Source organism: Epinephelus lanceolatus, chromosome 3 (genome assembly GCF_041903045.1).
Source record: "Epinephelus lanceolatus isolate andai-2023 chromosome 3, ASM4190304v1, whole genome shotgun sequence".
NCBI classification, from domain to species: domain Eukaryota; kingdom Metazoa; phylum Chordata; class Actinopteri; order Perciformes; family Serranidae; genus Epinephelus; species Epinephelus lanceolatus.
In genome coordinates this window covers 39,006,532-39,150,710 of record NC_135736.1, presented here as the reverse complement: position 1 = coordinate 39,150,710, position 144,179 = coordinate 39,006,532, and the positions used below count along the sequence as shown (strand labels likewise).

At 41.6% G+C, this 144,179-nt stretch overlaps 6 protein-coding genes across 9 annotated transcripts; 1 reads left to right on the top strand and 5 right to left on the bottom strand.

Moving 5' to 3' along the window:
- Positions 1 to 35,583: 35,583 nt before the first annotated feature.
- On the bottom strand, positions 35,584 to 47,808 carry cpz (carboxypeptidase Z). 2 transcript variants are annotated; one of them, XM_033625231.2, is made up of 13 exons: positions 47,475 to 47,808; positions 46,930 to 46,962; positions 46,297 to 46,348; positions 45,345 to 45,667; positions 45,024 to 45,239; positions 42,521 to 42,756; positions 39,978 to 40,139; positions 39,718 to 39,876; positions 39,467 to 39,602; positions 39,229 to 39,368; positions 38,825 to 38,924; positions 36,757 to 36,902; positions 35,584 to 36,488 (listed from the first exon to the last, which is right to left on the bottom strand). In XM_033625231.2, exons 1-13 carry the CDS (start codon positions 47,566 to 47,568, stop codon positions 36,285 to 36,287), a joined length of 2,001 nt encoding a protein of 666 aa, XP_033481122.1. In that variant the 5' UTR covers positions 47,569 to 47,808; the 3' UTR covers positions 35,584 to 36,284. The 2 variants fall into 2 exon arrangements, with proteins under 2 accessions (XP_033481122.1, XP_033481123.1); XM_033625232.2 differs by having other exon boundaries at positions 42,560 to 42,756.
- A 1,805-nt stretch (positions 47,809 to 49,613) lies between these two features.
- gpr78a (G protein-coupled receptor 78a) lies at positions 49,614 to 54,031 on the bottom strand. The gene is made up of 3 exons (XM_033624996.2): positions 52,781 to 54,031; positions 52,498 to 52,611; positions 49,614 to 51,021 (listed from the first exon to the last, which is right to left on the bottom strand). Exons 1-3 carry the CDS (start codon positions 53,452 to 53,454, stop codon positions 50,778 to 50,780), a joined length of 1,032 nt encoding a protein of 343 aa, XP_033480887.1. The 5' UTR covers positions 53,455 to 54,031; the 3' UTR covers positions 49,614 to 50,777.
- Positions 54,032 to 73,276: 19,245 nt separating this feature from the next.
- htra3a (HtrA serine peptidase 3a) lies at positions 73,277 to 79,769 on the bottom strand. 2 transcript variants are annotated; one of them, XM_033624319.2, is made up of 10 exons: positions 78,989 to 79,769; positions 78,147 to 78,252; positions 77,243 to 77,465; positions 76,625 to 76,822; positions 76,312 to 76,344; positions 75,795 to 75,909; positions 75,603 to 75,653; positions 75,466 to 75,523; positions 74,639 to 74,734; positions 73,277 to 74,307 (listed from the first exon to the last, which is right to left on the bottom strand). In XM_033624319.2, the coding sequence occupies exons 1-10, from the start codon at positions 79,410 to 79,412 to the stop codon at positions 74,139 to 74,141; spliced, it is 1,473 nt and encodes a 490-aa protein (XP_033480210.1). In that variant the 5' UTR covers positions 79,413 to 79,769; the 3' UTR covers positions 73,277 to 74,138. The 2 variants fall into 2 exon arrangements, with proteins under 2 accessions (XP_033480210.1, XP_033480212.1); XM_033624321.2 differs by having other exon boundaries at positions 73,278 to 74,307; positions 76,625 to 76,819; positions 78,989 to 79,758.
- A 5,077-nt stretch (positions 79,770 to 84,846) lies between these two features.
- On the bottom strand, positions 84,847 to 100,689 carry pi4k2b (phosphatidylinositol 4-kinase type 2 beta). Of its 2 annotated transcripts, none has more exons than XM_033624317.2 (11): positions 100,133 to 100,689; positions 93,361 to 93,512; positions 92,674 to 92,754; positions 92,106 to 92,225; positions 91,746 to 91,877; positions 90,811 to 90,964; positions 90,018 to 90,088; positions 89,486 to 89,588; positions 88,117 to 88,250; positions 87,908 to 87,967; positions 84,847 to 86,205 (listed from the first exon to the last, which is right to left on the bottom strand). In XM_033624317.2, the coding sequence occupies exons 1-11, from the start codon at positions 100,479 to 100,481 to the stop codon at positions 86,032 to 86,034; spliced, it is 1,530 nt and encodes a 509-aa protein (XP_033480208.1). In that variant the 5' UTR covers positions 100,482 to 100,689; the 3' UTR covers positions 84,847 to 86,031. The 2 variants fall into 2 exon arrangements, with proteins under 2 accessions (XP_033480208.1, XP_078022467.1); XM_078166341.1 differs by lacking the exon at positions 100,133 to 100,689 and adding an exon at positions 93,969 to 94,136.
- A 3,639-nt stretch (positions 100,690 to 104,328) lies between these two features.
- LOC117255923 (cysteine-rich protein 1) lies at positions 104,329 to 107,380 on the bottom strand. The gene is made up of 4 exons (XM_033625176.2): positions 107,185 to 107,380; positions 104,967 to 105,061; positions 104,805 to 104,859; positions 104,329 to 104,660 (listed from the first exon to the last, which is right to left on the bottom strand). Exons 1-4 carry the CDS (start codon positions 107,225 to 107,227, stop codon positions 104,650 to 104,652), a joined length of 204 nt encoding a protein of 67 aa, XP_033481067.1. The 5' UTR covers positions 107,228 to 107,380; the 3' UTR covers positions 104,329 to 104,649.
- Positions 107,381 to 117,837: 10,457 nt separating this feature from the next.
- On the top strand, positions 117,838 to 143,038 carry rnf38 (ring finger protein 38). The gene is made up of 13 exons (XM_033624680.2): positions 117,838 to 117,976; positions 118,954 to 119,635; positions 131,800 to 131,861; positions 137,839 to 138,041; positions 138,591 to 138,984; positions 139,127 to 139,291; positions 139,578 to 139,748; positions 140,086 to 140,268; positions 140,398 to 140,501; positions 140,622 to 140,706; positions 140,955 to 141,076; positions 141,193 to 141,292; positions 142,191 to 143,038. Exons 2-13 carry the CDS (start codon positions 119,035 to 119,037, stop codon positions 142,251 to 142,253), a joined length of 2,253 nt encoding a protein of 750 aa, XP_033480571.1. The 5' UTR covers positions 117,838 to 117,976; positions 118,954 to 119,034; the 3' UTR covers positions 142,254 to 143,038.
- Positions 143,039 to 144,179: the final 1,141 nt, after the last annotated feature.

The window sequence follows — 144,179 nt, the reverse complement described above, 5'->3', positions numbered from 1 at the left end:
TATATCATTATCACTATTTGAAACTGTGAAATTTCAAAATCACAAGAGCCACAATTCCATTTACTGTATAATAGAACATAATCAACACTGTCTTAACAAGCTGTATAAGTAAAAGTAACACTAGCAGCTGCTGATTCCACTGATGATGACAGATATCTGCAAGACTCAGCCAGGTGGTTTTGTGAAAGAAGAAACTTCACCCTGTATCATTTTTAAAATAAGGACCAGGCTATGTGTTTTTAGGGCTCTCCCGAATACCAGTTTCTAAGCACTGAAGCCAGATGATGCACCAAAAGTAATGTGACAATTAGCCACTTTGCTAGCACGCAGGTCACAGTAACACTAGCTATAATATCTAGAAAAAAGAATACTTCGCAAGACAGCTAAGCTAACCTGTTACTTCCAGTTTTCAGGTGATTTGCTAAGCTTGTTGTACATTTGTGATATGCAAGTTTCCTTTCCATTTATAGCATTCAACTTTTTGGAGGTCATCTTTGCAAATTATGAAACGACTACAGATGCTAGACTTTTTTTGACATCTTAGCGTATCACATGTGGTCAAACTGTCCCAGTTTCATTGGTACTGGCCGATATGAACCATTTGAGTACTGCTTTGGCTCTTGATTACCATGGCAACAGTTGAAGCTTTGAAGCATTTGGGTCGGCTCTGGTGTTTTTGCTTTTCATAAAAAGACAGAGTGGTGTACATAAACAATCTCTGCTTCCGTCAATTTCAGAAAGGTAGCTGCTGAATCAATCCGACGTACAGTAACAAACATGTAGGGATGCACCAATTTTTTAGGCCAGTAGGTACTGGCTCATATTCGCCTCGCTGACTGCCATCGGCTTATCTGCAAATACGATGACACTGGCCGATAGCAGTGGTCGATGTTTATCTGTTGTGTCGGAACAATTTTGCACAGGCTACATGTTGTGTTGGTTATTTGTGCTTGGATTTGGACAACACTACTGAGCATACCCTGCTGCTGATTCAGACCAAACTCTGGCTTGACACAAAGGGCAATGGGCCCCGTGTGCATGTGTGGTTTGTTTTCACGTTTGCCTTCAGGAAGCGGCAGTTCAGCTCTGGGTCTCACATCTTAGAGGAAAACTGGAAAAGTCTGAGGTGCAACAAGGCAGAGATACTGTACTCATCTTGGGAAAGAAAAACACACATCTAAAGTAGAGATCATGAGCTAGCAGTATCTTTTCCACCCTTTATTATTTATATTTGCAAGAGCAAGTGCAGTGTATGATAATTTTTGTTTCTTTATTTTGTGTAACTGGATACATGCTCATTCAAAGATGGTGTAATGGAACCCTTCGTTATTTTGTTCATAATGAAGAATTCTTTGTTTCCTTGGCACAAAAGGGGTAATAAATAATAACAAACACAAAATAAGCAACAACAAAAAAATCGGTATTGGCATCAGCCATAAGCCAAACTGTCATTTTACACACTGATAAACATTAGCCCAGAAATTAACAATCGCAGCATCCCTACAAATGTGTATTAATACAGGACTAAAACACAGGGCTCCCTGCGCCCAAAATGGAGTCTCAACAAATGCACTATTTCCTTTTGTTTGAGTAACATTTGCTTAAAATCTAAATTTTTCTTCATGGAATTTGTTGAAAATAGGAAAAGCATATATATTAAAAAAACATCAGCGTTATCTTTTGAGTTTGGTTTGTAAATATCTCCATCTTCAAATCCTGTCATCAAACAGAACAAGCCAAATCTCTGGCTCCATTTTTGTTTTGCAGACCACCTAAAAATATCATCTGTATGCAGCACTCTCCCCTCTCTCCATCTTCACACTAAATTGAGTGGCTGAACACAACTCAATTCACCGAGTCTAGGTAGAGTTATATTGATAAATATTAGATGGGATACTTTTATTGCTCGGAGCTTGTCGTGGTTGTTGTTTCAGAAGTGTGTTGCCTGTACTTACACAGCAAACAGGAAGGCGAAGAAGTAAATGCAAAGAAGTGAACCAACAGAAATAGTACACACGCCACAAGAAAGAAAGAAAAAAAAAAAACGCTGCTCTGTCTTAAATACTGTGAAGATTTTACCTAAAGTGAGCGAAGAGGTGTTTCCTCCTCTTTGGATCTCTAAAAAGCTTTTAAAAAAATGCTGCGGCATCTTCTTGATTCAATCAATATTGCAGGGGTGTTGTGGGGATAAATAAATAAGTGAATAAAACACATTTTGAGTAGAAATGCTCTTATTGCTGCAGAGTTTCCATGTATGCCCTCTGGCCAAGCAGCAGAGGAACATGTGTCCCATTACAGAGTAGGAATGCACAGAGGAGACAAACCCATCACTTTGTACACAGAATAAAAATGAAAACATACATTAGATGCTAGACTGTTGTGGAAAATAGACTTTACGTACAACATACACAAGCAAACACTTTCTCAGCGCCTAATGTCAGTCAGCGTTTTCCTTATCATGCTTTTTGATTATGACTTTGATTCTCTTTGTCTCTAATCATCTATCAGGTTACAGACAGCCTGAGAGTGACTTCATCTGCATCTCCCCATCCTGTTAAACCCCTCCATTAGATTTATTGTTATCATTTCATAAGGTCTGTGTGTGTGTGTGTGTGTGTGTGTGTGTGTGTGTGTGTGTGTGTGCGCGGCAGTGTGTATGTGTAAGAGAGAGAGAGAATAACAGTGAGAGAAAAAGAGAGTGTCTGTGTGTTGATTTATGATGCTGTATTGGTAATCAATATGGTTCTTTTAAGTCATTTAGATGCAGTGATTGATACTTGGAGCGGTCAGCATATGGGCTGGGAACTCGAGCTGTAAGTCTGACCGTTCCCATATGGGTAACAGTATCTGCACTGAAACCAGTACATCTATTGTTTGTGCTAAAGTGAATTAGTGGTAAATAAAAAGCTGGGAAATTAAAAAGCACTTGTCAAAAGCTGAAGCTTTTCTACAAGGGAATTAAAGAAGCCTCTAAAACAACTAACTCACCGTAAAACATCTGAAACCTCACATTTAAAAAAGGGGGTTGTCCACTTCTTTGGGATTATTTAGTTCTAGAGACTATAAAGGACTGCACAGTTTAGTTTAGGGGGTGTCTCTTGTCTCTCTTTCATGTGCAGGTTGATTTGACAGGAGGGTTAGATGAAGATAAGAACATACAGAAGCCTCTCTTTGGTCATCTGTCAGCGGACAGAGACAAGACTCCCTTCGACAGACATACTTTACCTCCGGCCAGGCACGGGAAGAAAGGTAGCTACTTTGATTGAGCTTTGATTAAATGTTGTTAACAATGCAGAGAACTGGTTTGGCCTTTTCCTAACTTGGCCGGCACACGGGCAAAGGGGCCACGGACAAAGACTACAAAGAATTCTTGCTTGTGCTTTTACAAACACTAGATAGCTGAACTCTCAGAGAAGCTGTCGGTGAATTAAACTGTCATGTCTTGGGTTCAACATTGTGGTGCTTATTACATTTTTTTTTTTTTTTACAGGAGATTGGGGACTAATAAAAGATGAAGATCATATCAGGCAATATAAGTGATATCTTTCTCCCCAAAACAGTTTGCTAAAGAGAATAATTTTCTAACTCTGGAATAAAAAAAAGTAATTGATAATAACTGTAGCCATGGATATTAAAATGTATTTCTCAAGATTATCTCTGCAAAAAATATTGTTTCAATTTCTTTTGTGTGGGTCTAAGTGTGTGTGTGTGCTAAACATTGCAGGTTGTCTGGCTCCACATACATAAATTACTATTATTTGGGGTTTTTTTCGGCCAGTGCACACAGTAGTAACACTGCTCCGAGTGTCTTCGTCTAACCTGTGTTAACAGCCTGTGAGGCTGATCCAAACTATTAGAAAGGAATGTTTCATCCGGGGCGATGAAAGACAACAACTACACTCATCTTATCAGCTCCTGGTGATCAGGACGGGTACTCAAAACCCTGCATGGGGGACCAGAGCCCCGCAGACAAGGAGCACACACACATACACACACACACACACACAAATAAAGCCATACATATCTGCGGAAAGCCACATTCACACACACAATATATATATTTATATATATTGCTATAATCTCAATAATGAGTGAACAACTACTTACGGAAGTTGATGACAGTCAAAATAGCCCCGCTGAGAAATAATCCGCCCAACAAAGGCTCTGTTATTTCAACTTTAAAACCTCTCCAGTTTTGACATGGTTTTTCACATTCCAAAAAAGTCACTGCGTAATTTTATGGGTTATGCTTTTAAATTTATATTTACAAATTTGGAAGATTTGTAAAGAAGATAATTGTGTCTGATTGAAGATATTTCCCTGCTTGATATGGCTGGGTTATAATCCACTAAACTTCTAAAACTTGTGGGAAATTTGCACCAAAAAATACATTCTGAGCTCTCAAACTGTCAAATAATTACAATAGGTTGTCTAAAGCTAGCTCAGATATATTGCTTATTGGTTGCAAGTTTATTAAGCACACATGTAGGTAAAACTATGTTGTCTACTTCAACAGTCCTGTTCATCATGAAGGGTAAAATGTTCAGTGTTTTAGAGAGGTGTTGCTTCAACTGTTGTCTGTCATGCTGTTGAATTTTATTGTGTTATATCCACACAAGTTACTAGTATTAAGTCTACCCAATTTATTTCACTAAGGGTAGGTGTCATTCTGCAGCTGCTGTATTACACTGTGTTAGTTCTAGCTACTGTAAATGTACCTAATAAACTGACCACATATGTATAAATCATTGCTCTCTCTCTGGGCTACTTAAACACTAATCTGTCAAAGTCTAATTATATGATTTGGGTGAACAACAACATATTTTTAAAAAAAATCAAAAATAACAGTACAAAATGGTGGCTGTTGTTTCATAGTGTTGGCTCTGTTTCTTATAAAATAGTACTCATGGTAAAATAACAGGTCAGTGTAGAGTCTTCAACAAACACAACAGTGACAGCACACTAATGTAAAAAAAAAAAAAAAGCATCATCTTACATGTTTCACAACTGCTGTACCAGGTGTCCCATTGATTATTTTGGACTGAAACTGTAACAAAAAGCCATCTGAACACAAACAGGCATGCTCACACACACACGTATCGGGTCTCACAGGCCTGTATTTCATGTCCAGCGCTGCGCTGATTGCAATAGATTTCAGATGAGGATCAACACTTTGAAACTGAGTCTGTGACCTGAGGGTTGAGAAGAGAGGAGGAAAAGAAAGAGAGGGGGAAAAGATAAAAGAGGAGAAAGAAAGATGGATAGTGAGGGAGAATGAAAGAGAAACTGGACTTAAAAAAAAGGACAAGAACGGTCCAGAGAAATAAAAAAATGATAAAGAGAAATACATGTGAATCACCTAAAAAAGCGAGAGCGTTCAGTGGATCTAAATCTGGGTGCTGGTGTGCATGTTATGTCTACGTTGTAATAGGAGTCATAATAAATAGCCTCGGCACGCTCATGTCTTCTTGTGTTTTCCTGCGTGTGCAATCTAAGAAAGATGTATTCATAACTCGCCGTTCATAATCCAATCTGTGACTGATTTAGCTGTCTGCTGCCCAGGAGCCAGGCAGGCGCTACGGGACACCCCATCCAACACTCTGCTTTCCCACACCGGGACACTGGGATACCCCCGCGGGGCCGGAGTTGGGTCGGAGCAGGCCGATCACCTTAGTCTAAACTGACGTGTCTGCTTAACACACACACACACTCCAGGTAGTGTGCATGACAGGGGCTTGGAGGCGATACTGCATCAGTAAGGATATGTGCTTTGGCCTGTGGTGTAGAATATCGCCCCTGAAGGGGCTCGGGAAGTGTGAGTGTGTGTGTGTTTGATCTGCTGTAAGTATATTGTAAGTTTCTGTGACTATGCGAGATTGAGCGTTGCATGTTTTGGCACATTTGCCAGCATGTAACAGAGACAAAAAGGCTCTTGCAGATATATTTTACTGCATAGTAATGGTACATTTGAGCAGCCTGGAAGACATTCACAATCACACAAAGCACACTGAGGAAATACTCACTGGCATTAATCCTCAGGCAGTGAATTGAAATTGCCTTCCCCTCCATGTCTGGATAATAATCATCACCATGATTTTCACCACCGTCTTTCAAATGTTCTTGGCCGTTGCCTCTGGGTCTCTTTTGTTTCTAAAATACCAAACCTCCCTCTATTATTGGTTTCATACAGGGATCACGATCTGAAAACACACCGCAGTGATGAATATTTTGAGTAATCGCTCGCCCCGAACCCTGTTTGAGCTCTTTGTGAGCGCAAGAGGAACTTACCCAACATAACCCAAAACTGTGGCTTGTATTTACTGAATCCGCTTTCAAAGCCTTAGGAGTTAACAACCAAAAACCAACAGAAAAACATCCTGGGTCCAGGGGTCACGGTAACTTGGGGGTATTGTTGTTCCCTGGATCTCTCGCCTCTCGCCCTCCGTAATGAATATGAGAGGCCTAATAGACCCTCAGTCTGACCTCCAATAAGTGCTCCACGCTTGGAAACATGAATTGCTGTCTTCAAAGCGCTGCCACTTCCTGAATGTTGCCCTTTCATTGAATGTGTGTGTGTGCACGATTGTGTGTGTGAACATACACACACTTGAAACCAATGCGGCAGAGGTGACGGCCCCCTCGAGCAGTGAGGAGAACCAGGGGATTCCAGACTCACACAAATTTCAACAGTCACAATTATTCATAATTGCAGAGTCCGTGTGAGTGTGTGTGCGAGTGAAAAGAGAGAGAAAGCTGAGAGACCCACAAACTGACAAACTCAATAAAAAGCCAGAAAGAGTTTGGCAAACTAGCGGGAAAATAGAGAAAGAAAGATGGTCAAACTGTTTTTTTGGGGGAGAAAGAGTTGGCACCAAGAAAAGCAAAGTTTTCACACTGATTTCCAGTCAAAGAGCAGAGTGAATAGGTGGCAACAGCTGTGATTCCTTAAGAAACCAAAATGAAGACATTATACAATAAACTGTCAGCAATCTGTAAAATAGTCCTAATTAAACTTTTTCCAATCTCACACAAATCTACGTTACACATATCGCACTGTAGTTGAAATAGAATTGCACCTAATCCTCCTCAACTGCACATCGCAACAAAAAGCCCCCAAAAGAAAATAAAAATGTTTCATCCTGTATCTTATAAATTATTTCAGTTAAATGTGTACTTTCACTGGCTTCCTCACACAGGACACAATCAACTGCAATTAATCTGATCAATGGAATGTTAAATGGCGTACAGGATATGCTGCGGCAAGAGTAAGTGCCCTCGAGCCCCATCGAGGATATTCGACGTGATGGAGAAAAACCATGTCCCCATCTCCTCAGGGGGCTAAATCTCTCCCATGTTAGATAAATTAGTCTGGGTTAGTACCTGGACTTCCTATAGTCAACTCGCAACCTTTTGATCTCTAACTACGGCAAAATGGATCCAAGCTGATGAATTTGTACGCCCCGGTTATGATTGATTATGTGGGCGCTTAGGACGGAAAGGCCTGCCAAAGTTTATTTTGAGCTTTTTTTGGCACTGGAATGGGAGTTGGTTTCTTTCAATGTTGAAGGATCTTAAAAGAAATGGAAACAGCCTTACAGAATACACAGAAAACAGAGGAAAACAACATTAAGGCGCACATATAGACGTAGAATCAAAGGGGTCAACAAGTATGAGCTGGATTGGGAGGGGGCGCAGTTGTATGTATGTGTGTGTGAGTGAGTGTGAGACAGCGGAGGTCTTGGGAGTGGCGTTGAGCTGCAGATTTCAAGTTAAATGATGACTCTAATGAATGAGGCTGTAATGATCTCGTCTGCAACGCCTGGTTCCCATGCAGACCTGGAGAGATGGACAGTCAAGCTGCAGGCCATCATGCACGCACACACACACACACACACACACACACACACACACACTAAAATAGAAACACATGGTGACTGTGTGCATGTGTCTATGTGCAATGCTGCATGTAGGGCAAGCAAAAGGAGCATAAAATTACTCCTCACCGCCACTCACTCTTCTCTCTTCTATTCCTTTCTCCTTTCAGACCTTTACACACTAAGCAGCAGGTAGTTGCCTCCTCTGTTTATTTCAATGATAGTTTGACAGAAGCTTTGCCTCCTCCTTTGTCCCACCATATTTACACACAAGAAGAGGGATAGAATATTTGAAACACATTTCAAAAATAATCCAATCTAATACACAATAATTCCAGCCAAAAAATAGCAGAAGTGACCACCTCTCAGTGAGACAGACACATTACCAGCTTCGGTAAACCTATACAGTGGCTTAACTAACCTGATAAAGGCCTTTACACATGGGGCATATTTTGCATCAAAACTGTTCACACCAGCAGCAATGCTAATTTCTGATAGCTCCAACACTTGTTCAATAAAAGGTTTTGGTGCAAATCTATTTGCCAGCAGCTATGCAAATTTGTGACAACTAATATTACCGGGAGCCAATTGACCTTGAGCAGTGTCTGGCAATCTGTCTGAAGTCTGTCTGAAGTAAGATATTGTGTAGCCTAAGCTACTCTAAGCCATTTTATTGAGATTCTTTTCAGCAAAATGCTCTGAGTGAATTTGAGTTCCCAGCTACACAATGCACAATAACGTCATGGTGTTAACATGTAGGGCTGTTATTGAGAAAGGAATGTAGGCAAGAGTGGATTTGGTAAGTGCTGCTTTTGTCAAAGTTGAAGACGACAAAAAAACAAAGTTTACCATCTTGGTTTGGACTTCAGAGCCTCTGTGTTGTTGTTTTGTAATCCTCATAAATAGGCACAATGTGATTGGTTGATGCCTTTGCTCACAGTGTGAAAGCTCAGAAAAATCGACCTTATTCCGAAACAAAAATGACGCCGCTTTTTCACTGCGTAATATTCGCATTCTGTCTGAATGTTCTCAGAGAACAAACAACAGTGTGGATAAAAATACTGAAGTGCAAATTAATTGGACAAAAAAAAAAACACTGTTAAAGGCCTCAACTTTCTACCTTATAAGCCACATCTACTCTGTTTCATTGTATGATTCACCTCAAACAAAGGTTGCAAATTGGTGCACAACACTTCCACATTGAATGCATCTCAGAACACACTCTGACCCAGATGACTGCAGTGGTTGACCTACAATCTGCTGTAGCCATGAAGGTGGCTGTTGTACATTCACTAATACAAACACAAGTTTGCTGTGAAGTGTTACAAAAGTGCATACATCAAATGGGAGAAAAACAATAAAAAAAACTGTCCTCATCAGAAAAACAATACTATTGACTGGTTATACAAACGGCTCAAACTGACCAATACGTTTTTCTTAAAAGCAACCTTTTATGTCATTACGCACTACTTCCACCTTTGCAGGTACTTGCAAAGGTAGGAGGAGGGTGATGAGCATTATACCACTAAAAAAGTTGTGTAGGAGGTCCAACCTGGTCTCACAGCAGTAAATGACCATGACCTCTAAACACTGCATTCAGTTGTGGTGGCACATAATATAAATATTACATTTATCTTTTCACACAATAAATTACTATGTGTGAACATAATACGATTTTAAAGGTATTACTAGTTGCTGTAAAGTAATATGACACCTAAAACCAAACCTGGTTTGGGCATAAATGCAAATTAGTTTTATATAAAGAGGTCATTTCTAGGAATCAAGGTTGTGTATGACAACTACACACCATTATTGTAACAGAAATGCCTATTAAAACACCCAGCTTCACACTAATTGCTATTACTGCTGCCGCTGCTGCTATCCATTGGCCAGCGGCCACAGCTGCAACTGGAGCTGAAAATGCTCAAAATGAAATGCTATTTGATGTGAGCTGACTGAGGGACTATGCTCATATTCAATTATCTCATCTGTTGTCATACTGTATGAGTACACTTAACACCAGTGTGCCTGTTCCACTCAGTCTATTCCCACTGGAGGGTTTTGTTTTATTGCACTGTCTGAAATCAGATTGCTTTCTGATTGGGCAGGGAGGTAGTCCTGAGAGGACTCATTAAGCTAAATGTAATTGTGTTTTCCAAACAGTAAACGGACTAAACTAGCTTAAAGCCTGAAATTAAACACCTCAATTCCCTCTTTGGTGTTCTTCTCTTTCTGCTTTGCTACTGTACATCACTTTCTGCTCAGCTGACTCTGTCAACATGGTGTAATGCACAAATGGAAGTAAACACATTCCCGCGGCACAGTCCTTTTTACGGACACTTGTTTCTGTGTTGACTGTCGTATTTTTTGTGCATATGCATCATTTATACCTTTTGCCCCAGGTAGTTTTTGGAGAAGCTGCCTGAATGACGTCAAGTCATCCATCTACTCATCAAAACATCTATCTAACCAAAAAAACGGTATTAATGGAAACTCTTGAATGGTATGATTCTGTGCACAAAATCGCATGCATTATACATCAAATAATTAATAGTTTATCAAGCAAAAATGTCAAACATTCTCCAGTTCCAGCTTCTCAAAGTGAGGATTTGCTCTATTTGGGTTTATATAATAAAACATAACATTTTAAAATATCACTTGGACTATGGGAACTTGTCATAGACATTTTTGTCACCATACAAATGTTACTGTCGGACATATACAGTATAATAGATAAGTGTGTGATGTGACCCACAGGCATTAAGTGCACATATAGTAGGAAGAAGGTCAATGTTCTTGTGCGTGTGCATGCTGCACTAGGTGTTGTGGAATTAGAGGTGGACTTGGGGTGTCAGGGCATCAAAGGCCAGTTGTCTCCATAGACGATGTTTGCCATTTCACTTTATAGCCCTTTTGACTCAGAATTGTGAGGGCAAAAGTTAATGGATCATTCTGTGTGTGTCTTTGAGTGTGTATGCCCTTGTATTGCTTTCACTCAGTATAATGTGCGTCTTGAAGGAGCTCTATATGACATTCAGAGCGTATTTATGATTCAGAGTCTGATTCAGACTGACTGCACATGGCTCTTAACATAAAGGTGGCTGAACCAGCAGCTACAAGCTAATGGTGCTAACAGTATGAACAGTGCTTACAGGCGGGGGGCTGGAGGTGGGCGTAAGGCCTCCATGCCACCGAAGAATCAGCAGGAACTGCTGTATGAGTGCAGAGTGGCTTTGATCAGCTAGCTAGTGGGATACACACACAGAACTCACGTGCATTAACCTGCTCGCGCAGTTCGACCATCTACCATAACACACAAAAGAGAAGCTCAAATTATAACACACACAGAGGTAGTGTGACTTCATAATCTGCTCAGGACGCCATTACTCCTCAATATCCTTACATAGCAAACACTTGTTTGCTGCTGTATCAACGCTTTGAGTATCGTACTGATAACCTTTAATAGGCAAAAAGCAGCAAAGTGGTTGGGAAAGCGGAAAAATAACTTCAAAGGCTAACTCTGTGTCAAAATATTTCCCTCCCCATGATTTTTTAATACTTTGCATACCAAGACAATAATAAAACATTTACATAGAGAACAACCTGAGACATCCAGGTAAATGTGAGGGTGTATGCACGGCAGTGGAGAGTGGAAAAGCTTGTGTTCCTATGAATTGTGTGTGTGTGTTTGGGGGTGTGTGTATGTGTATAAGTGTGTGGGTGTCCAGGTCCTCAGCTCTTCCCATTAACAGAGTGCTGGTATGACTTACTCCCTGAATAAACTCACTAAATAAAAAATAAATACAATCTGATCTACTTTCAACGGCTACACCTTTTTCATCCTTCTATCTTCGAGCCCCTCCCCCACCGGTGTTACCATGGAGATGACCAAATGCATATCATATGCATGCATGAGTTTGTGTGGCTTATGCGCTCAGGGCTGGGCGGCAGGCGGAGGGGGAGAGTGGGGAGAGCGGGGCGCGACACAGAAATGTGTTCTACTTAAAATGCTAATTTTACATATTTAATGCCACGGAGCAATTTCTATTGGGAGATGAGCGTAGGGGCAATGAAGCGAAAGGAGAAGGGGGAGAGCACTTATAGCATACACTCGACTGTCCAACAGGACGGAGGGGGTGCGGGAACGATGAAAGCACAAATTCCCTTCTCCCCACTTAACTCATTTATTCATCTGTTTGTACCCTCTCCCCTCACTCTCTCTCTCCTGCCTGCCCTCGTCTCTCTTTCCGTCTCTCAGTGTCCTGAGCCTCCTTATATAATTGTTCTAAGTGTGATGAAACAGAGATTCACTGACAGTGGCTCTAACTGTTTCACTTCAGACAGACAATATCAACCAGAGAGATTCCTTGACCTGTTGCGAAAAACACTAGCACACTTGTAATTTGTAAATGAAACAGGAGGCCGTAGGGAACAAAACAGAATAACGCAGAATACGAGGGACATTTGTGGTAAAAAAAATTACAAGCCGTAATTTACATAAAAGTTTAAAGCAGTAGAGATCACAAAAATCATGTAAAAAACTGATTAAACTAGACACAAACTCTAAAATAAAATATAAAGCTTTTGTAATTTTCCATATTGTGTATCAGCATGACAGAACATATCTGCACCATATCCAAGTCATCTTTGACTATTAGTTCAATGTCCCAGTGTTCTCTCGAGGTCTCTTCCTGTTGTGCTCCCTGACCCCAGCTAGCATGCAGCCATCAGTGGTTTCATGGTTGATTACAGCCGTTCCTGGATTACTCCCGTGTTGTTTTTGGGGCTAAAGGTAAAACCAGATTAACTCGACTTTGGATCTGTCAACTCAGCTGGAAGGCCAGAGGGCCGGTTCTCATGGAGAGAGGATGGACACACACATCCAGTGAACAAGAGCGTGCGCACACTCCAACACACACACACACACGCACACACACACACACACACACACACACACACACACACAGATATCAAATGGGCCTTATCTTAACTGTCTGTTTCATCTGATAATAGCATAATTTAGCCTAATTTGGGAAGAGTTTGGATTCACATGTTTGCTCTGCCGTCACAGCAAATGACCATTCACAGTCATGCTCATGGCAGGCATATTTGTTTGGCATAAAACAAAACAAGTGTCTTGAGGGGATTTTTGCATGTAACTTTGAAAATGAGAAACAAATGAGTAAAGAAAAACAGAAACGTAAAAACATTTGCTTCATCCACTGAGCAAAAGCGCTGCTGCTACTCTTTCCAAATGTTGCTGCTGAAATTAAAAATAGAATGTGTTTTCTAAAACTTTTTATGACATGTTGCAACATGGTTTCTTTCCAGTCCTAATTTGTGGTTAATTGCAAAACTGCAGAATGTTTTACATAATTCTTATCAAAGGGGAAAGGGCTATTTATTCTAACAATAAACCAAACCAGTTATTAAGATTTAAAGATGCCTGGTGGGATCCTCTCTGTGCTGGATGATGTCAGTTGCTGTTTAAATATTTGTTGAATCATCAGCAAATGTACCACATTTAACTTTCATGGGGGTCGTTTTGAGATCAAACTAAAAATGGATATGATGGATTCAACCTATCAACCCTCTACATTAAACTTACAATTCCAGTAGCCTGTTTCAGCTGTAGCATTAAGTCTAGTGGCCATCTCTTGCTCTACCCATGTCCTGTCTGTATGACTCCTGGCTTCACCCTCTCTCTGCATACCAGCCCAGAGGCCATCAGCAAAGCTTTCTCAGTATGTTTCGTAAAGAGTCTTAACTCCCGAACCCTGAGGCCGTCTTCATCACGCTGACAGGTTGCCTCTGCTGTGGAGCTCAGTGGAGCCAGTGAGTCCTGGACTCTCTGGCTGATGATGCCCATGGCTGGCTGGAGCTATTGACAGTCCCTGACACTGACAGCAAAGCAATCTGCCTCCAAAGTCCCTGGGCTCGCCGTATGTGTGTGTGTGTGTGTGTGTGTGTGTGTGTGTGTGTGTGTGTGTGTATGTGTGTGCGCATTTGTGAGAGCACGTGTGTGTGCATTTAACTCAGTCAACTGACTTTCAATTGCCAAAGCATTCTGTGTGAAGATGTGGAGTTATTTTAACCCCAAAGCCCCCCTCGCTTGGATCTAGGCTCTCGTAAAGGGGTGGCCTGCCTGGGCTATAGGCCTGTTTGGATTATAGTTCTAGAAACCCATAATGATGGGTCAAGGGAAAAGGCAGACAACATAAGTTGCCAGTGATTCATTTGTCTGTGCAATTACAACACATTTAATTGGCAGAAATTATATTTTCTTCTCTTGCTGCAGGAGATTGGCATGACCCTGCTCCTGGTAACATACTTCCTGGAATTGTAGCAGCGCTGTCACAATTTTCTGTGTAAAAGATGGCCTTTCAGTCATACTAGACTTGAGTAAGCGTGCCATCTTGCCAGTCACAGATGTCCTTAACCACTATTTTAGTCTGAGGAGAGACAAATAACATAAGATAAAACTGACAGGTTAACCTTTTCAATTATCTCGTAGCCATGAGGAAAAACAACGCACACTGTTAATGCAAAGTGGCATGGAGACAATTGAAATATCATTGCTCTCATATCCTGGGGCCTACACACACTGTATCACCATAAGATACAGCAAAAAATGCCCAAACAAAACAGCTGGAATTAGATTCCTGTGCATGTTTGTAAAGTTCAACTCCCCAGTGTCAGTAGAGTCTCTCTGTGTCGTATGCCTCAATAAAACAATCAGCCGTAAAGAACACACATGCACACACACACAAATCTCAGTGAGTGGCCTGCTAGACACACACAGTTTCCCCAATCCTCCCACAGGCACCAGTCCAGCCCATGAGGTCATCGCCTGCCGAGACCCAGGATTATAACTCCAAAGGGACCCTTGGAAGCATGCAGTTATACGTTCTGACAGCCCAGCGGCCTGATTAAGCCCCCTGTTTGCTAAAGCTAATGCTAAGCTAATATTAGCTTTGTTGTCAGCCGAAAGGTGCCTTTTTCAATAGCCCCGCCAGGCTAAGCTATGGTAGGCTAAGCTAAAGCTATGCTAATTTCCCCCAGTGCGCCTCTGTATTTCCTATCCAAATGACTTAACTCAGCGTGAGAGATTCATCATCACGTAATAAGCTCAATGCACTGAGCTAACGGAGGATCAATTTGGTCTAATACAAGATTAAGGAGGGTCATATGCAGAGGATTTGGGTTTAACTAGTTTGGAGGCTGAGGGGAACAAAACTAAAAAGGGTGAAGTGTAGGGACACAAGGTTAATGCTGCTGCCTGCCTTCAGTTTAAAACTAAGCAGTTGTTTTAGCACATAAATATGTAGCCTTAATCTTCATAAAGAAATAATAATCCTTTTTCCAATCTGCGTAACCGTAACAATCAAAAGAATATTGTAACTTTTTTTTTTGCTATAGTCCAATCACCATCTCGTTAAAGTGCCCATACATTTTTAGATATTAGATATCACCTGGATAATATCTCAACTAAGGCTTTCAGTCCCACTTGTTTTGTTTGCAAGGTGTCTCAAAAGCTTTGGTCTAAACCTAGAGGCGCAACTCAAGAAACAGCTTTATAAATTTCCAAACATATCGCAGGCATTTGGGGATTTTATGCACTTAAATTACAAAAACTCTGGCATGATTGTGCATCACTACATTACACTACATATTTTTGAAATGTTAGAATAGTTTGGCATCAGTATCCATACTTTGCTTTTATTCCTGGTAAGCATGTTTCCCTTTGTTTCTATTATAATGTAAGATATCATCACAGTTTGTTCATTTTGAGAACTAAACAGTTAATAGTCAATAATGATTGATAAGTGTTTCCTGAGTAAGTAGCATATTTCTTATCCAATAAAACTGACATACCACCTCACTGAGAAGGCATCACAACCTTCACAACTGATGAAAGATGATCACTTTCTCCAATTGAATACACGCATTGTGCTCTATTCAGGAAACAGTATGTCAGCATGGTATTTTCATATTATTATTTTCATATATCAATGTTTGGGCTTGAGAATGATCCTATAACGCAGATACCATTTCTCTGACTCTCTCTCTGAATACACAGTACCCATCAGTGCTCTGAGTACTCTGTGGTTTTAACATCAATTAAAATCCCAGTGCCACTTGCTGAGCTGCACTGTGCACTGTCACATCGTGTTGTGTGATCTTGCGGTGTGATGAGCTGTGACAAAAAGCTCCATAGTGTTTCTCCGCTACACACACATTCACAGACACACGGTATAACTCCCTCTCTCTGTCTCGCTGTATATAAACATGCAAACATATGTCTCGAACATACAGCCATTATAATAAATGTGGTGTGTACACAGATTAAAATTAAGAGATTCATGCATGCCTGCACAAGCAAACACAATTAACAAATAATACGATTTGGCTGAGAAATCAAACAGAAAGTGTCATTAAATACGATGAGAGAAGAGAGGGAGACTTGTGTGAGAGAAATCAACCATCATCATCTCCATCCGTACGAGTTCTCCGCTTCATTCTCCCTGTCCTAACACATCGCCCAGTAAACAGGCTGAGGCCAACGGCTCAACTCAACGCCACCACGTGTTATCCCAGAGTGTCTGCTTACGCCTCTCTGGGTCTAATCAGCTCTGACAAACCAAATATCTCTGGAGAGTTTACACCACTTGGTTTGACTTGTCGGTTGACTCCTAACTACACGGCAGATTGCATGGCTTTGAGGTCAGTTGCTCTTGCAACAGTTAACATGCAGACAATCTAAAGGGTTAAAGCTGACGAGTTAAACAAAACCCCAGAATACTGTAAATAAATGAAGCATTTTAGCAGTTTTATGTGTTTAATATAGTTTCAGATGAGCCCAACTGAACATCAGATTTTTTAAGATTTCTTTCAACCTATTCTGTCTTTTCTGTCAGGATTTTAATGATTTTTATACTGATTGGATGAGAACAACTAGATGACTGAACTAAATGTTCAATCATCTAGTCAGAATGTAAGAAGTAGCTCTGCATCATCATCACCATCACCATTGCTATCTGTGTGTGCTCAGTGATGCTGACTGTGTGCGTTCACTGGTGCGTTCACGTACTCTTGCATGACAGCTAAAGTAGCTCCGTCTAACGGCACTGATGTTCCCTGCCATTTGCCTTCAGGGCTTTTCCTCATTCTCTCTCTTCCTCGCTGACTTTTAAAGTGTTTTTCTGTTTTTTTTTTCTTTTTTCTTTTTTGTTTCTCCTTGAGGAAACATGACCAACAAAGCCTGGCTTCACAGAGAGCGAGGCCACTGATCTTAGTGTCTGTTTAGTGAGTTATCATGGTCCTGCCAAAGTCTTCCGCCAGTTTACACGTCATTCAGTTAAATCCAGGTTAAAGTGAGGGCAAGTGAAGTTGGGGTTTGAATGTTGCCTTTTTCTGAACTCCTTTTTTTAAAGTAATGGAATGTGACTGGACATTATTCAATAAAGAGAGATCTGGAGCGTTTATTTGCAAAAAAGAAAAGTGCAACTTTTGAGACAAAAACTGAAAAAGTACAACTTCCATGTTAATATAGTTCTGATCAGGGTTTAACAGCTTAGTCACAAATTTACATAAACTGAAAATACCTTCAAAGTGGCAAAGAGTTGTGATGGACAACATTAGCCGCTACCGAAAATTAACCTTAATAAACCTTGTGATGTACTTATAGTAAGCATTTCTGGCCCGTTTAACCCAATTAAAAGCAAATACTGCGGCCCAAATCTCATACCATTATTCAACATACTATTGTCTAGGAATGCAAGATATTGAATTTTATGCCTATATGCTGATGACAACGTATTTGGTCGCTAACCAATACCGATAAATCTCTTCTGTAGTGTAATCAATGTCATATTATGCATGTATACTCTTATTGTGATGGCCCACCAGCAGATGGAGACATGAAATAGAATAATTTTCAGTGTTGGCCAATTTTGTTGGCTCATTTTAAAGCCGATATTGGCTGATACAGATGATGTACCTATATTATCAGCATGTTGGCCGATTCATTTTAAAGCCAATATCTGCCATTACCAATGATGTGCTGATATTACCATGCATCCCTAACATAAACAATACTAGCTTTCAGATGCCACTTCCTGACAGCCTCCTTGCGGATTAAAGATGTGCAACCATGGTATCCCGTGCCAGCCACAAGCATGAGGAACCTCTTGAGTCATTTTCTCATCACGTCTGTAAGAATAAAGTTACTTTGGCCATTTGAAAATGCAAACCGGAGGAAAACTCATTGTGTAACGATATGTCAAAGGCATCTTTGCTGTCAGATAATGCTTAAATTAGTCTGCTGTTATGAATGTTGTTGTCATTACTGAATTGCATTGTTGGATATTTCTGCCAGCGTAGTGTCAAGTTTTTGCATAATGCAATGATTCAGTAGTATGCAATTCATGTGCTATAGGTTTCGGACATACTAAAAAAATCTTACACACTGTTTTAGCAGGCTAAATAGCATGTTAGTTGGAACTTTGGATGCAGACATGTTGTTATACAGGTTTCACATTCCAAAAACATAACTACTTTCCAAATTAAATGGACTTATCAAAATTCAGGAGAGGGTCCTAACAATTTGTTTTAGTACTGACAGTAGTCCCCTCCACTGATTTACTGTATATAACGAGCATGTTATCGATACAACAAACAAATAACACAAATCCTTCTAACTGTCCAGTCAATTATGTTTTCAGTCTTTCTATATATAATGGAAGCTATACGGTCACTACTGTCGATTAAGACGCACATACTCAGTGGTTCTGTCACCTTTAAACAAAAACATGGCTTTTCCATTGACACTTTTGGCCTGCTGAGTCAAGCTATGTCACTTTGCGTTTCCATACCCAGTTTAAATGCACTGAGTTATGCCAAGTTAAAGTCGGGTGAAAATGCACCCAACAGTTTCCAAGCAGGTTGTGGTGACGTCATATGGGCTTCGCCATTATTTAAGGATTATTTTAGCGTCAACATTCAGTGATGGTTAAGCAACATGTTTTTGTCATCCTGTTTCTGTTTGTCAAACAATACACAGTAGATACCAAGCAAAATTGTAACAACAGCCTGATAATCCATGATGATAAGTATGTGGCAACCAATGCAACAGTAAACAGTGCAATGGGGCGTTGCTTTTAAACATCGACTCAAGACAAGTACATCATCAGTTTAAGACACAACTTCAAGTAGGTAGCCCTGTTGTATGGAGATGCATATTCCTGTCCAGCTGGGCCGGTGAGCTGAGTCAACCATCTCAGGACTTGGTTCCTGGCTGTAGTTTTTTATATATTTGTGATATGTCCTGATATTACATATGTGACTTGACACATGAGCTAGATGGACTGGGGACTCTTGCTCCTTGTACTGATTCAGTAAAGTGATCAGGTAAAGCTGGTTTGACATTGGTTGTATTAAGTTAGATAAAAAGGCTGTTTTTGTTTGATTAAGTTGTTCTTTCAGTTATAATACAACATTACTGTAAATAGGTCTCAGTTTCAGGCGCTTTCTTTCTTTTCCCCACTGGATCTGTTCAGTATACATGTAACAACAACAATATTGTATGGTCTACTTCTCAACCTTGCATAAGGAACAGCAGGGAGAGATGGACTTGAGATGCAGCAGGAAGAGAGGGAACATCAGAGGCCTCAGGGAAACAACTACCTAATTGAATTGCATTTTACTTCGCTACTTTTCACAAAAACTAAAAGGATCGGAGGTTGAGAAAAAGATGGGAGAGATAAAAAATGAATAAAAACAATTTTTTTATCTGAATGATGCAAAGGCCATTTCAGAGCACTCTCTGTAAGGACAGAAACAAAAGATATCTCTGAGATATGTATACTGCATGGTCTGTTATGCCTCAAGCTGACAATAATGTAAGACAATATTCACTGCAAGTCCTGACATTTATTTTGAATGACATTTCAAGTCCAACATTTAACTTCATCACCCCAATTTATCAGCAGCCAGTGAATCAGACATATTCAAAAATATCCCTAAAGTACGTCCTCTGAGTGCCCATCCATGAGGACATTTCAGATGTCTGTCAGGATTCTAAAATAAAATTATCCAATTAGCTGAGTGAACAACCAAGTAATTTTACCTCTTTATTCTTTTTCCAAATGCATCTTAATTTTGATCTCAATTTGGTTTGCAAAGAAACACATACTAATCACATTGTTGTTTCACATTTATTTTTCTCTTCATTAACTTGCTCACTTCTCCCCTGAATCATAATGACAAACTAAAAATACAGCTTTCTGTAAGTCTGCATCCTCCGCTTTTATATTTGTTTCAGTGGCCACGTGGCTCAGGGGCATTTTACCCCAAGAGAAACAGCTAAAATAAATTTGGAAAACTAGTTGTGTGCACATACATGTACTGAACATGTATTTCTATGTTAGTGCCAGTGTACATTTGCGTTTGTATTGTGTGTCTGTGTTTCTTTAACCCACCATCCTAAGAGAGCGTAAAGGCCAGACTGTCTGCTAGGGGTGTAATGGTACATGCATTTGTCCTTTACAGCTCAAAACATTACACTGGATTTGATACACAGCTTAGAGTAGTACAGCCCCGTTAAAGCTCCATAGAAAAACATTTCCTCTATATAAATAATGGATCTGATGATTTTTTGTAGTGTGAAAGGGATCACTTGTAGGGATGAATCCAAAGAGAATTACTGCCCAACTCTGTAACTCTACAAATAATTTTAGCCACTTCTAGGCAGCTGTTTTGGTTGTACGGCCCAAGGATTCTGCTTGAGCCCATTTCCAGCAGCAAAAGACTGCAGCATTCAGCAAAGGAGCTCTGAAAATCCAACTGTGTGCTACGTGCCTGGCACCAAACAAAAGACAAACACAATTAGCACCTGATTGGTATACATAGCGGAGCATCTTCTGAGCTAAAAGGCTAGGTATTTTTCTCTGGAGTTGGTAAAAATCAAAACAAGGTTAAAGAGAGACTAGTATTTGAGTTAAATTAGTCAGGCGCCTCAAACTTGACTCGGACAGGATGATAATGTTCCCTTGTGTCTGCTGGATGTGTAAATAATAGGAAACTGTTTGCTAACATGTCAGATAAAGGCAATCATAGTAGGGCTGTGTTTACATCTTAGCATATGTGGTGTGGACCACTAATGCAAGAACTCCACCCAGAAAGTTTTGGCAGCTATCAGTTGTTGACTGTTGGCTAAACCATCTGTATTCCAACTCATACAGCAAATATTGTTGATGTGGAAAATGCAAAATGGAAGACAGAACTCTATCCCTGTATCATTCAGAGGATGTTATAGCAACAATGGATAAAGACAAGGTTCCCACACATTTTCATCGACAAAGTTTAAAAACTTTTCCATGACTTAACAAGGACCTATAATAAAATTTCTATGAACATTCACAATGTTTAACATGAATAGAACTGTGGAGTGCACTTTACTACAAATGTTAATTTTATTACTATAGTTGGTTCTCTCCGTACATTCAAAGTGCCAAGTTATACTTTCAGAGCAGCTAAAACAAAACAAATGTGTGCATTGGCACTATGAGTGCCAATTAAACACCCTACTGCCCATGTCAATTGCTCAATCTCAAAAATGCGGCACAATTGAAAAGAATTAGTGGGTCGTAGGTAGGAAAACTTTAGGACTCACATTCAAGAAACTGATGACTCATGACTCATGATCCTACATATTAAATCACACTGTCACAGCATTATTTTTTCTTGCCTCAGCTGCCCTGCATATTCAAACATATCAGATTCAAACTCTATTTTAACGGATTTCCAGCTAGCTGACATCATGGATTATTGGCTGGCACACATGCTGTGCATCCCAATGTCCATACTACCATACTATCTGTATGCCAGAAAAAGATTTAGTATGTCCCAATACATGGTATGTGAAATGCAGTAAGCCAAAAATACCAAGATGTTCTACTACATCTGGTCCCATTTTGCAGTATGCAAGCCCGCATGCTTTTCTGACTATTCTGACCCACAATCCTCTGGGCAGCGGACAATACGTCACATCGACTGACCGGCAAACAGCTGTCAGAGGTCGCAATGATGGATGACAGCACATTCAAGAAACTGATGACCAGAGGAATAGTAATTACAGGAATATTAATTGTTTAAGTGAGCAAAATAATCATACAAAACAACAGTGGGACATAACTAAACATAACAATGACAGAGAACGTCACGCATCAACACCTTTTAGAGCTATGTTGTGTCAACAGCTACAGAAAATAGGTTATCTACGGGAGATTACTATAACAATTCATGTCCTTACACATGATTTTGTCGAAAACTTTCAAGGATTTTACTAATTCTGTGACTTTTCCAGGCCTGTAAAACAATATTGTGAAATTCTAAACTTTTCCAAGTTTTCCATGACTGTGGGAACCCTGTAAAAATTATATCGACATTAAAGACAATGTATGCTGATGTTCAACTCAAGTCAGGTAACATTATGTCAGGAAATAACTGCATCAAACACACAAACTCATTTGCGATGGTACCCCTGGGTTACCAAAGGTAAAGTCCTTCTCCCTAAGCACTTATTAAAACAATGACAAACATCATAAGAGGGCTGTATGCAACCCAGTCTGACTCAGAGAATTTGGCATTTAAGTGTAATATGCTCAGGGTGGTGGAGCCTCACTATGTTCATTCCTGTGCACGTAGTTCTGTATTTAAATTGGACCAGCACAGACATACTGTCTTTGTTCTTTTTTATATTACATACTGACCATACCCAGATGTTTGTACTGTTAGATTAACAGCAGGAAGAGCCCATGAGACACTGTTTAGTGTTCATTTAATGAAGAAAGGTAATCCAATATTTTGTTTTTCCTGCTGTACTGACAACATACTGAATCATAACCTCATAACCATGTATGAAATTGTGAAATTTGTGTAACATAACAGCCCTAATAATCTCTGCAAGCCTAGTCTTCTATATAGTCTTGCATTCTTCTGTCTAGCTATTTATCTATCTATCTATCTGCAATATTGTCCTCATGAACAATGAAAAACAATTCCCACTCATGTAGCATCTATTCAAAATCATTATCCCATCATATATTCCCACGTTGTGTAAGCTATCTGTCTGTGAGAAGGTGCCGACAGAAGTTGCCCTAGGAAATCAACGTAATCACACACAAATGGTGCAGAGCTGTGTCCAATTTCACACGCATTGTCGCTGCTCACGGCTACTCTGCTCTGACCTCTGACCCCTCCAGCAACCAGACTCTGGTTGTTGTGGTACAACTCTATGGCAACAACACTCCAACGAAATCAAAAGCAGATACTGTCTTTTAACAAATCATGAGCAATGAAATGCAGGAAGGAAAACAGGGTTATTGATTTAAGAACTGATTACACAATACTGGTGAGGCGAGAGTGAGAGTAGATTGTTCTATTCCATAAATGTAATGAATTCAAATTAACTGACCGCCAGTAAAGACTAAGACTCAATGTCAAACATTCCAGAAGCAAGTAAGAGAGGATATGAGAATGGTATGTGAAAGCAGACAAAGAAAAAAAAAAAACCCTAAAACATTTTTTTCCCAATTCCCTCCTCCTTCCTCTTTACAGCATTTTGGACACATAAAAAGAAAAAGAAAACCACAACAAATAAAGGGAAAGCAGAACGAGGGGTAAACAAACTCAGCACTGGTGAAACTGCCACTTGTTAAAAGAGCTTAAGCTGGCAAATTAGTTTTGGGGTCAGACCCTGACTCCATTCCATTGTCTGCCATGACACCAGTTCGTCATGCCTCTGCAGAGAAAATCAAATAAAACAATAGCAGCGTAACAGGAAAGATCAGTTGATGTTTTAGTAAATCCTCGTGATGGCCATTGTGGGAGTCATGGATGGGTAGCCATGAGAGTGTTTAGTAAAGGAAGTGACTCAAAGAGATGTCCAACTGTGTGCTGCTCACACAAGGTCTTAGTTATCACACTCAGTTAGACAGTATAAAAACAACACAAAGAGGAGGTGTAATCTCAGAATACCGCAACCAAGACAATGCAATGATAAAAACCATGAAAGATATTTATGCACTCCTGGCAGAGTTAGCGAATGACAACTAATCATATACTGCTAGTTATCACTGTGCAACATATCCTTAATTAGCCACTGACAAATTAGTGCCCATACCGCTTAGGTTAGGTTTAGGAAAAGAATCATGGTTGGGTGTTGCACATTATGTACTTTACGTAAAGTTATATAGGTTGGGTTTAGAAAATTAAAATTACTCAGCTCAGTTTTAGGAAAACAATAATGGTTGGGCATCATTACGTAAAGTAACTATGTAAAGTAACGTAGGTTAGGTTTGGTATAGTAAAGTAACAGGTTAGGTTTAAGAAAGAAAAGTTAGGTAGATAAGGTTCAGGAAAACAATCATGGTTGGGCATCGTCACACAACTCATTTAACGTAAAGTAACTTAGGTTAGATTTAGTAAAGTAACATGGGTTAGGTTTAGTATAGTAAAGAAATATAGGTTAGGTTTAGGAAAAAAAAGTTTCGTAGGTTAACTTTCGGAAAACAATCATGGCTGGACGTTGTCACATAACGTACTTAAAATAAAGTTACGTAGGTTAGGTTTAGTAAAGTAATGTAGGTTAGGTTTAGTAATTAAAGTAACAGAGGCTAGGTTTAGGAAAGCAAAGGTTCGGAAGTTAGGTTGAGGAAAACAAACACGGTTGGGCATTATCACGTGACTTACTTCACCTAAAGTTACGTAGTTTAGGTTTAGGAAAGTAAAGTTGCTTAGGTTAAGTTCAGGAAAACAATCACGGTTGGGCGTCATCACATTTCGTAATTTAAGTAAAGTTATGTAGGTTGGGTTTAGTTAAGTAAAGTAACATAGGTTAGGTTTAGGAAACAATAATGGTTGGGCATCGTTACTTTACGTAACTACATAAAGTTACATAGGTTAGGTTAAGTAAAGTAACGTAGGTTAGGTTTAGTATAGTAAAGTAACAAAGGTCAGGTTTAGGAAAGAAAACAGACAGAAGTTAGGTTTAGGAAAACAATCATGGTTGGGCATTGTCACACAACTTATTTAATGTAAAGTAACGTAGGTTAGGTATAGTATAGTAAAATAACATAGGTTAGGTTTAGGAAAGAAAAGTTTCGTAAGTTAAGTTTAGGAAAACAATCATAGCTGGACATTATCACATAACGTACTTAAAATAAAGTTACATAGGTTAGGTTTAGTTTAGTAAAGTAATGTAGGTTAGGTTTAGTAATTAAAGTAACAGAGGCTAGGTTTAGGAAAGCAAAGTTTCATAAGTAAGGTTTAGGAAAAAAATCACAGTTGGGCACTGTCACGTAACTTCACCACCCAAACCTACCCTTCTTTAACCCCATTAGCGTATTTGTCACATGATTGTGATTACGTGGGTTATATAAGAATTCTGGTGCATTACTCTTCATAGATACACATACGAACAGTGCATGAGAACACCCTGCACTGTGTTCACTGCAAACTGAGGAGTTGCCAGCTGCAGCTTTAAATTTTAAGTTTCAAACTTTGGGATAAATCATGTTCACAGCACTCTGGTTGCAGCTTGGCTATATAGGAATGTCTACTCGATTCCTAAATCGAGCCGATCCTAAAGTCTGCATTTGCCCTTTCCAGTATCCTCACGCAAACAAACACACACGAACACACACACGCACACACACATACACAAGCATACATACACCTCATTCAGTTATTCACGCCCCCCTTAACCTACCGCCCCCACTCACACATACACACAGTCTACTGTTCCCCTGCCCTTATGTGTGCACGTCCAGTGGCAGGCCTGAGTCTGTAATTGCTGCCTCTGTGGCATGGACAGACAGGCGGACTGAGGATTGGAGATGACACGCACCCATTATTAGTGGACCAAGTGCTGTTTTTGCAATTACAGAGGGTTTGGCTGAGCACACTGAATCAGACTCTGGGATTCTCTATTCAGGAGCCATTTAAACTCCAACTGGCTGCACAGCTTCTGTTGGCCGTGGCCTAACAGCGCAGGGCTGGGCCTCTCTGTGAGCCTGAAAATCAGCTCTGATGGGGTTTGGAAAGGATAAGTGAACCAGGTCTTCACTTTTTGAAATGTCTGACTCAAGTGTCCTACAATCCAAATCGGTTTTTTTTTTTTGCAGAGGCAGCACCCAGGTGGCCGAGGCAGGCAGGGTAAACAAGGTGGTGAAAAGGCTGGAGAGCTGAGTGTGGACAGCCTGAAGGCAGAGCAGAGACGAAAAAGAGGGCTAAACTGGACATCTTTACCATCCATCACATCGCTTTAAGGCACAACACAGCGAGCATCAATCACTTCAGAGGGATTTAACAGCCAGAACACTAGGATGGTGCTGAAGCAGGGTGGCTACAACACCTGTAAATTAGGGATGAGCACCATTATCTTTATCTGTATCTATTCAACCAACTAAATTATCTGTATCTGTGTTTGTACTCAGAATGGGTGTTTAAATCGGAGTTTGAATCGTACGTGGGTGGGTACCAGAAGTGGGTGGGGCCTAACCAGAAGCTGTTATTTCAAGCCTGAAAATGTTATGGGTTGATCAGAAGATGCTATATTTATTATTTATTAGGAGACTATTAACAGAACAAGCTTCAGATCCTGTTTGATCACAAAAATAAGAGACTGACCAAAGATACCCAAATAAGGATTTCTTTCATCATAAGTACAGCACACCTCCAGGGACATCACCAGGCTTTTAAACCAAATTTACAGGGTGGCCAAGTATGAAATTACAACTTCTGGGACAACCTGTGATGTCATGAGACCCCAAAAGACTTGCACATAGGCTAATATTGTGAAAGAGACATCTGTATATCAGTGGATGCATTTTTTGAGTGTCAAAACTTCTGTGAAATGACTCGTTTCACTGTTGGGATTTGATCCATTCAGTCTGATAATATTTGTACAGTCTAGCACTGATATAATTACATACCCATTCAAGTTAGTGGTGGGCCAAACCGGAAGTTGGCCACTCAGTCAGCAGAAGTCTCTAGTGTGCCTGCTCTATGGGCCACACGATGCAGAAGATTCAGGTAATTTCATACCACGGAAAAACTTTTATGGAAATGAGTAAGGCCCTGCCTCTAATGCTGTATCCACTTTTCAAAATACGTTAGTGAAATACGGACACTGACACTTTACTTGGATGGAACTCATCCTCGTAAATAGTACATTTTCTGTACTGATTACTCATTTCATCCAAGTATTTGGCTCATACACTTGGGGGAATACACTTGTTTGCTTTCTTGACAACAGTTGGAGCTACAGCTGGGAGACTGTTAGCTAAGCATAAAGGCAGAAAGGGGGGCAAACAGCTCGCCTGGCTCTTTCCAAAAGTTAAAAAAAAAAAAGAAATCTGCCTACCAGCACCTCTTAATCTCAATAATTAGCATGTTATATTCTGTTTGTTTAATCTTTTCAAAGACATAAGTGGAATAACAACAATTTGTGGTTTTGCTGGCGTTATGTGCCAAACTATTTCTTGGCTCGGCCACTTCCTGAAGTCAGTGCTAACCTTACAGTGATGACAAGACGTCGGGATGTCACTTCTTCCGGCCAAGAAATAATCTGCTTGCAGTTGTTATGCCAAGCTATACTGACTGTCTCCAGGCTGTAGCTTTATACTATTTTCCTCAAGCATTCCTTTAAAAAAAATACAAAAGTTCCCTCCCCTGCACTCATTTAAAAGATCCGTCATATGTTCAGATGATTTGATTGTATTTTCTTACAAAGAAAATACAGAAAAATTGTTTTCAGACTGCCTGCCTGCATGGTTGTATAGGCATTTTGATTACACTTCCAATCCCTTTTCTTTTTTCCTCTCAGAGCAATGGTCTTTTAAACGCACTACTTGGTCAACAAAAGTCTTGACTGCAAGCATTATTTCTAAATACATTTAAATGTACACAAATTCCTTCCAGGCATGATAAAAAATAATCAAGCGACAGGTGCAGAATATACCTATTAGTAAAAAAGTAGCTGAACAATCAGTGCACATACTGTGCAGCTGTATTCTCAGGTAAAGAAGTTCCCAGGAAGTCTAGACATACATATTAGTTCTGCCCAGCAGGTCAGTAAGAGAGGGGGGCTGACTTGGAGCCAGCCAGCCGCTCAGGCATGAGGAGGGTTTGAACCTCTCTGAGTCTATACAGTCCGGTGCTGGGGCTGAGGTTGTGGTTGTTGTGCCGGCAGCCAGTGGCTGCTGCGTACCTGCAATCTCCCTGATGGTAATGCAACATGGCAGCCCCGAGGGCAAAGCCCATACAACTTTCTCAGCCCTCTCTGAGTAATTGGTGACCCCTGAACCTGCCCTTCGTATAAAGGGAGGAATGGGAGGGGAAAGGGGAGATGGGGGGAGGAGGGGGAGACAGGACAAGGGATAGTCAACAGAGAAAAGGGGAGACAGGGTCATAAAAAGGAAAGGAAGACAGAAGGCAGGAGAAGGAAAAATCAAGGAGACGCAAGCTGGGAGGAAAAGGTTAATCTCTTTTACTGTGGATAGTTTGAAAGTTCAACAGAGACAGAAAAAGTCTGCAGCCCAGTTGTGTCCATCACACATTGGGAGCAAACGGGGAGACCCTTCAGCTCCAGTCTGTCCTCTAACTGCATCTTGTATCAGCCCATCTCAAACTATGTTTGAGAAATTGCAAGTAGCATTCTCTCTATTGTTATCAGTATGATCAAAATAAGCAAGTATTGTTAATATATATATATAAACTGGTCAGGATGGATGCTGGCCATACAAAACACAGAACTTTGGCACCAGAGAGAGGAACCGCGCTTAGGTTTAGGCTATGAAAACACTTTGGCTAAGGTTAGGGAACGCTTGTGGTTTGGGGTAAAGCAAGAAAAGTTAACACATACACTTTTGTGCTTCAAGTCAGCTTTGAATTTTTGAGTATTTAACCAAGACCATACATTTTTTCTAACCTTAACCAAGTGCTTGAGTCATGTAATGCTGCAATCATGTCATATTGGAGTTACCATAATTACCTGTTTCCTACTTGAAGTGTTTACATCCATGACTTAATCATGACTACGAAATTTGGATTTTTATGAAAGGCTAGATACATTAAATTTTGCTGTAAATAATACAGAAGTGTCTGAAAAAGTAAACAGATATGGAAACCTCACATAAGCCAATGTAAAACCAAATAGATCAGTTATACTGTCAATGCATGGTATTTTTAACCCTCATACAACCAGTTCTGTAATCATGCAACTGTCTTGAGTGACCAGAGATATTAACTCTTGCAAATCATGAACATGGGAATGTATTTATTTATGATGTAAAAGGGTCACAAACAAATTCCTGAATATTTGAATAATGCTTTAGTTGTGACGGGTGGATACTGGGTTGGAAAACAAGTGCTGGTACATTCATTAAAAACATTTACTCATTATGTTGATTAAAAAAAATCATAATGCAGGAGGCATTACATTTCTTTGAATTAATTTTTTGCATAAATGAAATACAAAAATGTAATTTATATTCCATATTAAGACCAATGCTCACCTACAACTTATGGGAAGGCAGAAGCAACATTGTACTGGTAGATCAATTAATTAATTGATTACATCCACTAAACACCAAATAATAGCCCATCATATTTGGGGACCATTGCATCTATACAGGCAGTCGTTTCAAAACACTAATTTGCTCTTGAGAGCTACAATTAAAACACTAAACACATCACTACAGATTTCAATATGTAGTGCAGCCATATGATATGGAGATACTCTTTGTCCTTACAGCTTTTTATAAAGCTATCTATTCTTTACCCGAGGTGCTTCATGTTCCCCATCTCTATCTTTATCTTTGGGCAGTACATATTAGTCTGTTCCACTGCATTCATCGCTCCGGCCCTGTCTGTGTTGGTTTTTCTATGCAGTATGAATCCATTTGTCTCCACTGACGGAAAATAATTGCAAAGCAAACAAATCATCTCTGCCACATTGAGCAGGCCTCTACTCCTGGGGCATAGCAGCTAGATAGCTACAAGAATGAAAGACGGACCGCCACAGAGAGGAACGGAGAGAGAGAGGAGGGAGAGGAGTAGAGAAGGATGGAGGAAGTTCAGAGCAAAGTGGTTTGGCATTTGCATTATATGTGCAGAGTGTTAAAACAGGTTATGTTAGAGAAACTGATGCAGTCAGATTGAAAGTGACTACACAGGACATTGGGGAGGCGAGAGAGAGCACGAGAGCGAGAGGGAGACAGAGAGAGGCAGAAACCTCAGTAGAGGTCTGCCAGATGGAAACTCACTCCAGGAACATAAGGAGGAGACATCTGGGAACACACTGCCTTGGAAAGAAGATAATTATAGCATGATTCAAAAATGGCCTTTTCGAAAAGAAAAGCTACAAACGCATCATAACTGTTGGTGTTGTTCCGACTATAGAAGCAGCAGGGTTCATTGATGAGGCCAGAAGAATGATTTTACAACAGAGAAGTTGCTGGACTTTTATGACAACATTCTGCAAGGCCTGTTTAACACTATCCCTGCCATTGAGGACATAATCCATCAATCTGTGTTTTCACTGTTATAAGACAGGGGGCGCTGTTACACATCTTGTGAATAAGAACAGCACTGCCTTGTCCAAAAACAAACAAAGAAGAAGATCTACTGGAAACTGGAATAAGATGTTCTTACAGAAATGTAGCAGCTTGTAAACTGCATGACGGAAAGGTTTATGGTTGCACAAGACGTGGAGATGTTAATGGACTCAGACTCCGACAATACCTGTTGATCAACATTCTGAATCCATTTTGGAGGAAGACGCAAACAAATTTGGTGGGATGAACCAGAATCTCTATGACAGTGACAGTGACACACAGACAAGACGACTACAGAGGAGAGGAAGACAAAAGTATCGACACTGAACGATCACTGAATGTGGCAAAGTGTTCCTGTTTTGCCCTAATTCCAAAAAAAGACAATGTTCCTAATAAGCTGTTTGCATGGCTAATGAAAATTAATATTCCATTAATAATTCCCATTGGCCACATGGTGGTGCCTTGGTTAGCATTGTCCCCTTACAGCATGACAGTTCCTGGTTCAAACCTGGGGGGGAGGGTTCAAATAACGGAGTGAAGGACTCTCTACTCCCACAATCCAAAGACATGCAGGTTAACTGGTGACTCTAAATTAGCCGTAGGTGTGAATGTGAGAGCGAATGGTTGTCTGTCTCTATGTGTCAGCCCTGTGAAGTTTTCCACCAGTGGCGGACTCATTCAACAGTGCGAACACAGCATCCATCTTTCATTCCTTCAACCAACGTCTTGAAAAGGAAACTGATGTGATATTTTAATGTGGGCTTTTCTTTTGGTCATGCCTCTCTACCCCACAGGCTTGCAAACTGTTGGTTTGTGCACTATGCATAAATGACAACAAAAAGAGATGACCGTAAACAGGCAAGAGGCCACGTGTTGCAAACTGCAGTAAAAACCCCAGTTGAGACACATATTCTGAATGTGCTGTATACATGTCCAAAGAATGCTCCTGAAACCTGCATGATATTGGCATATCCCCTGTGTCTCAAACGAAAAATGCTAAATTTGGCAAAAGGCCTAATGCAGACTATCCAAATGCAATACAGTCTGAATGACCCATATAAAATTCAGAATATTGTCATATGGAATAAGAGTGGAATATTGGTGTGCATGTAAACAGTCATTGACCAGATTTACATGCACACCAATATTCAACTTTTACTCCGAAGGTGCCTGGAAGTATGTAATTATACAGTATCTGGACCACATCTATCGTCCAACTCACTTTGGACGAAACCATGCCCACTTCCGCACAATGAACCTGAATTGTCAGATGTCAAGGTCTGATGACTGGCTGCCAGTCTACTGCATCTCACTCCATCTCACTCCCTGCTGCAAGGAGACTACATCTCACTCCCTGCTGCAAGGATACTACACAGCTGTAAAGTTTGCTGATCAAGCAGGGAAGAGACTGCTGCTAGCTAGCTAGACAACCCATGGATGTAGCCCATGTCCCCTTCACCTCACTTCCCTCGGACAGTTTGCTGATCCAGTGAAGGTTTGGGGGGCTGTCCACCCACTGAAGGTCTGCATCCACAAAATATGACAGCCACAGTAGCTTGGAAATGGAGTATGGATACTTAAAAGGGAACTGACAATTTTTAACCAGCTCTGTGTCACTGCAGTCTAGGCAGTGTGTACAGGCAAAAGACCGGAAGACTTACTTCGGCAAATGAGTGAACTCTGAGAGCTCACAGCACAGGGGAGTGCCAAACCCTTGGAGATCCCTGCTTATTTGCCAGCAAAAGTCCAGTTGTCCTCTGTCGGCAGATGAGCAGGAAGTTCCAGGCGCTCTGCGGATGATATAGGGTTGAGTTCCTATGTGTTTTGTGGCAGAGGTGGTGTTCAAAGCCACTGATGAACTCGAGCTGTGCTGTTTCACAGGGCACCCAGTTAGTGCTAAGAGTACCACTCGCAGTAGTAGGCTGGCAGCCAATAATTGGGCTTTCGTCTGGCAGTACATTTTTGTCACGCATAAGTGGGTGTAATTTCACCTTAAGTGGGATGGAAAAATGACATTTGCAGACCTTTGTTCATGTCTTCATCGAATATGTGACATCACATTTTCCTGTGTATTCCCACCCACTTCAAACCAGTACGAAAAGGTCAGATAAAAACACAAATAAAGAAATCTTTCAAGTTGAATAAACATAACTGTTCAAAGATGGTTAGAAAGTTGTATGCTCATAAAAAAAGAACAAGGCTGTTGCAGTTAAGTTCTCCATTAAACGCAGCAATACATGTTTTAGTAAACAATCAATGTGTGCTGATTATCACTGTGTTGTGAGTGAGTGATACCTTGTTCTGGGGTTGGTTAACAGGTGGTAACGTACATATCCGTAACTGCATGTTCTGCATGTATTGAGATGTCCACTCCCTATAACGGAGGGTTAAAAGGTTCAAAGAAAATGTGAGTATTTATCAAGTCTTAGGGCTGCTGTGAATCTACGCCTATTTGGCAAATATCAAAAGCTACAGTTGAGTCACTCTAAACCCTAGTTACTTCCAGCGTGGCCTTCCAAAGCCTCAATATTCAAAGGCCGAAGACATTTTGGCTTTCATGATATGGCAACATAAGGGTGCTCATACTACTGCTACAGACCCGTGGCTTCAGTATGAAATGGTCAACCTTTAAGTTTATGACATTTATGTTTTAAATCCAGCTTTGTGGGATGTACTACATCATGACGTCAAACATTAGACTTCTGTTTACACAAAAAGTTACTGATGCAGCCCACATTATTTGAGTTGGATTCAGTTTAGTTGAAGGATGTTTCTCCGCCCACTGCAGACTTGCATTAAGCTCATCATCATAAAATCGGCTCTGAGCATATATGACCAGTCCATAAGGGTCAATAACTACTTTAGCTTCCTTGTTAACTGCATGGATTGCATAATATAGACTACACTATGCAGGCCTCTATATAGTGCAGCTAATTATGGGATATATTATGGATATGAATTGCACTCTGGCTTAATACACGTGCATACATTAGTTCAAACACAGGTCAGGGTGCTTTAGAAACAGATAGCAGATGGACTGTGAGGTTAGGAGAGGTTGCACGCGATCCAGTCCCCAGCAGATATTATTGATAGACTGCTGTGCATGCTCTGCTCCAGCTGTGACAATTGGGTAAGCTGTAGGATGCTGGTGGTGCAGCTGGATTATGCTGGATAGACCTAAATAAACAGACGCAAGAGAATGTATTGCGAGTATGGATTAATTTCACGTCTGTCATTACTATGCATGACCGTTCGTAGCCACTGCACATTGGTCGCTTATTTACATGCTTAATAATAATAATTTTATCATTTTTTTAATCTACCTTAATGTCTTATGTGAATTCCTTCAGCCAAGTGTGCTCATTGGTTGGTCCAGGCACGTTTATAAAGATTAGGCTCATAATAATTAGGAGAGGGGAAAAAAATCAATACAGCATAGTGTCACGATATGTTTGCATGGCATTATCATATTGATACACTGACGTCTAGTATCTGTTTCTTTATTACATAAATTATTAATATTGCAAATACAAATTTACCTTTTGGTAGCCTACTAGAATAATGAAATGTATGTTTTCAGTCTGTTAGATACATGGTGCTGCAATAAAAATGAATGAAGTGAGATTAACAGATTATAAACTTTATCTTAAAACAAAATGTTGACAAAGTTCTCCTTTGAGGACAAAATTAGCAGTTGAAAAAAGGTAATAGATTGCAATATATCGCAATATATGTTATCGCAATATTGCATATTGCGACATGTTTAAGATCCCAATAATATTGCATCACGACTTAACTATCGGGATAATATCGTGGAAACTATCGTAAAGGGGTAGAAATGTAGTTTGATACTGCATCATTGCTACCTGATTTTACATTTTATTTATCACATATCATCATAAATGGCACAATAATAAGTAATAAGTTCCTTTTATTTGTGCTTTAGAAAGAGTTAATACAGAATATGGATAGTATGCCTATGGTCAAAAAAAGTCTATACATTTCTGTAACACTAGGCCTAGACTACACTGTCATTTTATATAACATTAAAACGGGGTTTTCACTTTAGCAACACAAGATTTTTATGACATGTTGCGAGGATCCCTGCCATGAAATCGACCATTTCATTTCCTCAATAGACCTCTCCTAAGAGAACACACAGGTGTATGCTAACTAATGACGTAAATATAATGGCCGCATGATGTATAGCTGTGGAGGTTACACAGCCCAGGTACTCACTCAAGAGACTGTTCACCAGGCCAAAACGTACAGCTGACAAATACTGAATGTACTGAGACAAACTGCTTTTATAAATTGTACTTTTGTGAGAGTAAACAGTTAGCTTACCTCAGGGTTGACTGCTGAGGGAAAGGCCTGTCAGTTGTTGGCCTATTTGTCACACAAAAACTAACTTCAGCGACTTTGTCTCTCCAGTGAGAAAGTTCGGGCGAAATGTGCCTACTAGAGAGTTATATTAATTTAATTTAAACTTTTCGCAACGCAGAGCCTGTTAGCAAAACAACTAAAGTGTTAAATTTATTTAAAAAGAAACCGGTGTCATCACAGATACACCACACACCTGAGGGCGCAAGGATACATACAGCACGCGCCGAGATATAAGCCCCATATCTAACATAAAAATGTGTTCTTCCGCAAGATCATTTCTAAAACGTGAGCATGAGAAGGATATTACGGGCTAGACGAAGCACCTTTATTAACCCTGACATTAAATTTTCTTTTCTGATAACTTCTGAGAACTACTTCGACCTTTCACTTGAGACTTAAATCCTGCAGACTATGAAAGCAAAAAATGAAACCACTTCTCCCCCACGTGTCAAAAAAGCCTCAATAAGTTTATGAAAAAATACATGAATTATTGGATGAATGAAAAGCACAGACACCCCTCATCATCTATTACTAGACTACTCATTAAGTCGCCATAGTCTGCCATTACATGTTCTCTGGTACCCTCTAGTGGTCAAATGCTGTAACATCCTCTTAGAGCTGAGAAGTGTAAAACCAAGTTGGACCTTTTTTATACTCTTATACACATTAATAATCATTTTAAAATAAAGAAATGGAAGACGATATGCCACAAATATTTAATATTTATATAATATGCTTGGAAAAATGCTTGTGAAAAACAAAGCAAGAATTTCCACTGTTCACAATTGGCACAGTATTGCTGCTAATCCAAGCTCAAATGTAATGCTCCATATTAAGTGCTGTTACAGGCCCAGAAAATTCTGGCTGTAGCACTTATGCCTTATATAATGTATAAAAATGTGGCTGCAACATACAAGAAATTCACCTGTTGCATATAATAACAAAGAACAGTCATATCTGAGTGAAATTTGTACCCACTTAAAATTTTTTAGAAATGTGCACACAGAGACATTTTTTGCAGCTGCCGTCACATATGAAATTGTAATGTGCAATCACAATACTCAAATAAGTGCATACAATTATTTTTGACTGTGAACATCTTTAACAGTTTGACAATTGAGGCATCCATAAATCCTTTATTTCCCCAGTGGTTCAATTTATACTTAAAACAAATTAAATGCAGCTGCAAAGCAATATTGGCCAAAACTCTGCTGACAGGCCAGAATTTAATTTGTTGCCTGGTGGGAAAAAAGCCTATTCACATCCTTCCAGGAAGCACTGAAACCTGTGTAGATAGGTTCCTGCTACACAGACACCTCTAAGAGCACCAGTAGGACTGGATGAAGGACCGTCCATCACCAGTCTCGCTGTGGTATTCCAGGATCTTCATTGTGCTGTGATGCATCTAGACAGTTCGCAGGAGCCAGTGTGGAGGTGTGATGCCAGACTGGGAGAAGTAGTTCCACCACCATGGTTTCTCCTCACGCTCTATACCACCCTCACCTATGTCTGGCTCGCTGTAGCGCTCAAACTGGTTGTAGGGGTCGAATCGATCCCATGAGTCAACTGTGGGGAAGAGGTGGTCATCGATATCTGGCTCTCTGGGAACCTGGATGCAGGAGGAAAGGGTGAAGATAGAGAGCAGGGCTAATCAGTGATCATCCATTTAGTAGTCACTGTTTTTGAACTTGTATTTGTGTTAGTTGTGCTTGTGTTTATCTCTACCTGCCCAGGGCCTGCAGATGGATATTAGCTGGTAGCTAAATCCGGTACAATAAATCTCTGCTAAAACTACACCGTGCATGGGTAAAAATAAGATTAAAAAGGATATTTGAATAGCATTTGGTTGAATAAGATAATGAAGACAAAAATCCAACCTTCTCCAGGAGAAAGTCAACACGTCCAGCCTTGGTCATACTGTGAGGCAGATAAACCCTCTTACTGACCCTGGAGTAACCCTTGGCTGTGGCTGTCAGGATGTGAGTACCAGGGTTCAGCAGCCGCCAGTAGTCTCCATCTTCAGCTGGAGGGAGGGGAACAGAACACAGTCATACAGTCAGCATTACAGAAAAGGGGTCAAACAAGTGAAGGAAGAGAGGTAGCAAAGGAATAGCACAGTAAAAAGAGCTAATGTGAGAATCAAAAGGGGAGAATGTACAAATAAACAAGTCTACAGCCATGCTGGTGGCTCTGAGAGGATGAACATGGGCACAGCGGTGCTTTGAAATGCTAATGTTAGCGCACTGACATACTCACAATGTCCCTGTGTTCCCAAGGTCCTATGTTCCCAGGGTCCTATGTTCCCAAGGTCATATGTTTCACAGCTTCTATATTCCCAAGGTCCTATGTTCCCAGGGTCCTATATTCCCAGGGTCCTATGTTCCCAGGGTCCTATATTCCCAGGGTCCTATATTCCCAGGGTCCTATGTTCCCAGGGTCCTATGTTCCCAGCTTCTGTGTTCCCAAGGTCCTATGTTCCCAGGGTCCTGTGTTCCCAAGGTCCTATGTTCCCAAGGTCCTAGGTTTCCAGCTCCTATGTTCCTAAGGTTGGCTGTTCCCAGGGTCCTGTGTCCCCAAGGTCCTATGTTCCCAGGGTCCTATGTTCCCAGGGTCCTATGTTCCCAGCTTCTGTGTTCCCAAGGTCCTATGTTCCCAGGGTCCTGTGTTCCCAAGGTCCTATGTTCCCAAGGTCCTAGGTTTCCAGCTCCTATGTTCCTAAGGTTGGCTGTTCCCAGGGTCCTGTGTCCCCAAGGTCCTATGTTCCCAGGGTCCTATGTTCCCAAGGTCCTATGTCTCCAGAGTCCTGTGTTCCCAAGGTCATACAGTATGTTCCCAAGGTCCTATGTCTCCAGAGTCCTGTGTTCCCAAGGTCATACAGTATGTTCCCAAGGTCGTAAGTTTCCAGCTCCTATGTTCCTAAGGTTGGCTGTTCCCAGGGTCCTGTGTTCCCAAGGTCCTATGTTCCCAAGGTCCTAAGTTTCCAGCTCCCATGTTCCTAAGGTTGGCTGTTCCCAGGGTCCTGTGTCCCCAAGGTCCTGTGTTCCCAAGGCCCTATGTTCCCAGCTTCTATGTTCCCAGGGTCCTATGTTCCCAGGGTCCTGTGTTCACAAGGTCCTATGTTCCCAGCTTCTATGTTCCCAAGGTCCTATGTTCCCAGGGTCCTAAGTTTCCAGCTCCTATGTTCCTAATGTTCGATGTTCCCAGGGGCCTGTGTTCCCAAGGTCCTGCGTTCCTAAGGATAAATGTTCCCAGGGTCCTAGGTTCCCTAGGTCCTATGTTCCCAAGGTCCCATGTCCCCAGCTCCAATGCTTTCAAGGTACTGTGTTCCCTGGGTCATATGTCATGTCTTGTTTTTCTTCCTCTCTTTTAATTGGTTGATTAAAATATGTTTGGGAGTTGTTCTCAATACAAAATGACTATGTACTGCACCCCAGAGCATTGGACCTTGGGAATACAGGAATAGCCTCGTTAGGAAGCTAACTTTTGCTAATTAGCACTGAATACAAAGTGCAGCTGAGGCTGATGGAAATGGTAGTTTTGCGGGTATTTAGTCATAAACCAAAGAATCTGACATATTTAAAGTTTGATGATACTTTTGGTACAAAAGGAAAAGTTGAGAAATCATTAAAGTTATTAATGTTCATCCTGAGAGGGACATGAATGTTTTATTGTAATCCATCCAATAGCTGAGATATTTCACTCAAAACCACAAATGTCAAACTCATGGTGAAACATAAGGTGATCACCAAAGTCATCAGGATTCATCATGTGGCAACCATGAATATCTGTAGTCGTTGTGGACCAACTGACTTTGGTGAACTTTGCAAAATGTGCCTCGCAGCTACACCATAACACCAACTTCTTGATGGCTACAATAAACAGCAGTAAAAAATGATCAAAGTTATACCAGCTGGAAAATATGTAACCATGTCGCACTGTGTTTACCTGTGGTGACATCTTTCCTAATCCCCCTGACAGAGATAGTTGCACCTTTTATGCCATTTCCATCACGATCCTTAACGACTCCCTTTATCCCTCGATGGACCTGTTTAGGGACAGGCAGCACAATGGAAAGCCATATTATCTCCTTGTCTGCCTACTTTTGCTTGAGGACAAGTGCCTAAATCCCCTACATGCACTTTCTGTATAGTCCTTGTAAATATAGGGACATAACTTGTTATTAATATTGTTTTCATCCTTTCTGTCCTTGACTTGACACGCAGCTATCATTTCACACTTTCCTTGTCAATTATTCACTCTTCCACTATCAGCTGAAATAAATAATACACGGTAAAAAAAAGCACACTTTAACACAAAGTGGTCATCAAGCATGTCTCACAGGCACTTACAGACTCCAGAAAACTAAGCAGAGCTTCCTTATTCCTCTTCCATTCTGGGTAGAGCTCAGCCTCAGAGGGGAATTTGTCACAGCCGAGCTCCACGGTGATTTCCAGACAATTGGTATGCAGGTAGTTGAAGTCTGACATACCTGCAAGAGAGACATGTACATAATGAGTTCCTCGCAAGCAATGAGAGCTGTGGAAAAACGAACTCATACATCTCTGTAGAAAAAGTTATGTATCTCACCGCCAGCAAAACTGTACCACAGTGCGCCATTGATGATGCCCCTCGTTCGGTAAAAGGAGGCTCCACACCTGTCTGTGTCATTGTTTGCCATGGTTTCATGGGCGTCTGCGTAGGTACGAGCCAGCTGCTTCAGAGCCTTAACATGAGGTGATTATGTGACGAGAGAGGAAATCCAGCTGTACTGTTTAACTGAACCTTTTCAGCAACCATTAATCCATCAATTCAGACATCCCTCCATCCTCGCTCCCTACCTGTTCATCTGGGGTGGGTGAGAACATCCTCTCCTCATGCGGGTGTCTAGAGAAGTCAAAGGGATAAGAGACCACCAGATCCCCTCCATGAAGGCTGGCAGATTGAACGAAGGGCAGTGACCTGATCCACTTCATCACTGCATAGGTCTCTGGTGCCACCTACAGCCCAAAAGAAAGCTTGAATTATTGTGGGAGCCAGGCTGATGTTCTGTATCTAATGAGGATGAATCTCTGATAAAAACTAAAAACTATACCCTTACCTTGCCAAACCAGTAGGCATCAGGGATAGGAATGTGGTCAATGCGGTAGTGCCTACTGCGGCGGTTCCGATAGAAAATGGAGGTAAGGTCCGGAAAATTGCGGTTGAGGTCAATATTCTGGGCGTTGGCCCGTCCACTGGTCCAACCATTCAACAAGTGACCCTGAAACATTTAGGTTCAAACAACTAGGACTGTTAGAACATGTCAGAGAGTGCGACATTGTTCAGGATGATGTGATGTTAGTGGGAGCATTAATTATATTATATGAAGAAAATATTGAGCAAATGATATGAAAATTAGTCAGAAGTACAGGAAGGAACCTGTTAGACTATCTTTGTTAATTCTGTTGTTAACATGTAGACAAGACCATATATCCGTCATGAGCAAAAGCAGCAAAGACACTGTTATTGTTTAATATTGGAGGTGAGCAGAAAATGTGTTTGATCCATGATCTAACCATCCAAACAATCATAAAAGGATTTTTGGATTAAGCAAACTGTTGCATATTATTACAAATTATAAGAAGATAAGTATATGTTGTCATATACAGCACAAATATGGGAACAGTTTGAGGTTTCAGCTTACTCTTTGACACATTAAGTATACCTAAGCAATTACTTTAACACGTGCAACAGACAAAATATGATTAAATAAAGTATTTTCGGCCCAAAATATCATAATATTAACAAAAGGCACAACATGCTGCACACTTTCATTATTGTTTAAGCCATGTATTCATTGTGAATTGTGCAATCAGACGGTCTGTCAGTCTAACACTCTAGTCTAGTTTCTGCAAACCACAAATATTTACATCTCTGTATTTCAAACCAATCTGATACCTATGAGACATACAACTTTGACAAATTCATGTCCTTCTGGTCCATCCAAAAAACTTTCTCTCTGAAAACAGAGAAAGGGTTGATTATACAATAAGGGGTTACATTTTTTCAGCCCCGCTGCCCAAAGAAAATGGTGGTATTGTATGTTTCTGTAAACCATGAATATGTTACATTTGCATGTTTCATACATATCATATGAAAGCAACGTTTCTAAAATGACAAAGCATAAAACCTGACATTGTCATCCAGAGGTGGAAGCAGTAGACGGCATGTCACCTAGGCGAAACGCCTGCCAAGCTGCAGACAACTGCTCATGACCAACAAACAACAAAACTGGTGTTGATGTAGCATGTCATTGCTGTGTTTCCAGCGGCACCAAACGTGGGTGTTTTGTAGCAACCGTCACTGTTTATTCCAGCAGAAACAATGCCATGAAAAGTTGTTGTTTTTTCACTAAGACAGCGCTGTATTTCCTGCCAGTATAGTGGCACGAAAAGCAGTTGTTTTTTTACAGAGACACTGCTGCTTTTCCAGCAGGGATTGTGCCTGCAAAGCCAGGTATTTTAAGCCAAAACATGGTCTTTTCCTAACCATAATCAAGTGGTGTTTCTGCCTAAACCTAACCACACATTAGCCATAGCCTTTCTGTAATGTAGAGTTTCAAGTTATCCACTACATAATATGTGCAAATATATCTGCGGTTTGCTCAAACATTCAATGCCAACATTTTTTTCTAGCAATTGGGTTGAAAATGCCTCACTTGGAGTATTGCCATGTGTAACATTATGCCTGCCAAGAAGATATCAGGCTCTAGAGTACATTTTAGATTGCACATTATGTACATGGACAATGGTGTTTTTCATAGTGGACCTCACAATGTGACACCAGCCCCCTATCAAATGACAGCTACAAACATTTGACCATATGATCAAAGAACAGCACACATGCATGTGGAGCTTGTTGAAGGTGCAGTTACATTGTGTGAGACATTAGTGAATACATACACAGCATATCCACTAAAAGGTTGTGTCAGTATTGTTATACTGAGCATTAAAATGCTCAAGAGATGCCAATGCAGAAGTCCCACTTTCTCAGGTTTGTCACACTGTTTACAGAAAGTTGGTCTCAGTAGTTTTGGATCCTAAGCCATAATAATGTAAAATAAACAGAGCTGAGGGACTTATGCAAGTGCTAAGCAAGCTAGTGAAGTGATTAGTGTTGAATTCTCTGGTTAGTAGCAGAACAGAGGGTGAAGGTAGGAGGTGGAAGTTCTTGAGTACTCTTATCTCGCATCCAATTTAGCAACTGAACCAAGATTGAGACACAACAGTGTCAGTTAGACAGTTAAATCTAGCCAACAGCTTCCCAAAATCACTGATTTACTACTGCTTGTCTTCTTGATCTTGATACCAAAATTAATATATTATCAATTTGTTATAACCTTCAGCATAACATAGTAAAAGCAAACTGTGTTTTTTTTTGCTAGATATTTCACATTTGACGGCCTCTATGTCCATGCTACAGCATTGTCATAATGTTGCTCAATGGTGTCCCATTTCACAACCCACAAACAATGTTCAGACACCCTCTGCAGAGTACCTCATTCCTCCACCTCCACACCTCAAGCCAGACAGACAGAACACACAGTGGAGTGAGAGCGCGGATAATGGTGGTTTGTCTTTTCGTTCTGTTAACAGTATTTACTTCCTGGTTGCTGAGCTCCGGGTCATTGTTATCCTCTACCTCTGCGGCCGCCAGCTCATAGCCATCTGGATTCATGGAGGCCAGAAGATGGATGCGGGTGGTGTTGATGATGGTCTGAATTCGGTGGTTCCCCAGAATGTACTCTGAGCACAGGTACTGAGCCAGGTAGATGAGCAGCTGGCGGCCCAGCACCTCGTTGCCATGCATGTTGGCCACCATCTTGACCTCTGGCTCCACTACAGTTAACAGACAGAAGCATGGACAGAAACATGGTTAAAGCTGCATTATCTGATTTGGCCACCTGGGGGCAGCAGAACAATCTGTAAACACTGAACACTAAATACCTCTATGAGCGACACCTCTCACAATATGCATAGTAATTTGATTATTTATGAATATAAAAAGATTTATTGGTACAGCTTTATAAAAAAAACCACATGTTGAACTTCTAATTTCTGTGATTCAGTGTTAGCAATTTATTCTAAAAAAATTTAACTGTTTGAGAGAAGGCTTGTAGCCTTTAACTCTGCCAATATGGTATAGCTACTGGAAGGCAGAAGGAAAGCATCATCTTTTCCTCCAAGAAACACTACTTAAAGGTTCTGTATGTGACATTCAGAACATTGATGGAGCTGTCAGTGTTTGGAGACATCAACTGAGTCATCAGCTGCTCTACAGCTACCAATCAACCCATAACATAGCGACACACCCTCTCCGTCAGCCTATCATCTCACTGCTCCTCACTTTAAATATGGTTCTTTTTCTGCCTGCAGTCCCTTCATGCTGCAGCTATGCATACCCTTATCTTGCATACCCTTTATCTTGCTGCCGCTCAGATGTCCCACGATCCCAGATAATCTCCCTCTGGTGTCTGAGCGCCAAAGACTTTGTTGAAACCTTATCAGCACAAATCATCTGTTAATCTGTATACTTTTATTTTGCTTTAAATTTCATCTTTATTTCATTCTTGTGTCTCTCCCAATTGAAATATAGCAGCAAATCTACTATTTACTATGTAAATATATAGTGGCGTAATGGTGTGTTGTAAACTGAGCTTCTCTGTGGTTTGTTGAAATAAGCTTTAACGTTTTAGTTCACTCTTATTAAACTGTTTAATATTTACATCCATGACCTACCTGCCACACAATCAAGGAATATGCCTACGCAGATGACCTGGCCATACTACTCAGCAAACCATCCTGGGAAGCAGTAGAAGAGGGTCTCTCTTCAGACATGAACACCTTGTCTTCATACCTAAAGAACTGGCGCCTCAAGCTCAGTGTAGACAAGACCACCTCATCAATGTTCCAACTCTACAATTAAGAAGTGACCTGCGAAATGAACATCATGGTTGACAACGCCCGGCTACAGTTCCAGCCCTCTCCCACATACCTCGGGGTGAAGCTCGACAGAACACTGTCATTCAAACAACACCTGGACAGTGTCAAGGCAAAGACAACTGCCCGTGCCGCGCTGATACGTCGTCTAGCCGGTACCACATGGAGAGCCACCACAAAGACAGTGCACATTTCCACCGAGGCCTTGGTGTTCTCCACCGCCAAGTACTGTGCACCAGTCTGGTGCCGTAGCCCCCACGTCAAGAAGCTGGACACTGCCCTCAACACTGCCCTACGGACTGTCTCCGGGTGCCTGAGAGCCACACCAACAAAACACTTACTAGTCCTTGCTGGTATCGTTCCAGCAGAGGTCAGACGGGAAGCAGCAACGTTGGCCCTTGCCCGAAAGACACAAAGATCGTTATGGAGACACCACAACGCACGCATCAGCGTCTGCCCCGACAGCAATGGACAACCCTCAGGGTGTAGGACGCTTCCGTGCAGCAATGCAGAAATGGGGCCTTGTGGACAGTGCAAGCAGCAGTGTAAGCAGCTGCCCCATATACCGGCCAATGAATGGCGATCGTGGCCTAATCGACCTGGATGATGACATGCTGGACTGGCTTGCATCATCAGAGCTGACGGTCTAAGGACATACGCCAGGAGAAGAAGTTCACTCTTACAACTGCCATTGTATTGTTCCCAGCACACAGTTATTCATAGTGAAGAAGTGCTGATAAACACTGCACACCAGCCTAGCACCTAAGATAGTGACTAGCTAAGGAACATTATGGAGCATTAACTAAACAGACCAGAGAAGAGCCCAGTGGAGAGTAAATACTGGATTTACATCACCAGGGCTCCATAAACATGCCTCTAAATTAATGCTAATGTTGCTCAGTATCTGCTGGGTGTGTTAATATGCAACGTCTAACTACTGTAGCTCCCCATATCAACATTAAAAGATGATGAACAGTGTTTTGTTTACAGCTTGTTTCCACTGCCCCCAAGTGGCCAAAAATCAGTTAATGCAGGTTTTAAGATGGATATTAGTAACTCAAGGCACTGTAGGCAGGAGGATGAAGAAGAAATAGGTGCATTTCTAGAGGAATCCCACAATTCTAACATTATCACAGAGATAATTTACACTGGTCCTCCTTACTCACATAGCTCGTGCTGTCCTGGGTTGTTGCTGAACTCAATAACCAGCAGATCCCTGCCCTCTGTGCTGCGTCCGATGCTGTAGACATGAGAGATATGGGAGCACTTTGCCGCTGTTCTCTTCAGTAAGCTGTACATCTGAGCGTTGGTGGTGTAGGTAAACTGGATGATGGTGCTGGGCTCTTCAGGAGAGAGACTGGACAATGCTAGCTCCTGTCTGGCTGGAGGAGGGATGCCAGGATTTAGAGAAGGAGAGAAGGATTTGCTTGATTGTTTGACAGAGCACTAAAGGTCAGAACAGTACAACACAACAGCGTGACCTTTACCTCTCAGCCCTGCCAGTGGGTCAAAGCAGCCCTCCTGGTCGCCAGCAAAGAAGCGGTCACAGTCTAGGAAGTAGGGCCAGGCCATTTCGATGGCTTCAAAGGCGTGGGCACAGTCCTTCCTCAGTGCATCGCATGAGCTACGGCAGGGTTTGATCATCTTGTCATTCTGGCAGGGCGAGGCGAGCACAGAGCAGCCGAGGAGACGTATCTCAGGGGAGCACTCCCCGTTGAGCAGGCCATGGATGACGCTGAGGAGGAGGTACTCTGCCCCCGACTCTGCCTCCATGCGACTCTTGTGGCCAAGGATGTTGGGGAAGATGGTACTGAAGCAGCAGCATTTCAACAGAAGTTGTTAAACACGATGTCCACAATGGAAAAGGAAAAACAGCGATGGCTTAAAGGTCCAGTGTGTCAAATTTAGGGGGATATATTGTCAGATATGGAATGTAGTATAAGAAGTATGTTTTCTTTAGTGTATAATCACCTGGAAATAAGAATTGCTATGTTTTCCTTACCGTAGCATGAGTCATTTTAATCTACATTGGGAGCAAGTCCTTGCTTTTGGAAATCACCATGTTGCACCATTATGGTTCTATAGTCTTCCAAAACAGACATACACACTGGCTCTAGACAGGGCCATTTGTGTTTTCGTGTCAGCCACCATAGTTTGCAGCCCCTCTATTACGAAAGAGCGGAAAAAACACATATTTTTTAAACATGAAACTGCTTTATTCAGTGTTTTTACCGGTTTAAATGACTAGGTCTGTCCTCCTGAACAATGAAAACAGAAGGAATTCTAACCAGGAGACGTTTCAGCTAGTCGCAATCTGCAATCCTCGCCGCTACATGCCACTAAATCCCCCAAAATCTTACACACCGGACCTTTAAATTTTACTGTTTTTAGTTGGCACTGATTGTCTCACCCACATTAGTGCCAACCTCTACAACCCACCTCGAGTATTCCATATCATTACAATAGCCCAGGTTCAGCTCTGTGCAGGTAGCTGTGGGAGAAAGAAGGCAGAGAAAGCTGTTAACTCACAATTTTTAAAAGGGATGTTGATTTAATTTACAGTTCAGAAAGTAGTCATTTGGTCGTAATTTTACTGCTGAATCTATAACCATTTTAGGACTCAAAGTAGCTTCATCTTTTCAGAGCTTGGCTGAAAGATCAGTATCTGTCCCACCTCTAGGAGCAGTCAAAGACACACTATGATCTATTGATTATGTGCTAGACCTGGCAGGTGTAGCATCTGGTGTTCCAAAATGGAAAAGTACAGTATGGGATTTTTGAAGCTCCATAAATCCTCCCCTGCAGGTTGAGCGCAGTGCTGCTGCAGCTGGTTCTCCTCTCAGACGCCAGTTATCTGGAGAGGAGGCCTGTTGCATCTTGCAGTGTCACATGGTATTTCCAAGAATTCGGTTTTCAAGCCCTGTAGGTCAAGTCTAAGCCTGGAAATTAATCGAAGTCTAATTTCTAAGTAGACAGGCCCTGATCTGATTCTGGAGCTTGCATACAAAATCTGATCTTGAAAATCCATCATAGATATGGTTTAATGTAAGGGGAAATTAATAAGCCACCTACGTTTTTCTTCCAACACGCTGTTGCTGCATTTCCCTGTGAGAGAACACATGACAAACAACAAACAGCATGGAATATTAGTGGGTCACAAGTGAAACACTAGGAGGCGACATCTTCAAAAGCAAGAGACGAGCCAATGCAGGGGCCTCTGCTTTAATACTGTTTATGACAAGTCTGGACAAAAACGGCAGGTGACAATGTATCTGCAACATGAAGCCACATCTGCATGATAACGAGACGGTATAGGCCTACAAAGGAATTTGGCTGTAAACGCTGCGAGACTGAATAACACAGAATGACGGGTATTAATTAGATCATTTCCAGCATATGCTGTGTTAAGATGTAAATCAGGATGCGTGTGGTGCAGTCTGCCTCTCAGCTCTATCGGCATTATATTGATTAGGAGCGTCAGAAGTAGGCTCGTCTTCAATCGTCCATGTTGCTCATTCAAATAGGCCTTTAAGTTTTGTTTCCAAGTCATCACGCATTAGTGTCCTACAGTACGCGTATTTCTATGATCCATTTGTCTGAAGTTGAAGTGCTCTTACCTAAAGCTTCGTCTCCTGGGTGACAAGTCTGCTGCGGGGCGCACCAACAACTTTTCGTCAAGGCAAGAAACAGCAGCAAAAGTCCTAAATGCATGTTGGAGTGCAGTAACGGCGGTGTTGTGATGTGGCAGTGTGTCTGTGCGTGTGTGCGTGTGTGTGTGTTTGAAGCTGCAACTTTCCTGTTCTCTAGGCTGGATGATAATTACCACCCACGGCACGGAAACCTCCTTCTTTTGTCTGCGCGGAGCATCCCTGACCCAAGAAAAAAAGTGCGCCGCGCCAGGATTATGGCTCACTGCTGTGCGTTACGAGCGAACGCCGATCATATTTCACTGCACAAAGCTCTGTGTGTGTGTGTGTGTGTGTGTGTGTGTGTGTGTGTGTGTGTGTGTGTGTGTGTGTGTGGGAACATGAGGAAGAAACGTGGCTTGTGGGGGTGGGAGTGAAGAAAGTTCATGCCTGTTTGTTTGACATAATAAAGTTGCTTCACCGTTTCAGTGCAGGAATAGATCTGAGCACCATTAGTCTGTGAAACCTCGTCAACCTTCCTGTCCTCGCTGTTTTATTCATATGATGATCATCTATTATTATAGCCTACTTATATAGGAATGTATGGTGTGTTTATAGCAGCGGTTCCTAACATAGGGGTAAGGACCCCCTAGAGGGTCCCAAGATAAATATGAGCGGTCACCAGATGATTACAGCAATAATAAGAAAAAAAACAGCTGCACAAAGGTTTGTCTATTTTTTGATACTTTACTTGACATACACTGTTTTTAAGGTGTAATATGATCTTGTCTATGTGTTTAACTAACTGCTTGTCTGCTTGTTATGTTGTCTTTTCTTGTGTTTTGTGTGCCAGAGACAGATTTCAGCCCAGTAACCGGGGGAAATGTTGGCATTTTACGTTTCCGCAAACTACAGATATAGGTTAAATTGGTACATTTCATATTTATCATATATTCTTATACTTATGGGCGGCATGGTGGTGCAGTGGTTAGCATGCTCATTGGGTGGGGGAGCCATTCTATATGGAGTTTGCATGTTCTCCCCATGTCAGCTTGGCTTTTCTCCGGGTACTCTGGCTTCCTCCCACAACCCAAAGAGGATTAGGTTAACTGGTGACTCTAAATTCACCGTAGGTGTCAATGTGAGTGTGAATGGTTGTCAGTTTCTATGTGTCAGCCCTGTGTTAGTCTGACGACCTTTCCAAGTGTGGGCATTTTAAGGTGCGGACACACCAAACCGACATCAAAGAACTAACGGCGACGAAAGCCAACTGTTGCGTCGTCTACGTCGCCTCACGTCGCCCACGTCGCCTCACGTCGCCCTGTGTCAGTGTTGAACACACTACATGGAGTACATCCGACAGCCAAGTAGCACGGATGTTCTGCGCCTGCGTGAGAGAGTGGTAGGCCTACATCCTGTCAGCCGAGGGGTTTCTTATCTGTGCAGCCGAGCACCGCAGCACCTCCACGGACTATTACATCCAGACGGTCCTGGTGTTTCCGCTGCAGGCTCGACTTCACTCAGCTGCCTGATAAACCCGCTGCTTCTTCCCACTTTTTTTAAAGATATTTTTTGGGGCATTTTTTAGCCTTTATTTGATAGGACAGACAAGTGTAAAGGGGGGAGAGAGAGGGGGAGTGACATGCAGCAAAGGGCCACAGGCTGGAGTCGAACCTGGGCTGCTGCGGCAACAGCCTTGTACATGGAGCGCCTGCTCTACCACTAAGCCACCGACGCCCCTGCTTCTTCCCACTTTAACCTGAATAACAAACCAGGGCTGGGTGCTCCGGTTGGATCCAAACAGAGAGCTGGAGCAAGCTGGGAGGCTAGCGGAGGCTAACTGGCTGTGTTTCCCTCTGGTCATGCTGCGGCTAACGCTTTGCTAGGCGCTCCCAGCTAGCTCCGGTTTGTTATTCAGGTTAAAGTGTGAAGAAACAGCGGGTCTCGGGCAGCTGAGTGGAGAGGCTGAAGAGGAAGCACCTGTTAGCCCTGGTTTCACTACAAGCAGATTCACTTGCTAGAGGGACGAGGAAATAAAACCTGAACAGCCAATCAGAGTGATCTCTCTCACCGACAAGCTCCGCCACCGATTCAACATGTTCAATTGGCCGAAAAGCTGCCACCGCCGCCGCCATCAAATTGTCGAAGGTGCGGGACACACTGCAAAAACTAGGGTGACAGACGCTCACCGATGGCCCGACTTTGGTCGACGGCCGACCGTCGGCTTGGTGTGTCAGGGCCTTTAGTGACCTATCACTGTGTTCCCACCAGAGATAGTACTACCTAAAGCAGTTGTTTTTTACCGAGACATTGCTGCATTTCATGCTGCGGTAGTGCCACAAAAACAGGATATTTTAAGCCAAAATATAATATTCTCCTAACCATAATCAAGTGGTTTTTGTGCCTAAGTTTCAACATGTCTGCTAATGCCTAAATGTAAGATATCCGTGGTTTGCAGAAACATACAATGCCAACGTATATTCTGGCGGCTGGGTTGCAAATTTCAGCCCTGGTGGACGATTAAGATCTCTTCTTTTCTTCAGGCAAGTAAATTGCTTTCAGCTGTTGTGTTGAGACGTTTCATACCACAGAAGTTGTGAACCACTGCTACACAACTTTTCCTTCAGAATATTGCCAGAATCTGATGTTTTTTTCACTCATATGTACTCATATGGCAGACTCATAGTGTATCTGTGGCAGTGTTTATTCTTTAATCTGTTTTTGTTGTGATATAACATCTTCACACATTCTCACACCTATGTTACACTCAACATGTTAAAAATGGCGCTCATCAACACAAACGTTAACATTAGCTTTATAACAGTCATAAGAAGAAACATTATTTCAGCTCTTTCACTGAAACATGAAGACCACTTCCTGACAAGTTTGAGGTTACTTCAACCATACATTTACACTGATGATAGTAATAAACATAGTGTTGTGGGCTTCCTGTGGTGTGTTCTTGGCTACGCCTCAGCAGGCAAACTGATGAGCCCTATGGAAACAGCAGTCTATAGAGGCTGAAGAGGCTGAAGAGGCCTTTGGCACACATCAAAGGCCAGTGTGGGCTCGCTGAGCATACATTGTTTGTGTCCTTCACAGTTCTCTCATTGGACAACAATGTGGCCCAAAGAGTCCTGAGATCCACGTCCATGTTAAAGTGTCCTTGAGCAAGACACTGACTTCCTTCCATCTGCAGGGCTGCTGCTCTTCAGAGACCCTGACCTCTAACCTTCCCGCAGGAGGGATGCAGGTGCTGAATCATTTAATCATTTTAATATTTGCGCATCAAGCTCAGGTGATTCTGGCAACACAGTTGTCATCTGTGGTGTCCAGCGTGCTGCTGGCGCTGTGGATAGACAGCGAGTAGTGATCCTTTCTCAGAAAACGACTGATGATACCTACTAGGACTTTTCTGTACTGATGCCGCAGCAGGCAGTAGACAAACGGGTCGCTGGAGGTCTTGGCATAGGACAGACATTTGGCAGTCATGCCCCAGTAACGGGGGATGTGCACAGAGGGCAACAACTCAACCAACCTGCAGATGGAAGAAGCAGAAGAAGCAGAAAAAGTCAATAGATTGAATCACTGTGAAGACATGCTAACATCACTTTTGGGTAGACATCTGGCAACTGATCTGAATAGCAGAGATATGTAAAATCAGTGATCTTGTTTATTTCTGTTGTAATTTTCAGCTGTAACTGTTTGTTAATGTTTAAGATGCATAGTTAAATTCAGAAATCCGACCTATCTGCGCTTATTTTCTGCACTTTGTTGCTTGGCCAGAGTCTTTGATAAATCAAATCTACCACAGAAGCTAAGCAACGTATTCCTGTGCACATTGGCCACAATAAAACAATAAAACCCTCCTTAAAAAATCAATATCAGTTTAAGCATACACTACATTTGGAATATTTCTCTGCTTTACCCACACAATAACTAATCAAAGCACCAGTAACCCCCATGTTCTGCAAAGTAAAATTACTGTTTTTGTCAGTGGAATCTGGTGGATTTGAGATTGAGTCTTTAGTCCTCTGCTGGAGAGAGCTGTCTGACAGCAAGGTAAAGTGGAGGAATTTATTTCTAATATAGTGTACACTTAGGCTAAATGATAGTGATTTTTTTGGTGGGCCTTTTTAAAGATAGCTGAAAACCAATTGAGGCAGCGTTAGCTTAGCTCCGTTTCATTTTATGTAGATGATGTGGGGATTTTCCACCCCATGGGTTATTGTAAATTCTCTTGGCTCTGATGTACTGAATATGAAAGCCAGTTTCTGTCATGCACTTGAAAAAAAATCACCAAAAACACCACTTTAATATCTTGTATCTCTCATAATTATGTGATAAGTCAGATTTATGTTATGTCATAGCATATTTTCTCATGATTATGAATAAATACTTGGTTAGGAACATAATAAGTGGCAGATTTTTGTTTTTGAAATGTATTTGAAAATATATTTCTGGCAGCGTATATGGGCTTCCATAGACCATTATGTCTGTGTATAAGTAATCTTTATTAGCTTTTGTAATGTATATTTTTAATTAATCTTACACATTTCAGCTTTATTTTTTAATGCAGTTGTGTGAAGTTCTATGCATATATGAGGTGCCCAAGTAGTTGCTAACAGATATGGATATGAGTATAATCTAATTCTTTGTAATATACTAAATGATATCAAAACTTAATATAATGACATTTTGTGTTAAAGAGGTGATGATTGAACTTCACTTAAAGCTGTAGTATATCACTCTATATTGTGAGATAACAAATTATTAGGAATACTTTACAATATTACTCTCAACACAGATTTAACAAAATGAATGTCAGCTTCACTAAGGAAACAAATCTGGGTTTTGTAAATAAATTATTTACTGGTGTGTTCAGAGTCTTGTCTCTGTGTGTGAAATGTTACACCACAGTAAAACTGAACTTTGAAGAGGCAGGAGTCATGTGGGAGGTTAACCAGCTGGCCTGACACAGAGACAGTAGGCTTCTGAGAGAGCAGGCTGTTACCTTGTTATAACGTAGGGTGAAAAGCAGAGGATGAAGGTGCCGATGAAGATGAAAATTTTTTTAGTGGCGCGTTGCCTCCTCTTCTTCTGCTCAGCCAGACACCTCTCCTTCACACTGAAAGACACAGACACAGATTAATTAATGCATGACATAAAACAGCGAATAAATTAGTAGTATTATAAAACAGCTTTTGCACAGCATTCTAAAATAAGTCATGTTAACTTAATTTTCTCCATTAAAACAAGTCAAGGGAACATGATTCAGCTTCTCCAGTATACTTTACCTGGGGTGAATATCCACCAGCAGAAGCAGAGTCTGCACCGTAATGACATCTATCCTCTTGCAGTGCGACCTGGCCACTCTCAAAACTTTCAGGTAGGCGAAGCACAGCACCAGGAGGCAGAGCGCGAAGCTGCTGCAGTGGAACAGCGCCGTGAAGGTCGCATAAGCGGCCAGCTGCGACCTCTTCTCCGCGTCCAGGTAAACGGTGCACGACGCGTAAGTGTGGCTGTAACCTCCCCAGTCCATGAGCAGCTGGGTCAGGGAGAAGGTGAGAGAGTGCAGCCAGGAGTACGCCACGATCAGAAAGGCGTCCCTGTAGCGCATCTTGCTGGAGTAACTCAGGGGAAACATCACCGCGATCCACCTGTCCATGCTGAGCGCGGCCATGCTCAGCATCGCATTGGCGGTGAGAAAAGTCTCAGCAAAACTGATAGCTTGACAGAACAAGTCCCCGAAGGGCTTTGCGCTCTGGGCCACTCCGAGAAAAGTGGCGGGCATGTTGATGACAGTGAGGAGGATGTTGGAGAAAGAGAGGTTTAGGATGAAGATGCCGGGCACGTGGGAGCGTAACTCGGCGCTCTGGGTGAAACATAGCAGCACTGACAGGTTTGTCAACAGCGAAACGACAGCTATCACCACAATGGACACTTCCAGTAGGAACTCCGGTATGCTCATCTCTCGTGGCTTAAGAGCAGTCGTGGGGAGGATGCAGTGGAGAGTCCGCCATGCTCTCTGCTCGTGCCCCCCACCAGCTGGCCACTTTCCCGGCGCACATGTGCCAGACGCACTTGAGAGCCAGAGACACGCGGGGAGAGCTGTCCAGTGCTGAAACGCCCAAACAAGCCTTTCTGATATCAATCAGTGGCATGAGCTACTTTTTTTATATGTTGCCTGAGATATCCAGTGATTAAAGAATTGATCTTTTTTTTTTGATTCCTCCAGTAACAATTACCCTCCTGTTCTTTGGTCCACAGTGAAAAGCTGTGGAAATTATGACTTCAGGTTACCAAGTGCTCTGTGTTTACTCTCGATCATGCGCACTATCCGGCGCCTCCTCTCCTCGCTGGCAATGCCGTGCGCCCTGCACGTGCAGTCGGTAGCTGGCTCATGTGACGCTTGAACAATATTCATGCAAGCAGGAGTTAATGTCAGAGATGGGGATGTCATGGTGTGTGCACATAGATTCCACACCACCCCCCCAAAAAGATGACAATGTGATTTTGGTATGAAAACACTGAGTGATGGAAATATGTCTGTGAGTGGCTTTAAATTTGAGAAATATTAATTTGTGGTCTGTGTGTGTGTGTGTGTGTGTGTGTGTGTGTGTGTGTGTGAGTTACCATTTATATCTCCTCTTTGACATACAGTATAGTCTATTCGCTTCAAACACATTCCAGTGCATCAAGCTGTGCACATAGACACAGTAAAGCTGCGACCACAGTGACAGATTTAGTCCATCCCACAAAAAAACATCAGGTGAAGCACTCACACACACACACACACACACACACACAGCAGAGAGAGAATAACTAATCTCCATAGCAACACCAAATCTCTCTCGTGGCTTCATCACTCTTTGAACTTCATCTTCTTTTGCACTGATTTGTGTTGATCTCCCCTGAAATGCCTGTAAGAAACCATTTGCCACAACACGTTTGTTTAAATGTGGTTCTTGAAAATATATCACACACCGTGTTAGGCATGTGTAATGTACATTACAAATGCAGGTTGCGGAAAGAGCAAGGGAGGAGTGAGAGGAAAGATGGAACCAGAGGATGAAAAGAAAAATGGATTAAGGGGGAGGAATGTGGTGTGCAGGATGGATAGATAGAAAAACGGATGGACTTGCAGTTCCCAGAATGTCTTACGGGCAGCTTATAATCTGTTTCAGGTGTTCAGTTAACTCTGTACACCTTACAAACTATAATGAAAATGCATTTTTTATAATAATAATAATGATAATAATAATACACGAACCAAAAATCTTTCACTTAAGAAAGATGTTGGAAATGACCTTGAAGTGAATATTTGTGTGTTCATGTGTGTGTTTTCTATTTAGCGAGTCATTGCTGTGTTTCCAGCAGCTTTTTGAGTGCCAAATGTGGGTGTGTTGTAGTGGCATCAAAAGCAATTGTTTTTCACAGAGACATCGCTGCTTTTCTCGCTGTGATTGTGACATGAAAAATGATTGTTTTTTACCAAGACATTGCAGTGTCTCCTGTCGGGATGGTGGCACAAAAAGAAATTGCTGTTAACTGAGACATTGCTTCTCTTCCAGCTGTGGTTATGGCACGAAAATAGTTTTTTAATCAAGATATCACTGCTTTTCCAGCAGGAAAAGTTACACAGAAAATGATTGTTTTTTATTGAGATAATTCTACATTTCCTGTCAAGATCGTGGCACGAAAAGCAAAGTTTTTACTGAGACACTGCTGCGATTCCTGCCAGAATAGTGGCACGAAAAGTGGTGATTTTTTTGCAGAGACGATGCTGCTTTTCCAGCAGGGATTGAACCCCCAAAATTATTTTAATCTTAAACATTTTGTGCTAAAACATGATCTTTTCCTGGCCATAACCAAGTGGTTTTTGTGCCCAAACTGAACCACATGTTATCCACAGCACTGTTAAAACATAAAGTTTCAAGCATCTGCTACAAATAACATCCAAACGTAATGTATCTGTGGTTTGCAAAAACATGTTTTCTGATGATTGGGTTGTTAATTTCGGTATGTTCAATCTTCCATGCTTTCTGCAAGCATGCAAGCATTAGTGAGCTAGTGTGTGTGAAAGCGTGGGCTGCTATTTTCTCAGTATGTACACATTACATATGTTTGTCTATGGGCATGAAGGAGGGCTGCGTAGCTTTTCTTCCCAGTAGCTCCCATGTAGTTTATCCCTCTTGTCCCCGAGGGCTCCACTTATATTAAATCATTAACAAGTTCTTAGAGGATCACATTTACAGAATATGCAGCAACACGCCTGATGTGCTGCCCCTTCTGTTGTTGTCCTGCTATCCTTGGTGGAAGTGCTGTCCCTGAGCATGTTATCTTAATGGCTATTTTGCCGTGGAAGAAAACCCCCTTTGTTGCTAAGAAGGAGAAAGAGGGAGGAAGAAGAGGGAGAAAAAGAGGAAGAGAGGGAATGAGAAATCACCCCTCAGCCAGAAGGAACCCTCTTAGTGGTCACGTGTATACTCTGGGTTCCCAGAGCCGGAACGGCTGTTATGCAAGCAACAGAATGCTGATGGCAGAAGCACTTAAGAAGTCCTGTTAGCAGGCAAGGGGTCCATCCGACTTCCCCCTAAGCCACTGCCCGTGGCTCTGTGACTCTGTGTGTATGCCGTGAGTTTGCGGGCCATTACATAACATCACAATTCCCACGGTCGGCAACACAATATGGAGCTCCCTCATCACCTTAACTTCGCCTCTGTTCCTTTCCGTTTGAGCTAGTAAATGATTTTGCTCTCTGTCCATGCATCCATCTGTCCAACCATCGCTCCATCCTCACTGCTGCACGCAAGCCAGCCTCATTCCTCCTGAGGATGGGGTTGCCTCAGGTTTGGCTCCCTGCAGGTGAAATTTGTGATGAAAGTGTCCACATTTGAATAAATCCTCAACAGCTTGCACCCCTGGTACAGCTCTTTACTACTACTGGAATGCTCGTAGTGACTGAGAGAAGACAGTCAGTCCTTTTTGGCAGCAGTGATCCTGATCTGTCTGCTGTGCTCAGTTCAATTCTGCACTCAAAGGACCTGAGAGCCAGGGCATTTTGTCGAGGTAATAGTAGCGCGCCCCTGTCCAGGGATGATGTTGTCGATGATGGTGATGAGAGAGGAATAATGTGGGATGAGACAATAATGTGAAGAAGAAAAAGAATGGCAGCAAATGTCATGGGTGAGTGTTTCTGGAGCGTGGGAGTCTGGGTGTAAAAATAGGTCTTAGCCCTGTGAGCTACAGAGCAAACGCTCCGTACAGAAACGCTAACTCACACAGACACTCACATGTCCAGACACACACATACACTCGCTTTCATCCATGCTCTCTGTCATTCTCTCCCTCTCCCTCCCTGCCTCTCTCTCCCGTTTCATCTCACCCTCAGTCACTTGCTAACAGTATGGGAGCCTGACTGGGGAATCAGTGTGTGTAAGTGTATGTTGATGTGAAGGTGGGAGACATTTTTTTCACACGTTTGATGATAACATAAACAATATCTGTCTCACTTGAGTGAACCTTTAATAGCATTAAGAAGGAAACATAGCCAATGATAGAGTGTTAGATGAATTAAGTCAAATCTGTGACCTTTTTTTGTTCACTGTCGGGTAGTGAAGAGATCACTGATTTTTAAACAGATGTTACAAAAACCAGGTTGGGAGAAAGTTACTGCCTCAAGCGAGGGAGTTCAAGTGTCTCGGGGTCTTGTTCACGAGTGAGGGTAAAATGGAGCATGAGATAATTCTGCGGTTTGGTGAGGCTTCTGCAGTGATGTGGGTGCTGCGCTGGAACGTTGTGGTGAAGAAGGAGCTGAGTAAGTAAGTAAGTAAGTAAACTTTTATTTATATAGCACCCTTCATAGTACGCGTACACAGAGTGCTTAACAATGCAAACAATAAGACCACAGTTCAATAGGTCACAATAAACGTGCAACTGAAAATTCTAGAAAAAACATACACACAGGCATATGGCAATGCAAGGTCAGTGCATGTAGAAGCATAAAATACATAAATAGATAAAAATAACAATAGAACATGATCACATGGCACTGCAAAGCCAGAGGAAATGAGGTAGACAAGCTGAGAGAACAACAGAAAGCGACAAATAAAACAATGGATACGGCCTAACACTCAAAAGTTAGTCTGTACAGGTGAGTCTTTAACTGACCCTTGAAACTATTTACTGACAGGGCAGATCTCAGACCCAGGGGGAGTGCATTCCAAAGCCTAGGGGCCACTGCCCCAAAGGACCGGTCCCCCTTTGTCTTTAGCCATGTCCGAGGCACTGACAAGGAGGCCAAGGTCAGATGATCTCAAGGACCGGCTGGGGGTGTGGTGGTGAATGAGGTCGCAGATGTAACTGGGGGCTTGGCCGTGAATGGCTTTGAAAGTGAGCAGTAGCACCTTGTACTGGATTCTGAACGGGATGGGTAGCCAGTGCAAGGAGGCGAGTATGGGTGTAATATGGCAAGACTTTTTTGACCTAGTAAGTAATCTGGCAGCTGCATTCTGTACAAGTTGAAGGCGGTCGATGGATGACTGCTTGAGACATGTGAACAGTGAATTGCAGTAGTCAAGCCTGGATGATATAAAGGCATGGATTGACATTTCTAGTTCTGAGTGAGACACAATGGAGCGGAGTTTAGCAATGTTTCTCAGATGGTAAAAACAATTGCGACACAGAGACTTCACATGTTTCTCTAGGTGCATTGACTGGTCGAATTGAACACCAAGATTCTTTATATTTGTGTGAACGTTGTTCTTGAGGGGCCCCAGATGTTCTTGTACCCTGGCAGTGACACTGTCAGAGGCAATGACTAGGACCTCGGTCTTCGCAGCATTTAATTGCAGGAGGTTGTTGGCCATCCAGCTCTCAATGAGCTGGAAGGTGAAGCTTTGGATGTGCTGGTCCATCTACATCCCAGCCCGCAGCTATGGTTATGAGTTTTGGGTGGTGGCCGAAAGAATGAGATCACAGATACAAGCAGCCGATATGAGTTTCCTTCGTGAGATAGTGTGAGGAGCTTGGACATCCGTAGGGAGCTCGGGGTAGAGCCGCTGCTCCTTCAAGTCGAAAGGGGTCAGTTGAGGTGGTTCAGGCTTCTGATCAGGATGCCTCCTGGGTGCCTCCCGTTAGAGGTGTCCCACTGGTAGGAGACCCCTGGGGCAGACCCAGAACACACTGGAGGGATTACATATCTCATCTGGCCTGGAAACGCTTTGGGGTCCCTCAGGAGGGGCTGGAAAGTGTTGCAGGGGAGAGGGACGTCTGGGGTGCTTTGCTTGGCCTGCTGCCCCTGTGACTGGATAAGCAGATGAAAATGGATGGATGGATGGATGGATGGATGGATGGATGGATGGATGGATGTCACAAAAACCACTCATTTTCCCTTTTTTCTGCATTTTTGAAATATATCTAAAGATACCTCAGTGTGAAAACACAAGTCTTTAATGTGTGCTGCATGTGTTTTTTATCAGCTAAATGGAATTCTTTAACAATGCAGAACATCTGCAGTTTGTTTTCAGTAGTAAAGTTTGAAGCTGTTTGGCTTATGCGATTCATCTGAAATGGCCATAAATGACATGTGGTGAGTGCTGAGTCAGTGTTTATTATAACTACAAAAGCGTTTTTGTATGCACGCTGCTGCATGATGGAAATGGGCTCCTCTGATCATCACGAGTTTCGGTGATTGGAATAGATTGTGACCTGATGGTGGCACTAGATCAGGGGTCGGCAACCTTTTTTGACATTAAATGCCATTTTTTTTTATGTTCTTGTAAATCAGTGTGCCATATCAATACGATACCAATCCCTTGTTCATTAAAGTGCTCCATAAAAACTTTGGTTATGTCCTCAAGTTTTGCTGTTGGCACACTGGTACTAAGCAGCAGAGCTTTAGTCAAATCTCAGTATCTTGCCATGACTGCCAAACATGTGTTATTCAGATCCACGCTCTAATCAAGAGTGATGCCAAATACCATGGCGTCTTTCAAACCAGCTGTCTGCAGCACTCCAACATATTCTGGCATTTCTTTAATGCATCCTTCAACACTACTGGTTAACATGAGAAAGTCTTTTATTCTTGATTTTATTGTCCCTTTGTTTGGTAATCCATTAAAGAACTACAGAGAAAAGCATCCCTAATATTTTCGCCAAGAGTGAATAACTTTGCACACTGTGCATTGCAATGAGCAATGTGACACCTTGCTTCAGTAGCATGATTATTAGCGAAGACTAGCGAAGAGCGGTGAGGACTTTGAGGGTGATTTGTTGCTTCCCATCACGGGACAGAACACGTGTTTGGTCACAAAATGGCGTTTAACTCTTGACATTCAGCAAAAACAATGTTTTCAAGACATAAAGTGTCACAGCATCGTCCTTCTGAAACCCAAAACTCTACTGTTCTGTCCACCAAGGCTAGAATGCCATTACTTTAGCTTTCTTAGCTAGTGAGCATGACATCATCTACTGAGCCCACCTGGGACACATTCTTCATTCACTTTGATGACACAGAAGCTGAGGTATCAGCATAATGACTTTGATTTTGTTTTTCCCACCCACATTCTGCAATGAAGGCAACAAGTACTAGCCAATCAGAAGCAGAGCAGGGCAGGTCTTGGTGGATTGTTTGTGGATGTGAAAGAGGTAATTTGGCATGCAGATTAGAGGGCGCTCCAACATTTTGAACAATCTCTCTTATTGCTAGTGTGTCACTGGTTAAACCACCGCATGGCGATGATTGCACATGTGCCTAAGATTGCTGACCGCTGTTGTAGATTAGAGACCATGGGCAACCAACATCATTACAAATGTTGTTCTGGAAACCCATATATCCCATTGAACGTATAGGCAATCACAGTGTTATACAGAGACAAAAAGTCCTTTACTTTATATATGAATCCTGATGGACTTCTTGTACATTTGGTGTTTTATTCAGGAGTCACTGTTGCCTGAGTGAGTGAATGAAAGACTAAGTGAGCCCCAAAAAAGTAATTGTTTCAACAGTCATCCAGACCTGCAAATATTTGAAGAACTGTGTCAGATTGAAATTTAGTGAAAATACAGATGTCATAGTGAGGCTCAGAAGAGTCTCTACTGCCTACATTAACTGAACTCATTTACAGTGGATCAGAGAATACTGACAGTGTTTCATTTCTCTTTCATTTTATCTTCTTATTTTGAAGTATTTCAACTTTTTGATTATTTGATTATTATCAAAAGGACAAGAACAGATTATGAGTTGAGCTAACCTCAACTCTAACGTTACGGGCAAAACGAGGATCCCTTACACAGCTTAATCCCTTTCACACATGTTGCAAACAGTAGGAGATTGTACATGTTGAACGTGTTCTCACCTATTGAAAATACTCTGGTTTAGGCGAGAGATGGTGTCTGGAAAGAGAACGTAGGAGGCAGGACATGACGCAAAAAGTATAAATGGAAATCACTGTTTTGTATTTATGTAGCTGGTTTATAATTTGCTCAAAAACAACTGAGTCTCTTACTGTTCCTGGAATTTGTCTGATGATTTTGCCAACAGAATTTTTGTAATCTCTCCTAGATTGACATTCACAGTGCCTTCCTCCTGTAATTAACCCTGCTTCATCACTTGTGGATGTTTGTTTTCTTCTGTTTTCATGCTAGTCACATGTTAGAAATATCACCAACACGCCCACTTGCTTGCTGTGAATTCTCTGGATATTCACTCACCCTATTCACACATGGGTTCAACTGGACATTACACAGACTTTGTTTGTACTGGGGAGCTGGCAGGGTGAAGTCCATTTAATGTCTGATCCAACTGATTCGGACATTTGCGTTCTCACAGCGCCTCTGGATAATGTCTAGATATGTTCAGAGTTGCATACATGTGTGAAAGGGGCTTTAGTTTGTCAGTGACCCCACACTTCTGTCCTTTACTTTAAGCTATCAGGAATGTGTTTTAAATTCCTGTATGAAAACAAACAGAAGGAAGTTTACCTTGTGTATATATTGATAAATGCACTTGCACTTAGACGCTTTTCAGAACTGTCATCCTCAACCTGTTGTTTATGCATAGTTGAAGGTCATAGAACATTTTCTTCCAGTTGACTGTCCTTTGGGCTGTTTTTGATTTCCTATTGTCTTTGCTATCCAGCAGGGAGCTTATTGTTTTCAGCTAGGCCATCAAAGAACATGCGGTTCTCTGCTTACCCAACATCTCATCCAAGATTACAGCTTCTTCTTTCCTTGGCTGCCTTGTTGTTTATTTTCACAAATGTGTGCTCCAGACGTCTCCCGTTCTGCTTTTAAAACGTGAGAAGGAGACTGCTGGATGCTGTATCGTACATAAGCTGTCATTGTTTTGCCACTTCCAATGAAGACCGGCACCTGACCACCTGGCAGCACACAACCACCTGTCCTTTTCAGAAAAGTAAAGAAACTACCGCAGAAACTGTCGGGGTAACCAAGCACATATTTCTGAGATTTAACTTAGAAAAAAATAAATATTCAAGACAAGGGGAACATTTTCCAACTACAGTAAAATGCTGTTTTCCATGTGAGTGCCAACTTTACCCACAGAATGCTGGGCCTCTTGCTTTGGGCACAGCAGGCATGACTCTCATTAAGAGACTTAGCCAGCTATACAGCTTCAGTAGGCGGCAATTACTCTGTTTCTTCAAACACTAAATAAATTGCACAGGCAGGAGGGGCGATTAGGACTGCTTACACACATTTAACACACCCCCACACACAATCCATGAGCTCCATCAACACATATAATAATATCACCTATGTGAGCGCACATACACCCAGAGGTCACACGATGAGGAAATGCAGCTGAATTATTTAAAATCCCAAGAAATGCCTGAGTAAGAAAGAGGATGAGTTGAGGGAAAGGCTGCAGACTAGATTTATGAAGAAGGAGAGTCAGAGAGAGAAAGAGAGAGAGATAGAGTAGAAAGTATGAGTCAGCAGTCTGCCAGTAAGAGGGAGTTGAGAGACAGAGAAAGGGCTCGCAGGATTTAGCTATCACTGGAGTCCTGACAAAAGAATTTCTGGGCTCACTTTACTGTGCGACTCTGTGTGTATATGTGTGTGTGTGTGTGTGTGTGTGTGTGTGTGTGTGTGTGTGTGTGTGTGTGTTTGTCATTTCCTTGGAGGGGTGTAAGCGAGGCCATCCATTTCTGAGGAATTTGTGTAAAACCACAGCAAAGCACTGGCTTCTATCTCTGTTTTGAAAGAGATTTGCTAAACAGTTTTGCTCAAAGCATGTCACAAATACTCTAATCCCAGAGGAATAGTTTTACATTTTGGGAAATCACTTATTCGCTTTCTTGCCAAGAGTTAGATGAGAAGACTGATATTGCTCTCATGTCTGGGCAGTACTAAACTGCAGCCAGAATGCAGTTAGCCTAGCCTAGCATGGACACAAGGGCAAACAGTCACTGCAGTCATTTGGAGCCATCTAATCAATCATGAGCAGCACCACTGATCAGGAGCACACCGACTGACACACAGCTGTCAATCGTGACATCAAACCCCCTCATTATAGCATCAAATAACTAGTTGTAACCAAACTTAAAAGAAAAATGAACACATGTGTTATAAATCAGGTAATGAACAGAATAAAAAAAAATAGTATGAGTAAAACAGGGAATGGAGGTGGAGATGGACTTGGAGATTACAAGCTGAGGCAGAAGGCAGAGAGCGTTGGGTAATGTCAGGCGAGGCGTGGAGGGAATTGCGTGGTACTTTAGTAGCAGAGGGAACTGCAGAGTGAGAACAGGCAGGCAGTTAAAGAGGCAGACTGGCGAGGATGATCCTGGAGCAGAAAAAGAATAGGATTAGTCAGGGCAAAAACACTCAAGGAGAATATTCACAGAAAAACCTTGAATACAGAGAGCGGCCTGAGTGAGTAACCACCACTGTGGCTGACTGAACAATCTGACGGCGAGTGGGTGAATGACGGGGGTAGATATACTGGAGCTTGATGAGCTTGATGAGAGACAGGTGTGGATGATCAACTGTAATCAGGAACCAGGAGAGAGCAGAGGAGACACAGACACATAGAAACAGACAGCAACACTCAGCGTAGGAGAAAAACACAGGGAAACACAAGGACAAGCCCAAAGTCATGGCAGTAACCATGACAACTTGAGCACATATCAGTGCAATAAGATCTGCCGAAAATGACAGAAACCATCCCTGGGAAAAATTTGTTTAATGTGTACTTTGATATTTAAGTTTGGGTCATGTGACCTCTGCCAACATAGAGTGGTTGGGGTTCATGACCTACACTGCAGCCAGCCACCAGGGTGGTCGATGTTTTGGCTTCACTTTTGGGGAGCTGTCATGTCGTCCATCTTTATATACAGTCTCTGTATCCGAAAACACCCTCAGGCTCATTATTTAATGTGCTAATCTGTACACAAACAGAAACATAAGTGATAATTTGAGACTGTCCTCCTTCAAAATATGATGACACGGGTTGTTTGTACAAGCAGCTTATTTTGTTGTGTGAAAACGGAAGTCAATATTGAGTTATTTTAACTATCTAATGTATGTCACGTGTCACCTCTATGTTTCATATGTTATGTTTGCAAAACAACTTCTGTATTTTAAACCAAACCATGATCTTTTTCCAAACCTAACTAAGGATTTTTATTGCCTAAACCTAATGAAGTAGTGTTGGTGCAACTGCGATTGTTAAACATGTTAGCTACATCTTTAAAACTGTTACTGTTAATGCCCATATATGACCTAATTCTGTTATTCAGGTATGATAATGGTAAGTGCAATTTTTTAGAAAATGCTCCTGTGGGACGTAGTAGGAACAGTGGGAGCAAACGACCTGTGGATGCATGGTTCGAAGGACTTACTTTGTAGTTTTACGGTACATTGTTTTAATCAGAAGACTCGTGAAAGTCACTGCTCCTGACTGCTGCTAGAAAATAAATAGTTACCCTATGTAACGTGATGGGATGTGACGCAACCTAGCATAACGTAGGCTAATGTAAGAAAATGCAAGGTAAGGCTCTGGGCACTACTCTTGTACCTACTCTGCACCAGCTTTCAAGGGTGCAGAGGCAAGTTGTGTCTGAAGTTGCTAAGTAACCATAACCAGCACTGTGTGATAGCCTGCTTACCAGAAATCCTGAGTGCAGAGCTGACCTACTTCCAGGCGTTGTTTTTAAGTGTGTATTAGGCCAAAAATATTGGCCGTGGGACAGATGTAAAGCTCTGGGTAGCTGTGCATTAAAATGATCAACTTTTCCTCCATATTTATCACAGACTGATATTTGCGGAAGAAGGTAAAGATATCTGCCAGCTGTGATTGGTTGTTCCTCATCACATGACATCCTGTGTGTGCTGCTGCGCTCCAAAAATTGGACTCTGTTTATCTCAGGGTGCAGCTGTCGCACCCTGAAAAATAGGCACTCAGGATTGTGTGTGCGCCACAACGTCACTCTGGCATTTTAGCACACCTGCCATGCGTCTACACTGGAAACAATTTGAGGGTGCAAGAAATGCAGGATGTGTATGGCCCCTTAAACTTTTGGTTTTCCCATTTCCGTTTGTGTTCTAATCAAAGAAATGCAATAAATCATATTCATTAGGCAGCTTCAGACTTTGAGGAGAGCAACACTAACTGTCCTCCAACTCTGGCTGCATTGTCAATGCACGGATATTTGAGTGGTATCAATCTTTTCATCTAACTCAACAAGAAAACAATATTTTCCAAAATATTTAACTGCTTCTTTAAAACTTCAATAACTGACTTTCTTTGGTGAGAATCTGTAAACAAAGAACTGACATATAAGTTGATATGCCAAACATGTTAGCAAACTGTTTCTTTTTTTACATATCCAGCAATTACAGAGCAACATTAGCAACATTAGCAACATTTAGCGTCATGTTTCTGTCCATCTGATGAATGTAGCCTAAGTCCAAATTTCCCTCTCCTTTTAGCTCTGTTTTTGGTCTCCACCAACTTCTAAGGAAAATAAATGTCTCTTTAGCTGTCAAATACTCCACTATTAGTCGCTAAGTCTTCTTTCTCTTGTTTGGCGCTGGGCTATTAGCAACCCTTGAGGCTGAAAAATGAAGCCAATGCCGCAGTGCCAAAAACTGCAGTACTTCGGGTGGCCACTTGAGACTGGCTCCATAACAGAGTAAATCTCCCTCTAACCCCCATTTAAAAGTGGCCAACACTACAGCAGAAAAAAAACATGTTTACAGCCTGGTACAAAAAAAAGTTTTGGTCTCCATAGCTAATTTCAACATTGACGACAACTGCACAGGTAGTGATTTTTTCCATTTTCCAAAGTTACGCATATTTAAGGGCGGGGTCATTTGAGTGATAGGCTCTCTGCCAATAGTGTCCTCGGCTTCTCAGTCAGATCCACCCCAGCCTCTTGCCCAAATATGGTCACTTCTGTCTCAAAAAAAGTCCATAAACCAATGGGTAATTTCACAGAAGCTGCATTTATTATTTACACAGTCTATGGTGCTGCAGGGAGCAACAGGCTATCTGTTTATGGTTCTGCTTTTAGAGTGGTGGTAGTGAACCAAAATAGAAAAGCTGTGGGTCAGAACACCAAAAGAATGAAATGAAAGTTGCTATACAGCTTTTGGCATACAAGTGACGTCAAATTATCCATTGTTAATATGTTAATAGATTTTTATCTGCTTGAACTAGCTCAGGTACTACACCATAACACAAGTTATCAGCCAACAGTAGTCTTGTTAAAAAACAGTCTTGCCTATGCTCTCTTTAATGTCTTCAAATGTGGATTTTGTTAAAATAACTATAACAATATGACCTAGAGTGGATTTGTTCACAGTAGCTTGGCTGTCTAATGTTACAACTCCTTTTCCTGCAACGCCTGGGAGCCCAGAGAATATTTAGGTGTGCTGCAATATTAAACATCTTCCTTACCAGGGGATTTATATTCACACCCAGAAATAATAAATGAGAAGCCTTTGAGGAGAAGGGGCAGAGTGTCCTCTACACAGTCTGCTGCTGCTGATTTTATGTAGTACCTTTAGCGCTTGAGGGCTGGAGACCACATGAGAGACGCCCGAGACTCATCTTCTTTTTGAGAGAAGAAAGGAAGGTGTGAACGAGAAATAGACAAGGCAGGAAAGTAAGGAACTAAAAGCAGACAAAGAACGATGAGACAAACAGGGAAGAGGGGCTGAAAAAGAATGAAAAATATCTCTCAGCATCTATATATTACAGATACTGTATATATTTGAGCAGAAGAAAGTAAAAAAAAGCCATTCTACATTTCTGCAAACCACAGATACATTACATTTGTACATTATACATTGAAACTATACATTTTAATAATGCTGTGGTTAATGTATGGTTAGGTTTAGGCACAAAAACCACTCGGTCATAGTTAGGAAGAGATAATGTTTTGGCTTGAATACCCATTTTTTGGGGGCATTATCCCCCTGGAAGAGCAGCGATGTCTCAGTCTTTTTGTGCCACTATCCCAGCAGGAAATGCAGCAATGTCTTGGTAAAAACAACCGCTTTTTGTTCTACTATACCTGCTGGGAAAACAATCAACAGGTCCCCATCAAACTTCCACATTTAAAGCCTAAAAAGCTGCTGGAAATGCAGCAGTGACTTGCTAAAAGACAACTGGTTTTGTTGTTTACTGGTCTCAAACATTGGTCTGCAGCTTAGCAGGCATCTTGCCTAGGCGACACGCCATCACTGTCCCCTCTAAATCCAGATGACAAAGTCAGCTCTTAGGATGTCACTTTAGAAACATTGATATGATACATATGAAACATGCAAATTCAACATATAAATACAATGCAAACATTTTCTTCTGAAAGATAAAGTAACCTCTTTTTGTATAATCAACCTTTCCTCAGTTTTTGGACAGAAAGCTCTTTGGATGGACCACAAGGACAAACAACAGAGGAGTCATCCACTGTCTCACTTAAGTCCAATAACAACTTTGAAATGACTGTGGACAGACAGAGTATATCCAAAGGAAAATCTCAGTAAAAACAGATCATACTTTGCCAGGAATGCCTGGAATTTTAGCCCTCATTAAGTCTTCCAAAACTGTGTCGCCTTTGGAAAATGTAATATTCTGTGTGATAGCTGCCATAGGCATAAAATTACTATCCACCTTGCATGTACAGATTTGTATTTGAATGTACCGTTTTATCACATTTGTGGAGGAGGAGGCTCAGTGTCGATGCCAAGCAGAATATTTAACACAACAACACATGGATCTACTTAGCTTTTTCCAGGACTATTTGTCCACTTGTGGAGCCTCATTGTGTGAGAGATGTTGCCTTCAGCTATGTGCGTGGTGAGATGAAAGACTTTTTTATTTTTTTCTCCAAATGTCTGTTCAAAAGTTCTCCTCCTCTCCTCTTCTAAGTTGCCCACAGTGTTTTTGGTCAGCAATGCGCTGAGTCATACAGTCAGACTTGATTTAAACACAGATGGAAGTAGTTAGGCCTGTACTACTGTAATGCCACAGTGTAACAGAATTTTTTTTAAAGTGACTCCAATGTGTCTATAGCTCTGCTGCCATGCCAGATGCCACAGTCTGCAGTCTGTAGCTCCAAAGTTCCTCCAACTTCTCAACTTTACTGTGAACAGTCTCTTGTGTATGCTAAAGATTCAACTGAGGCCACATAGCCTATACCATAAAATCACAGTTTTACAATCTTTTTTTGGACCATTTTCCAGTTTTATGTTACTCACTCACTTGACCATATGAGGACCGGCAGACACAAACACACATCCGACATCAAGTGGTGTAAGAACAACTCAGTTCTTTTATTTAATAAAACAGTGTGCAGGATTTAGTGACATCTAGTGGTGAGCTTGCAGATTGCAACCAACCAACCAACCAGTTCTCACTCCCAACTCGTCAAATATCTCCGCTTTGTCAGTGGATCATGGCGTCAGACACCAACGCACAGAGGCACGTTCCACACCGGGATGATATGCACCGATAAAGAGTGAAAAAGTCTGTACAGGGTGGGTGAGATAGATGGTTGTTGGGTCAAACAAAGTCTGGACTTTCACTCAGGAGGCAACTGTTCTTTTCCCTTGTGAAACCAAAAGTCAGTGAAGTTATTTTAATCATAATATAGCGTGCTAGTATATGTAGCACGCTACGCTAGTGATGTATGTCACGTGATGTAACATTAGATTTCTTTAAAACCAAACCTCAGGAAGTAAACCTAAAAACAAAGTGTTTTGCCCACGTTTTAAGTTTAATTTGAAAAGACTATATGCATGTAACAAGCAGAAAGTGTACATTTCCTATGAAAACAGAAGTGTATTTTAAAAAGACGCGATGCATGTAATGAGCATAAATTATCACACCATCCCTGAGCATCTAAAACTGACACAAGAGAGTATCTTGTGCATCATATTATGACATGTGGTCCACTGACAAAGCGGCAGTATTTGACGAGTTTTTGGATGAGAAAGTGTTGAACCAACTGAATACCCCTCCACTCACTACTCCCTTTCAAAGCGTACAGGAGAACCCACAGTGGTCTGAACATCAACGTAAAAATGTAAAAGGCGCTCTCTAGAGCTGGTGTCCATCCTGGGCTGTAGAAACATGGCAGTGCAACATAGCACACTACATGGAAGTGGACCCGCTCCCAATGTAAATATAAACTGCTCACTCTAAGGTAACAAATTTCAGTAACTCTCTTAGGCCCATTGCCTAAACCCAACAGGAAATCAGCAATTTTGAATTCGGTGATCATTTTTGGCATTTTCCATGTGTTGTATTTTAACAAACTCCTCATACAGATTTAATCGGATTGCCTTCAAACTTGGTTTGTGTGAGTTCTAATAAAAACAAAATTAGAAATATTACATCCTCTTTCTGCCACTAGATACCACTTAATCTTACACACTGCTTCTTTGAGTAAAATGGATACCACAGTGAAGAAATGTGCAGAAATAAAGTCCTGCATTCAACATTTAGTAAGCAAAATATATATATGTTATATACCAAAATTAAAATTATGCAGACGGTTCCAATTCAGAATCATATATATTATATTACTAGATTAAAATGAATAATTCTCTAATGTATAAGCATCACGTTAATGATGAAACTAATAAAGCAAACTTTTACTTAACATACTTTATTTACAGCCAGCTATCTTTAGGTATAATAAAACATAATGTTTCTTTGCTGATTTGATTTTGTTGTAATAATCTGAATCTGAGGAGTAATTCATGTTGTCAAATAAATGTAGTGAAATAAAAACTACAATATACACCCTCAGAAATGTGGTGGAATATAAGTAGAAAATAGAATAACATGGAATTACTCAAGTACAGTAAATATTTAAAAAGTATTTAATACAGTACTTGAGTAAATGTAGTTAGTTGCTTTCCATCCCTGCCAAAATAAAGAGGGGTTTCTTTATTGTTAGAGATTTCCAGCTCAGTATTTGCATCAGTATAACATTACATAAAATGCATGTGTGCTCGTGTTTGTTTGCAAACAGCAGATGCTAATTAGCATCCATTAAGCGCTGATGGCACTCAGAATGTCATCAGGATCTGAGGTCACCGATGACTCACAGTTTGACATTATATAGGGCATGATGATTGTACCCTTCTATAAATGTCTCTCGGTCTTTATCTCTTTCTCTCACTGAAAGACAAACAAAGCATCATGAGAACATGTGACTGAGCTGAAGGTCCATTATTCCCTATGGATGTCTTTCCCAGAGGTCTAAGGTCTTTAGACACGACCCCAGCCTCTTCCCAGCCATAAAGCTGCTCTCAAAGCGTGGGTGGGCTCCCTCTGCCTGAATTATCACCATGCTTCATTTTAACACTCCAGAACTAATAAAGCTGAACAAATCTGCTTTATTAGAAATTGTCTGAGAGTGATTTGATCAGATTTGATTGACAGTGCTGGCAACAGGAGCAACAACCCCACCACTGTCATCAAAGTTCAGCTCAGATGTTGCCAAATCCTGAATAGTACACAGAAATATGTGACACCCCCCTTTTACCCTCCCACTTGAAAATTGAACAGAGCGCAGATAAAAACACAAGTACATAAATCTCTCATGTAAAAATAACACAAACTGTTCAAACTTTGGCAGCAAATTGTGTGTTGGTGTAGGACTCTATCACTGATTATAAGAAGCTGTTTGAGACATCAGGTTTTTAGGGCCTTTGAGGGGGCTCAAGCTGTTTGGGCTTGGGTCTAAACAAGGAGGTGGCTGAGCAGCAACAACAAGAGGAACAGCACTGAACAATGGCAACATTGCTAACGGGGTTAAGTAGTGATAACCAGGGGGGAACTGGAGGGTGGGCGCTTCTCTTCCCTGATAATGCTTTCCCAATATCAGGGTAATGAAAAAGGTTAAAGAGAAGAGAAGTCATGGGTAGTTGGGGAAGTCATTGACATTTGGGTAGGACATGTGCAGTACAATCTGGCCTGCACTTGCCAAAAGGCTTGACAGCTGGTGCACCATCATAGAACATGGGAAAGATTGACTAGTTTTACATATATTTTATACCAGAAAAAAAAATATGGATGGGAATTACTGTTCTGCAGTTTTTAATAAATAAGTCTTTAATAAATGCTTTCTATATGAAAACCTTCTATTGTCTATCCACCATCATCAAAATCAGTATACCCAAAAAGTTTTTTCAGGCTGAGTGCACCCAAGGAGGCTAAAAAAGAGCTACACCCAGAGAGCACCTGTGTGAACGCCATCCCTTTATTTTTAGTGTTGTCTGCTGTAACCCTCCAACATCACAGCTGTGTCATACCCCAAATGTCCGAGATGGTGTCCCATCCTTCATTTAATAGTCTTGCAGTAACTGTCATATGAGCACAGTGCAGCAGTGGTCAGCCAGCCAGTGGTATACACACATGCACTAACATGCCCATGTGGCCGATCCGGCTTACCACAACAAACCACAGAGAAGCTCGGATTACAGCACACACACAGGGAGCATGACTTCATTCTCTGTTCAGGACACCATTACTCCACTATACCAGATACAGATTTGCAGCTATATTAATGCTCTGAATGTCACATACAGAACCTTTAAAGGGGAACGGGGGAAGCAAGGGGAAACAAAAGAAAAACAGAAAATGTAATCTCAAGACAGGCCACATCCTGTATGGATAAAAGTTTCAAAATCAAAGAAGTACTCAAGTAATTTAATATTGCACTTTCATGAAATTGGGGGACTCAGCAGAGACAGAGTTAACAAAGTATTGTCAAAGTTACAGCAGTAGAGGCAGAGATATCTTGACTGTTAGTCATGGGTCAAACTGCTGTATCATAGCTTTTGCTAGACCCTCCCTGTCTGGTAAATGTCCACATCTTTCAAACTACAGACCTCCAGAATGTAATGCAGGCCTTCTGTTATGAATTAGTAGTGTCCACGCCCAAGCTGAGATAGCCCCGATGATATCATCAGAGCATGAAGAGATGGTACAAAAGTTCCAAGGTTTTCTCAAAAGACCATAAATTCTTATGCCTGGATATTACCGTAAATTACACTCCATCCAAAAATGTGTATTTCATACTGGTGAATATTGTCATTACTGGACACTTCAGCTCTGTGTGTGTCATGAGCCACAGGGAAATCAGCCTCTAACAGCATAAATATTATAATCTATCCAGTAAGGTTGGTTCTATTTAATACATGAAACTGTTCACGGGGGACACTCAGGTTTGTTGACCACATAAAAAGTCTTGTAGTTAGTAAGATGCTTGGCCTGTTTATACTGACAGGGACAGTGTTTACAGATGCACTGGCCGCAGCTCAACTAGGTTATGTTTAGGGACAGCAACAGTCAGACATACATGAAAGTCCATCATCCAGCTTTAGATGTTTAACAGTGCCCTCTACTTTAGCTCCAACATTACCCGCGTAAAAACCACAGCTATATGTAGACTCTTCAACAGCTATACTTCACATACACAGTAGCCTTATAATCTGGGCATTAGTTGCCACGTCAAGAGCAAATTATTATGCCCAACATGCCATCTAGTGGTCTATCTGGGGATCATAATCTGTGTTTAATTTAAACCAGATTTGACTCTGTTTGGCCTCTAGATGGTGATAAATTCATTGGTACATGGCTTGGACAGGGTCTTATGGGAAATGTACTGTATATTTTCCATTGTAGATGAATGTATTTGATGCGTTATTATGTTATTATATTATGAGTTATAGTTATTTCACACTGAGAAGCAGGTAGTATGAAGTGTTTTGATTCAGTGTGAGCTTCGTGACATAGTTTTAATTTTGTCTGTATAAGGACAAACAGCAGTGTCCCTGGTTTGCCCCACTGAAGTAGTCTGGCGCTCTGCTATGACAATATGTCTTGGCAAGACGAGAAAACACCACACACACTCTCAAACAACTGGGTCAGCTACACACACACGCACTCAGCTGAGACTTAGAGGAGCACATTTATAGGAAGACTCCTGCTGGTTGACATGGTTGTGATTTGATGACAATATGTCTTGGCAAGACGAGAAAACACCACACACACTCTCAAACAACTGGGTCAGCTACACACACACGCGCTCAGCTGAGACTTAGAGGAGCACATTTATAGGAAGACTCCTGCTGGTTGACATGGTTGTGATTTGTCCACCATAGTAGTCTGTTACTGTTCCCATTTTCCCTTTTTTTTTTTTTAAATCTTGCTCCTGTCTTCCACAGCGTCACAGCCAAAAGTAACATACCACAGTATTCAAATAATCAGGAAGGATTGTCTGTCTGGGTCCAGTTTATGAGCTGTGCACACAAATCAGGTGGGTCATTTTTGGGTTATGTCAGCATTGGAAGAGACATATCAAGAGTAACACTGTCCTAAGAAAGAGTCATGCCGCCAAGAATGACAGTTTGCTTAGGTCACCTATACATTAATGCATTTTATTATGAAGCAAATGCTGCCAAGCTGTCTTTAGTGTCAGCCTACATTTGATCTAAAAACACAGACAAAGCAGCAGCCCCACAGAGATTTTCTGTCCTGAACTTCAAGGTTCAGAAAACGATATGCACAAGGATTTCCATTACCAAAACGGGAGAGGATAAAAGTGAGTTTTCCAGTAACAGGAATTCACTCAGTGTGCGAGTGTGTGTGTGTGTGTGTGTGCTCTGCGTATCTAGGTGCCGGCTTAGATTTGTTTAAATTAGGAGAATGCCTTTCCGAGGCAGAGTGGGAGGGAGGAGGGATGAGAAGACATAAACAAAGGAGTCCAACCTGCCGTCTGTGCAGATGGACGACAGCTGCAGAACAGACACATACACACCAGTGCACAGCTTCTCGTTTGGGAGCTTTTATTCTGAAAGTTTTGAGCTTCATACAAAATATAGCGCAATATATTTTCCTCTGCAGTATTTTCAGTATAGCAATAAAACTGACATATTTATTAGAATCTGTATGAAAAACACACCTAAATATTTAGCAAATCTATCTAAGAAAATATACATCATCAAACTGGTTAAAGCTGCAAATGCTTTTTTCTCCTTGTTGTACCAGAAATCTGGAATCACTTCACATCAGTTAATTTTTCCACATATTCTTTTTTAATAACTCCCATAATGCCACTGTACTGAGTCCTGCCCAACATTTTTCAAACAAATTAGCTATCCTGTTCTTCAATGTATCACAACTTGAGGGTGGATGTTGAACAGTAAGTCATCATTGCCTCTGCGAATCTCGAGCAAGAGAGGCTGGTCACGCTGCAACACCTCATGGATGTCTTCAGTGGTCTGGACTGGTTGTCCATTTACTTTCACTATAACATCACCTTCCTTAATCCCTCCTCTAAAACACAGAGCAAAGAAACTGTAGTCAATGGTTTTCTGTAGGGGTGCGTAACGGACGCAAGAGATCCAAGTTTTAATGTAAAATGTGTACATGGCAAACACATGACTGACCATAGATTATGTAACAGGTCGTTATTTATGTAGGAAATAATTTCTAGAGAAACAGTCTTAAAATAGAATATTCCACAAGTAATAACACTATGGCTTTTCAAGAAAATCAAAGTTTGATGCTACTTTGATGAATCATGGTCTCTTTCTAGCAAGATTCAGGGCTGCATGTGTGTGTGTTGTTTGTGTTCTTTGGTTTTTGCACGTGTGCGTGAACATACTTTTCTGCTGCAGTGTCAGGTATGACCTGTTGCACCAAAACTCCACCGCTGACCTCAGGAAAGTCTGGATTCTGACGTTTCAACTCCGCCACGAGACTGAGACACATGAAACACGATACTATTACTAATGTTAAAGCTAATACAAATACTACTGACAAGACTGAGATAATACGCTTCTTAAAGGGTAGCGAGCCCATCATCATTTTGCTTAATTAAATCAACCCAGATGCAAGAAAAATGTTGACATTGTATGTTTCTGTAAACCACATATACGTAAGTTATTATGTAGTGGATACACTGAAACTTTACATTTTAACAATGCTGTGGTTGATGTGTGGTTGGGTCTAGGTACAAAAACCACATGGTAATCGTTAGGAAAAGATTGTCTTTTGGCTTTAAATACCCTTTTTTGGGGGCACAATCCTTGCTGGAAAAGCAATGTCTCTGTAAAAACAGAAATGCTTTTTGTCACACTATCCTGGCAGAGAAAGCAACAAAGACTGCTTTTTGTGCCAATATCCATTGTGCCAGTAGGGATCGCTACCAGATACCCATGTTTGGTGCCCAAAAAGTCACTGGAAACAGAGGTCTGCAGCTCGACAGGCATCTTGCCTAAGTGAAAGGCCATCCACCATTCCCTCCACCTCCAGATGACATAGTCAGCTCATATACTATGTCACTTTAGAAATGTTGATATAATACGCATGGAATCCACCAGTGCTAAAACTTTCTCCTGGTGTGTGGGCTGATTAAATCTGTGCTGAAAATGCTCAGGCATTGTAATAAAAAAGTTACATGTATGTGTGTTTGTGGATATTAAAACTCACCCTTCGGTGACAGTAAGCATCCTGATGCCCAAGAAGCGTCTCTTCACATCTGACGCGTCTGAAAACAACACAAAAGTATGAAGTTCATCACATGGAAATTTCATTACGACAGATGTTTGTACATCAGCAGCTCTCACCTGCATCTGACTGTAGTTCGTCTGTGAGTCGTCTTTGCAGTCTTGTCTTTTCTGTCACAACAACAGGGATGGGATTTACTGAGAAATACTAAGAAATAACCACTTTATAAACATCAGGATCCCAAATTACAAAAACTGAATCTATGTGCTATTAGTTTCAACCTATGTGCTGTTCAGGCTTTGACCTCTGACCTTTGCTGTGTTTGGTCTGTGACTCTGTGAGGAAACGGCTGATTCTGTCTGAGGGTATGGCGAAGGAGATCCCTGCTGTCACTTTCAGAGTGTTGATGCCTATCACCTCGCCGTCCTGAAAGAGATTACACACACATACAAACAGGATCAGCAGCACATAGTAAAAAATTCACTGTGTTGGTGTACATTTAGACCGATACGTTAGAGGCTAAAATATCATTTTCATTATCACAAATACCATCTACAGGAAAATAGTGCATCGTTTAATACATTAAATATAGCTATATACACTGTCAGCCTAGTCGTAAGAAGTGAATATTCACATTGTACTTTTCTGCACCCACCAATATTTTACATTTGCACATCTTCTAAATGTGTATGTTATGTATTTCTAATACTGATAAATTTCAATTTGTTTGTATTCTTATTAAATAAATATTTAGTATTAAAAAATGTGGACCTCTGACAGTCCAATAGAATAATCCCCCACAGCTGGAGTCATCACAGCACTACTCACCAAGTTAACAAGAGGTCCTCCAGAATTTCCATACTTCTCATAGATCAGACGAAATTCGAGACAGAGACAGTGACATTAATGATTTTGACACATAAGCAAACATTCAAAATGCATATAACGTATAGTATCATTGTGCATCTGTCCTGAATAAATGACATATTGACATTCTGGGGACTCACCTTCCTTTTGGGGATCAAAAGCAAGTCCCCGTAACGTCAGTAATTCAGTTTTAGGGTGAGACAAGGAAGTCAATGTAATGTCCTTTGAGGTGATGGAAACACAACTGTCTGTGTGCATGTGTGTGTGAGCTCACATTAATGATAGCATCAGTCTGGATGTAGTCCATGTCTGAGTCCTTGATGCCCAGCTCCTTGCCATCTCTCTGAGCGGTGCTGATGATGCCAGTGGTGACGGTGTTCTGCAGAGCGAAGGGGCTGCCAATAGCAACCACAAACTCCCCTGGTCTCAGATCAGCTGAGCGGCCCAGAGACAGCACGGGAAGCTTCTTCTGCTTCCATATGGATTCACATGGATCAAACACAGGTGTGTCAGATAGAGACATTTTGGGCAAATCATACAGAGAGAAAAATGTATGAGGGGTAAAAGAAGTCTGGAATAGACACTGACAAAGACGAAGAGTTCAATGCTTACAAAACTGTCCAAGTATTTGAGATATGGGTGTGAGAATACACACATCAGCGTGGTGTCTCTGAGTCACAGAGCTAGTGTTTAGGAAAGTATTCCCGCTATGAATGTCTAGCAGAAAACTGTCAGAAGTTGGCACGGACAGGATGTGGGTTCTTGCGCAACAGTGCAGAATGTTTTATGTATTAAGGTCAAGAAATGTCTGGAAAATAAAATTTACCTCAGTTTGGAAAAAGAGAAAAAAAGTGATTATGACCGATCAGGGCCTGTTAGTACGCGCTCTCACCTGGGGATTGACCTTGATTGTAGCAATGTCTGCCTTTCTGTCTACATCTCTGACCATGGCGTCATACACGTCGCCGTCATGGAGCTGCACGCGCAGCTGAGGCCTCCCTGTCACCGTGGTAGCTGTGGTTACCACGTGAGCGTTGGTCACAATCACACCTGAGTGGGTCACAATAAAACCAGAGCCACTGGAGAGACGCACATGGCGACCAAACAGAGGATGTCTGGAGACAGAAAAAAGTAGAAGGAGACAGGAAATGTGGAAAAGGCCAAAAAACACAGAAATCCTTTTTTGGGTTGTATATGCGGAATCCAAATGGAACTCATGGGCTTGTGATTATGACATGGGAAGTTGTGTAGGTGATTTGCTTGAGGTTCAAATGGTTAGCTTAGCAAGCTAGGGAGCAGGTAACGTAGTTTAGGAAATGCAAAGACATAATGACAGAGGAATGAGATAATGAGAATATCACTTTTTCCTCAGATATGTTATAAAATTACGAGGAAAAACTCGACTACAATTAAAATTAGTTACCATTTACCAAAAACCACACCATTCCATGGCCTACACTATTTCTGAAAAGATGAAAACATGTCTCAACTCTGAGCTTTCAGGAAATATCCACTTATGAGGCTGTGAATACCAAAGGAGGGGGTGTTCGTATAGACTCTCCTGAATGTGGTTACACAACCTCATCTGAAGGCAGCATAAGGGTCCAACCATCACTTCTGTGCACTGAGAAGAACACATGTAGATGTACCCAAATGATGTCAGTCGGTCTACAATTTAAAGGTTGAAGGGCCAAACTATGGTTGATGATACTATCTACTCAGATTGGTATATCTGTTGTGCAACTACCTCTCCTCTAATATGTCTCCACACACACACACACACACACACATCTCACCTTATGAACAGTTCAATGTGGACAACAGCGGGTGCTATTTTCTCCACTACATCAGCAATGAAGTTGAACTTGTAGCGAAGGCTGCTGGGATGGACCAGGGGACGATCTGTACTGACATGAAGAACACACTGCATTAAGATAAATAGGACACACACACACACACACACACACACACACACACACACACACACACAACATAACACTTCTGGATTAGGGCTACAACTAAGGATTACTTTCAGTATTGAATACTCATTAGTTTTGTATTACTAATTCTAAAATCCCAGAAAGAAAAATCTCAGTTTCCCACAGTTCAAAGTTTACAAAGTATAAAACTGAGAGAGCAGCAAATCCTGCAGACACTGAAATCAGAAAAAAATGGCAGGTGTATTTTGCTTGAAAATTTACTTAATGATAGATCAATTTTTAAAATGATTGCTCATTAATTCAATCGAATAATTGTTGCAGTTTTATTACAGGTATTGCTTTGAATGCCCACCCCTGCATAAGGTGGATAATAAATGATAATAGGTCTAGTACTACTATGAATACTACTACTACTAATAATAATAATAATAACAATAACAATAAAGATAATAATACATTGTGCAAACGTCTCAGCACATCTACAGTCTAAGTTAAGACAGAATGATTCCTGTTAGCTTTATTTTGTAATATGATGAGTTGGTAGCACAGTAAACTATTAAAGCCACTGGATATGAGCACATGCAGTATAACCCAACTACTGCATCTCAGACACATCTATTATGCACTCAGGATGTTCTATGAATTTTCCCAAACTCAGAAACCTAATTTCTTCCACTGACCACCCAAAGCTTCCCTACCTGCTCTTGAAGGTGAACATGGTCCTTTGTGCGCTTGGCTAACTGCGTCTCTCCCCTTCTGCTCAGCTTTACGGCTGGCTGCTCTCATCTTACACACATTACCGTACGTTTTCCCGTCGCTTCCACACACTTCATGCTCCATCTTACACCGGCAGACCCCCTTGGAGCCCCGCCGCCTCCCCGCAGCGAGCAGCTTGCACTCCAATCCATCCCCGCAGGGCAGGTCGTTTTTGCGGCCGCAGGGGTCTCCCTCGCGCGGTGAGCACACCAGGCAGCAGTTGCATCTATCCGGGACGTACCCGCCAGGACAGCTGGGGCTCGGACACGAGCCCACGTCGCAGCGGGAGGCGCACTTGTCGGAGCGCACAGCTCCGGTGAAGTCGTGCGTAAAGAGAAACGCAGCTATAAGTAAAAGTAACTGCATTCTGATGAGTGTTAACAGCGCCAGAGAGCTCGGATGGGTTTGACTGATTCCTATAACATCATATTAAGTGTCTCTAAAAAATGTTTTTTCTGTGTCCGAACAATAGATGAATGAAAGGCTATATACACTCTGCACTTTACTCCACAGAGTATGGCGCTGTTTGAAAAATGACTGGGCCTATGACGCTGGTGTTCTCAGCTCTCTGTAGATTGCACTCCAGACATTGCCGAGTCATCAGTGCCTGCATATTTTGACAGCCTGGTGAGTGTTCATCACTTAGTTCTGTGAGCAAGTGATACAAGAGGCTGAGGCGCGCTGGAGCCTCATGATATGAAACTGATCATGCGCACCATCTAGTGGGGACAAAACACACTACACAGTTTTAGTGCAGCCTTTCAGTACTGGCGAGTTTTAAAGACACAGTGTGCGTCCCACTCCCCACACTACCATACTAGTATACCAGATTTAGTATGTCCTGATATAAAGTATGTCAAATGCAGTGAACCAAAAATACCAAGATGTTCCACTACATCCCGTTCGATAATGCAGTATGCAAGCCAGCATGCTTTTCAGGCTATTCTGTCCCACATCCCTCTGCGCACCGTACAATACATTATATTAAATGAGCCGCAGATGACAGCTTGACAGCTCATTGACAGCTGTTTGACAACTGATTGACAGCTGTCAGAAGTCACAGTGACAGATGAGAGCACATTAAGGTGACTGATGAACAGCTGATTGGTAATAAAAGGAATTTTAATTGTTTAATTGAATAAAATAATCATAACCAACATCAAAAGGGCATACGTTTTAAATGACAACAGAGAAATGTACAGCCTTTGTAATTTTACTATAGTGAATACAATATGTTAGAATCTACAATGTATGCAGTTATAACACTGCAAAAAAACAGCGTTTTGTTTTATCTCCATGGTGATGTATATATGAGTAAGAGGGTCAGAGTTCAGGGTGTAACATTATGAGGAAGTAGTATGTCCCAATTGTGTGCATACTGCATGCAAGAGTACTTACTTTTTAAGGGCACCTGCAGCGCATACTAAAAGTAAAAAGAAAAAGTATGCTATTTGGAACGCACCCCTATTCTTCCTGTGGGCTACTACAGCCTTCCTCTAAAGCAGAGTCAGGCCCACTTTAATCTAAAACCAGATTACACCCAATAATTTGGATGGATGGATGATACACGGAAACATGGACAACAAAGAAACATCTGATTTTATTTCAACATTTGTCAAAGATTCAATGAGACATCTTCCAAATGTCAAAGATTACTGTTTTATAAATGTCTTCATATATTATTACTGTATTCCAGTGATGCAATTTTTAGAAATGTATAAATTTTCCTTTCCTACAATTACAGGCACGGCCTTGTCACCGGAAAAAAAAATGTTGGCATTGTACGTTTCTGCAGACCAAGGATATGTTAGATTTGCACATTCCATACACATCATATCAGTGTTCATAAAGTGAGGTAGTACATGAGCTGTCTTTTGTTAAATAGAAGGAGGTGGAGGGGATGGTGGGCGACACCTGGGTGAGACGCCAGCCAAGCTGCAGACCATAGCTCAAGACCAACAAACAACAAAACTTGTTTTCTACCAGTCATTGCTGTGTTTCCAGCTACTTTTAAACCCCCAAATGTGGGTGTTTTTCCATTGGAAATAGTGCCGCATACATGGCTGTTCTTTGACAAGACATTACTGCTTTTTAAGTAGGGACTGTGCCACCAAAAGAGGGCATTTTAAGCCAAAACATGATCTTCTACTAACCATAACAAAGTGTTTTTGTGCCTAAACTAAAAGGTAATGCCAACATTTATTCTCGTTATTGGGTTGACAGGCAAGTGTCCAGTGTTACAGCCTGCAGGCAATCTGTGCTACAGCTGCATTTTATATATCTGGTGCTTTTAGTATGTGTTACAGTACAATGTAAGTTGGAAAAGCAATGACAAAAATAATCCAGTTTATAATGGCTGAATCACATTTAGCTGCTTCCATTTTCAGTGTCCTGGTATTGTACATGCTGGGGCACCTGAATACAATCATTAATGTTATTAGTCAACCCTGGGTTTTTTATGAGGAGTCAAAATGTGTGCAGGGATAAAGGCTGATTGTGTTGTCAGCGCGTACCTCCTGCTTGTGTCTGCAAATCACCAATTGTTAAATGAATTAAAGTGCCGTAATTAAACTGCACTATACTGCAACCATAACTCAAAATACAGGCCAGTTTTACTCAAAATATAAGTGATGTATCAAGCAGTTTAGTCAATGTTTTTAGAAGTCCGGCAGGCAATTTTAAAGTGATAGCTCGCTCCAAAAACTGCATTTTGAACATCAAGAGATCACAAACAGTGCCTTTAAGTTCAGCACAGGGGATGTATTCCACATGATGGCAGTGTTAAGCTTTGTGTCCCCCTACATCTTGCTGCAGCTGACACATGCACACTGATGGTATTGCAACACGTTTTCATATTATATTTCCTCTCCAGATGTGTGCTGCGCCTCAGTCAGTGTGTGTGGGTGTCACCTTTATCTAAACGGATGAGCGTGTGGTGACACTTCTACCAGTGACATGGTAGAGGGGGGCGTACCGTGGAGGGAGTGTGTGGGTGCGTGTTGGTGCACGTGTTTTGTTTGCACATGCATGTAGAGATATTTTAATGAGGGCAGTTAAATTATGCACATGTTTGTGTCCACATGACAACATCTGCTCATCAATGCATTCAAATGCAGGCATTAAAATATCATCAGTCTAACCTGCAGCATGAACTGTGAGACTGAGCATCCTTCCACTGCATGTAAGAAACAGCTATGCAGTGATGGTGTCTGTTCAAGGTTTTAGTATCAATACTTTCTCTAAGGTTATTGATTACCAGGATGTTTCCATAACCATGTATATAAACTATGCTAAATGGTGCAGTGTAGGAAGGCTAATGTCCCCTGAATCCTGGAACAATTACACAATTTATCAATTTGTTGATCAGTGCTGAACTAAATTTTCAAGACAAATTGCTGAACATTGAGTAGTTTGAGTGTCTAAAATGTGAGGCATTGTTGCCTCACTCAGTTTTATTGTTAACTGAATATCTATGAGTCAATTACAGCATCACCAAACTACCTCTTTAATTATCAGAATTCTATCAGCAGGCACTCATTGCATGGGAATTATGCTTTGTACGTGACTTTTATGGAACAACTGCAGTATCACTAGTAAAAACAGACATATGTTCATGCAAAGTTGGACAGATAAAAATATATAAATATAACCTTTGTTACTTAGGTACTTAATGTGAAATCTTATTCTGACTTACAGAGAATTTAAATCTGTGGCTGAGGCCATCTCCACAGGTTTATGCCAGTTAAATAAAAATATTATGTCTTATGAAATGCTCTCAGAATAGAACCCGTGTTACTCATGACAGGAAAAGATAATAAGAATTCAAAATGTACTAATAAACATATAGGCAATGTTTTTCTATCCAAGAGGGAAATCGTTCAATTTGTTCAATGTCAAATATTTGTGACTTCCAGAACACATTTCAAAATTTTACACAACCTCTACCTTTCTAATTCATAGAGTTTGGGGGAAAAAAATCAATATAGCATAACATTGCAATATTTTTGTGTGGCAATACTGTGTCATCACACAGTCTCATGCATTGTATTTTTGATTATATAAATTATTAATATGACAAATTAAACTTTAGGTAGCCTGCTAGAATAATATAATCAATTGCTTTTTCAGTTCACTAAATACATTTTGCTGCAAAAAATGGCTGAATTGAGATGAACAGACTGATACTTTATCTTATTAGATAAAACAAATGCTGACAAAGTTTTCCTTGGGGACATAGTTGAATAAGGGTAATAAATTGCAATATATTATACACATATACATACTTTAAATCACAATAATATTGTGTTGTGGTTCAAGTATCGTGATAATATTCCCAGCCCTGCTAATATAGTTAATATAGTGTTAAGATTGGCTGACTTGAATGAAAAATGCACATTTTGCAATAATGAACCTGAAACACTGACACATTTGCTTTTTTTTTTAGACAAACTTGGAAATATATATTTTAAGGAATACTGGTCAATCTGTAAAAAATCAATCCCAAAGATGTTATTGTTTATTTTGAAAGCAATGTTAATTCATTGATTTTTTTTTTTTTTGATAGACCTCGAGATCCTGCTTGGTAAATACCATACACACAAATTTAAATTTGCCATGTGAACTGCTGTTTAAGAGTTTTTTTGATAGATTTTTCCAGTCTAATGCAGTCTCTGCAACATATGAATAATAAGAAGAGTGTATTCACCATACATCATTATAATGACAATATTCAGTTTCTATGATGCCTGATTCTGTAAAATTTGTTTGGGGTCTGAGATATTGTGATGGGCATTTTTTTTTTTTTTTTTTCTGTATTTATTGTATAGACTAGTGGTTCCCAAATGGTGCGTTATTATCCAAGAGTGGATCACAGGTCCTTTCTGAATGGACTGCAAGTGACCTGCAGATGTGTCAAGTTTATGAAAAAACACTCTTTATTTTTTAGTTCAGTGGATTTCCAGCACAGACCTTTTATTTTTAAATACCATTACCTGCTGTAGAGTGAGTGATTAACCAACAGTTACTTGACAGAAACAGCAAACTAGCTTGATGACATGGTCAAACCCAAGTATGACACCGAATGTATTACACAGTGTGGACCTTAGACTATTGACTGAGGAGAAATCTGGACCTCATGGCTGGGCCAGTTGCGAACCACCAGTATAGACGACAATTTTTCTAAATGGATCAAAAATATGAGACAGATAAATAAGTCTGAAAACAGCTGTTAGTTTCAGCCTTGGATGAACAGCAAGTTAAGGCTTAAAAACACTGATCCTCACAGTGCAACCAACAGAAAAGACCCACAGTGCACTGCAGAATGATAGTTCATTATAATTACCTCATGTGAAGTGTGTTCTCTCTTCTCTCAGTTTTATGGATATACACTGTAAATTCAAATGCCACATAAATGAGCTTAGTAAAGAATTCAAATAGTTTTGTTTTTAAACAAAGACAGTATAATAGAAAAGAAGAAACAGGCTGGTTAGTCTGCGTTTGGATTAAACAGTTATTAATAGCTCACTTTGACTTCAGCTGTTTCTGTTCCCGTCATAAGTTAATCATTAAGTCCACAGGTTTATTGGTCCTGTCACAGGTGTGTGGGAACTGTCTCACCCTGGCTCTGCTGAACACACATTTGTCAAGTGTTTAGAGACAGTAAATGTTCACAGTTGCAACAATATTTTCTATATCATGCTGTTTCTCTTAGCAGTTAGCCAAAAAGCAGGCTGGTACCTGTTCATCTTTATCTGAATCTTTACACCATCAATGATGATTTTTCTGTGAAACAAAACAAAGATTCAAATTTCCCAAATTTTATTTTTCATTTGTTAAATATACAACTTTTCTCATACAATCATTGAGTTGGAATAAAAATTTCAAGATGCATACATAAGAAAACACAACGGCATCGAGCAAGTGTGAAATATTGTCCTCAGTTTTCTTTTTCCTCTTCATATAACGTAATATAAAGGGCAGGGACGAGGTGCCATCCGCCATGCCACGAGGTTCAAGAGAAAGCTGCTTGCCAGCAATTAAATACATGTCAAATAACAAATACATTCATTGTTACGAAAAAAACAAAGTAATTTTGACAGCATTCACTCGTATTGAAATGTTTCGGAGCAAGAATCTGTATAGAAACCGTAAACAGATTACATTCAAGCAATGTGTTTATTACTAGTCCTCTTTCCCCAAATTTCATATTCAAGTTTCAACAATACTCATTTTATTGAGCCTCTTAAAGATTCCTTCCACAAACAGATTTTGGCAGTAGTGAGAGTTGAAGATACTGGGTTTGTGGTTTTGAAAACTAACACTGGCTAAAAGAGCAGTCTGACCCAGTTCTGTACAACCAGTCAAACACTTCCAGCAGTGCGAGTGCACATCTATATTTTAACAAGTAATCCTACAAGGCAAAGCAAATAGTTTGGGACTTTATCCCAGACCTGCCCCAGATTTTTAAAAATCACTTTCTGGAGAGATCTGTGAAACCAGTCCTTAAGATTCCCAAACATACTGGACCACAGATCTGTTTGTGGTTTCTAAGTACTTCTTCTTTGGCCATTAGCCCCACCAAGAGACCCTGCAAGAGACTTCAGTAGGTACTTTGGGTGGGTAGAAAAAAAAAATCCTTTCTGCCTCCTAACAATAAACAAAGCCCACCTCTGTGGAAAAGCCGATTATCCAATCAAGTCGCCATGGTAACCACAAACAGCCCCAAGGTCTCTAGGAGACACTGGGATGCCAATCTCTCCAGCTCCCATGCTTCTCTGAGCTCTCTTTACAAAATGAGGAATGGGCCGCAGCCAAGTTTCTTCATCTTACTTTCTATCATCTGTGTCTTCATTTCTTCTCTTGCCAAAGAAATATGAGCAGTCTCCAGTGCGATATTCACATCCTCTCCCTTGCTTCCTGACTTCAGGACAAAAAAAAGAGCTGTTGCAGAAGCCTCTCCTCAGCTGACCTCCTCGCTCGTCTCTGACTACCAAGAGGAGAAAAAGGGGCGCTTGCAGTGGAAGGTTTGTGTGAAGGCGTTGCCAAGTGTGACCACGCGTCCCTGGCCGCCTGAGCGACTGCGCTCCACTACCACCCGGGGCATCTGCACCAGCTGGATGGGGCTCTTACCGTCCTTCAGCGCTTGGGTCAGGTTCAGCACCTGGTGATGAACAGGTTTCATAATGTGTGACAAACAGAAACCATGTTTCTGGTGTACTTGTATTTTATTTGAGTGTCTGTGAGGTTAAAGTCCCCCTCCAGACACATATTAAAGTATGTGAAAATACTCTGGTATGACTAATATTTTGTTTAACATGGTTTTCCGACATAAAAATTTAAAAAAAAAAAAACTCATAAAAAAGGGGCTGGAAGCAGATCTTCTCTCCATTGACCATTGAAAGAGCAGTGCGCATTAAAGATGGCTAGCGTTAGCATTAGAGGAAAGATCAAAGAGATTCAGCCACACATGTTTGAGCCTCAGTCAGACCCAGACTCAGATGAGGGAAACTGGAAACTCTGCTGTCTGAACTGGGGTAGGCTTAACTTTAATGGAGGGCATCTCTAAACACTTCCAAAATCTGAAGCAACATGGATTATGTTAGTCTAATCTACTCTGTTGAAAACAACTTCGATAATTTCCTGTCAAATTGATTTATTGTTTCAACTCAAATGGAAATAGAAGACAGCATCTTGTAGCTGAGGCCTATTAAAGTGGTGGCCTGCGGACCACATCAGGCCCAGAAGCAACTTCCGACTGGCCCAGTTTACATAAATACGATATATCAGTATGACAAAATATGTAAACTACATATAGTTTGTGGAAGTAGCTAATGAGTGAGCCATCTTGCCTCCATCTTATCTCTGTTGAGTTACACAAGCCCCGTGTGAATCAGATAAGATGTACAGATCAGGTAGCAACACTGTCAATCATATTCACAGATCGTTTTCTCATGTGATGCAGCTCTGACCAAGCTTAGAAGCTTTTCACAACATCTGAGCTGTGGTTGAAAAGTCAAACAATACACCCTATGTCTTTTCCTGAACACCTTTCCTTGACCTCGATGGAAAACGTCATGAGGCGAGGTGTGTGTGTGGGAGGAGGGAGATACTGGTAGAAAGAGATTGAGTTTGTCATTGGTTACTGTTGTAGCCGCTTGTTATGGTTCTGAGCATTGATGGCTATTTCTTAATCGGTGTCCGCACTTTGTAATGTGCCTGGGTCAGATATGTGACCAAAAATTTTTTTTTTTTTTTATTTATAAAGTGAAATGATAACCATTGTTTTTTTCCTACTACATTAATTTGCATTTGTTTAAAATTTGTCATTAAAAAGAGCTAAAAAAGGTTTTGAATAGGCTGCTGAAAATGTCTGACCATCTACATTACCTGGTTTTAAAATCCAGCCCAATTACATTTGTAAATGAATAGCCTGATGTAGCCTAAGCAGAACACTAGGCACAGTTAATACATCAAAAAAGAGACGTGCTTTAAAGAAGTTACTGTCTTCTGTTATCTTCCTTTACGCACTGTAATCATTATGCCATGTCACACTCAGTGGTCATTTATCCAAAGAGGTAAAGGGAAAAGCAGGGGTGGAGGTGAGGAACAGAATAGACAGACAAGAAAAAAGAGGCAGGGCATTAGAGGGTGGAGGGTGAGGAATTAGGTCAAGATGGGTGGTGGCATGTTACAGAGCAAACAACAAAAGTGACTGAAAGTAGGGCACAGGAGAGAAAGAGAGGCAAGCAAGGTAGGATATAAAAGGAAGGAACAAAACAGAGGACACAAAGGAGATGGACTAAAAAGGCAGAGAGGCTGATAGGAAAAACAGAGTCAAAAATACTTTAAAAAAGGCAACTCACCTGTCCCCTCATGACAGACATCTGTCTCTCAAACATGGTTTTATCAAAGCCTTTATCTGTCTGAAGAGAAAAACAACAACTCCTGTTAGCAGGTGTAACTACAATAAAAAGTTAGTATGTTACTGTGCTGACAGACAGCTGCCCGTGTCATTTTAATGTGTATGAGCAGAGAAAACGGGAGAGGAGAAGAACTGTATGGCGGCGTGTACCTTGAACATCTCATAGAGGTCCTCACAGAGGTCCTGGACAAAGTTCATGTCAGAGAGGCGGGACAGCACCAGGTCTCTGGTCTCCTGGGAGAAGGCCACCTTAGCCTGGGGGAGCCATGCCCAGTGGAACGGGTCTAACAGAAGGAGGCAACAGTACACTTTGTCACCACCAAACACTGTATGACATCAAACAGCCTTTACCTGCCACTACAGCCAAAGTCTCCCTTTTTCACAAGTGCAGAACTAGTTGAAGAGTCTGAACTGTCTAGCTATATGACACTGTGTCTGCGGTGGTTCTTAAATATTGTAACATGTCCTTCAATTTCTTTTCACCAGGACACTCTCAAAAATGGATCTAGCAAGACTATTGTGGCAAAAACTAATGAATCAAAAATATTCATGATCTTGCAGAGAACTCAGATGTCTGTAAAGTAAACATGAAGCTACAGCAAGCAGCTGGTATCTATACACAAAGACTAAAGCTCACTAACAACATGTTAAGTCGTGTTTATTTAACCCTTACAAACACCAAAATGCTGTAGGGTCAGGCTATCTGTTTCCTCCTGTTTCCAGTCTTAATGCTAAGCTAAGCTAGCAGCTGTCTGCTGGTTCTAGTTAAACGTGTAGAGCACAGATGGGTGGCATTAATCTCGGCTCAAAAGCGAATAAGTGAATTTCCACACAATTTAAACTAGACTGCAACTAAAGATTAATTTTACTGTCGATTAATCTGGTGATTATTCTCTTGATTAATCCATTAGTTGTTTGGTCTATAAAATCATCAGTGTTTCCTGAAGCTCAAGTTGATGTCCTGAAATGTCTAGTTTTGTCCACAACTAAAAGATAGTCAGTTTATTGTCATAGAAAAGTAAAGAAACCAGAAAATATTCAGATTTAAAAAGTTGCATTTTGGCTTTTATCTTAAATGACTCAAACCAATTTACTGATAATCAAACTAATTTGCGATTAACGTAATAGTTGACAACTTCTTGATTAGTCTTTGCAACCTCACTTCAAACTATTCCTTTAACTGATAATGACTTTCACAGGCCTGACTGAGAACAACTTTAAAATAATAAAACTAACAAAAATAATCTAAAATTTAAAAGTTTTCTTGTGTTTCACATAATTAAAAAATATTACTATTAGTGCTATTGTCACCGTATTTTAACTAAATATATAGTATGATTGTGCTGTGCATTTTTTGGCATTTTATGGACTAACGGACAAAAAAGTAATTAATCCAGGGTCAAATTCAACAACCACTGTTTACACCATTATTAGTAAGGACAAGGTGTTGACACAAACAGTGAGGAGCAAAGACAGAACATGTATGAAGAGAGGTGAGGGAGAAAAGAGACCAACATACAGGCTCTCCATTCGTCCGGGTGTTTAAAGGGGAAGGCCAAGCCGTTGTCGATTGCTGCGATCTTCATGCAGGAGTCGGAACTATTCTCTGGCCACTCTGCATCCTACAGGGAGGGGAAAGAGGATCAGAGACGTCATCATCAACAACTGAGTGAGTGATTTATGGCAAATGACCACTGATCACAATCCAAAGGCCTGATTAATTAGACAGATAGATGACAGCCTTTGCTCCTTTATCAAAGCATGGCAAACAATGATTGATGAAGGGGAGTCAGACAGTGTTCAGGTTAGTGTAATCAACATAGTCACTGGGGTACCAGTTTGTTCCAGACCTGCAATATCAGAGCTATTGTCTGTCTATGTGGGCCCCTGTGTGTGAATGAGTGAAAGAGCATCAAGTGCACGTCTTTGTTCAAACTGTTTTTGTGTGAAAATGTATCAGCATTCCAGCAGTTCACATCCATGAAGCAGTGTCGGAATTTACTCTATAATTAGTCTGAACACACCCTCAGTGCATGCTGATTTAAACTCACCTTTTGTCCCTCCTCTTCTCCTTCTTCTCCTGGCTTCTCATACTTGATCAACCAGTTATCATTTCCTCGATCTGAGGAGGACGGCAAAGAGAGAATGAGGGGGGAGTGTAAAGTAATGCCTGACAAACAATAGCAGACTTAATAAAAAACTTTGAAAGGACTTTTAAAAACTAAATACTGACACCCTCTGTAGTCACACACTAAGATTTTGCAAAGACTGGGGATCTTGCAGGGTCACTATTTGTAAGACTACAACTAGATTCCTTTTGAGATTATTTCCCCATCCTGCTCCTTGTGGAAAATATGCCAAACTCTCCTGAAGAAATATTACACATTAACAAGACCCTTCATATCCGCAAAAAAAATAACAATAAATAACAATAAAACAAGATAAGAGGCATCATATGTTGACAGTATTCTTGTCAATTCGGCATCAGTAAAATCCACAAAAAGTATTTGTGCACAAACTTTACATTTAGGATTTTGTTTCCTCCACTCCCTACAAGCCTCTGTTGCTGTGCTACTGTGGTGCTGAGTGTGGATCAGATACATGCCTAATTCAACACAGACTACTGTTTACTCTGCAACTCCCCCAGTTACTCCTTCTTTTCCACAGAACCAGAGAAATGAAATTTGTTCATGTTCAATATCACCAAAATCAGTGAATGCAGGTAAAACTGCCAACATTTTAGGAACAGGAACGTAACAAATTTGGAGAGATGGACTGTTATGCAATGCTGTATTGAAGTTTAGTAAACACTGTGTTCAAATGTCAACACAGAAACCCCCTCACCTGTGTTTCTGATGACGTAGTCCAACACTACCAGCCGCTCAAACTGTGACTGCAGCTGCTTCCTGATGTTCTCTGGCAGAGGCTCTGCCTCGAAGCGCCGCAGCCAGTAATCTGCCTCGCGGTAACCCTCCACAAACAGCTGAAACGAGCCCACCTGGAAACAAACACACACCGCCATCACATACACATTAAAAACAGCGTGTTGTGAAACTCAACTTGTTGAGATGGCAATAAAAGCGGTTGGGTGCAATGATGTAACATGTAAAACTGTGATGTCAACAGGCCGAAATGTCAGCAGTGCATGACAGTAGAAACACAAAGCCAACTTCCTCATACTACTTCCTGAACACATTCTTTCAGCCACCTTTTCACAGCGTCTAACATTTACACAGCTATAGATCGTCACTGAGGCTGTCTGAGATGAGAAACAAGGAGGTGTAAAACGTTGCTGTACATGTTTTTGAAGAAATGCTAAAATTGGCGCTGGGTGTGAGTACAGCACACGACAAAAGAGATAAGAATACACAAGCACTGTTTGAAGGACCCTGAAAAAAGAACACAGTGTGAAGCAGAGATGACATTTATGCTTCCTCTGACCTATTTATTTGAATAAACCTGTTTTTTCAGGGAACGGAGAGTGTGACACGATTCCTTTCACTGTCCTCCACCAGGACTGCATCAGAAGCTATTCTGAGCCCTCCACTCACTGAGACCACACAAACCTTTCAGTTCATCATGATGAGACAGCGAACCATGTGTATGTGAAATAAAACCATTAACAGAAACTGTGTAAATATGTTCGTATTAAATTGTTATTAGTTCTAGTTAATGTCATTTGTAAAGCCCTTCTCAGAACGCAGCTACAAAGTATTTTACATACATAACAGCTAAAAGTTGGTGACATTACACTATGTAGAGTTACCACTCTCTTTTACCTTTGGTGGCAGGCCCACTCTGTGGAAGCGTCGTCCCACCTTGGGGACTTTCTCTAAAGCGTACTTCTTCCCCCTGGATTTGGCTCTATCGATGGCACTGTAGTGAAACGTCTCACTGGCCAAATACACCACCTGATTATAAAAGGAAGGTGCTCAGTTACAACTGGTTTGGCTGTACCTTGTGGCCACTGCTGGATAGCTTCTGCTACAGCTAGAACACAATCACATCTACATCCAGATCAGTTCAGGTGATCACTTAATATTCTTCAGTACATTTAAAGATTTCAGTTAAACTCCAATAGCATGTTGCAAACTTAAGAACTTTACAGTGCAATATCGTGCATGCAGTCAGTGCCCCACCTTTGTTTTCGGCACCACTCCCAGGCCGAGCTTGGTATCAACCAGTGAGGCAGCGGCCTCTGAGAGGTAACCCTGGTTAGGCAACAAGCAGCCTCGGCCAAAACAACACGGACAGCACAGCTAGTGTGAAAGGAAAAGAGAAAAGGCAAGCTTGAGAAAGCTGCTGCGGAATACATCCCTTTTAAAATCATCATCACAATGTAAACTTGTGCGATAAACACATCACAAAAGGCTGCAGGGATTTTCTGAGTTATTTGAAACATAATATCATTAGAAAACTGCAAATTAAAATGTTACTATCATTCTTGTTAATTGGTACCTTTGTGTTCTGTTCAATATTTAATCCGTTTGTTCATTAACAGAATGCTGGAAATTATTTCCTTTCATTTTCTTCAATTCAGTAAGCAATGTGTTGTATTTTAGCAGCATGCTGCAGCAACACAGAACGGAGTACACTTAAATATCTGTTTATTTATTAAAAGGAAATAACGGTATAGCATATCGCATATTTTCGCATACTTTTACTCCTACAGTTATTTACATGCAGATAAAACATATGACAGCGTACCTTGTGAAAATATTTGGTCCATTTGGGGTTCAGGTGACCGTAAGGCTCCTCTGACTTTGGTTTGAAAACACCAATAATTTTCTGCAGAAGGAAAAAAGAAGGACAAAAGTGTTGCACATGGCGGGCAATGGTAACACAGCACACACAGGGACATAACTAGCAATTTTTAATTTAACGGAACCTTTAAAGAGCAAGATTAAAGAACGGCATGCAAGACAAGTAAAGTTACAATGCAACAAATGTAAAGTGACAGAGATGCTGCTAACAAGTTGGAGATCAATATCTTTTCCCTGAGGTGTACATTAAACTTGTTAATGTGATGTGGCTGGCTGCATTATTCAGCGAGTCTCCACAGTGGATTCCTCCTGTGAACTTTCCAACTCACCTCCTGTTCACTTCTTTCAGCAGATATACTCTGCTGTTTAAAAGTAATGTAGAACCACCTTATAGGGAGCTAAATCAAAAAGCCAGCACGTTTAATCACCAGCTAGAATTTCTACACTAGCAGGATAAATCTGGATGGGGAAAGTGAAGATATTATGCTTTCTTAAATCTCCTAACGAATATAAAACAGCCTAATGCGCGAGGCTTTCAAAATGTTTTAAAGCTATTTTTAGTCCACGCTCCATTGTCCTTCCTCTCCTTCACTGCTCATTTATCAGTGTCATTGCTCTATCCCGTCCTCACCCCTTTTGGGTCTTTGACAAAGTAGCTCCCACTGGAACCCTGGGAAATCCTCTCTGGAAAGACGCCATTCTCAATAGCTTGTTCAGCCCTTTGGATGATATCTGCAAACTCGGGATCATCAGGGAAATGGTTGAAGTCCCCACTGTTGTTACCTGGAGTGGGGAAAAAAGTTCAGATAAATACTTCAGACTAGTAAAATAGCGATTTCCTGCATCATCATGCCACTTTCAAAATATGGTGTTAAATTCATGTCAAGCAGTTTAATGCTTTATTTTCGTGAACCTCAAGTATCATCAGGTAAGAGCCATGGCAACCTGTGCCATAAAAAGGCCATGAATGATGAAAAATGTCTTTTAATCGCTGTATGAATGATGCATAATGTTGAAAAATATTTTCTTTGCAAAACCTATTTCAAGTAAAAAGATAATAGTGCTCTATAAAAAGTGTTTAAACGTGAACTGAGATTTGAAAAAGTCCCAAAACTATTTCAGTAAGATCAATATTTATACAAAATTTAAAGAAAATTCTCACAATTTCATCCAAATAATTTATATTTCTGTGCCCGTAAGCCTATCTACAGGTCAATATTTTGCTTCTCCTCTAATTACCCATTCTCCTGTGTCCTATCATGCACACAATTAGTATGTGAGAGGCAACCGGAGCCATCCATCCATTCTCTAAATCGCTTATCCTGTTCAGGGTCATGGGAGGCTGGAACTGTTCCCAGCACACACTGGGTGAGAGGCAGGGTACAACCAGGACAGGTGGCCAGTCTGTCACACACACATTAACACATAAGGGCAATTCAGAATATTATTTCACCAAACCTGCAAGTCTGTGTGATGAAACCCACACAGGCACACTAATATCCACACACAGGTCCAGTTGGTCAGTGGATTTAAACCTCACTCTGAGGTGACAGAGCTGAATGAGTGACTCGGCCACGATCTGCAGATCTGAAATTATTCTCTGGCTGTGACTGCTGGCTGATGGGGACTGGGTGCTAATAATTCCTTGATGATGGCCCAATCATATGACACGACACGTTCTACTGCCTCCTCCTCAAAGCACAGTCAGCTGACAGAAAGGCTCCATATGCTCTGTATCAGTCACACTAAAGTCACAGTGGGATACAGGGAGGGATGAAGGGAGAGACACAGGGAGGAGGAAAGAATGGACAAAGGAACGGCAGGACAGTTAACACGCCGTTTGTCACAGAGAGATAAGGAGAAACAAAGATAGCTTTGAAGTTAATTCACTTGAAGAGAGGCTGAGAGAGAAGCAAATTAAAAAGAAGGAAGGGGAGAACAGAGGGATGGAGATATGCAAAAATTACATCAGGGACCTGGATTATCTAAAAAGTAGATACATGTCAGGGTTTTGCTCGCCATGTGGCCCGCTTTGAACTGACCAAATAATACATTAAAATGTCCTATCATCTGTCTGTTTGGGGTCAATTTCAATTTCTTTTACTTCACAGGGAGACTCTAAAAGATGTCCACACAGTGTTTTTGTTCCCATTTTGGGTGATTTGTTCCTTCATAAGCTTATTCTTCACTGAGATCTCACTCTAAAAGCCACATACTGCTTAAAGGGAAATTTCGGTTTATTTCAACCCATCTCCTATCGTCCTTAATTTGTTTCAAATGACTAGTGACATAGAAATAATAGTTAGCATGTTAGCCGTTAGCCTAGATACAGCCGTAACGTCAGACCTGTTAAAACGTAAGTGAACGGGCAACCTTCAAGTGCAAAGTTAGTCCACTTAACAAGCTTTTTTTCCCACAAAGACCGCCTCGTATCGTTAGGATAAATGTCAGAGAACATATAGAAAACGACATGTAAACGTGTTGTCTTACCTTACCGGTGTAGTGCCATGTTTGTTTATCATCTAACTCTGCTTTCCAAAGCGCAGCCGAAATATATCTCGCGAGCGCTAGATAAAGCCCAGCTGGATACTAATGTTACTCCAGGTGGAGGTGTCTCGTCCTTGGTCACATCCAGACCTTGAAAATAAGGCTGCAACTGGTCCCATTCCTTGCAACAGAGGCATTCCTCTTCTGTGGGCACTGGGGCACAGCATTCACAGGTACACCACCAGTCTCCTGAGCTACGCAGCCTTGCAGCAGCCATTCCTCCTCTCTCGTCCTCTAACGTTACCTGTTGCGCCTCTCTCTCTCCTCCTCCTCCGTTCTTCAATTTCACGAAGCTCTTCATCAGTGTATTCTGGCTCAAATAAATAAGGGCAGCCATCAAACTCTGCAAAATCAAATTCCTCCTCCATAAAGTCGAAGTCTGGCAAAAAGTCAGCCATTATTCTATAAATCTTTCATAAAATAAATGAATGAACTTTTCAGGTTACTGTCCGGTTCTGCCTTCCAGCTGTTGTTGCTTGTTCAGGCACGCTATGAGATCGCTGCTTGTTCTCGCGATATTTCGGCCGCGCTTTGGAAAGCAGAGCTAGAGGGATAAAGAAACATGGCAGCACACCGGTAAGGTAAGACAACACATCTACATGTCGTTTTCTATATGTTCTCTGACATTTATCCTTACGATATGAGGCGGTCTTTGTGGAAAAAAAAAGCTTGTTTAGTGGACTAACTTTGCACTTGAAGGTTGCCCGTTCACTTACGTTTTAACAAGTCTGACGCTACGGCTGTATCTAGGCTAACGGCTAACATGCTAACTATTATTTCTATGTCACTAGTCACTTGAAACAAATTTAGGACGATAGGAGACTGGTTGAAATAAACCGAAATTTCCCTTTAAAGCTGTTTATATTTTCAACATCTGTGCATGAGGTGCACCTCAAAGTAGTGCTAGGGTACCAAAACTGATGTATTAAGCAAGGCTGCACTCCTGTTTTGTGCTCCATTTGGCACTTTGTAAGCCTAATTCGTACTGCGAAATTATTAAACCCATGCCCTGAGAGGGAGCCTGAAAGTAGAGCACTTGATGATTTTAAGAGCAAGTCTAACTTCTGCAAACATCACCAGCAAGTCTGATCACCCTTTTGCAAACTGCCTCAAGACTTGACAATCAGCCCTCTGGATGAGGCCAATTTTCATTAAACTATATATACCAGTATGTAAGGCTCCGCAATACATCTAATATATACTGTCAGGGATGGGGATTGATACGATTATATTGATACGTGATCAGTTTTGTGTGGAAAAGGGAGGCCTACACAGGTTTCCTTGTCTCTGAGTCTGAACACAGTGTAGCTGCATGGAGCTAGTAATGATAACTGGATATTTATCCTAGGTAACAGATGTGCTGCTCACAATATTGGCACATGTGTGGAGAGTATCAAATTCATCATAATCCTGGAATTTAAGCCCATGGTGTTGAAATAATCATTTACAAGCAGCACTGTTGTCATCTGTCTTGTGAAATAAAGCCACGTTTTCGACCACTTCTCCCTCTCTGCCATGACTCCTCCTTGTTGCAAGCTTCCAGCAGAGTAAACGCATGAGCTTAACATCAGAAAACCATGCAAGCATTGATAAAAGGAACTGATAAGCTTGGAGACCTACATTTCTAATGGATGGGACAATTTGGAACTGGTTCTCAATTGTAACTGGCTTGCTATTCCCGTCCCTAATGTACTGCCATATTGACCAGGGATCTTGTTTCTCAGTGGAACCTTCCCGGTTACATAAAGAATAAATAAAATATCAATACCTTAATGTGACACTAGATATCATCTTAGATTTTGGATATTGTAATATCATATGTGTTTTCATTCTCCTGGTTTTAAAGGCTGCAGTACAGTAAAGTGATGTAATTTTCAGGACTTTCCAAACTACTCTAGCTGTTCTTTTATTTGGCTTTACCCACTTTGTCATTATATCCACGTTACTGATGATTATTTATCAAAAATCTCATTGTGTGAATATTCTTTCTCCATACCATTCAGCCCTAGCTTACATATAACACATTCAGTTTACGTGAGTGGTATTCCAAACTCCTAGATCCTTATCTGGAGGAATATGTGGTCAAAAAAATTAGCCTTCATGCAACATACCTGGATCAGTCCACACAATGCTGTGTGTATGTCATTGCTGTGCATTCTTGTGGTCTAAATGGAAAATGCTTGATATTAGAAAGACATGTAACGTGTGATCCTCTGGATTTACGCATATGTTACACCATTTTGCCATTTACCTATTATGAGACAGGCCATTCCCTTGCAGCTCATGGCAACCCCCTGAAGCTGGAGGTCTTCTGGTTGATTAATATTTAGCAAGTTCTAATTTCTTTCTAATATGCCACAAGAAGTGTGGCCATGAAGGTATCATTTTGGTTCTCTAAAGGGAGCTGATTGGTATTTTAAAAAGACTTTAATATGGAAATAATATGGACAACACAGACTTAAATATAGACTGTGAGAAAGTGGGGTGGCTCTAAATTACAACACTATTTGTCTGTGAGTATGACAGAGCTGACACAATATTTTGTCTTCATCATTTATTTTCCAACAATAGATGCAGTGTGTTTATTGAGCTGTCTTGCCCGATGATTGATGTATACTTGCACTGGATTGTACTGTTGATGAAAGTCTGATAATATCATTGTGTAGTGTGACTGCAGGAGGCAGCAGACAGGAATGTCTCTCTCTGTCTCCATTATTTTCGCCCCACAGAAAGCTTGAGCGAAAGTAACTACACGTGTAGACTTCCTTTATCCCGAATTCCCTCTTCATCATCATCATGCACTGTACTGAGCTACAGAGTGTTTGCATGTCTGTCTGTGGGTTTGCTTGCACAAAGGCCTTATGCATATTTAATGTCTGTCTCTCGGAGCCCTCGGACAGTTAATGGGCCCAACAGAGGTTTTTCACAGCAGGAGTGCAGCTCACTCGGAGCTCTGGAGACCCGCTGACCTGCAGTGCACACGCATGTCGCAACACTGCTGCACTCTGAAAAAGGTTACTGCTAAGATGTGTGGCCAACTTCAACTTTACACTCAACTTTATACCTAAGTCACGACAAACACTTTTGTCCTGTGCTTAGATGGTTACATGATTAAATATTTCATTATGCATGCAAATGTACCAATCAAGATTTAACGTATTTTGCATCATTTTAAATCTGATCATTCCCATTTCTTCCTACACACTGGGAGTACTCTTGGACAATGGACCCTGGTGAAAAGGAGACAGTAGGAACAGCAGTTTGGCAGATAATATAAATGTAAATTTCAGCTTGAAGGACTCACATGGTTTATGGTCCTGTTCCGTGAGATATGCATGGCAGGATGTAACTGCAAGAATTTGCAATGGAGATTGGTGTGACATTTTACATCACACAAAGTGACACAGTGCAACGGCTCTCAGGACTGGGCCTATGTGTGATCCTAATTTGTGATGCACCGAATTAAAATGGTGTTGTGATTCCAGATCTGAACATCATTATTGTAAAAGGCCAGAGGAAATGGGACACTAACACCTGTGATTTCAGGCTCAGTGTGGCTACCTGTGGCCTAGATTTCTGGCCCCGATAGAACAGGGTCGAACAATAGATCTCCGCAGAGAAATAGAGACCAATGGTGAATATAAATGGAAGCGAATGCTCCAAAATTATGTTGCAGGGGAAAAAATGGTGGGCGGTATGAGGGGGAGTGGTGTTGAATCCAGTTAGTTGTTAAGTCAGGATATGTGCCGCTTCCATGGTGACGAGATCACCTTTTCTTTGTTATCCACTGACTGTACCATCCTTTTCTTTTTATAATCCAAGACAAATCCATTGCTGAGAATATGTAAGGCTCCCTGGAAACCTTAACATATCTGCTTGATCTGAATTGACATGAACATAGAAAAACAAAAATAAATTAAATAGTGATAAATCATACTGGGTGAAATGGAGAAAAAAATAAAAATCACAATATTTTGGACCAACTACCTCATTGTTAATAATGAAGAGTTGATTATTTGGGCTTTCACAAGATATTTAAACAATGATATTTTTGATAGACGATCACCAGAAATGTGGATGTAATGACTAAGGAAGTAAAGGCGAATAATAAAACAGCTAGAACATACTGTAATGCAGCCTTTAAAACCAGGAAAAGACAACACTTATGATGTTACGATTACCTAAATCTAATACGACATCTCTTAATAATGATATGATGATATGATTTAAGGGTGTTCAAGGTGAGGCCATTTTGTAGTTACTGTTTACTGTACTCGTGGCTGGACTTCTATGCAGTGCCCAGGTCACCAGGTGAAAGTGCCAGCTCGTATCAGCCACATGATAACATGCAGCTGTTACATCAGCTCACTGGAAAATACACAGATGGTAGATAAAGTACAGACTACATCTTTATGCAAATACAACCCTATAATGCAATCAATGCAACATGAATGTATGGACAGTCTTAACATTAACCCAGCAGTTATTTGCTTAGGAACTCAGTAGTTTTCTGCTGAGCAACAACTACAAATTATTGCTATATATCTTATTAATATTCGACGTTTTGGTTGCCTGCAGGGGCCCTTGGGGGACCATGAAGGGACTCAGTGAAACGGTTAACACTCCCCACAAGGCATGCATGACATCACAGCTTTAACCACGTTGCATTCACTGGTATTTAAATAGCTCCCAGTAATCAGACTGTGTCATTTTCCACTGAACCAAATGCGACAGAAACATACAGTATGTTCCTCAGCACATATCCTCATTGAGTGTGGGCTGCCTGATGTAACTCAGCTGCCTGTGTGTGTACTTCCTTTCATCCAATCTCGATGACATCGATCCAAAACAATTACCTGGGGAGGCCAAGGTGTCTTTATCCGACGACGAACTGTGTCTGTTCCGCCTGCTACGCTTCTCCCGTGCGCCCCGCGGAGACGACGAGCTTCCTGCTAAGCACGGTAACAACAGCGCCTCTTCGCCGGAGCCGTCAGTCTCCAGCTCCGTCAAGACGCTTTCACAAGAGTCCGAGATACGAACGGCGGCTCCGGGGTTCGCCGCAAGTCCCAAACCTATCCTGTTCCTATCAAATAATACCGCTGGACGGTCTGACGAGTGAAAGTTACACTCCGAAGCAGAAACCGCTGTTGCTCCGGTGTCCAGCGCGGGCTCGCTGGTCTCCGTCGGGTCGCATTCTGACATCATTGTTGCTCAGTTTTTAATACATACAATTACATGTACATTAAATTACACCGACTTCCCTTTAAGCTGTCAGCCGTCCATTTTAAACAGACTCCATTGTTTCCACGAGTATATGAAGCCCTAATAAATTATTCGAAAGCAGCTGCTTTCGCTCACCGATATGTCCACATAATCCGTCAAGCTCGTCTGCGCTGCTTCCTAGTTGGGGCACTGCGCATGCGCAACAAAAGAACACCGTTGGACAGTTGCCTTCAAGCGCTCGTTGTCAAGTCCGAACTCCGGAAATTTTAAACCAGGGGTCACCAACCATTGCTAATGAAATGAAATGAAATAAAATAGACAAAAAAAACCCAAAAAAAAACAAACAAAATAAAATAAAATGAAAGAGACAAAACAAAATAAGATAAAACAAAACAAAATAAAATGAAATGAAATGAAATGAAATAGACAAAACAAAATAAAACAAAATAAAATAAAATAAAATAAATAAAATTAAATAATAAAATAACATAACATAACTTAACATAAAATAAATTCTGGAGCCACCAAACATTTTAAGTCTCATAATAAAGGGGGTAAGAAATCCTATCTAGTGTAAATTAGCCCATCAACATTACTAGTAGATCTAAATGATTATTCTCCATGCTATTTATGATTATTTGGTACTTTACAGTGCTGGTTGTACAAGCAAAAAAATCTGACCACCATTTAATTCTGTATTTTCCTCCCAGACTTTTTCCTTTTTTGGATTTGGAATGTATCGTTAAGCTAGACTCAAGACTAAACTCAGCTACTGAAGTTTGGCGCCAGGCTGTAGACATTGTAGTTGTTGAAATGTTAAAACATTTTCTTTACTTTGGTGTATAGGCTGAACAGTTTTACAGCTGGAGAGTGTCATAATCACTTCAGACCAACAACAATGATAATGAAAATTAAAATGTTAAACAGTAATTGTTATTCACAACCGTTTCATTTTTTGTCAAAGCCACAGGGAGCCATTGGAGAAGGGCTAATGAGCCACATGCAGCTCCGGAGCCGTAGGTTGCCTACCCCTGTTTTAAACCTTAGCAATTTCTTTGTGAAATTTGCACTCGTTAAAAACAGTTAGGCAAAATATTTGATTTACCATTGAAATCACCAATGTCACATGGTAAGATGATAGCAAATGGGAGGTATTAGCCAGATATTAGCTTTACACTCCAGAACAAGTACTTTTAACATCAACAAAAGACTATGGGTTCACCTGTTGGTCTGATTTGAAGAACGCTTTGCACAGAAACACTTTCTTTCCTTTGCTCTTTCTCTCTCTGCCTCTGTCGCTTGTTTGCAAGGGAACGTTACACTGTACACAATGGGCAAGACCCAAATAAAGCTTCATTTATAAAGCTACAGTAATGTCATCTAATTACACTCAATCAACCTGTTAGTCTACAATTAAGCAGCTCAGAGGCTCCAATTAAACTTTTCATGTTTCATTCATTTCACAAATCTTAACATAGATAGAAATGATTTAGAATAGTGGGCAGACTTTTTATTTTTTTTAACCTGGTGTGGACTAAATTTGAAAGGGAATACCACAAAAATTACAATTTCCAATGGTATTCCTGTGGCCTAGGAAAATTAAATCAATATTGTTAACACTGACTGTCTCTCAAAGCCAGAAACCAGAGAGGTAAGTCTCAGAAGTCTAAGTCTCAAGCTTGTGATATCACCAAGTATAAAGTTTGGAGTTGTTCCATAAGCAATGACGCTAGGTTTTGTTTCAAAATTGGGGAGGACAGGGGGACAGGAAATTTTGAGCATTTAACATTCAACTTCTTGCATCTGCATTCAAGTAAACTTTTATGCATCAATTTGTGGTGGAAATTTCATCAAAATAAAAGCCCTTTGCTACTTAAGAATGCAGGAAATTTAGGGTTTTTTTTTTTTGGGGGGGGGGGGGGGGGTGTAAATGTACATACATGCACATGACATAAATATCGAAGGGTCTCCTGTATCCCCCGAAATCAATCTGTAAATGGGAGCCAGAACAGAAAACTGATGCTCTCAGTGTCATCTATATTTCCCAGTTATTTTCCCAATCCATCATCGAAATCTGAGTTTTAGCCGTCTAGTTTGGGGATTTGGAAGAGAGCTGTTTATTATTAATATTTTATAACTTTTTTTAATAATATTTAAAGACTGTCTTACACTATAGAAATAACATGTATGAATTTTGAAAGTGTGTGTAATTCCCCTTTAGAGTAGTGAGCAGATTTTTTTTCACTTGATGTGGGTTAAACTTTAATATCACACAAACAACACTGGTATTTTGAAATTTAAATCATCGTCACACTTCAAAATGTTAAAGACACTCTGTAAAATGCAAGTAGGCCCATATTGATGCCCTCGCTGTCTTTTCATTCAAGTCACTGCTTTCCTTCTTTTGAGAAGTAGCAGTAACTTTTATGGCCACTAGATGTCGACAGTGACACAGAAATGGAGGTTATGGCAAAGTGTTGAGTCCACATGCAAAAAGACTCAATAGAAACATACTTCATTCATTCTTTTTTTGTCTTTGATGTAAAATGATTCTCCTTAATTTATCTGTTCTTCATTAAGTGTCACCAGAGGCCTGATTCTGAGGCTGCCTACAGAATCTCTCTGATTGTAACCACAAATAGGCCTGGTGCAGCCACCACATGGAAAGACATTGACCAATTCTTTCAAGCTCCTCTCTTCAGTTTGGACCCAGCGCAGGTTGGAGAGCCCTGCTTTAACTTTGCCAGGCTTAATGCAGTGATTTTTATTCCCCTACTTTCCCCTCTCCCTTCCTGTCTCCCCTATAAATTCATGGTCTCTCCCTCTTTTCTTTCAATTCTCACAGTGCCCCTCAATCACCCAGCGCTCCCCACAGCACTCCACTCTCCCTTAACCCTCAGCCCCTCTCCACCTATAACTCGGCCCCTCCGTCACCACCCCTCTCCCTAATAAGAGAATGTAGCTGAAACACATGCAAATGAGCAGTCAGCCAGCTGGTATCACAGCAGTCATGTGATCTATCAAGGTAGGGGGTTAGGGGGTGAAGGAGACATGGAGGGAGGAGGGAGGAGGGAGGGAGGAGAGTGCAGGGATAGAAGAGGAGGGAGGATGAAGGAGGGATCTGGGCGGATGAGAGGGAGACGGACAGGTTCAAAGACACGCTGGTGAGACACACAGGCTTCCCTCTGCTAGCTCTTTGCTACATGTTAAAATAATCCCATCAGCCCTCTCTCTCTCTTTGTCCATTAGCTTTCTCCATGCTGCCTCTGCCTCCTTTATCATTTATACCCTTTACTTCTGTATCCCTCCATCATCCAAGGACAAATACCTGAAATGTCACTCGTGTGACACATGACACTTTACAGAGAAGCACATCAGCACACCTCTTTCTCTATGTGTGTGTATGTGTGTGTGTGTCAGTGTACTTCACCCACCACTGGGTGACAAGCCCCTGCAGCAGTCAAGGCACACTGCTTCAGGGGCAGCAGTGTACATGAACATGTGTGTGTGCGTGTGTGAGTGCTTGAGATCCGTCTCACTGTAGCACCCATTCCAGCAGATTCTGCTGGCATAAGATCTGGTTTACCCTGCCAACAGCAACCACCCTCATCCATTCCTCCTTCCTTCCTTCTCCTTTCCCCTGGCTGCTCGATGAGGGAGAGAGGGAGAACCCTCTAGCTCAACTCATTTTTTTTACGTGCATGTGTGTTGTCGGTGATTAGAGCATTTGTTAGTTTGCGTGCAAATATATCCACCCTGCGTGCCCAGATATGAGCATGTGGGCTCCTGATTACACCGTCCACCACAGAGACAGAGACATCCACCAGGGTTTGACATTGGAATGTTTAAAAAAATGCATTTATTAATACTGACTTACAATATACAAAATTCAATTACATTATAAAAGTGAACAATCACACACGTGGCATCAAGTGGTCATCACACATTTACAAATAATTCATTTTGTGGAAGTGTAAATGACGTGGATGGACTGTTAAATATCTCTGTATCATCTATATTTATTTATAAATTTACTAATTTTTCGGCTAGTAAACAGGCCCTGTGTGTCTTTTGTATGTCAGCGCTGGTCCATGTTGGCTCAGTCTGGTGTCTTCTGTGAAGGAGCTGCACTGTGCCATGGCGACACCAGTCACCTGTTACCTGTCAAGAAAGATTCACACAGGGAAAAGACATTCAGAGATTGCATGTGGGTGCCAATGTGTGTTTGTGTGTGTGTGTGTGTGTGTGTGTGTGTGTGTGTGTGTGTGTTCGTGTATGTATGATTTCACAGTGGGAAGGCAGTACCTCTTGGCCCAAACATCTTCAGGTAGCAGTGTGAGCAGTATGGCTTCTCATCATACTGAAACACAGTAAGCAGGACATGTTTATTGCATCTTCCGACACATTCATTCAATCATTCTTATGCTATTTTCCTTATATTTTTCCTCAGTCATTGTCCTCATATACCTCAGCATGTTGTCCAGCTGTGAGTTGTCTGTTGCACTTTTGGCACTTGAGACAAAGAGGGTGGTAGTCCCTCCCTAAGGACCTCTTCTTCTCACCTGCAGCAAAGAAAATGAGGACATATGTGGGATGGTGTTTTTTTAGCTGCCACCAGCAGCTCTGTAGCGCACTCCATTGTGGTATGGTCAGCCTACAAAAATTTCCCCACCCTTGGCGGCCACAGTTTTTCCCCAGGAGGTTGATATTTAGCATGGAGGTCAAGTGTGTGTGGGTGTGTGTGAAGGTGTATATTTCTGTTCATGCCAATTGGCTAAACAGGATGGAGGCAATGGGAGTGGCCTACGTCATAAAGGCCCAGAACTTCCACATGGAACCACAGACATGTCCAAGATTTTGTGGAAAGATTGGTCATGAGCCAAAGAACAGCTGATTAACTGTTCGTGCCAACTGGCAAAGAAGGGCAATGCATGGATGCATGTGGCATATGTGGTCGCAGCTATTGTGAACTTGTACTTGTTTATGGATATTTCACAAGCTGCAACCCTCAGCCCTGGAAAATGAAGCCAACAGGTCACCCACTAGCTCACCTGGTAGAGCAGGTGCTCCGTGTACAAAGGCCGTGTCCTTGCCACAGCAGCCGCAGGCTTGATTCCAACCCATGGCCCTTTGCTTCATGTCATCCCCCCTTATGTCTCCCCCTTTCATACTATATCTGTCCTATCAAATGAAGGCAAATAGCCTAAAAAATCTATATCTTAAAAAAATGAAGCCAGTGCTGAACTGCCACAAACTGCAATTCCTTGAGTGGCCACTTGAGGCAGGCTCTCGAAACGTGTCAATCCCCATAGACCCCCATGTTAAAATGCCCAGCTTTACAGCAAATATAAACATGTTAAAAAACGGGTTTTGGGTTTTCATGGCTGATTTCAGCGTTCTGGACAACTGTACGGTAGGTAAATATTTATATAACTCACTTGTTTACATTTCATAAAGGCTTAAAATGATGTAAATTTAAGAGCTTGAGCGACAGGCTAATTGCGAGGTGTCACTTCTGGCTCCAAAACACCAAGATGGCAACTGCTGAAACGCAGAACCCGAGGCTTCAAAATGGTAGTCCACAAATCAATGGCTGGCGTCACGATAGCTATGTCCATAATTTTATACAGTCTATTATAGCCTATTTCACAATAAGTCAGAGGAATTTTGCCTTGGCACACATAAATTCACAAGGAGTGAGATTCAAGTGTCTGGTTCAGAATATAGACTGCTACTCTCATCAGTTCACTGAACCAGGGGGTGTAGTGGTGGAGGAAATGAGCTAAGTAGGCCAGGTCACATCAGAGAATTTGAACTTAGCTGGCATGCGAATAAAAAAGTAAAAAAATTACTAGCTATGAAGCAAGAGCAACCAGAACAACAACAATAGACTAGAAACAGTTGCTTTAGGAGCTGTGCTTTTAATAGGGAGATCTGAGTGTGAGAGGGGACTCAACTAAAAGAGACAGAAGGTGAGGAGGAAACCCAGAGAGCAGCGTGCAAGCTCGTTTGGCTAGACCCACATCCTGTTGTTATCATGGATACGTGTGCGTACATTTGTGTGTGTGTGTGTGTATGTAGTGTGTGTGCGTGTGTTTGAAAAGAGAATGAGAAAGCCAGACAGAAAGGCCTTCTTTTTGTCCTCCGACCAGAGAATAGAGCCAGACATATCGGCAAATAGACCTCCAAAACCTGTGTAGCACATATCTGAATAAATATCAAAGCCCCTTTTTCAAAGCAGATAGGCCCATATTAACTTGTCATAGAGGGAAAAGCACAGGTGTAACAAATAATGTTAACAATGTCTCTGTTCCAGTCAGCATAATAACAGGGTCCTAATATTGATACATCTAAATGGAATGCAGCCATCGTTAACATTATTAGCTGCACCTGTGTTTGGCAGGTTAAAAGGTTTATTATTAATATTATGAGAACATTTTCACGTTTATTACTTTTTTTTTTATCCCATTTACCTTGTTACTTTTGTGATCTTTAAAATATATATATATTATCATTACAACCAGAACATTCTCATTAACACTTTTTCCTGTTCAAATGAAACAAGTAAATGTAAGACACTGAGAGACAGACAGAGAAATCAGGGTAACAAGGCCAGAGAAAAAAATGCCAGACAGACAGAGGAAGACAGACATATTGAGTAAAAAATTAAAGAGGTCACACTCACCAAAGTAGACGGGCTTCCCACAGATTGGACAGTAGCCTACCATGATGGTATATAATTATTTAACGTACAGTGTGGTTGCACTTTGAGCTGGCGTTGTGAGAAAATATATGCCGCGAGAGCATATGTGAGCATATGTGTGTGAACTGAAATTTGACAGGAAAACCGTTAAACTGCAGATATGTCGGCGTCTTGTGAAGTCAAAACCAGGATGTGGTGAGTGAGACGTCACAGGAAGAGAAAGATGTGATTTGAAAAGCCATATATTATCGGAGGAGAAAAAAAAAAGGGGGACAGGCAGCATCTCTAATCACATCTTTTCATTATGATAACAGATTTAAGGCCCGTAAATAGGCATCATTTTGTGGACGGTTGTATATATGTTTATACAAACGCTTTGGGTACACAGCCATGACTCTGTAGAAAGAGACAGAAAGAGGGAGAGAGAATGAAAGAGGGGTGAGGAGAGAAGGGACAAAACAGCTGTCACCAGCTCAAGTTCCCAGCTATCTTCTCTCCTTTCCTGCTGTTTTCACCCTCTTTTCTAGATTAAAAACAAGTTGAGCCTCTGAATTGAGAAGAGAAACCTGACACTTGTGCCTTTCTTTCCTTCTTTCTGTCGATCCTCTTTCTCTCTCTCTCTTTCCCTGTCACATACACATGCACGCCCCCGCTCACTGACTCACACAGACACACACCATACACCCCTTTATACTCCCCCATACACACACACCAAAAGGCTGTACTTCTCCTCAATGACATCACATAAAGAGGCTTCAGCCAAAGAGCAGAGGGAGAGGCAGGGTGAGGTTGGGTTGGTTTGAGGGAGAGAGGGGGAGGTGTGTGTGTATCCGTGTATGTGTGTGTGTGTAGGCAGTTATCCCCTCGGGATAGGTGATGGAAGTAGACCTGGGAAGGGACAGGGGTGAGGAGAGATGAGCGAGACAAGGATGGAGACAGTAGCCGGCCTCAGCTCATCAGGGACAAAGAAGATGAACTCTGATGAACTTTGCAGAGCAGAACGGGGTCGCTGGAGTCACTGTGGAGGACAGGCAAACGTCTGTGTGGTTCGATCCCTATCACTGTCAATGGGACTTGTTTCTTGCTTATGAATTACCCAAAGAGACGTAGGCTACAACTGCATGATAGCAGGCAGGAAAATACAGTGGTGGAAGAAGTATTCAGATCTTTTACTTGAGTAAAAGTATCAATACTTCAAGGTAGAATGACACCATTACAAATAAAACTCTGGTATAGCAAATTTTAGTAAAACTTTGTAAGTATCAGCAGAAAAATGCCCTCAAAGAACATGAGTCCTATGCTCAGTACTTTCCAAACATATGCATTTTATGATTTAAAACACAATACAAACAGCCTCTGCACTGACGAGTAGCGTGTCTGGGCACAAGCGTGCATTTGAACTCTGCTTGAGTGAAGCTCATGCACGCGCATGCTCAGGCACGCCCAGGGTGTCTTACTTATGGACAGAAATGTTTAATATCATAATATTTCAGTGTAAATATATGTGTTTGGGAAATACAGAGCATACGACTGGATAAATGACACTTATACTTCCAGAACAGATGATCAATATAGGTTTACTGTCATTAAATGTGGTCCCTGATAACTTCCATTCATAAGAGAATGTTTGCGTTTTTGGATTCTTCGTCTATTGTTGAGGCATGCCAGAAAAGCAACGTTTTCTTCAAGAATTCAAGGTAACACGTGGTGAGTAATTATTATATATAAATGGTCATTTTTGTGGGTGAAATAGTCTTTTAACACACCTGAATCTGAACTGTTGGCTGTTGAGTTTTATTGTTAGTGTAGGCTTCATTTTTTGACACATAAGAAGAATGCGTACAATAAAAAAAAAAGATATCTCTGGTTTTGCTGCATCAGTTTTAGTCTTTCCTTTTAACTGCCTATTGTTAGTCTGACAGTGTAACAAGACTGCAGTGCTAAATCGCTGGAGTACTCTCTTCAACTCTATTTTATTTGCAGAATAAAACATTTTACAATGTAATGGTAAGAATTTGAAACTGGTTTATTTAAAAAAAAAAAAAAAATCACTAACTTTATGAAAGACCAAATTCATCATCTTTGGTTGTAACAAATCCAAAAAGCAAACTTATGGTAAGTGATATTGAAACTAAAAGAATATTTTTGGTGGTGATCATAGATAATGAATAATGCCAAAAAGTAGATGCAAATTGTGCCAAAGCAACGATGTCAGAGTCTGCATGTATTGCAGAAAATGAAGTACTTAAAAATCAAGCTTATTGTTTACCTTTTTTTCCATACATATTTACAGTGTTAGAGAATGGGTAAACATATAAAGCAAATACAAATACAATGTACACATTAGGCCAAAAACTAATTGCTAGCTGAAAGTATCCAAAAGTTACAATGCAATTTGACTGCAATAGTCATGTTTAAAATACAAATGGTTAGGACTAATGTTAAAACAATAAATAAATAAGAAATAAAATTAAATACAAATAAATAAATCATTGTATTCCTGTAGAAAGGGTGAATTTCTGGAGAAGTGTGAGGAACTTGAAATTCAATACTAACACTTAAATTGAATGTACAAATATGAAATGATCAGAATGGGATGTTGGCGTTAGTAATGTAGGAATCAAAATCAAGTGCTTCCCTTCCATTGACACTTTTAAGACAAATCTTAAAACATACATGTGTACATGCATGCACTTGTTCTTTACGGTTTTATTCTATTTTATATTTGTGTGCATTTTATATTGCTACATATTTGTGTGTCATTATTTTATTTTGATTTGATTTGATTTAAAAGTTTGTCTGATGTTATTTTTTACATCAAACAAGTAGCATTTGTCAGTTTTTTTATAACTTATTTTAATGACTTCATACACTGCTGGGTACTGTAATCAATAACAATAAACATTCATATTTGTAAAACTTTTCACCCTCAAATTGTAGCAGCTGCCAGATGAATATAGTGGAGTAAAAAAGTACAATATTTCCCTCTGAGATGAGGTGGAGTAAAAGTATAAAGTGGCCTTAAATGGGAGTAATCAAATAAAATACAAGTACTCAAGTACAGTACTCGAGTAAAAGTACTAAGTTACTTTTCAAATACATGCATGCTCGACAACCATGTAAATTACAACACTTGTGATGTTTTATTTTCCCAGCCCTCACGCATCCCAAAAACCTCATTTCTGTTCTTGATGAACTTCAGAAGGCCATGAAATATATGAAGTATTTCATCATTTGCATATTTGCCAGCCTCCTGTGTGTCATGCTTTGCAGAGGGATGGAATACCAAGTAGCTATTTTCATCTGACCAGCCTTCCCTACAGGATAGCCTATCATGTCTCTCCATCAGCATTCATTGTGTGTGGACAGCACTAGGAGAGTTACATCCTGAATCGCAGGCCTCTATGCATGCACAGCTTACAATGTTTTTTATGCAAATGATGATGTCATTATTTTAATAGAGAACAGATAGTGAATATGCAAGAGAGGAGGAAAAAAAGCAGAGATTGGAGTCATTAGAGCGAAAGGGAATGGCTAGAAGGAGAAGCAGAGAGGATTTCCACAGGTTGAATTAGAGGAGAATGTAAAGGAACTGAGAGAGAAAGGAGAAATTAAAGAGAAAGAGGGAGCAGAGCATGGAGAAACAGAGGCAATGTAATTGTGAAATGGAGAGAGAAAGGAAACAAGAGGAGAGAAGAAGAGGGGGCGTTAAAACCACATTTCCCAGTGGATCTTTTGGTAAGGCTACGTTAAGAAAACTGCCAAAACTCTTAACACACACATTCCCGCACTGGCACGCACATATGCATGGTTCACTTCTGCCAAGTCATATGAGATACACCAACACACACTGGATGGAGGGATGTGGGAATGTTTGTGTGAGTGTGTGTGAACAGGATTTATAGTAACATTCAGTGAGTGGTGGAAACAGACAGAGCTCGGAGGAGAGAGATAGAGAGAGGGAGAGAAACACTGGCTCCTCTCCTCCGTCTCCTCTGGTGGGTTGGATCTTGCCGAGGCCAAACCCTCCGACGCCGGCTTTGAGAATTGTGTGCGGGGGGGGGGGGGGACACAGGAAGAGGCTCAGGAAAGAAAACGGCTGGAAGGATTCCTTCTTCCCACACATAAATGCACTCTTGATCACATGTGCATACACATGAAAGTACACTCACGCACATAGACACACACACACACCAGAGCAAAAAGGAGGCTTTGGAAGGCTTCCTTTCCCCCCACTCACTCACACACACCCACTCGTCATCACGTTTCACTTCTTGGCATCCTCCTTTCTCCCCCAAGCCCAGAATATGACATGGCTTTGGGGTTGCATCTCAGCTGCATACACACAATCAGGCTCGCAACACAAGACATATGGCAAACAAAATCATGCAGCATTTCAAACATTTGATAGATGAAGATAACCAAAGCGCCACATGGCGATTTACTTTGTGGTACCTGTTTGAGGAACTTTTTTGCTTTCCTCTGATATTGTCATTTGTGAAAATATCAGTTTTCACAATGACTTTTCCTTGCTTCTTTTGAATCACCAGACCATTAACCGCAGAAAGGGAAACAGCTTAAGCTTTTCTATCCAAGCCAAAGAAAATCTCTCACCCTTCCCTGTGTCAAAGCCATTGTGGTGCTCATCTGGCACAGCCGGTTGGATATTTTGGTGCACCATGGTGTGGCAAGCCATTTCTGGGGTATGTTTTCCACAAATATCCCCTCGGTGATGGCCTTTCTGGAGTCAGACGATCTAAAGGCTATAATCCTCTATTTAGGGTATCAGCGGATGGAAAAGTCAAGAAAATAAGTCCTTGTTTTTCACTATTAATCTGGCAAAGCCTATAAGTCCCCTCGTGCCTCTATGTGGTGATATGATTATGGCATGGCAACTATTACATGATTAGAAGCTGTGAGTAGCTGGATCAGTTAGATTGCATTATGGGATATTTTGTTGTTTTGTATGGTCTGTGCAGAAACCAATGGAGGAATGTTCTTTGTTTATGTGTGTGTGTGTGTGTGTGTGTGTGCCAGTGGCATAAATTACCCAGGTGTTGATGCCGCTCTGACTTTCAATTCTCTTCAGGGCTGATATGCATTACCAACCCTCCAAATGACAACAAACACAACACTTGAAATACCATACACACACATTAAAATACACATCATGCCATACATACCAAGAACTAAACTTCTACCCTCCATTTGTTGTTGACACACTATTAACTCCAAGAGCTGCTTAACAAAAGAGAGTAAACACAGTAAAGGCCAAGTTGAGATTATTTAATGCATTTTTAGCTCAGCTATTGGCAAGTCGCTCAGTCAATCGGCCTGTTCACCATTTTGGTCCAGACTGAAAAAACAAGTACTGGATGGAAGGCCAGGGAATTTTGTACAAATATTCATGGTTCCCAGAGGATGAAGGGCTCATTTGTGCTTAACGTTAGAGATGGAGACGGACAGAGCCTTCTGTCTGTACTCATTCTGTCTGCATTCATTTCATCTGTATTTGTGCATGTTTTCTGAAAACTTGAGAAGATCCAGAAGATCATGGAGGCAGCTCAGCGTAGTTCAAATGAGATACAACTGTAGGAGACAATGAAGAAATTGAATTAATGGTGGACTGGAATGAATCAGTAGCATAGTGAAAAGAATTCTCAGTCCACATGTCAGGATATATGTTCATAATGGCCGCACAGACCACCGCCATCTACAATGCTGCTTCCATTTAAAGGTACAATATTTCGACGTCCTCCACCATTACCTTGTTTGTCATTGTGTGAAACTTTTGACTCTGCCCTCAAGTGCCTTCTATTGGCTGTATCTAAGCCATCATAAAGGACGAATGAAAGTCTGAGGGCAGTGACGTTTACTTTTAAAATTATTTTTGTACATAAAGGGAGTATAAATTACCCTGAATCTTACTTACTTTGAAGATCCTCTGATATTTCTTCTCAAGCTGCCATAGCTTTTAGTAAAACATCTATACAACTATTAGATGGATTGCCGAGAAATCTGATACTTCTCACTGAGTACCACCAGCAGGTCACCATTTTGACTTGTTCAGTGAAATACTGCATTATCTACCAGATGGACTGGCATCATTTTGGTACAGACATTTGTGCCTCCCTCTGAATGAATTACAATAGCCTAAGTGGAGAAGCAGAATTTTCTTCTAGCTCCATGATCAGGTCACATCTGTGTGCTATAGGTCTACTTTGGTTTATGACTAAATATCTGCAAACTAATGTCATTCACATCAGCCTCAGCTAGCCTCAGCTATACTATTTTATTTTTACTGATTATATGTTAGCATACTAACACACTAAACTAAGATGTTGAGCACGGCCAACAACATACTCGCAGAACATGATGTTAGCATTTAGCTCAAACCATTGCGGTGCTTAAGTGCCATGGATATACTTTATAAAGAGAACTGGATACAGCATTGGAGGTGGGGCCCGGTTCATTCCTATGAAAGTTGCTCAGTGGTGCATGAACCCAAAAAAGTTCAACTTTCTGGGTATACAATTTAACGAATCTTCAGTATTGTTCATCACATAAAGCAAGTGCACTAGAGACTTCTGTAGGTCGAGCAGCTAACTTCCAGTTTAGCCCTTCACTAACTTGAATGGGAATGTTGTGATTTAATTGTGCGGCTCCTCTGGACTTTCTAAATGTTATCAGATCGAATGGCTCATAGTGAAACAAGATATTTCGCAAGATTTGTCCTGCTTGAAAAAATGCATCCACTGATTTACAGATGTCTCTTTCCCAGTATAAGTCCATAGGAAAAAGTATATTTAGGCCCAATGGCATCATGCGATAGACCTCAAAGTTGTAGTTCCACGGTTTGGCCACTATGTCAAATTGCCTTCAATTGGCTGGCACTGTTCTGGGGGGCTCGCTTAGTACAGCACACTAGTGTGGCTGCAAAATTGCCTTGTTCTAACACAACACACACAAGGATATTTCCAGAGTGTAATAAATGATCTAGAACTTTTTCAGTGACACTAGAGACCACACAGTGTGACCGACTAGTTAGCCAGTCATTACAAACTCAGGCCATGCAGCGAACATTGATTAAACCTGCTGAACTTTACATTAAATTCTAACACTGCAGGAACCATTCACACAAATGTAAGTACTGCGGCCAAGGCTACCACACAAGGTACAACCTGCTCATCAGATATCATCGGGAGGGGATTCAGTATCTTACTCAAAGATACTTTATCCTATCACTACCGATTGGTAGACAGCCGCACTACCTCCTGAGCCACAGCCTCCCCATATAGGACTAATGGAGACTGCAATATTTTCAGAGGCCCTCAAAATGTGAGACTGAGTTTGGTGAAAATGTGTATAAAATGATGAACAAGATATCTAAAATGTTTCCAGTTGACTGAATGACGAAGCCTTGAAAATACTTCTTTCTTTCTTCTTAAGTAAACGTCAAGCTTCATCAAGAGTTGGAACAATCAGATACAGAATATACAGTATATGACACAGCCAAACTGTTTGGAATAAAGTGATTTTAACAGCCTTAAAGCTACTTAGGAGAAAACAGAAAAAGGAAAACAGTATATAAAGAGGATGATACGCTTATTATACACAGTTTCAAACTTAGAGAGTTGACCTCAGTCATTCAGTAGGGTTCTCATGGCTGGTCCCACCTATTGTTTAGATCTGCTTGGGGGAAACAGAGAGGCAGGCAGAAGGAAAGAACCTAATGTGTTGCTTCTTGCCTGTGCATTCTTGGCATAGCTCTTTGCCCTTTTCATTTTTTGACTGTGATTTTTTTTCTTCCTTGCTTTAATAGTGAAGCCAAGGGTCCACAGCCAGCCAAGTCCCACCGCTCCAGTCTGGCTAAGCCACAGAAAGCTTGGCTTCCTCCACTCTCTGCTCGCTCTCTCTCATTCTCCATGTATGACTACAGTGTGCGTCCCTCTCGTTTTCTCTTTGGATGTTTGTCTATGTCGCTGTGGCTCTCCTGTTTGTCTCTTCTCCTTTCTGTTTCATTTTTGGTGTCCGTCTGCGTTGGTCAATCTGCCTCTTTGTCTCAATTTCTCTTCTGTTTTTCTCGTGTTCCCTTCTGACACACACACACACACCACACACACACACACACACACACACACACACACCACACACACACACACACACACACACACACACCACCCTCTCTATTTCCCTGCCTGTCAGTCTGTCACAGCCAGCGGACTGGTTTAGCAGGCGGGGTTCAGCTGGGCTCCACAAACACATGGCTCTCAATCTGCCTTCTTGTGTGTGCTGGAATGGTATTTCGTTTTCTATGCTGTTTGTGCGTTCTACTTAATTTTCTTTTAATTTATGGACATGTTTAAAGGCAGGTCAATGTTTTTACACTTATACATATGGACGAGGTAGATGCTGTAGAGTGTACGGCCATATGCTTTTCTTTTTGTAGTGAACTTTGTGTCAAAGCTCAACCACTTGGATCATTTGAAACGCCTTATTGTCACATATCGAATTCAAAAACATATTGCGTAATGAGTAGGCTAGGCAACGCTGGAAGGTATGAAAGGAATGACGTGTCACCTAAAATTCAGCTGTTTCTCAGAAGACATTCAGTCTTGTTCCACACAATACGAACAAATCTGAGTCCATAAGAGACAGTGTTGGCAATTTGCTTCTCTCTGTCTCTCAAGTGAAATTGAATTATAGATCAAGAACCCCTTGTGCTCACCAAAAACAGAATTCTCCAACTCAAACAAAAGCCTGCGCCCTCTTCTACTACGCCCATTTCTATCTGATCAGCACCATTCATTCCGCCACTTAGACAGGAATCTAATTAGACCAGAATATCAACATTAAAACACATATCTGCCCCCCTCCCTCCTCTCTCTCACTCTCTCTCTTTGTTTCTCTGCTCTTCCCTACAGCTGGTGAGAGTATGGTTTGTGGCTGCCCCTCCCCCAGCGTTTGAACAAGCCAATAAGAGAGCACGTCAGCAAAATAACCCCCCTCCACACACACACACACACACACACACACACACTATCCCTCGTTTTCCCTTACCACCCCATCCATTCCCAACCCCATCCCCCAGAGCCCTCTCCACCCCATCCCCCTTTCCTACCACCCCTAACCCACTTACTCATCCTGCCTCCACCCTCCTGCACACCCACGAGACTTCTCCGCCCTCTCTACTTTCTCACCCGTGTTCATCCTCCCTAGCCTCCTTCCCCTCTCCTCTCACTCTGCTTCACCCTTTTTCCTGGACACCCTTTCTTCAGACTCTCCTTCATTACACCCACTCGCCATTTTCCTTATCCCCATCTCTGCTGCTCCCCTTCCTTCCCCCACCCCTCTCTCTCTCCTCCCTCCCTTTCCTCACTCTCTCCTCTCTCTTCTGTGGCCTTATCTTATGAATATCGGTAGCACACTGGGTGAAAAATTGATCCTCCCCGCCTGTCTGTGGACGCTGCCACAGTGCATTAGCCTGTGTGTGAGTGTGTGTGATGTGTATGTGTGTGTGCAGGCTTGCTGCTTGAGGGAGGGAGGGAGGAAGGGAGGGAGGAGAGAAGGAGTGAGGGAAGGAGGGTGGGAGGGATATTTGCATATCATCAAAGTAGGGAAAGGGAGTGTAATGAGGAGAGAATGTGTGTGTGTGTTGGGTGTGTGTGTGTATTAGGAGTGGTGCTGATGGGTTGGGGTTGAGTGTGTGTGAAATGAGAGAACAAGACCAAGGGAATATAGTATGGGAGGTGAGAAAGACTGGGATGGGTTTTAGGTGTGTGTGTGAAAGAGAGAGGACAGGCAGACAGAGATCACATGCATGTTTCCCTTCACATGTCATCCATCACACCCCTCACAAACTCGCACAGAGGATGCACAGAATATCAACACAATATGGCATACACATACATTTCTGTGCAGGCCATATCGTGACCTTTGACATAAAAAAACAGTCTCTGGTTTCATTCATTGCTGGTGAGAATTTGCCATATCTCAGTACATTTCACTAATGTAAGAAGGAGCAAAAATTGTGAGCGTGGGGGTGAAGACACATGCACAAACTTGTTCTATCCGTTGAGATATTTTGCTCACAAGCAGCGTGTCACACAAGCAGACTCGCCTCCCTTTTGCCTTGATGGTGAGAATTGAATTAGGCCAATTTATTTCAGACGTGCTCTTTTTTCCCCGTTTGTCACTAGGCTATTTATTTTCTTTATGTCTCCGTCTTGTTTTCTAGCCGCTGTAAAACGGCACGCAACTTTTGCAAACACAGCGAATAGTTATTCTTAAGGCGAACTTTCGGGCTCCAGAAGAAACAGCTGCAATGGGTAGGCTTGGTATTTGTAAATAAATAATTTAAAGCCCCTTTTAGCCTGCCTCTCTGCTATCCGCAGCTTCTGATTTAACAGGAAGCATAATCGATCGCCGATCATCCACGGGTTCACAATGCCGGTAAACTCGTGTTTCTGAGGTAAAGTGGATGAAAACGGACCATAATGGACACTTTTAGATGTAGTTTCGTGTTGTTTTGTTCTCAGTGACTGTATTGGCGAGGCGTGTGCTTAAAAGCAACTACAAACGCTTTCTGTTTTCCAGTATCGATTGGGCATGCCTGGTGAAATCCGACTTGAGCGTTGACGGTCTGTCACATTTCACGCTGACACCAAGCGAACACTGGGCGCATACACACACATTCGCATACACTCACACGCTGGGCTCACCATATTATCGACAGATCCGAGTCAGGAGTACAGTCGAGGAGAGCACATTGAAGGTAAGTTGTTGTGAAAAACTACTCAGGGCAGGGAAATGAGACCGGGTTTCAGCGGTAGACTCAGAGGCGGGGTCATTCCTTAAGATCGTGTTAATTTTAGCCGTGGTTCTTTCTTTGTAATTTTAGGTTGACCACTTTTTATCTTCCTCTGTGCGCTTTGCTGTTTGCCCCTTCCCAGCTGGGAAAACATAACCGGTTCACCCTAGCTCAGTGAAATCACCCCGAGTAAGTTTTTTTAAAAAGCCTTTTTGTTTTGTTACTACTAACCAAGCAATTTAAAGGGATTCGAGGCGTGGGTGGCTAGCTACGGGATTTTTCTATGTGTTGGTCGGTGGAGGAGGAGGGGTTGGTTTGGCTTGCCAAGCTAGTGAACGACATTACGCAGACTGACTAAACAAGTTTAAATGGTTGTTAAAGTGGGTAAAGTTGGCTTAAACTCATCGTGGGGACTGATACGGTTGTGAGAAAGCGATCGGGTATGATAACACGGTTGTTACACGGTTAGAATAAGCGTCATAACGCGTTTACCACAGTATGCTATGCGCACTAACGTTAGCATGTCCCCCCAGCGTTAGCCTCCTGTGAGCTAGCGAGCCACGGCCGTACTCAGTGCTCGGTTGTTGTGAACTAAACGTCGCCGGTGAACCATGATATTTAACGCTACTATCATGTAGAAGTAGCTGATATTTTTAAACCCAAGTTATTGCCTCTTGGTCACAGTAGTTTAGTTAAAAGTGAGAGAGTATCGATGTTTTCTCGAATGGACGTCGTTTAGTTAGTTGTTGAACCAGTTTGGGGAATCACGTTGTGTTTAGTAACGTTACTTCGACAAACTTGAGGGAAGTAGACACCTCCAAGTTAAAGCACACATGCTTATCTAAATAAGCAGAGGCGGTTTACGTTAAGTGTTTGTGTGAACAGTACCAAAGAGCCCAGTTTGACTGTTAGCCTCTCTCCAACTTTGTGTTTTCACACAGTGGCTAAAGAGCTTCTTCTGTGAGAGGAAACCGGAGGAAAAACGCAGAAAAAGAGAAACAGAGGAAATCCCCCGAAAGGAAATGCCAATCGCAGCCGCTGGACAGCCAACGACTCAGGAGCCTAGAGTGTGCCCCCGGCTGCCCTCCACACCGGAGCCTGTCCCTAAAGGGGCTGATTTATTCGACGAGGCGGGGGCGGCGGAGTCGGCGGAGCGAACAGAGTACGGGGGCGCGGAGGGGGGCAGAGGACTCGGGGGCTATAGTTACAGCCAGAGCGGCGCTAGGGGCTTTGTACAGCCCGGATCCACCAACGGCTCTCCGCCACAGTCCCCAGCCGCGTCCTCCTCTTTTCTCTTCCATCCACTTCACCACCCCCACCAAATGGCCATGGAGCCCCCAAGGACTCGATCGCGTTCTCGGTCTGGATATTACCAGCAGTACGGTGGTGGGAATGGGAATGGAATTACCGGCAGCGGAGTCATGGGATCTAACCATCACCACCACCACCTCCACCATCAGCAGCAGCAACTACATCCACAGCAGCAGCACGGTGCCGGTTGCGCACCGCTTGGAGCTCACAGCAACCACCCGGAGAACCAGTCTCGAGCCCCAGGAAGTAACGCCTCTTCCGGCATTCAGAGGCTGCCTTCGGTTCCCGGAGCGCACCGCATCCCGGCGGCAGGTAAATGTCCCCACTTGTCATTGTCACAGACTGTGTATGTGGTAGTGTATCCTCGACCAGGAGAGGCAGATGAATCACACGTTTTATTCGACTTTTATCTATGCACAAGCACCAAGTTAAAGGGATAGAGGTCGAGGTGTTTAACACCATGGGGGTGTTTTTAGAGGCAAATTAAGAGAAGGAGGGGACTGTCCAGGGGCTGGCATGACAAAAGTGTCTGTGCATGTGTGAACACATTTGTTCTATTCTAATGAGACAGGGTGTTTTATGTGCTTGCCACAGAGCTGCAGTGTGGATGTGGTGCACACAGTTCGCACATACAGTAGGTAAATGAACAACAGCAGTCTGTGGTGTGGACCGGGGTAGCCTCAAGCTTAGTGAACTGCTGTGCATAGTTAGTTACCCAGACTGTGTTTCTTAAGGCACTGTGGCATGTCTACTTTTAGTCAACTACACAAATATTGATGTAGCTAGGTAACAAGGCTTACAGTGGAAACAGGCTAATCTTTGTCTAAACTAGGCATAGGTACACATGATGGCTAGATAACCCTGGGTTGGCTTTCTGGGCTGTTGATTTAACTTGTGGGCAAGAAACAAGACAGAAATCTACCCTTTTCACATCATTCTGGTGACACAAGTTCATTTTATAAACAGACTGTTTAAAGACTGTAGCTGTTAAAGATGCAGGTTTGTCTTCACATTCACATATTCATAGTACCGTAAATCTTTGCTCGATGTCGTGTTCTGGACAAGAGAATCAGCTAAGTGACAAAAAAGGAAGTGTGATGCGATATAAAAGTAGATAGCCATGGCTTCTATAATAACAGACATACTTTATCCTAGAGCTTGGTATATTCTGTTTCAGACAGGGGGTTCTCTGCTGGTAACTATCTGAGTGAGCCATGCTTTGATATCTGTGCCTCACTGCCAAACAAAACTTAGCGAGAGTGTGCATGGACTGGTGCTGGGTGTAGAATACATGTGAGGGCACTCTGACACAGTGAATGCAGTGCAGTGAACCACACAACATAGAAACAGCACAGCTAGAGTTTCGCATTCAGCGAGGCAATGGAAAAGCTTTTCTTTCATCACACCTAACAGGCTTCTCAGGTTAGGAAAATGCTTGGTCGGTAGTTGTCTCCTGCTGTGCTTTGGGGTAAGTGGTAATTTCTTAATGAAGCAAATGGAAAAGGTGACAGAAAGATTTGACTTACTATTTTTGCACAGTTCCTTACAGGCATGAAAAAATAAAGCATAAATTTGATTTATAAAGAATCAAACTTTAAGGGCTAAATGAAAGGAGGGGTTTAAGAGGCATTTCATATATGTTCTTACCCAAAACCTTTTGCTCTGTCCTGAGCAGACCCACGCTTCATACTGATTTTACATGTTGGGATAATTTAACATGCACTGACTAAGAACCCAGTCATTCCTCTCATTGAGCAACTCACAATGTAGATTAGTCACTACAGGTGTTTTTTTCTTTCAGGCCCACAATCCAACCACACAGTGAAATTATTACATTTGCATATAAAATCACAAAACTTATTTTCTACCAGTCCAAATTTCACATTTACAGTTCCCGAAAGTCTGTGTGTTGACTGACACCTTTAAACAAAAACTGTTTGCATGCACATGGGAGACTGAGCAGTTGTGTGTGGGGACTGGAATTACCTGTCTGGGAGAGTGAGAGTAAGAAAAAACAGCTGAACATACATAAACAAAGGCCCCTTCTCAACTGCCAGCCTATTGGTTATCCAGCAACTTGTGTGTTACAGGCAAGGCATAGCTTTGTAGAGGCTTTGCTGGCTTTGTGTTTGTGTTAGAAAGAGAGACCTGGAAGAACTGAGACACAGGATTTAAAAGATTGAATTAAAAAACAGATCAGTGTGGCAAGTCGCACTGCATCACCACAGACAGTGAACTAGTCATCGGCTGAGTTTATTGGTCTGCTGTGACCTACGACCTGTACTCTGTCATAGTAGCTTGGCTATGTCATGTAGGATAGCACAAATCAATGGATAGAATGACTGTATTGTATTTCTAACCAAATGGATTTCGATCTAGAGGGGGAGGCACTGGCTAAAAATTCTATAGACGCTCACTCATTATCTGAATTAATTTCAATTAGACCTGAAATGCACAGCACACAAAAGAACAGTAATATGGGAAAAATTATAGGTGTGTGTCTTTTTCAGTGGAAATAATAAAGGCTGTAGTAAAAGAGCATGAAAAAGGGTATGCGTCATCTAGTAGTTATGGAGCGCTTCAAACGTAAAGCAGTTGCTTGATATTGAAATAAAAAACAGACAGCATTTGAGTGCTATTAACATTGTCAAATTAGCCAGAGGAAGCCTTAAGGCTAATTTATAGTTGAATATTCTCTTATACAAGTGAAGCAGCTGGCTAGCTGGACATGTCCCAGCACTACACACCTTTTATTAGACCCTCTTTCCATTTCTAGAATGGGTCCTGCTTGTTGGGAGAGAGTGGGAGAGAAGGAGAGATACTTAGTCCATTCTTCCTGTGCTAGTCACCTGCGTTGGGCATGAAAGCTAATGATATCCTGTACTCTTCAATCCCTCCCCTCTCTCTCTCTCTCTCTCTCTCTCTCTCGTAGTCTATTCTAAATCTTTTGGCCCCTTTGTGCCTCGCTCTTTCATGCTTGTTTTAAACAGTTTGTAGTGCTCACATTTTTTTCTACCCCCTTTTTGACATTCTATCTCATGTACTGTTCACACCACTTCGCTTACCATTTTAAGGAAATTAACATGTCTTGCAAGGTAAAAAAGACCCTTGAGAGCCCACGTCTGCAAAATTTAGACTCAAGGTGCAAAAGAGAAGCACAGAAAATGTACTTCATCTTAAGTTCCCACCAGATGCTTAAAACTGCTGCCAAATTGGTCCAAGTGGATAAAAACATCCTCTGTAGCAGCTGATATCCAATCCTGATTCCGACCCAACTCTGTCACAGCCTGTCCCCTGCTAGTCACACTACCCCTCCACCCCCCACCCTGCACCAGATCAGTCAACCCTTTCTGTACCCCTCCGGTCCATTTTCTCTGGCCTCCTCCCTCACATTTGTCTAATGGAGGGATCGTTTTAATGGATTGCCCAAAGCAACAGAGGGGCAGACACTCCTGCCACTCTACCTTTACCCCTCCACTCCACTCCTATCCTCTCCATCCTTCTGTCTGCAACAGAAGTGGAAACATGCACTCTTTTTTTTTCTTTTTTTACTCTCCTTTGTCTTGTCGCCCAGGCAACCCCCTCCGGTTTGAAGAGAAAGTCTTTCACTTGGATCGACCAAGTAGCAGGGGTTCCCTGCTACTCCGTCACTCCAGATAAACAACAAAGCAGTCACTTTGGTCAGCGAGAGGAGATCCTGGGGGTAGAGGATGGTGACCTAAAATTGGCCTTAAACCCAATAGATGGGCTCTGCTTGGGTTTGAAAACAAGATGTACTTAAGAGGGAGTGGGAGAGAGAATACCAAAGGTCACTAAAAGCCTTAAGTAAGGTAAATATAGGGAGTATACAAGAGGGAGGCCAGGGAGAGAGCAAAAACTGGACTGGAAATAGAGACAACATGAGAGTCAGCTTTTAAAGAAGTCATGGGTTGGATTAGGCAGTTATAAGAGTTGATGTTTGGATGAAGTGCAGTGTGTGAGATTTAGGAAGGTCAGGCGCAGAGAGAGGATGAGGAAGGAAAGGGAGGGATAATTAGATGGAAGCACAGGAGAAATGGCCAAAGGAGGAAGTTTCATGGAAAAGGGCTGGAGGGAGGCAGGACATCATGAGTATTACTGTAAACTAAGCAAAGAGAGGAAGCATGCTTCACAGACAGCAATTGAGTGTGCAACCCTCGGAGGAGGAGTGGATACTGTGACTGGACAGAGAAGGATGAAGATGACTGGGTGGGAGCAAATGGAGGCTCCGTAGAGGGTGGGATATAGGAGGCTAGAGCAGAGAATAGAGGCAGTTAAGTTTGTGTGTGTAGGTGAAACTATGTGTGTGATAAATGCATGAATGAATGTACGGAGAGTTAATGAGAAGGGAGGGAGGGGAAGGTTGTTTGCTCCTGCTGTTTGCATGTTAGCCTCCCATCCCAGTTGATATGACTGGGAATGTCCAGCAGATGTGGTTTGGTTGTGACATGGATGCAAATCCATGTTTCCAACGTTCACTGGATGCAGTTGAGAAGGAGCATGTCTTGGGGCAGCTGGATTTGTGTTGTTTTGAAGCTTGATCTCACAGCCTCTCACTGACTGGACTGTAGATTACCTTGTTATTATAATGTCAAAACCTGTGCTGTAGGTATCTGTCAAATTTTATTGGAATTTTCAGAAAATTGCCAAAAGAAAATGCGCTTTTCCATCCACTGCTGTTGTTCAAATGCAGGGAGTTGACTCATCGAGATAAGCAGTAGATGGCATTAATTCTCCAGTCAGAAGAAGAGGGCGCAAAAAGATTATGTAATTGAAAGAGCGCTAGTCAAACTATGGATATATAATAACGGAGAGTGTACTAAACAATGAAAAGAGAGAGTCATAACAAACTACTATTACAGCTCTTTGCTCTTGGAGGAGTTCTGGTAACCGCTCTGTGTGCGTACATGAGTGTTTTAAAAGTCATCATGAGACGACAAAGAGAACCGGCAGTGGCCTATGTAGTGACAGTACGTGATGCTATATCATCATTTATAAAATGAGTCCATTTCCATTGTACTTAGTCACATTTCTCTTTAATAGACACACAACCTTTTCCACCTCCCCCAAGCTTAAAAACTTTTGAAATATTTCAAGATTTTATTTTTTTGTGCATGCAATTTAAAATCCAACTTACTATAGATTTAATTATCAACAGCCAAAGACACCAACAATTCTACCATTTGTTGGTCTCTCACTTTTTAATTTTAAGCTCTAGTTGCTTGTGTAGCCGTCCTGTGTCGCAGCAGTTTGTTAGCATCAGGGATGTGCAAGATTAGTGGACTAGTCAATGAAACACAGCTACCCTCCGTAATCACTATTTTATGTAGGATAATGTCAGCTGCATTTAAGATAAGATTTGGTTATTAAAAAAAGAAAGGATTAATGATTTCAAATGGCTCTAATACACAATATTATTCCGAACAATGTTTAAACTTATAGGTAAGTTTGTGCTAAATTTCCAATTTATTTTTGAGTGTTTTCTTATTTCTAGAGTAGTCAATTAGTCTACCTTTACACTCGGCGTTGAAACGTCAGGAAAATTATTTAAGAACATCCCTAGTTAGTTTCTTCAGCTTTTTCTTGTCATTTCAACACAACCCCTGTTTGTGTCCTTCCTTATTTCCACCTCTTGTTGCCCCTTTCCGCCTCTGTTGTAATGGTTATGCAAAGAGAGTTTGCACTGCTGCCATACCCAGACTGGGACTGAGTTCCCCACTGCAAGTCCGTGCTAGTCAGCTAGTCTAAGTTTACACTTCTGTTTAAGCATCAGGAAAAGTATTCAGCGCAGATGTATACATACTCAGTTCCCCACTGCAAATCCCTGTGAATGCTGACTTAGGTTGTAAATAATTTTTGGTTGTTTTTTAGACTTTAAGTTGTAATAAAACATCCTTTTCTTTTTGTATTTTGGCAAACGAAGGACTGTTTAGAACATACTGACAATATCTTTTCTGATTTTCGATTCACTGATTTGGACAAACCTCTATAGACTGAATACAAGAGCATATATAACTGTTGTACAAAAGCCAATGCGTGTGTGTATGTTCGTGTGTCTTTGCTGTGGTTTGTCTTTATTCAAATAAAGTGACACCTACCTTTTATTATTAGCACCATAAAGCCGTGTAGCGCAGTATATGTGGTCATATACTGAGCCAAAACTGAAGAATACCGAAGCAAAGAATGATCTCAAATTTAGAATAAATGATATTTTAATTTCAAACTCAGCTTTCATAGATGTACTGCCACTGATCCTGGGGCTATAAATTGTGCATTTGTCGCCCCAAAGACACAGAACAAGTACATTTCTTACAAGTTATTTCCATTTAGCTCCTTGCAATGTTGTTTCAATGAGATGATAGCTCAGTTTGTGGTCATAGTGTGGAGATTTATGATTGAAAAAGAGAATTAAGACTGTCATCTTTCTCTGCCTTTCTGTCCATTACTTTATCTCCCCTAACGCTCCCTCTCAGCTGGCTTCTGTCTTTCAGTGGGGAATAAGGAGGGAGAGGGAGGTAGTGAGGACAGGAGGAGGAGTGAGAAAGAGTAAGGAGTGTGAGGGAGTATGTGTATGTTCATGTTCTCTTTCTACTGACTGTGTGTCTGTATGTGCACAGGCCTTGTTTAGTAGCTGCCTGGGTGGGCTGGGAGCAGGAACAGGAGTGTCAGAAACGTATGCATACATACATACAGATTGACGTCACCGTAGAAACGCTTTTACTGCACTGAATGAAGTTAACATAAGTGAAAGCAAGAGGGCAGAGGTAGGGTGCATGTCACCTAAAGTGTTCTGGATAACATGCATAGAAGCTACTTTAAAGGTTCCTTTTCAGATGAAAACATTTTGAAGGATTATTTTTTCATGTATTAGTGTTTTGTATGCCTACAGTGTGTTAGGACGAGCAGCCATCTCTCTTGCTGCACACAGCTTCTCAGTTTTGTAGCCAGAAATATAACAACAAGATGATGAGATGCAATGGGTTAATTTTGGGAGTCGCTAAAGACAGCTCATATACTGCCGCTATGAGTCTTAAAGATAAACTTTGCAGGCCTACGCACATAGGGTCTTTAAAGTGAGTAATGGAATATTTTTCAAGACCCCCTGAATCTAAGAATATGCAAATGTTTTTCAATTCAGCAGTTCAGCTTCTGGACACAACATGCCTGTCATTTCACTGAAAAGTCCTTTCTCAGTGTGTGTGCGCACTGGAGGTTTCAGTTTTCAACATCACACTTGTGCACACCGCATACTTGATCGCGATCTGTCTTCAAAGAGGTTGTGATGCCAAGATATCGTCCTTGTATGCACATGTCTTAAACTCCAATCTAAGGTGAGCACAGAGAAATGTTCCCCTTCAGGAGATGAATGAAAAAGCGATCGTCTAGCGTCAAACTCTGCACATACACCCTTCTGCAAACAGTAAGTAAAGTCACAACAAGCAGAACCGATTGTGGTGTGAACGGGGACTCTAATATTTTAAAGCAGTGTCTCTTACTTTGAAAGAAACATAATGAGGCAAACTAATGTCTTTTTGTAGGGTCTCTCAGGTGGGAGCTTTCTATAAGGCTATATAGGCTGTTATTAACCATGTGAAAAAATACTCCAAGCTTAGGTATGTCAGGGGTGTGTCAAAGGGCTCAAACCAAAACATCAAAACATGCCTCCGCAAAAATGACATACATTTATTCGTGTGAAGGGTTACATGAAAAGAGTTTCTCGGTAGTTCACGTGTGCTTTTAAATTAAATACCATGCTCACCTTCAAAATTTCAACTTCACATCATGTGTATTTGCAGTGCTGTGTGACTCAATCCAGCTGTGACTGGTTGGTCAAGGAAGAATTAGCATTACATTTATTTTCTCATGCATTTTATTTTATCTAGATTCTAGAGTTGAAAACAGGTTTTGTGTCTTTGTGTTTCCAGTGTTTTCTCAGTGCGGCCAAAGCAATACCGCCGCCTATAATAACTTTGCGATCAAGTATGTTGAACACCTGCGCGTGTTCTGTGGGACGTAGAAGCGGTTTTCAGACTTGAGAAGAAGTGCGGGATGGAGGAGCAACCTCAAGGACTGCAGCAGTCACAGAACAGAGAGGAAGATAATGAGAAAGATAATGAGGAAGGAGAGAACAATAAATAGATGGAGGAGGACAATGAAGTGGGAGAGAGGTAGAATCAGTCCCATTTCTATACACACACATACACACACACTTGCCATCAGGCCCGTGCGAAGCAGTGTTAGGCAGGTAATGGCTGGGCAGGCGTTACATGTCCGCCTATTTTAAGCCTGTATGCCAGCTTGTTACTCGACTCGGCTTTGCACTAGGGTGTGAAGTGTGCTGTGACATGTGTTCAGGAGGCGGGGTGATGTGAGAGGTGCGTTATATGTGTGTGTGGGTTACACATATGCCCCACTGAAATTTGTCTTTACTTTCTTAATATGTAAATTGGTACAAGTTCTGCAGCAGTCGACAATGTTTCCACCCATTTGTTTCTGTTCACCTGGTGATTTGTTAAGTTAGCCCGTCACTTATCCATCATCTTATCTATCCAGCCATCCTTTCTATTCACCCCCTTCCCCCTTTTTTCTGTATGACACGAGAAGGGAAGTTTAATAGAGAAAGACTGCAACAGAGAGGGTGATGGAGATCACGGACAGAGATGGTGCGATAGGGAAAGCAAGGAAATGTGGGTGCTGTGAGATAAAGCAGCAGGAATATATGGAAGAGAGAGAGAGGCCGGGCAGATAGGGAAATAGATCGGCGGCAGGAAGGGATGGTGATGAAGTGATGGAGAGTGTGAGGAGGAGGAGGAGGATGTGTGAGGAGGGTGTCTGAGCTGAGTGCAGGTGGGGTGGGGGATGAGAAAGGGAGGGAGAGGTGGAGGAAATGGATAGAAATAGCTGATGCACTCTGAGGCTTACAGAAAATCAATAGCAGTCAAGAGGGGAAGCCACAACCCCCACCCTGCTCCCTCTTCCTCTCCCTCTCTGACTGCTCTCTCCCCCTCCAGTCGTCTTCCTTATGTTTTTTCCTCCACTCTTTATCTTTCCCCACCTCCCTTTCCTCCTCAGTGCTCTCACCCTTTCATGTGCATTTCTAGCCTTGTCCTCTTCTTCTGTACTGCCACTTTGCCTTCTTCTTGTCCCCCACATTCTCTTCCCCAGTCCTTTCTGTCTCCTTCACACCCCCTCTTCATCCACACCTCCCATCACTGTGTGTGCCGGCCTTGTCTTTCACCCTCTTTCCAAGTCATCCTCGTTTCTTTTACGGGTTGCTTCACGCATTAGACGGAATAATCCGTGTCCATTATTTTCTTAATTTTCCAAAACAAACAATTGAAGTCAATGGCAATTTTCTGCAGCCGGTGCAAGTATTTCAAATTGTCTGGTTAATACAGCAGAAAAGAAGATCACAATCGCATCCCTCACTATGACAGACTCCTTCTCATCCCAAATTTACATTTAGCTTGGCAGTCTGTGCTTAAAGCATGCACTCACCTTCTAAGCTTGTTAGAAGTCTTCAAATAGTTACTGTAAATGAAAGCTGTCCATAAAAAAAACATGTTTGTAAAGGCCTCGACACACCAAACCGACATCAAAGAATGAGCGATGACGAAGGCCAAGTGTTGCATCGCCTCACTTCTCATGTGCCTCGGCCAAAAAGTTGCACTTGAACACAACACAAAGACTACAGCCAACAGTCGACCAGCACATATGTACTGCGCTGGTATGAGAGGAAATAACTCTCCGTATCGGCAGTCGTGATAGTCTGTATATTTCATTAAAAAAGGGAAAACTCAAGTTAGCACATTACCAACACATCCCAATGTTGACAGAACAAATGATATTTAACTTGCACTAGTGAACAATAACAATTAAGAACCATCTCTGCTAAAGAGCTCAGTAGCTAAGAAAATAATCTTACCTAATATAACAAGTGTGTTGAGATCTGACACCCTCTTGACGGTAGACGTTTGTTTGCTTCCCTTACTTCTGTTAATCTTCTTGTGCGTTGAGCTAAACTGCCGATGAGAGTGATTTTATGCACAGATGGGAACCGCCATCTCTGATACGGAATTGGCTGAAAACCAGTCTACAAAGGCCCACAAGGGCTGACTGGGGCAAATGGTTTAGGACACACTGCACCAACTGGGGGGACAGATCCTCACCGATTGCCTTACAGTGGCTGAAGGCCAACTGTTGTCTTGATGTGTCAGGGCCCTAAGGCATATGATTGTTCAATGTAATACGTGTCCATTTCAGATGGGCTTTCCTTAATCTAAATCTTAAATCAACAATAAAATCTTAAATAACAATTACTTAACCCCTGGTTCCTCTCCTCCACCCATTTCCTTTTCTTCACTTCTTTTCACTACTTCCCACCAACATATGCAACATTGACATCGACTCTGCCTACAGTGTGTCTGTTTTGTGTGTGCATAAGTCTCCAGTATCTTCCCTGACAAGAGTGTGTGTGTGTGTATTTAAAGTATTAACATATTTTAAAGTTTATAATATTCATGAAATCACCCATATTAGCATTTTCTAAAATTTCCTAGATGTAGGCGAAGAAATTACCGTCTCTGCACACATTGAAATTCATACCGCAATCCCACTATTCAACTTTCCTTGAGGCCCTAAGTGTAGACACTAAACTGTGTGTGCTGTGCTGTGTGCAGTCTGTTAGTCCAACAGTGGACATGATGTCATCGAAACATTTTAAACCTGTTCTGTAGCTTCTGTGTCGCGCTCTATAGAGTGACTCCGACTGAATGACTCGTCTCTGACTCAATTTACCAGAGTCCGACAATGTGCAAGTGAGACCATATTCAGGGTAGGAGCTGGATTTTTGCCTATTGTCACCGGTGAATGAGTGTCGTACAGAAGAGCGCTATGCAGCCGGCGAGTCCCATGAATGCTTCACCAGTACTCCGTCCCAAATCATCTCGGTGAAAATAGCCTTTTAGCCGGTTTTCACTTCACTAATGTAAGCTTTACTTAACTCAACCTTTTCAATCCATTTATTTTGCCTGCTCTAGGGATTGGAGAGGAAATGCTTTTTTAAGGATTGAGGAATTCAGTTGTGAAAACCTCACTCTGTCTGCCTCTTCTTTCTCTTTCTCTCCCCCCTCTCTTCTTTGTTGTCAATCACAGCTTTTCTTCAAAGAGGGAGGCTGTGAGCAGGAAAAATCCCACAAACAAACAGCCGAGAGGTGAAAAATGCTCTTTTAAAAAGGCCTTTTTGCATCTATTCCCTTCTACTTTAGCTCTCTTCATCCCCATCGTAAAGGTAGCCTTGTCTGGAGTGCCCTTGGGAGTGCTTACCCTTGGTGTGTACACCACTGCCACCATCTGTGGTGAGGACGTCCCCAGCTAAAGACGTGCCCATGACAAAGGGAAAAACAAAAGCCAGAATGAATAGAAAAGACAATAAAAAGATGAAAGGATTGTGGAAAAACAAAAGAGTAAAAGTCTTAGCTGTGATGCAAGCGGCGGTATCATCAGAAAGCTTCTCTAATCCAGGATTACTGTGTTTATTTTGTGTGTGTGTGTGTGTGTGTGTGTGTGTGTGTGTGTGTGTGTGTGAACCTACATCCACTGCCTCTGATCTAAGACTATACCATATGTGTTTTAGTCACTTTTGTGCCATACACACGGTCAGCACCCATTCTCACAAACATGTTGTCATTGTTTTTTGCCGCTGTGTATTAAATCCAAGTTGCACAGGAACAATAACAACAAAAGGATTAAACACACTGCGTGTAGATAAACAAGAGTCTCACCACAATGCCTGGGTATAATGGTGCTATCAGTTTCAACAAAGGTATTACCAAGATGTTTTGTATATTGTATTGTAAAATAATACACAGTACAGTGATAATTAATACAGGAGCCGTATCCATACAGGTGCCAGGGCTCATCTGTAAATATGGGAAAGTGTTGAAAAGCAACTTAATGGTTTCTCTGCTCACATCACCTTGAGGTCTTTGTTTTTATGTCAGATGCATCTGGTTGGTGGTCCAAATTGAATCACACTTAAAAAAACAACAATTTATACATTTCTTCACACTGATAATTAATCATAATGTATGAAAAAATACACGTTTTCAACAATTTCCAGTTTTGTGTGGGGGGAATATAACTCAACTTACATGGTCTTACAAGCACTGAATGCCTTAATGTTCTGGCAAATGAGCTGATGCTCTGTTTTAATGAGACATATACGGTGATGAAACTTTTTTTTATATATTGATGTATTTGACATTCCAAACAAAATCTTGCATTGAATAAAAACGAATTCATTAATGAAAATCAGATGTGTAACAGTTATGAAATGTAGAGCATGTAGGGTCCCTGAGCAAGAATAACACTTTATATAAAAGCGAAGTTATAAACACTATGCTCTACACACGTAGGTATATGTCTCACTGTGTTTTCCCTTTACCTTCTCTGTGTAGGAGCCTCTGGCGGGTCCTACCACTGCCACCCCGATCATGCATACGGAGAGGAGAGCGATAAGGTAAGCCACACACTTAACACGCTTACATGTCATGATACAACATAAGAAGTTAAGTTGCACCCTATGCAGTCTGATTGAGCTCATGCTGTGCAATGACTCAATATTAGATAATTCTTCTCTGAGCTGTTGCTGGGTGAAGGACTGAGTCGCATACACAAAGAACTAGTTCCCAGCAGTGTGTGCGTGCGTTCGCGACATATATACAGAGTGCAGTGTGTGAGTCTCCTGCTCCCCCAGTGAACTCATAGTTGTCTCAGAGAGTAGGAGGCTGAGTTGTAGCCAGTAAAAATGACTGGAATTATTTTGGTTGTGGTGCTGCCACAGCCATGAACTCAAGCAACCTATGGCTTTCACTCATTGTGGTGTGGAATATCCACTGTCAGAAAATGATGACTTGTAAAATTTTGTCCAATTAAAGTAACTTGAGAGTTTCTGCTACAGTTGCATCAATGGGAAACACTGCTTAGGCTGAAATAACTAAATGACAATGTAAAAAGTTTTTCAGCAGAATTTGAGCTATTTTGATTGGAAGTTTAACTCTCAGGTTGTTAATCCTATTTATTGTGTATATGCTTTTAACAGTAGTAACTCCTTGAGAAAATCAAACACAGCACAGTTTGCAAATCTCAACTCTGCTATATGTTTAGCAAATGCTGAAGTATGTTTATACAGTATACGTTCTACACATTATACAAGCCTAGAGAGCCTGCATACAGAGCATGAGCCTGTGGCAAGTATGTCCCCTAAGGATGGAGAAATGTTAAGTTGTGTAAGCACATTCCTTATGAGCTGTTGTGCTCACATCGCTCAACGCAGTTTTTGTTTTTCCTTCTTTTCATTTCATTAAAAAGGACATTGTCGGAGCTGACCATGCTTTTAAGTGATCAGTCAGTTGTGGAAACTTTTTGTTTTATCAGCTGATTACTGGAATGAAACATCCATGCACCCCTCATGTCTACAATGTCTACACTTAACATATAGTTTTTCTCAGACAGTGCTTGTTATTTATTAGACACTATGAAATTAAATTCACAAGAGAAAAGTTTACATATTGCACATTTTAAGCACAATATCACTGATCATTTTGAAGCAACCAATGTCAGATCAGTGCACCTAGCTGGCTAACCTTAGCTTCTCTGCTTGTTTGGGCAGGCAAAATCCTATCTGAGTGGATACGACAGTTGGCTAGCTTACCAAATAACTTCACCAGCTAACTGATCCATGATACTAACTTGTGTATTATGACAAACAGTATTGATTTAGCCAACAATAAATGAAGCAGTGGTACAAAGCGCTTTCTACTTAAGCCAGCTAGCAATAAATTAGCTACTCAACATAGATCTGTCGTTTGTAGATTCATAATGTTGGATGATAAAGTAATTTGCAAACAGCAAGCTACCTAGTATCATGGAGCCAATGGTCCAAATGAAATATAGGAACACTGCCAACAGTTTCGTTAATCTGAATATGATTTTAACTAACTCTCCAGCATTCTGTCAACATGATGTTGATCTATCTGGCCAACTGGCAGGTGCTCTCTCATGGCTTCAGAGTGCGAGCACCGGAGCACAAGCAATAGGATGATGACTGCAGTTCACGTAGGAGCCTCAGAGAGAGGTGTCACTAATAACAAGGCTTTTCTGAAAGTTACAGACAGAACCTTTAAAAAGCAAGCAGACGAAGCAGAAAACGGCAAAGAAGGAGAAGAGGGGAGGCAGGATGCTGAGGAAGGTGTTGCAGAAAGCTTTGAGGGAGAGAGGGGAAAGGAGGGAGGATGGGAGGGAGGTGAGGCCAAAAACAGGGAGGGGGTATTGCTAATGATTTCACCTCCAGCTGTGGGACTTGGTTGGAGTGAGGGAAGGGAAAGGAGGGGAGGGAGGGGGAGGAAGGGAGGAACAGTGGCAGAGGAAACAAAATGGGCTTTGAAATCTTGTTGATGGAAAGAAAATAAGTGGGGGAGGGAGAAGTGTTTGAGTGTTAGTGGAAGCATGTCTGCAAATATTAATGAATCTGTAAAAGCAAATGACCATATTTGCTCAGTGTGCAGTGTGCACATTCATGCGCAATTTCTAGGGCACGAATGCTGGAAAAGAGAAACCTGGGCTCAGTTGTATTTCTTAGGTGTGTGATCGCATACACTCAGTACACTCTCTTTATTTTGGTTCTCAGCAATGACAGCGAAGCCACAACAGCTGCTGGCCACAGTTACAGTGTGTGTGTGTGTGTGTGTGTGAGAGAGAGAGGATGCATGCACATCCCAAATGTGGACATAGTGAACTAGAACGTGGTAGGGTGTGTCTGTACTCATGCTTTAGGATATCTGCCCAGCCTGGTGTGTGCACATGCTGAATGTGGACACAGTGAAAGGATTGGAGGGTGTGTATGTATGTGTGTGTGTGTGTGTGTGTGTGCGTGTGTGGTCTCCACACTGTGAGCACTGCAGAATGTGCTGTAATATCAGCCATAGAGCTGTTCACAATGTTTCTGGGCCGCGCCAGGAGTCACCGTGTGTGTCTGTTTGTGTATCTATCTATGTGTGTGTGTGTGTGTTGAGCCTCTGAGAGTCAGCAGTTTTTTTTCTCTATTTTTCTGGCTTTAGAGGAAACATGTTTGGACCAGACGTGTGTGTGTTTACGTTCACAACCAGCACTCTATTAGAACATAAGGCCACATTAAGGCATATTGCTTGAGGACACACACACACACACACACACACACACACACACACATGCACACACACTCCTTTGTCTGACACCGCTCCCCTCCAACTAACGCGGGCAGACAGGCCCATCAAACTTTCATACTAATGGGCAATAGTCTGCATGTGTTAAACCAGTGTGTGTATGTGTGTGTGTGCTTCTGTGTGTGCGTCCTGTCTAAGAACTTCTTGTCTTGTCCCCTCAGATTTTAAGTCGGGGTCTTGGACAGGATAGGACAGACAGAGGAAAAAGGGGGTGGGAGCAAGAGGAAGAGGGGGTTCAGCTTATCTGATGGAAGGAAAGGGGGGGATGGGAGGATGTTGTTGAGGAGGGTGGGGAGTGTGTGAGGAGGGAATATGTCAGGCTTGGGATGGAGGGGGTGGCTTAGATATGAAAATGGGCACAGTAGATGTCCCTAGGGTGTTGGTGTTGGGGCTAGGCTGGTACAGAGGTTGTGGGGTGTCGGTCGGAAGAGAGGGGGTTGTTGTTGAGAAGAGCAGAGAGGTTTGGGGGTTGGGGTGGATGGCTGGTACCCTCCAGCCTGTGTAGACACGGGCATAGATAGAGTGCGCCTTCCATGTCATTTTTTATTATAGTGTGTATCATAGCTTTACTTAATGAAGAAGTTAAGTATATATCTTTTTTTTAATTTACCAAAAAGAATATGCAGAATTTTTTTAAATGTGTCTTTATGTCCAAATCTCTTTGTGTAGGACTCATCCTATGCTCAGACACTGTACATTAAATTGCATTTTGGGCGAACAGATTGCAATCAGACTGTGTTTGAACACATGGAATCATGGATGTACTGTGATCACACTTGAGCACAAGTGTAAATGCGACTGCATTTTCAAGCTACATACAACAACTACGTGGGCTGAAATACATAATTGCGCGCAACTATTCTAAACCAGTGAGGCAGCAGCCAATAGCAAGTTAGTGAGCTAAGCTACCAGCAGGAAAGCTTGGGGATATTCAAGACACTTGTGGATGGAGTGAAGACAGAAGTATACAAGATCTCTGCAATTTATGAGGCAGTTGCAAAGAACAGTTTTGAGCAGAGCGATCTGATCTCAGTGTGGGCTCAGCGCAGCCAATCACTGAAAGCGCTCTTTGATTTAACGGGATGTGTGATTGGCCCACTACCGCAGCAACTACAACCCATACAGTCTGTGGTGGGTGAAGTCGGGCGCGGTGCATTTGACAGAGTTGACAGTTCAGTGAGTCAATATGCCACCAAAATGTTTGCAAGTATGACTACACTACACCCCTGTGGTATCTGGTGACATTTTATGTAACCCAGATCTTCCATTCACATGATGGGTGTCAAATGAAGTAGAAATAAAAGGGATCAAATGAGGTGCTTTGATGGTATTTGTTTCACTTTAAGAATACTGGTTTTGGTACTGGTATCGTTTTTAAAATGACACCCCGCCCTAGTAACAACTATGAATGTTAGAATTGTTCAAGGCTGCGACATGTGGGAATGAACTGGAAACAACTGTGTCTGAGCACAAACAGTATGAATAAAAAATAAACATAAAACCAAAAATCCTTGTCAGTTATGTAAAAAATGTTTGGGTCATTCCACTGCACTATTTCAAAAGCTGGCTGGTAAATATATTCTACTGTTACTTCCAGAAAGAATGAGGGAACAAAAATGTGTTTTGAACTACGGAAAGGGCAGGTGAGGATGCCTGTAGGTGTAATACAGTTTTGAAGGCGTTGGGACAGGCTCACCAATGCATCAGTCATCTTAGAAAAAGAAGCTCAGGCGTGGTAATTTGGATAAGATACATCTTTATTGTCAGTGTACACTGAAATTCAGAAGAACAGACATAGACTGACACACTCCAAATCTTGGTGTGTAACCCTCGATAGGAGCCAAATGTGTTCTGTCATTAAGGGTCTGGTGCGCCCTGAGGCTCCACCAAGATTCTCCTCTCTGTAATCTATCTCACACACTCCTTCTATCCATACTTTTCCTTTTCTTCCTTTGTCCTTTCTGCTTTCCATTCCTCTTCTATCACTCAGTCCACTCTGGTCAAGAGTTAATGAAGTCATTGTTATTGTTTGTCTTTCCCATAAGCTGGTCAAGCCCAGGTCACATCCAGCACTACGAGCGAGCGATAGAGCCATTAGTGTACAGTGTATTTAGGCCTTACAGTCAAAATACATTTCATCCATGTTTGTTAGAACAGCAGCGTCTGCCTCTAAAGAGCTTCAGAAGGTATTGTTCTTTATAGGCTGTAGAACTCAAACAGTGGCAGCTGCCCATGTGTGAATGTGAATTTGCGCATGTCTGCGGGCGTTTCCATAACTCTGTGTGTGTGTGTGTGTGTGTGTGTTTCTGCAGCCTGCTCTCCAGCTGTTTCCTGTTAGCTATCACACTGCTCTCAAGGTTGCTGAGCTGTGTATGTGTGTGTCTGTGTGTGTATTAAAAGTCACAGCCGCTGAGTCATTTTTATCACACTTTTACAACGTGTCTCTCCCACGAAGAGGAGAGGTGGAAGCACGGATCAAGTAAGTGGAGGGGGGAAAAAGTGTTGAGATGGTAACTATGAGGAAATGTGTGTGTGTGCGTAGAGTCTCTGTGGTGTCTCTTAAAGAACCGATGTGTTCTTCAGAACACAGCTAAGGTCTGCGTTAGGGCAAATGACTAAGAACTGACACATGAGCGTGAGTGTGTGTGTGCTCTTGCCTCACCAAGTGCCAAGTGTGAGAGTCACTGCTTGACTGTAAGTGAAGTGACTCACAGATGAGTTGATAGGGTTGAAACAGAGTATATGATAACTCAGTCCAAACCTGGATGAGTCTGTGTTCAGCTATGTCACAGTCTTTCTGCATATCACTGACTTTTTTTGATTCTCAGAGAAAAAGTATTTGTTGAGCTCTCCAGTTGAGGGTGTGTTCGTATGACTCGCACATGGACTTGTGAGTGCTTGTCTTGCGTTTGCATTTCCTCACTCCAAGAGGAAGTGACTTTGCAGCCTCAGGGCCTCTGAGCGCTGGTGGTGTAATATGCTCTCTTTCACACACACATGCACACAAATGCATATGAGCACACACACTCTGGATCATACAGGAAATGCCATGAGTCACAAAGGAACTTAGTGTCTATGCACTAGTTTGGATTGTAGGCTAGAGGGACTGTAAAGCATGGTGAAATTGATTTGATACGAGTGCTATGGGTCACTAACCACAACACTCATCCTCTCTCCCACTCTCCTTTCCTTCCCTCTTTTCCCCTCCTCTGTTCTCCGCCTCTCCCTCTGCAGAGTGAGGAAAGCCCCAGTCCAAAGCGCCAGAGGCTGTCCAGTCAGTCTGTCTTGGAACAGCTAACCTCATCCGCCCCCCCACCATCCACTCCATCTCCCCCAATCCGCCCCTGGGAGTCAGGACCCCCAAGTCGGAGACAACCGCACCCCCACACACACTACCACCAGGAGAGATGCCTCACTCCTGCTCGGCACAGACGCAGGTAAGTTGGTTTCTTGGTTTCCACAACTTATGCCAGCCATACACTGGAAGACTTTGAAAAGACTTTGAAATTACTTAAAGTCTGAAACCCTCTCACATCTAAAGACAGTGTGAGTTTTACAGTTTGGATTTTGTCGCCTCAACTCTGTACTGGCCTCTGTTGTTTGTCAGTGCTATTTTAGTGGAAGAAGACTGTGGAAATAAGAGGCAAACCTTTTCAAAATTAAGATTTCTCACTAAAATAAATGCCGACAGGTGGATCAGATACACACAGAAATAAACATGGACTCCTGTTCAATTCACAGCTCAACCAGTTTCTCCTCAGTTTTCACAGTACAAGAGAACCTGAAACTTGTTCACATTCTTGCGCCTCCTCAGAGTCCCCTCCATGTTTACTGTCCACTTGCTTTGCTATGTCTTGTTTGGTGAAAACTGCCTACAATGGTGAAACCGTTACAAAAGTCTATGGTGTAAGGCTGGCCTTAGTTCCACTGTAAAAAGTAAACTGAGTATCCCAAATGTAAACCTGTCCCTCTCTTCCCACCTCCAGCCCGCCAGCAAGGCGACAGCGTGGCCGTCTCTCCAGACCCACCCGTCACTTGCCTCCCCATCACCACCCCTCCACCCAAGGCCCCGCACCTCGTCTGTCACCATCAGAGCACCAGGATGAAAACTACCACCACAACCTCCATCCCTCCACACACCAGACATACCCAACCCACACGCCCAGTGCCTACGGCCAGCCTCCCACAACTGGAGGTGCGGGCGCAAGTTTGGAGGAGCCCCGAGCTTTCCACCCTCCCACCTTGTCGCCGCGACTACTGCACCCGGCTGCTCACCACCACCACCACCCCCATCATCATCATCACCATCATCATCATCAGCAACAGCATCACGCAACGCAACAACAGCAAGGAGCCATGGTCATGGACTTGCATGAACAGGTAAGTCTGCAAATACTTTCAAGTTATGTGTGAGACTGACATGAGACATTGTTTGTGTGTGTGTGTGTGTGTGTGTGTGAGAGAGAGAGAGAGAGAGAGAGTGAGAGGCTGCATATTAACTGTGGTGTGTTTTCTCCCTTAGCTGCAGCAGGCCAGTGTACCAGTCTCCTACACAGTGACCCCAGTCCCTCCACACGGTCTCGCAGCACCTTTGTGTAGTGGCCAGCACCTTCCCCCTACCTGTTCTTCACAACAACAAGTCCCCGCCTGCAGTGTGGTCTTCAGCACTGGACAACACTACCACCCGGTGAGAGGAACACAGCAGCGTGCAGTTTGTAGGAGTGTGTGGGTTTGCTTGCTAATAAAAACAGTACACTTTGTGCTGCACAGTCTTACTTTCAACTTAACCACAGAAAAAGTTCTCAAAAGGAAAGTGGGGTAAAAGTAAACCTACAGAATGGCTCCCTGTCTGAGGGGGCTTATTATCTTCCAGGTCTTGGCTGCCACCTTGTGGCAATATATGGCACATTGCACATGCATTTAAAATGTTTCTCATTTTCTTTCCTTTCTCTTGTTCTCCACCACTTTTCCAGATGCTACCGGCGTGTTCAATGCAACATTTGCCGGTGCCGTATGCCTTTCCCTCGCTGCTGTCCAGTGACCCTCAGTTCCTGCTTCCACATCCACCCCACCTCTCCCACCACCCACCCCATCTCCCCACACCCGGACAGTTCCTGCCTTTCCAGACGCAGCAGCCACGATCGGTACGTGGATGGTTTATGTTTTTATAGTTTATCTGGTATTTATTTATTTTTACTTGGGTTATTCTGTGCGAAAAATAACGCCAACACATGAACTTGGGTTTGTAAAAAGGAAACCATTAATATGGGTGAAGTTTTTGTTTGCTAACTAGTAATTGTAGACCTAAAAAGCAATTCTAACTAATAATGAATCCCCAGGTGTGATAGTTTTCTTGTCCGATAACAGCGGGATATCTTCTACCTAGAAATTATTAATTTATTATCATTAAAATACCTTTGGCCCAGTTATTGTGCCACCACTATCATGACATAATTGATAACGTAGTGTGTTTCTTCTCAGCCCTTACAAAGGATTGAAAATGAGGTTGAGCTTCTAGGAGAGCAGCTTTCAGTAGGTGGAGGCTTCAGCTATGCCCACCATCACCACCACCATCACCACCAGCCTCCCTCCACTCTGCCGCCCTCCACCCCCCTCCAGTTCCTTTCACACCATGACCCCCTGTCGCAGGAGCTCTTTACAGTGGTGAGTACAAATTCATTACCATGACATCATCATCATTTGTTTGGATTATAATATACAGTTATGGTAAAATGAAGCTTTAACGCTTGGTTGAATAAATTGATTTTCTTTTCTTTGTCCCACCTTTCACAGCCCTATCCCCACTTTATGCCTCGACGATTCACAAGCCGGCGATACCGCTCTCAGCAGGCTGTACCGCCATCACCATACCACCCCAGCTTCCTGCCTTACTTCCTGTAAGTGTTTTTCACTTCCTCAAATGTATGTTGGAACTGCCCAGGTAAATTTGCAATTAATTTGAATATAGCACAGAGACGTATCAAATTAATTTTGTGTACCTTGTCTTCCAAATACAGGTCCATGCTTCCTATGCCCCCAAATGTGGCCCCCACTATCAACCTAGAGCTGGATGTAGACGACGGAGAGGTGGAGAACTATGAGGTAAGACAAATTGTAGCCATAGCATTCAGCAGCATTCAGTACATTAAAAAAATAGTAATAATAATACATGGTACAAGGTAGGATTTCATTGAAGTCTTTATAAGGGACTTTTGTTCTCATCCCATATATAACACATGTATAATTTGTTATCCAGTTGCTACCTGTCAGTTTCCATACAGCTTTAACAGTTTATGAACATGGCCAGAACTTTGTTCTCTAAACTTAATATTTCTGTGTGAACCCCTCAGGCCCTTTTGAACCTCGCAGAACGTCTAGGAGAGGCCAAGCCCCGTGGTCTTACTAAGGCAGATATAGAACAGCTTCCATCATACAGGTTCAACTCCAACAACCATCAGTCTGAGCAAACACTGTGAGTACCTTTCTGCCTTTAAAAATTCTAATGTGGTGAAGAATCTTTCATGTGGGTGGCTGTAGGTGTGTACAAGATGCTGTTTTAAATGACACCAACCTTGCTTTGTTTTCCAGGTGTGTGGTATGTATGTGTGACTTTGAGTCTCGCCAGCTCCTGAGGGTCTTGCCGTGTAATCACGAGTTCCACGCCAAGTGTGTAGACAAGTGGCTCAAGGTGAGTAAAGACACTCAGCTATTTGGGTAACTGTAAATGTATGGACTGTTTCCCACTTTGCCCTTAAAGCCAGGTCTCACCAGATAGTTACACAGTGAAATTCATCCATGTGTCTTTGCATAACATTTAATTCTGGAAGCTTGGTAATGTAGCGACTACCCACAGGACTAGTTGGCGAACTACTGTAGATAGTGAGTAAATGGCTGACATGCTTGCCAGCTGGAACATGCTACCACTAGTCTGTCACAATAACTCTCTGGGCTTGTTTCTGTTTCATCAGTACAGGGCCCTGGTGTTTAGTTTTCAGGATATTACATCTTTTCATTTAATTATTGAAGGGAGAAAAAGGCTTTCTGAGTTAACAAGCTAGCTAACTGACAGTTAGCAGACATTTAGCTTCCATCCATAGCTACCATCAACTCCTGTCTCATACTGTTTACAAACCATTCCTGTTGGTGGAGCAGTTTTCACTCTGACATGTAATATATATAACGGTTCAATAGAAGAAGATGGAGCGACACAGCTAATAAGCGATGATAGCTTCATGGGATTTAGACTCTTGAAATCAGCAATGTCAAAACTGATATTTGACAGATATTGGTGTAGCTATAGCTTGCTGTTGGTCAGTGCTGTAAATTTGGGTGTCTACGTTTACAAAAATTGAAATTTGTGTCAGATTTACTTCATGCTCCTATAAGCAGATCCTTGATTGCTACAGTGCAAGTCCTTAAATTCTGGTGTGACTGGGCTTTTAATCAGCTGACTTCTAAACGGCTTCCATAAACAAAAATTCAACACTTTTTTAACCGTGGTGTTCACATCTAATATGTATTCATATTTTAGATAAATGTGTTTTTATCGGTTTAACGCTCACCTCCTTATTTTTCGTTCTCTCCAGGCTAACCGAACCTGCCCTATCTGTCGAGCCGATGCCTCTGAGGTCCAGCGGGATTCCGAGTGACCTCATATCAACACCCTGAATCCCCGACTCCCCTTCTTGGATGCACCAACCAATCAATGAACTTCTCTCCCTCTGTCGTACGCCTCCGTTCACACATTCTGCCACATAACTGGGACCAGTGCTCCTATTTCCTTTCACTCTTTATCCCCCAGGACACTGAACAGTAACTCTCACCTGGGATCAGCAACTTTCTACTGACTTGTGCTCACTTTATCGCTGGACTTCCTAGGCCTTCTGTTTGGACTATTACGCCCCTACTACTCTGCCTTCTGCTCATGGTTACCCCTTACTAAGAATTGCCTTTGAAACACATACACTCAGTGTCATGTGCAGGTGGACATATATATATATATATATATATATATATATATATATATATATATATATATATATATATATATATATATATATATATATATACATATGTGTATTTTTTTAAACTTGTTACGAGCCCTTGACAGAAAGAAAGACTTTCTTTGAAAAACGTCTGTATAGTTGTACTAACAAACATTTAGGGAGAATTGGCAGTCCAAAGATTATAATAATTCCATTGTTATTGTTGTGGTTATGATTAAGCATTCACATCTTGGCTTGCAGAGACTGTCATTTTTACTAAACCCATTATAATTGCAGTTGAACAGTATCAGTCCATTTTAATATCTTTATGTGTATTCTTGCATTCCTTGGCGTGAGAGCAGTCTGTATGGGGTGAAACAAAGATACTGTACACTGTATCAAAGAGTGAGCGACTTTGGAACAGTGAAAAATAGACTTTATTTTCTCTATATGTGTGTCTGTGTGCAAGTGTGTGCCAGTGTGTGTCCTTGGGCTTGTGTGTGTGCGCGTATGTGTGCGTGTGTGTTACTCCTCCTGTGGTATTTATACAGTTCATGTGGTACAGTGCATTGACTTCCTTAATCCTGTTTTTTCCACTCTACTTCAGATAGATTTAGACTCACTGGAAGCTGAGGGTAACTTCAGACCTTTTATAGCCGAAATCTGTTCAAAAATCAAAGTTTAAAATCAGAGTGTAGGACCAGGAACACCTCCACGGAAGTTAACAATGCTTTTATGTCATGTTTCTTTCTTTTTCTTTCTAAGCCACGCATCATTGACACACTTCGAATCCCATCACTTCATGTCTGGCCATCTGCATTGTTTTTGTCCCAAATGAGTAAAGGAAACAGATAGGGACTATTTTTCTTTATTTCAACACATCCACCAAGCTCTCCCCCAAGACACATTTATGTGAATATAGTTGGATCTTACAGGGCTGGCAAGGTGGATGCAAAACATTCATGAAAACTGTCACTGAAATACTCACACATGCTCAGTTTAATAGCTTTCTTACGGGAATGAGGCCTTTGAAAACACGCATCTATATCTGTCTTATATCTGCACCCATGCAGCGTTTTGTCGGTGTTGGTAGATATACATGCAATGATTTCTCCATCATTGACAGGGAACAAGTTTGAAGAGACTTAAAAGGTCACAGCTAAATCTACTGTTTCAGCAGACGGTAGATGTGACACTTCAGCACTTTAATACGTAGATTTAAGACCTACACGCTCTTTTCATTCTGAACAAACCACTGATCAGTTTCCCACAGTCCATGTTTGTATGAGAACAAACATTCAAATGCATTAAATACATGTATGTTCTCCACATTGACTTCTAGCACCTACAGTATCCCAGTATGTCAGTTCCTTTATATTCTCACTGCACATCTGTCTGTTTTTCAGAGTTTTTGGGGCTCAGTTTCTTCACAGTTCTTTATCTCTGTAAGGCCCATGTCAGCATGTGATAATGTAACTCAGAGATGTTCACCTCATGCAAAGAGCAGGCTTCAAATGTAAACATGGCCGCAAGCAGCAGTCCTGGGTTCAGCAGCAGCTCAGTTGTCAAAAGCAAAGCCACAAGTAGCAG

Bases quoted from the DNA above. Each gene is read 5' to 3' on its own strand.
- cpz (XM_033625231.2), bottom strand. From the start codon at position 47,568: ATGCATTTAGGACTTTTGCTGCTGTTTCTTGCCTTGACGAAAAGTTGT. The intron at 46,349-46,929 runs GTAGGTGGCTTA...TTTCTCCCACAG, and splicing joins CAGCGTGTTGGAAGAAAAAC to CTACCTGCACAGAGCTGAAC. The intron at 40,140-42,520 runs GTAAATACTGTT...TAAATGTTTCAG, and splicing joins CGGAGCTCAGCAACCAGGAA to GGTCACTTGTTGAATGGTTG.
- gpr78a (XM_033624996.2), bottom strand. From the start codon at position 53,454: ATGAGCATACCGGAGTTCCTACTGGAAGTGTCCATTGTGGTGATAGCT. The intron at 52,612-52,780 runs GTAAAGTATACT...TGTGTCTTTCAG, and splicing joins CTGGTGGATATTCACCCCAG to TGTGAAGGAGAGGTGTCTGG. The intron at 51,022-52,497 runs GTAACAGCCTGC...TTCCATCTGCAG, and splicing joins TCACCCTACGTTATAACAAG to GTTGGTTGAGTTGTTGCCCT.
- htra3a (XM_033624319.2), bottom strand. From the start codon at position 79,412: ATGCAGTTACTTTTACTTATAGCTGCGTTTCTCTTTACGCACGACTTC. The intron at 76,345-76,624 runs GTGAGCTCACAC...ATCTATGAGAAG, and splicing joins AGACTGATGCTATCATTAAT to TATGGAAATTCTGGAGGACC. The intron at 75,910-76,311 runs GTGAGTAGTGCT...AATCTCTTTCAG, and splicing joins GAGGACCTCTTGTTAACTTG to GACGGCGAGGTGATAGGCAT.
- pi4k2b (XM_033624317.2), bottom strand. From the start codon at position 100,481: ATGATGTCAGAATGCGACCCGACGGAGACCAGCGAGCCCGCGCTGGAC. The intron at 91,878-92,105 runs GTGGGGCACTGA...TTTTATAATCAG, and splicing joins GAGTGGTGCCGAAAACAAAG to GTGGTGTATTTGGCCAGTGA. The intron at 88,251-89,485 runs GTATGTTGGTCT...TCCTTCTGTTAG, and splicing joins CCCGGACGAATGGAGAGCCT to ACCCGTTCCACTGGGCATGG.
- LOC117255923 (XM_033625176.2), bottom strand. From the start codon at position 107,227: ATGGTAGGCTACTGTCCAATCTGTGGGAAGCCCGTCTACTTTG. The intron at 105,062-107,184 runs GTGAGTGTGACC...TCTTTGCTGCAG, and splicing joins TGGGAAGCCCGTCTACTTTG to GTGAGAAGAAGAGGTCCTTA. The intron at 104,860-104,966 runs GTATATGAGGAC...ACTGTGTTTCAG, and splicing joins CAGCTGGACAACATGCTGAG to TATGATGAGAAGCCATACTG.
- rnf38 (XM_033624680.2), top strand. From the start codon at position 119,035: ATGCCAATCGCAGCCGCTGGACAGCCAACGACTCAGGAGCCTAGAGTG. The intron at 138,042-138,590 runs GTAAGTTGGTTT...TCCCACCTCCAG, and splicing joins CCTGCTCGGCACAGACGCAG to CCCGCCAGCAAGGCGACAGC. The intron at 141,293-142,190 runs GTGAGTAAAGAC...CGTTCTCTCCAG, and splicing joins GTGTAGACAAGTGGCTCAAG to GCTAACCGAACCTGCCCTAT.